Below are 144,179 nucleotides of genomic sequence, written 5' to 3' on the forward strand. Positions count from 1 at the left end.
GAGCCTCTGATATTTGCTTTCCACTTAATATGGATCCAGTGTTGTCTTGCAAGTATCTAGTGCACTTTTGTGAATTAACCAAAGGGCTGAGCTCCCCAACCAGTCTTTTATTCCTACTCAGACTCTACCGAGCCGGGAAAGTTTCCTGGGAGATACTGGTCCAGGGACGTTGTTCTAGACACTTCCTTTGAGATACGAGTATTCAAGGGATTCTTGCAGCCCCATCTCCCTCTTGCTAAAGACACTGCCTTTATTTATCATTGGGATCATTCTCCATCCAACTGCAGCCTCAGGAGGCAGGAGACAACTCCAAGACAGCGGGTAGAATTGGGTGGGGGGGGGGGGGGAGGTCAACGCTCCCCCCGCTGGAGTCTGGGGACTCCTGTCCCTGCCCAAAGCCACTGATTGTCCTGCCTCTTCCCGGGAAGCACCCAAATCTTTTCCACTTTTCCTTAACACTGGCCAGGGAGATTCCGCCATCCCGGGACAAGAAGAGATCGGAGCAGGCCGGGTATCTACTCCGCGACTCTGCAAATCTGACATTCAAGACGGCGCGCGCTGGTCTTCGCCCCGCCCCGGCCCGGGTCCCAGCTCATTCATTCCCGGCCGGTCCCCACCATACAGCCGGCGCCGCGCTCCAAACGCTGCTTCCCCCAGCAATGTCTGCCGCTCTTACTGTGCCCAATCCCTTATTGTTTTCAAATCTCAAAAGTAACCTCAAGAGGATTTATCGTCACTCTTTTTCACACCTCCACCGAACCTTTTTAATTAAAATAAAGCAATCCTCCGTCTCTCGCATCTTCAAAGGGTTAAGCAGCAAGCTTCGCGAAAGAAAATCAATCTCCCCCCCACCATCCCACCATCCCACCATCCCACCCCCAGCCAGGCCATCGCTCTGCCACCGTCTCCGAGGCCCGGCGCCGGCGTCTCTCTGTTCCCATCCCGGATAGGCGGACACCACACCGCGCGCGCCCCCCGCTTCGCTGCGGGTAGAGAAGAGCCCCCTCACCCTTCTGTGGATGCCATGGCCTGGGGAACGCCCCCTCCTCTTCGGCACAATCCGGCAGCGGCGGGCGAGAAGTGAGCGGGTGCCGGGGTGAGCGCGCGAGTGTGGCCGAGCGCGGTATTTAAGGGGGAGCCTCTCCCCGCCCTTCCACCCCCCTCCTGGGTGAGCCCTTTAGCGCCTCAACGGGCGCAGGAGGCTCCAGCCGGAGCTAAGCCGCGTCTCCGCTCCGCACCGCGCGCGTGCCGCGCTCCCTCCGCCGGCCTCGCTGGGGCTTGGCTGGGCGCTCGGCGGGGCGTTGGGGGGACCTCGGAGGGTGGCTTCCCCGAGAGAGCGCCGTCCCCCGGGCTGCGGGAGGGCGCGCAGGGACGACGTGCCGCCGCCGCCACCTGTATTTGCTGCGGGGCTCGCCGCGGGGCGAGTGGCGGAGCGCGGGCTCGGAGGACGGTGGCAGGGGAGGGCGGCGAGTGCGTGTGCCGTGGGTGTGCAGGGGAGTGTGTGCGTGCGTGCGCGGGTGTGCGGGTGTGTGTGCGCGCCGGGGGAGGCGGTGGGGGCCGCTGCGCCCTGGCTCCGCGCCGGCCGGGGAGGGATTGCAAGGTTTAGCCCCGCCGGAGCGGGGGATTTGCAGGCGATCCCTCTCTATTTTCGTCGAGAGCTGACATCACCAGCGCCGCCGCCTCAGGAGACTCCTTTAACTGCCGCCCCCTCGCCCCCCATCTCCAGACGCGGTCCCTCCTCTGCCAACCCTGCCCCCAGCCTCTCGCCATAAATTAGCCAAATAAGAAAAGAAGCCCCGCTGGTCTCCCGGGAAGGCCTGGGCTGTCCGTGGCAGCAGCCCAGGATCTAAGGAGTCTCTATTGTTTCCCCTCAAGCCCGCGAGGCCCGGGGTCACCCCGCGCTGGGCAAAGCACAAGCCACGTCTCGGAGACCTGGGGTGCCCCTCCATCCCCGCCTCCCTGGGGCAGCCCCCAGCACCCCGCCTCACTCCTTGGCACACTCGCTCCGGCTCACCTCACTCCCAAGCTCAACCTCACAGGCGGCACACCCACCGCCCCCCTCCCACGTCCTGGGAGGAACCCAAGCGGCCCCGCGGAATCCAAGCGGCCAAAACACAAGAGTGGCGCGGCCGAAATACAGCCCAGTTGCGCGCTCTCCCCTGCCGCGGCCCGAGTAAATCTCCGGCCATCAATTATGCATCGGGATTAATATTAATGCAACTCCCTGGGGCGGCGGGCGGCTGCTGGGGAGGACATAGTTTTTTGGTTTTTTTTTTTTTAAGCCAAGGGAGGTCGGCCTCCGGGGCGCTGGCGGGGAAGGCGCGGTGAGACGGCGAGGCAAGTGGTGGGGACGCGTTTCCACCCACTCTGCTCCGCTTGCCTTAGGCTTCTGTGCCCCCGGGGGCGGCGCTCAAAGACAGATGGGCTCTGTCAAGGGAGGGTCCGAGCCTCCACGCCGGCTTTGCATAATAAAGACAAAATCCGTGCAGATTTTATTATCTCTAGGAACAGACAGACACCTACAGCTCCACCACCTGCCAACGTTGCGACCGCCCGGGAGGGCAGGCCTCAATTTCCTCTTCTGGAAAATGGGGCCAAAATAACCCCCTTTGCAGGGCCGCGGTGAGAATTAAACAGGCTCTCTTGAGAGAGAGATTTGCAAAGTGTCAACGCGCCTGAGAGATATCTGCGGTGCAAGCCTGCCCCTTGGAATTTGCCAGGCTCCTCCGGGAGGGGGTCTGGGACGCCCGTAGTGTCCTCGGTCGCCGCCTGTCTAGTCTTATTCCCCAGGAGAGGAGCTCCCCAGCCCCGTGGCTGTGCTGACCCCTTTCCGAAGATCGAAGGAAGCGGGCCACGTGGAAACTCGCGGAGTTCATCTTGGGGACCGTGCCAGGGGAGCTGGAGACTCAGCAGGGACGCTTCGTGGTTAAATGCCTGACGCTGGTATCTGAGAGCTTGAGTTCACCTTCCAGTGGAATCATCTGGGAGGAAAGTCCTTAACTGCTCTTCATCCCATCTGCAGAACGGGAGTACCATTCCCAACCTCGCATAGCTAGGAAATCGAAATGAAATGTAAAAGATACGCAAAGCTCTTAACTAGAGTCTGGCACCCAGTAAACCCTCAAAAATTGTTCAGATTAATCTGAGGCTCCTTGGAGGATAGTTTCTTGAGCACAATATGCAAGGGTGAATAGGCAGATTAGAGAAATAACAAGAAGAGGAAAGAACTAAATAGAAGGTTTTAAAACGTTTCTGCTCACCTCCTCCTTTCACCTCCCTTCCCAAAATCTGAATCCAAACATCTTCCTCCATCTCTCCCCTTCCCTCCTGCTCTCGCTCTCTTTCCTGTGTGCCCCATTAGATTAACCAGACCTACATCGTATCTATCCTAGGACCCTTCAGATCACCTCTAATTGTGCATTTTCTTTTTTAAAGTTTAGTTGTGATTTATAGTAATTTGTAGATGAAAAACTACCTTCCTGAACCTTCATGTGATGCTTGGTACTGCCTTCTCTCTAGTCCTGTCAAGAGTGGATGTGTGACTTTGTAGATGAAGTTGTCAAGTGCAGAATATGTACAGCCTCATTTTCTCTTTATAATTTAGGGATTTTGCTGCCCTTTCTGCCGAGGTGGCAGCTGGAAAACAAAGCCATGGGCATCTCTCTAGACGTTAATGATCCCAGCAGCACTGCCTCAACCCCCTTTACAATGAGCACAAAGGAAGACCTCCATCAGAATCCCTCAGTATCTGCACACATGTGGGGAGGGCTGAGCAACACCATTCCTTAGCCCTCACTGCCAAGGGCAACACACCTGATGGTACAGAAACAGAGTAAGTAAAAGACCAGAGAAAAGGGAATGGAGTTGATTTCACTTCTTAAACCATCCAATTGAAAAACAGTCTTAATTATATTTTCAGTGTTCAGGACCTGAGAGAATTCAGTGAACCAACAAGCATGACCAGATTAGACGGGAGAAGTGGCTCCACTTTGCCACCTTTCCTGCAAATGGCTGTATTTGGGAACCTTGACACCTGTCTTATACTTGAGAGACATTTGCATTCAGCTGCCCTTGGAGATGAGGCCTATTAAATCATGTGGAATTTGCCACAGGTAATTCTGGATAATAATCATTAGCTAGAAGGAACTGATTCTTTTTCCTCACTCCAGAGGGCCCTGCCAACATTCCCACTAATTCTTCATTTTTAAGCAAATTGGAGCAGTGCTTTTCAATATGGGCTGCCCATTAAAACGCACTGAGGGAGCTTTTTAGAAACAATAATGCTCAGGCCACCTTCCAGAGATTTGGAGAAGGGCCCTGACTCAGGTTTTTTTTTTTTAAACTTCCCCAGGTGAAACCTCCCCTACTGTGTAGCCAGCATCGGGAACCACTGGACTAGAGATGATTCAAAAAGATGGAAAGGGGTCCAGAAGCATGGCCCTGGGGAGTACTTGAAGCAGATTGGTGTGTTTAGCCTTTGCAAAGACAATAGGAAGATACCAGGCTGACCCTCCTCTCGCCAAATACAGGGCATTTAAAAATCCATCCAGGCAAACATGTGTGTGCTATTGTGGACAACTAACATGAAAAGCTATAAAACATGGAGTCTTCTTCTCGGTTTGCACACATATGGAACACTGAGGGTAAGCCACACGCCCACACTGCCTCGGTGCCAGATCCAAACTCAGCTCTGGGTCAGGCAGACACGCATCAAATACTGCCCCTGGCGTCAATTAGACTGTATATTCTTAGGCTGGGCACTTGAGGTGCTCAGCTTCCTCATCTCAAAACCAGAGAACACAGTAATACCACCTCGTGGTTGCCGTGAGGTTAAAATGGGATAACTAACATGTAGGAAGTGCTTAGCTCTGAGGCTGGCACATCTTAAGCGCTCAAGAAAGGGTCATCCTGGCCTTGTGGGGGCAGCAGCACACACCCCGTTTAATTTCCCGCTGAGCCCGTGTGAAAATCTAGCCTCCCCTAAAGCCACCTAAAGTGTAACCCCATTAACTCCTTTCTATCTTCACAACAAACTCTGCAAATCTCCCAGCCAACATTAAGTCGATAAAGCCCTGATATGAGAACAGAACGAGATCAACCCTACAAGCCAGTAAGAACACTTTCGAATTTTCTAGCATCTCTCAGTCTCCTCTAGGGATTCCGTGGTTATGGCAAAAGCAGAAGGGGTGGGATGCTCTCACATTTGCATGTTGATTTACCTTTCTTAAGTCTTGCCCACAGGTTTTCAGACTTAGCAGGAATAAAAACTACTCTGCAGGACTGAATACCAAAAAATTGACTGTACTGTCCTCTGATAGGTGACGTAAGGGATGTTCAAAGTTAGTTTTTACTCTGAGGGATTTTTTTCTTTTCTGCCTTATTGATGGTTGACTTAAGGCCTAACCCAAGCTGTGAGAAGTGACTTACCACGGTTGAATTAAGGTAGTGTTTAGGCTGGGACTTCATGGTCCCAGTTGGAGACCATGTTGGAGCATTACTCTAGCATTTGCTGAGTCCTTACTGTGTGTTCAAAGTATCTTAATATATATATTATCTCATTTGATTCTTAAGATGACCTTCTACAGTGTATATTATTATTATTACCCCCATTTTACAGAGGAGAAAACTGAGTCCAAGAGAGGTTACAGAATTTGCCCAGCATTACATAGATGGTGAGTGGTTGTGTCAGTCAAGGTCCCAGCTAGAAAAAGATGGCATATTCAAATTAAGTACGTTGTGCAAAGTTTAACAAAGAGACTATTTAGAAGGGTATGGGAAGGATGTAGGGAAACTCTAAGGGATAGTGCAGAGCCCACAGACTGTAACAGTGGGGCACCATTACCCACCCTAACCTGAACCCAGAGGGAGCGCTCAGTTCCAGCTGACATAAACTGAGACGTTGTTGCCATGGTGACCTGCTGGAAGGGGGCCTGGGAATAAATAACTCGACCCCTACTTCCCTCCTGTTCTCTCCCCTGCGGGGCTGCCTGTTGGCCAAAGCTGGAAGCAGAGGGCAAGAGAGCACATTGGCACAACTCATATGTAGTCCTTGTAGTTCAACCTCCCGAGGAGCAGGATGGAGACTGTCGGAGAAGGAATCTACAGGACCAACAAATGAAGCTGGGGCAAAACTGGTGTTTGAGATCAGGCAGCCTTCCTGCAGAACCTTGCTTTTAACCTCTCTGCTATGCAACCCATAGTAATAATAACGTCATCATTATTGGAACAGGTTGCCCCCATGCAGGGTCCTCTCCACCACGGAGGATCTTCTAGCAGAGAGGACTCAGCCAGACCATTTGCTACAGATTAGAAGACGGTATATTTATACCATGGAAGAAATCACCAGATGGCCTCAAAGGTTCCAGTCCTAAATCCTATAATTCTCAGTGCTCTTCTCCAATCGTTATAGGAGCTTAGTTGGACCAAAGAAGGGATAAAAGCTTTCCCTTCTCTTATTTGCTCTTCTAAGGAATTCATTCCCTGTCTTGGTTTTCCTTCAGATTGCTTGAGATTGGTTATCGCGTCTCTGATTGGGGGGTGGGCGGACTCCTAATATAGAAAAGAGAAAAAAAGCCCTACACTGTTTTCCCATAAAAGGCTGTTAAATAAGCCCATTCCCCTTCCTGATGACAACAGAGGAGAAATGTCTCAATGTCCAAAGTTTATCAGGAGAAAGTGACCCAGAGAAAGAGCAGCATGTCTGGATCTGTCTTTTGAAACTTTGGCTTGATCATTAAGACTACAAAATCAACACCTTAAGGTTTTTAAGAAATAAATAAAACAGAGAGGATGCTGGAGGCCCTTTCATCAAGACAATTAAAATGAGTATGCTAATTTTTCAAAACTGTGAGCTATTTTTAGGATGAATGAAAACCATGAATGAAAATCCTTGTACAGTGTTCTATTTTAGAGGAAAGAATATTCTCTCACAGCACTGGCCCTGAAGCCAAGAGCATCTGAGAGAGACGTTAGAGAAACTAAGTTGAAAATGAAAAGGTTTTAGAAAAAGAAGAGAGTTTAGGGTGATAACTGGTGGGAGGAAAATCTTCACAGCAGCAGCCCCAGATCATTGTATTAAGAATACAAAGGTGTGTGCTCGCTTCGGCAGCACATATACTAAAATTGGAACGATACAGGGAAGATTAGCATGGCCCCTGTGCAAGGATGACACGCAAATTCGTGAAGCGTTCCATATTTTTAGAGCACTCCCTAACACCATACATAAAAATAAACTCAAAATGGACTAAAGACCTAAATGTAAGGCCAGACACTATAAAACTCTTAGAGGAAAACATAAGCAGAACACTCTATGACATAAATCACAGCAAGATCCTTTTTGATCCACCTCCTAGAGAAATGGAAATAAAAACAAAAATAAACAAATGGGACCTAATGAAACTTAAAAGCTTTTGCACAGCAAAGGAAACCATAAACAAGGCGAAGAGACAACCCTCAGGATGGGAGAAAATATTTGCAAATGAAGCAACTGACAAAGGATTAATCTCCAAAATATACAAGTAGCTCATGTAGCTCAATATCAAAAAAGCAAACAACACAATCCAAAAATGGGCAGAAGACCTAAATAGACATTTCTCCAAAGAAGATATACAGATGGCCAACAAACACATGAAAGAATGCTCAACATCACTAATCATTAGAGAAATGCAAATCAAAACTACAATGAGGTATCACCTCACACCGGTCAGAATGGTCATCATCAAAAAAATCAACAAACAATAAATGCTGGAGAGGGGGTGTGGAGAAAAGGGAACCCTCTTGCACTGTTGGTGGGAATGTAAATTGATACAGCCACTATGGAGAACAGTACGGAGGTTCCTTAAAAAACTAAAAATAGAACTACCATATGACCCAGCAATCCCACTACTGGGCATATACCCTGAGAAAACCATAATTCAAAAAGAGTCATGTACCACAATGTTCATTGCAGCTCTATTTACAATAGCCAGGGCATGGAAGCAACCTAAGTGTCCATCGACAGATGAATGGATAAAGAAGATGTGGCAAATATATACAATGGAATATTACTCAGCCATAAAAAGAAACGAGATTGAGTTATTTGTAGTGAGGTAAATGGACCTAGAGTTTGTCATACAGAGTGAAGTCAGAAAGAGAAAAACAAATACTGTGTGCTAACACATATATTTGGAATCTAAAAAAAAAAAAGGTTCTGAAGAACCTAGGGGCAGGACAGGAATAAATACGCAGACGTAGAGAATGGACTTGAGGACACGGGGAGGGGGAAGGGTAAGCTGGAACAAAGTGAGAGAGTGGCATGGACATATATACACTACCAAATGTAAAATAGATAGCTAGTGGGAAGCAGCCACATAGCACAGGGAGATCAGCTTGGTGCTTTGTGACCACCTAGAGGGGTGGGATAGGGAGGGTGGGAGGGAGACGCAAGAGGGAGGAGATATGGGGATATATGTACACATATAGCTGATTCACTTTGTTATACAGCAGCAACTAACACAACATTGTGAAGCAATTATACTCCAATAAAGATGTTAATTAAAAAGAAAAAGCGAATGCAAAGGTGGTCTCTGTAGAAGTTATAACATGGCCTTCAGGATTAGACTGACCTGGGAACCATTCATCTCAACCACATTTGGAGCAGTGAGTTTCAAAGGGAATCCATCTTTCCCTCTTTTCATTTTGAATGAACGTAAGTCACTTAACCTTCTGGGTATTGATGGGACTAGTAATGACCCCATCCACCGGGCTCAGAGGAGAACTAAAGGAGGTGATGTCACATAAAGCACTAGCACAGTTCCTGGCACACTGCGATAGCTACTGTCATCTTTATTATGTCAGCCTCCTGGCTGCCATGCTGTCATCACTCAGAAGTGATAATAGTGGTAACACTTCGGATCCAACAACACAGGACAGCTACAGATGAGCCTGCCTGGAGCTCTGTCTGTCCAGCGTGGTCACTGAATAGAAAATAAAGGGAATCATCCCTCGCAGGGCTGTTTGGAGCAGTAAGATACAAGTTGAGTTCATTCACTCTTTTCTTGTTAACACACATAAGCAAAAGAGAAGCAAGGGAGTTCTATTTTTACCTGACTCTCTACGCTGATGAGAAAAGAGATGTCACTTCAGAGAAATCTCAGTTCAGACTGAGAACTTGGTCTAAATGTAATCCATTCTTCAGGCAGAAACCACCTAGTAGATGGTTTCCACCATTAAGTAGAAGGCTCAGGAAGACTAAAACATTTGTTAGCTACACTTATTGCCTGACGAATTCTAATGGAAGGAGTGTGAATTCATTCCATTTACTTCGCAAAGATGAAAGAGGTAAGGACACAATGGAGAAAGGTGAATTCTGAGTTCCTGGTTTATCATTCCCAGATGTCAGCATCTTCTTCTAGGAGATGGCTTGAGGCTAAATGTCAGGGTTGGTGCAAATTCTTTATGCCCAGCATAAAAACCATACAATTTTGTATTAGAGTGACTGTCTCTTTTTTAGTAGCTCGATTCCGTATAAAGTAGAAATACTTTTTGAGAGTAATTGCTGGTATTTTCATTTCTACTCCCAGTTTCTTCTAATCATGGCAAAGAATGCCAGTTATGCATCTTTCCTTTCCCTTTGTTCTGCTGGGACAATATTCAGTAGTGATATCTTTATGATGGTCAAAAGGATGGAGAGATTTTTTTATCTTTGTGGGAGATTTCGTTGCTTGATGCCAGCTTACTGTGGTTAAATGCTAAATGATTTGGCTAAAGGACCAAATCAAGGACCCAAGCTAGGCTCTGGTGACCTCAGAAAATCCAGTGATGTGATTCTGGTTCTAATATCTGTATTCATTTCTTTGATGAAATCACTTAGTACTTCTGAGAGAGGCTTTGTTATCAAATCCCAAAAGTATTTTTCTTATAAAGTTATTTTCCTTATTAAAAGAAAGAGAAAGATAGCTACCAGGTAATTTACTTCTAAGTTGAGATTCTAGATTCAGAGATATTTTTTTTTAAATCAAAGGCTGAATTATGTTTTTGGGTAAAAACGGTAAATTAGAAGGGTCCCAATTCACTTGGAGGTTTCATTTATTAGCACCTGGATACTGTTTTATTTGTAACACCCTGTCCCCTTTCTAAATAAGGATTAATAACGTTCTTTTTTTCTCTTTTGTTTGGAGTTATCTTTTCCTAGAAACCATAAGTTCAGGAATATAACACTGTTTTTTTTTTTCCTCTGAGAATTCAATCTCTAATATTATTCTTCACCCGAGAAAGCTATTCCCTAATTTTATCTGCTGACTTTTTTTCTTCTTTGTTGACAAAGCTCTCCATCGTGTCTGGTCCACAAGCTTCTGGATAAACACTCGGTGAATTGGAAAACAAACGTGAAGTGAGCCCTAAAAACCTCAGCCATTGAGACGTTCTTCTTAAAATGCTGGGCCTCAACAGCACATCCGGGCAGAGCCCTGCCAGGGAAAGCAGGTCCTACTGCCAAGAAAAGCAAAAAGAGACCACAAATTGCTACCAAACCACTCCAAAATGCTCTTGTCTTTCCAACAGCCCTAAAAAGATAAACTTCCCCAAGCCCTAGGGATCCAAAAAGTATTTCACTCAAAATGTTCACAGGATACTAAAGAAGGAGAAAAAATAAGGCAGGAGGGAAGCTATAAGTGTCTCACTTCTTTGCCTCTTGCATTGACTGTCAGCCTTCTTCTTTTAGCTTATCTCATACTCATTTAAGATATTTCTCCGTTACAACAATATGCAGTTGCGTTATTGCCGTGAGACTCAAGATCTTCATTCATGTCCAGGTTAGAAGGACAACAGAAAAATCCAAAGTCAAAGCCAAAGGCTATAGTTGACGAGTTGATGGCCTCATTGATAGTTCCTAGTGCACATTTCTAGGAGTTCATGGGGTTTGACATACATAGTGTGGTCCTAGCAGTGCCTTCTCACCTAATTCTCCCAGCTGCCCAGGTGGCCATACACACCGGAACTCCATCTGCAGCCTCCCATCACAGCGCTCCGCTCCTCACGCTTTCCCACGCTTTTAGAGAGCCTTATTGGTTCTCTAGTTCTGCAAATATGCCAAGAGCCCTCCTCTCAACGTCCTTGCACATGCTCATCTCTGCTTGGAATGCTCTTCCCCACTCCCCAGCCTCCATTCGTTAGTCAACTCCTTCCCAACTCAGCCATCACTTCCTCAGGAAGGCCAACCTTTTATCCCGCCCCATCCAGATTAAATCGGTTACCCTTGTTATACAGCTTTACAAGATGCTGTATGTTCCTTCCTAGTAGTCACCATGATTTCTGATTATTCATGTATTTCTGGGATTATATGACTGAGGGCAAGCACCAAGCCTATGTTGTCCCCCTTTAGTATTTCAATCCTTAACACTCAATCAATTTTCGCTGATGGATAAATGACAGGCAGAAAATCAATGAACTCACAATCCTTAATTGAATTCAGGATGCAAGAGATTTTATCAACTAATATTCTGATGTAGGAGGTAACTGTGGAAGGCCCATTAAGTTCTGAGTAGGTGATGAATTTGAAAGCATGAAAATTCTTAAGTCCCAAAGAACTGTAAATATTCATATTCAAACCTCATACCCATAACTCCAAAGAACAACAGGTTTCATGCTGGGAAGGAGTTGATAAGATGGCTGCAAATTTCCTACTAGTTCAGCTGCACCTGATCCCTTTCTAAAAGTCCAGCCTGGGGCTTCCCTGGTGGCACAGTGGTTGAGAGTCTGCCTGCCAATGCGGGGGACGCGGGTTCGAGCCCTGGTCTGGGAGGATCCCACATGCCGCAGAGCAACTGGGCCCGTGAGCCACAACTACTGAACCTGCGCGTCTGGGACCTGTGCTCCGCAACAAGAGAGGCCGCGATAGTGAGAGGCCCGCGCACCGCGATGAAGAGTGGCCCCCGCTCGCCGCAACTAGAGAAAGCCCTTGCACAGAAACGAAGACCCAACACAGCCATAAATAAATAAATAAATAAATAAATAAATAAATTTATAAAAAAAAAAAGTCCAGCCTGTACACCGTCCCCCCCCCCAAACTCCCCAGCAAACACGTACACATATATACATGCAGATGGGGAAATGTGTAAAAAATCACTGCAAGCTCTGGCACTTTTTCTTAGAAATTTATCCAGACTACTTCCACTTACATAGTCCCATTGCGTTTTGCTCTCAACTCTCTTGGTTCTTCTAACCTGTGGCGCCCATTTATTTCTGCCCACCCTTCCCTGTTGTCAAGCTCACCCCACAGATTGCCAAACTTATTTCCACATGCGTGTACCGCAACAGCATTCTAAATCCTCTCTTCCTCTCTCCACCCCTCATAATGTCTCTTATAACTGGTTTCTCCATCTCCAGTCTCCCCCTCCTTCAAGAACAGCAATGAAACAACAACCATCATAATAGTGGCCAATATTTATAGAGCGCAGTGGGTCAGATGCTGTTCTACATACTTCACTCACATACACATTAACTCACCGACTCCTCATATCATTTCGCTCCCATTTGCAGATGGAACAACTGTGGGATAGGGATTGAATGTCATGCTCAAGGTCACAGCATGTAAGTGACAGAGCTGGGATTTGAGATCAAGCTGGGTCTTCTAACCACTGTCTCTGTCTAGCACAGCCAGCCTGATGGGCCTTTCTAGAATTCCACTTCTATCCTTTCACTCTCCTGGAGACATCAACATGGGCTTGATGTTTGCAAATAGGCAAAAAGAAGCCAAATTATTGATCCTAGCATTTGAGATCCACCACCAATTGGCCTCACCTTGGCTGGCCTTGCCTTGGCTGGCCAACCTGGCCTGTCATTGTAATAAAGGATTCATGTTGGGAAAGAATTGGCCCTTCTTTAAGCCAGTTCCCCTCCATGTTTAATCTTATGTGCTTTCCAAGCTCTTTCTGTATTTACAATATCCTACTTCCTTCCCATCCACCACTCCAGAGACTCGACTGAAGTTCTAACTACCCTGTGAGTGACAAGTTAACTGAAAACACTGGCCTATTTGGAGTGCCCCTTGCTCTTGATTCCTGTTGGAGTTTATGTAAGAGAAAGCAATATGGGTTGACTACTCAGTAATTCTTGAAAGTCCACTTGATATGTAAACCTGGACACTCCTAAGGAAAGCAAGAATCTGGCTTAAATCATATTGAGTTTACTTAAATTTTATGCATCATATAAATGTTAACGTAGAGTATGGAAATTTAAGTAAAATCTATATGGCTTAGGCAAGATTCTTACTTGTACACCTATATGTATATGTGTGTGTCTATATATTTTTCAATGCCTTACAGCCAAAGACCACCAGAAATACACCTATAGTTGAACAAGCTGGATTTATTGCTCCTTGAAATGAAAGAGAGGGCACATCATGGGGAAATGTGGGGTATTTCATCACGGGAGTATTAGAATGAACTTCTTATAGGATTTGGGCTTCTAGTAGGTGATTTGGGGGAGGTTCCAAGGAAGTGGGGTTTTGTTCTGGATTGCATGCTAACAGTTAAGTGGGGACAATTCTATAATTGGCTATCTTTATAAATCTTATCTAGAAGGAAGGAAGAATAGAGGCTAACACTGTAATTGATAAAGAAGTCGCAGTCACTCCTCCTAACCAGGAGAGGGGGATAGTTGGTATTTTTTGGTTTGAATAACAACCTTGCTTTTGTCTCTTCATAGACAAGTTATAAAGCAGTCTTGCTTCTGTCTTGATCCATCAGAGTCACGGAATGATCTTGACTGATACTGGCATCCTGTGAGACGACTGATCTTCAACAGGAGAACACCACAGCTTTGCTCTGAGTGCCAGGCCAGCTCCTAGGCACCAAGGCCTCCCCGATAGAATGTCAGATGTCAGGGGCTTCATGTGTATAAAACAAAACAAAAAAACACTACAAAAGAAATTAGAGCCAAACCATTCTGGATGAATCAGGAGCCTTCTCCAGCTCTCCACAGAGGTGTCCCCAGTTGACAACCACATTAATATTTCACGCATTAATCTTCGATGACTTGTGATGACTTTTGTTCCGTGTCAACTTAGAGGCTGGAACTATGTTTGCAGAGTTGCCTTCCCTGTACGGCTCCAGGTGAGAGCGGGCACAGAGAAACTCACATGAGATTTGAAAAGGAGAGGGAAGCAACAGCTGTCTCCGTGCTCTGGAAATTGGTAAAGAGCATCGGGCACCGTGGCAGCTCATACACAACGTCACTGATCCGCTTGTTCACCTTTTGCTGGCACGGGACATCACCCAGGCCCACAGCTCCTCCCGTATCTGCTGGAAATCCTCTTCCGGCTTCTCCGAGTGTCCTGGACCAGGTGTGTGTGTGTGCAGGTCACTGAAATCATCGAGGTTGGGGACAGCAAGAGACAAACATAGGTTTCCATTTGTCCTCGTGGGTCCCAGTTTGTCCTTGCTCTGCCAATTTCACACCCAGCTTTCCTTCCCAACGGCTGGCCAGTTGAATCCAGATCCAACATCAGATGCAAAGGCAACAACCTGTAAAAGACTTTGCCACGAGTGCCCACAATTGTATGTGGCCATCATAACCCCTTATTCTAGATGACCCTTATAAGTTCTGAATCTCTTAAAAAACCCTCACTGATATACACCCCAGATTTCCAGCTAAGAAGAGATTCCTCATCCTTGGAGTTCTATCCTAAGACCAAAGGGCCATGTGACGAAGGGAGATGGAAGAGATTCCTCCAGTGCCGGGTATGGCCAAGGGACAGGCTCGTGTCTGACTCTCTTGTCCTGACCTGGAGTCTTAGTTTAGTCTGGTTGAGTGCTTGCAGCCTGTGAGAGCAGTGCTGGGGTAGAAAGATCTAGGGCGAGTGGCAAGTGGCCACGAGGCTATTAACTAAGCAGCCCCAGGTGGTGTCACCAGGACTGGGGGCCAGATTCAGCTTCTAAAGGGAACAAAGTCATAGCTGAGATGACATAAACATGAACCAAATCTGAGCGGTGAGGCAAAGATGGAAAATGACACTAAATAGTAAAGAGAGTGTCAAGAAAATAGGGAACGTGATGGTCCAGGTGAGGGGTCAGGACGAGTTAAAGAACGGAAAGTATGAGCATGGACAGCCAGGTGAGAAGTGGCAGATGTGGAGGCTTTAGGGAGCTGTGCCCCGCTGGACAGCCCTGCCCCTGCCAGTTATTATAGGCACCAAACTGTATGCCAGGTACTATGTTCATTGCTTTACACAGTAGCTCATTTAATCATCATAGCTACCACAAAAGACAGAGTTTAGCATGCCAACCTAACAAATGACAAACTGAGGTAGAGAGGTTAGGTGACTTGCCCAAGATCACGTAAAAGAAATTGAAAGACAGGAATTTGAATTTAGATCTTTTTGATCCGACTTCCATTACACCTCTCGAGATCCAAACTTTCTAGGCTTAAAAACAGCAAGAATAAAACCCTTTGAGCAGCCTGATAAATATTGGTCAAATCCAATATTCCAGCTTAACCACTACGTGTTGGACGTTCGTTACTCAGAAGTTGATAAGTAATACGTTGCCCTGAGATTAAGCCATGAGGATGCAGCAGGTGGGTGAAAGGAGGACGTGACCTACGGAAAGCCCCAAGAAAGCCTGACCAAAAGAGAAAGTACCAGAAATTCTCTTCTGGCTCAGGGAATTATGTAAAGACACAGAGATGAGGAGGCAGGTTGGGAGACAGATGGGACCTCCCGCCTTGGGGCTAAAGTCCTTGGGGTCAAAGTTTTCTCTGATAAGTGGAGGAAAGAGTAATGTTTCTGTTGGGGTCTGTAGGAGGCGAATGTACCAGCCCTTGGCTCTCAGGCCTCAGGAGGTGAGGAAAAGACCAAGAAGTTCCCACAAGCCCCCAGGGGAGGAAGAGGAGGTCACTGAAAGTCAGGCTGGGTAGTCACCAGAAAAGGCTGTCACTGTGGCCAGGAGGCTGAGTAACCCAAACCAGTGTCAAGTCGGAGTCCCCCCAGATCTCAGGAGTATCAGTGCCAGCCAGACCTGAGGAGCAGCTAAGTCAGCAGGGAGGACCGCCGGGCCCCAGGGAGACAGAGAACACAGCACAAGTTACAGACACGAGCACCCAGTGGCGGCAAAATGCCCAGGAATGAGAAAGTCCCACCACACACACCCAAGAACCAGCAGGAACTCAGGAGTCCTACTGTGTGTGTCCCGGGGCTTGAAGTCACGTAAGCCTCCATGGCACATCTTGGAAAGGAGGAAACTGGTGAGGGTAGGGGAGAAAGTATAAAAGAGTGAGTCACCCAAAAAAGAGAATGTTCCTGAAAAGATCACTCCAGGGATTGGATTGGATTCAATTCATTTTTTTTTCCTCCACTATCCAGTGGGAGTCAGGGGTGGGGCTTGAAAGGAAAATCATATAAGTTATAGAGAAGAATGAAGCTGCAGTTTCTTGGCAGATCTCAATCGAGTGTGAGTATATAGGTGATTCCAGTTCAGATGCTATGAAAATAGGTCCTAAAGATTTCTGGAGGTTCAAAGCAGGTTTTTGTGCTTGATCTAGAACATGAGAACAAGAGGGGACACTAGAAATCCTCAAATCCCTGGTATTTTCCTCTGTTTGTACCTTATCTGATGGTGCCCATCCTTCCTCTCCCCCACCTGAAGGCCCAGCAAGCTGCAAGCACTGGTATTGAAAAGATGGCATCGGCTTTGCTATACGCATTATTTGGGAATGATAATCTAGGATCTATTTTAAAGGGCTGCCACCCAGCCATTGGTCCCAACACATGTAGCTCAAAGAGGCTGCATGCAGGAATCAGAGCCATGGCACATTCGTTCCGTGGGTCAGAAGCCAACCCTTGTTTTATTAAAGTGTGTACAGGGGATTGGGAAGGAGAAGGACCACCTCGTGACGTGGCGGTGCGCACGGACACCAACACCGCAGCCAGGCTCCACTGTCCGGGACTGTCCTGCAGGCGGCTCTTTGGAACTCTATCTGGCTGGAGCCTTGGAGAAGACCTGATGAAGCCAGTCAACCCTCTCTCGACCAGAGCTGACCATGGCATTCGCACCACTGAAGGGCAGGTGGGGAAGGCCGCTGGGTCGGTTGAATGGGGAGGATTTCTTTGCTGTTCATGTAGTCTGTTTTGAAGAAACTGAGTTCTTGCAAGCAGCCCTGGTATCTTCCAAATGGTCCCAGCAGTCAGGGAGGCAGCGGCCTACCAGAAAGTTAAGCTCGGCTCGCCCTCCACTGGTTTTGAAATCAGAAGCCCTGGCACAGCCAAATTCATGGGCAGAATCACATTTCAGGTCCACAGTGCCTCGGGCAACACACGTAGGGAAGGAGGCACGGACGTGCTTCTTGACGGGCCTGAGGCTCATTTCATGTTTCTCTCGATCCAGTCTTTAAAAGGCAGCACTTTGGTGAAGGCTGTGTAGAGGCTGTGGCTGCATGTTTTGTCATAGCTCCAGCTGACCAGCCCCACCAGATGCCAGCGGGGCTCAGGGGACGCCCGTCCCGGGAAGAACACAGCGGCGATGCCCCCCGTCTCTGCTGTGCAGATATCAGAGGGGGCAGTGCGGTCCCAGCCGGCACAGAACATGTTGTCTGTGACGCTCACCGGGATGCCGTGCTCCTCGTGCTGCTCCTCGCACAGCAGCGAGTCCGCCACGCTGACCACCCCCGAGCGCAGCGTGTCATTCTTGAAGCCGGGGCTCCTCACGTCGGCCAGGACATTCCAGCCTGCCACGGTGATGCGGGACTCCTGGAAGGAGGTGCTGAGGTCCCGAGGGGCCGCCAGGCAGATGGGCTGGACGCGGGTGCTGATGCGAGCCTTGTCCAGGAGCTTCAGGACGGCGATGTCCGCATCCAGCAGGATGGGGTCGTAGTTGGGATGCAGGATGATTGCAGAAATCTACCAAGGTAAGGAATGGACAGCAATTGTGAGCAGCCAACTTCATAGTGATAGGAACAGGCAAGCCCCGGGGCTGAATTATTGGGAGAAAATGTCTAAGAGACAGCTACAATTATACAGAGATACTTTCCTCAAGGGATCATAGAAAGCAACTGCTCTATTTCCAGGATTGCAAACTGAAATGCCCGCCTGGCTGGCAGGTTGATTTTTTTGTTTTTTTGTTTTTAACATCTTTATTGGAGTATAATTGCTTTACAATGGTGTGTTAGTTTCTGCTTTATAACAAAGTGAATCAGTTATACATATACATATGGCAGGTTGTTTTAAATAAGTTGAGTGGACAGGTGAGGTTTCAGAGAACGGGAGTGCATGCCCCATGCAGAGGGGGCAGCTGCCACTTTGCTCCAGCTGACCACTGCCATGCAGAAGTGCTCATTTTGCCAGAGAATAGACTCCAGATCTCTGGCTGAAACCTCCTGGTTTTGAAATGTTGGCAAATAACTGATTAAAAAAATATATGTTAGCACTATCAAAACACAAACCCCTAGAGGCTACCAGTTTGCAACATCTGGTCCACTGTAAACATTGCATTTACCCTCAAGCCAGTAAGATAGAGCTATACCCAGGGTGGTCCACAAGACTTTTCCACAAAGTCTCCCCTGACTGTCCCCATCCTTGCTGATCATCTTCTTTGACGGGGGCCTCCAGGAGCTTGCATCTGTGATACGCCGCAACATTCTTATGGATGTGTTCTATTCCTTCAACTATATTTGGGCTCATTTACTCAGGGATTCTATTGTGTTGGACTAGTCACGATATACTGGTCTGTCTCTTCCCCTAGCCTGTGGACTCTTCAGGGCAAAAACCATGCCTTATTCAGTTCTGTATGTATTCCCAGCGAATGGCATGCTGTGGGAACTCAACAATGGATGGATGGATGGATGAATGGATGGATGGATGGATGGACAGATGGATGAGCTGGATGGGTGAGTGGGTGGATGGAAGAGAGGGAGGGAGGCAGGCAGGGAAAGAGAAGAATATTACAAATTTTTTAGGAGTCTCTATTTTTCCTCAAAACCTACTTAGCACAGTGTCCTAAACATAAGAGGTGGTTACCTTTTGATGACCCCAATGATAGAAGATATTTGGTACTATCTTATTTTTAAAACAATTTTAGGGGGAAACGACTCCATAGTCTTTCTAGATGCCCCTTTCTAGTATCTGTCAATATATATTAGCCACCTACTATGCGCCTAATATTTCCAGGCTCTGGGCTGGATGCTAAAGTGCTAAAGTGACAGGACCGACACAGTCACTGCTCTCCCAGTACTGGGAGTTGCTGAGCCAGAGGCCCGGTTTCCAGGCTGCAGCCCTGTCTCACCCGCAAGCTCTGGATGCTTTTCTCTTCCCGGTCATCATCCCTGTAGAATTTCCCCAGGACGACTTTGAGGTCTGCTGTCTTGATCACGGTGACCCTCCCCAGGTCGGTGACGCAGTGGGCAGACACCACCACGGTGCGCTCATTGACCAGGGCACCGCTGCAGACCAGGAACCACGTGTCCTTGTGCAGGCTGCTCCCGTGCACCCCGCCGGCCCTCCTGTAGATGGCAGCCTGCCACGGCCAGCGCGCCCTCTGGGTCTTCGGAGCAGTGGCGTTCTCAGTTTTCCCACAGACTATGGAGAAAGCACCAGCTCAGTAATGTAAACTCAGACCTTCCCATCCAAAGGGGAATGTGTCAGTCAACCAACAGAGCACAAATCTGGAAAGGTGGACCCTACGGATGTCAAGACCACAGAGCATCTAACCCGTTTTTCTTTTCCCTTTAAACATTAATCAACCACCTTGACGTGGTTGACTATAAAGTCTAGGATTACGACTGGAGGCTTACCATCCCAGCCACTTACTGGGCAAGTTGCCTAATCTCTTACAGCCTCAGTCTTCCTGCCTGAAAAATGGATACAGTAATCACAACTGTCTCCTAGGGTTCTTGAGGAGAGTGGATGAGATGATGTATATAAACAGTTAGATTCAAAATATCATGACTATTGCTATAAAGATGACCACCTCGAACTAAGCCATATTCTTCTTCTTTGACAAAGAGGATGGGGGGAGCTTAGTATGTGCAAGACCCTATTCCAGACACTTCCGTGTATTACCGCAGTAATCATCATTATAACCTTGTGAGTAATTAATACCTCATAATCTAATTAATAACAATAACCTAATTAATACCATTGGGTGATGAGAATGAAAACTGGGTTAGACAGGGTAACCAAGGTGATATCACCAGAAGCCCTCTAGCACCTTTAACCCCTTCCTCACTTGGTGTTTAATTATTGCTCTGTCCCTTTTCTCCAAGTAAATATGAAAGAATTATCCACAAAAAGTATGCCCCCCCTTCCCAAAAACTTCGTCTAAGATTTAACGAGTTCATTTCTCCTGGGTAAAAAGTTTAAGCCAAAGGAAGGAAGCTCTAACTGTGGAATTTCAGACTTCGCCAAGCTAGGGAAAGTGTTAGAGGGCCATTCTTTTGGACAAGGAGTTTTTGCCAAAAAAGTCTTCAATAGGGTCAGTGGCTTTTCATAGGCAGCAATGGGAGATCTAAGCTGCTCTAGACCAAGGACAGGCATTGACTCACTAGGGATGCAGGACGGGGCACGCCCACTCCACTTTCCAGTCCTCAGACATGTCCTCCGGCTGCTGCCCAGGCGGCGGTAGAAGGGTGAGATGCACTCATACTGGATCTGGGTGTGCAGATATTGGTACCCAGGGGGCAGGTCTCCAAAGGGAAGGGCTGGCTTCTTGGTAGAGGCGTCCTGCAGCTTCTGCTTGCTGAAGGCTGATGAGTATAGCTGGTGTAATGGTGTCTCCCTACATCGGAGCACCCGGCCCGGAGAGAGAGGAGGGCCAGAGACAGTCATTGTGGCTCCTTTAGTATCCAAGCAAATCCCCACGTAGATATTTGGTTACAGAGGAAGGGAAAGCAGCTATCTATCTCATCCTCTGTGTGTGTCTCTCTCTCCCTTTCTCCCCTCACACCTCTCTCTCTCTCTCTCATACACACACACACACACACACACACACACATGAACGCTTCTTCTACCACTGAGCAGGTCTTCTTGCACACTTCAACCTTCAATTTATTCCTCCATTTCCATTTCTGGCATGCCTCCAGCTGCCCTGGATTTTAACCAAAGAGCATAATATCTGACATAATAGCTGCTATCCAAAGGTACGCTACACATGCACACACACAAAAATTAATAGTGAAATTAAATAAGAAAGGAAGTTAATTTCAAGGGGAGAAATCCAGGCGGCTGCTTTTCTCTAACCATTATCATAATGGGGCAGTATTAGGAATTGATTCAAACTGAACTGTGTTGATACAGCAGCTTGATTTAGCAATTAGCAGATGTAATTAGTCCACCTCAGAGAATAAAACCTTCTCTCAGAGCACATTGATTGGGAGAAATAAGGAGCGTTGTGTGCGAATGTGAAAAGGTCTTTTAAATGAGCCCTGAAGTTGAAGCACCCAGAGACCACTCTGGGATTCTTGGGAGAGAGGTATGCACACTACACAACTTGTGCTCGTTTTATATCAGTGCATAATGACTATTAACTGACAAGTTAGAGTTCCTTTAGGAATCAGTGTTTTCATCCCATTTAATGAATGGAGGAAGGAAGCCCAGAGAGGTAGGTGGGAGTGCTGAAGGGCACACAGGAAGCTAAGACAGTACCCCAGGCAACACAGGCAGTCATGGTTCCCATCCTGGTGTCCCTGCCGTGTCAATCCATCGTAAGAAATCTGTTTCATGTGTCTGTACCGTGCTGTGCTCAGAGCAAACATTCCATCCACGCTGATTTCATCCAACAAATCTTTAGCTCATGTTTAGAACCAGGTCTGCAGTTCAGGGAGCTTCTGGACTTGCAAACAAACACAGCTTTTGGCCATTGAAGGTTTGCGTTGCCTTTGGGGGTTCCTGGGTGAGCCTGGCTGCTGGAGACCATCATATCCCCGCTCCAGCAGCGTATCTTCCAGAAAGATATTTACAACCAAGTTTTAGGCTTACTTTCTCATCTACATGAGACACCTGGCACCTTGTCACCTAACCCCCCATTACAACCGCTTTACAAAATGCAAAGCCCGGTGGTAGTCTTTTTTAACAGCTCTGGGCCTCCTCTCCAAGATGTCTCCTTGGGAAGAATACTTACTGGAGAGTCCAGCCCCAGGTAAATCACAAAGATCAGAAAGGAGGGTGGGTAGAAATACTGGATTCCACTGCCACTGTCCCCAAGGAAATGCCTTGCCCAAAAGGGAAATGGAATGAGAGAGCCAGAGGCAGAGTGAGAGATGAAGGAATATCCTGATCTTTGAATATTTCAGATCACTTGTTTGGGGTCAGTTCCAGTCACTGGGATTCATTGTTACCATTTCTAAAAGCAATAGATACTGCTTACAGGTGTTCATAGGTGCAAGGCGTTTTTAAGGCCTTTATATAAGGCTTAGTTCAAGCTTCATGCATCAGGGAGCAGACCCTGAAGACCCTGGATTTGCATCCTGGGTTTGCTCCTTCCTCTAGCAATGTGACCTTGGGCAAGTTCCTCACCCTCTCAGAGCCTCAGTTTACCCATCTGTAATAAAAAGTAATAAAACCTAAAATGAAATGGTAATAATAATACTTACCTCAGAGGTTGTAGTGAAGATTAAATGAGCTAATATATGTAAAGAACTCAGAAGTGTAACGGGCACAGAGCAAACACCCAGTAAATGCTAGCTATTTGCCTTGCATTTAATCCTTAACAGTCCCCAGAGACAAATGTTATTGTGATTACCCTTACTTTTCAAAAGAGGAACTAAAGGCTCAGCAAGCTTAGGAATTTGCCCAAGAATACCCAGTGCTAAAGAGAGATGACAGCAGGTCTTGAACCAACTGATCCAATCCATTCATTCATTCATTCATTCGCTCATTCATTCAATATTTTGGGGGTGTCCACCACGTGGCAGGCACCGTTCTAGGAACTAGAAGCTCAGCATGAACCAAACAGAAAATGTTCCTGCACTTATAACTTTCACATTTTTTTGGTGGGGTACAGGGAGACAGAAATTGAACAAGTAAATGAACAAAATGTCAGTAGGACAACAGGTGGAGATGGATGCCAATGTGAAAACTGGAGACCTCTGTAAAGGCCAGAGAGCACTGGCTAAAGAAGTCAGCTCAGCGGTCAGGGTGGAGGTGGGGTTGCTATTTTTAAAAGGATGGTCTTGGAAGGTCTCTCTGCCAGGTAAAAACTAAGCAGGGAACTGAAGGAAACCAGGCACTAAGCCTCGTTGAAATCCAGTGGAAGCAGGTTCCTTCTGGAGCCACGGGTGTAAGGTTCCGTAGCTGCCACCAGGGGTCCCCACCTCTATCTTTCCAGGAAAAAAGCTGGGTGGGTGTCCCTGAGGCCTCACATCCTTCATCAGGGACAAGTCATTCATCTCCGGTTCCTGGCCCCACCAGCCTGCCTCATCTGCTTGGTCACTACCAAGAACATCTTCCTAAGCCACAGCTGGCTGCATAATAAATACGTAGTAATTTCAGGAAGACTCGAGTATTAAAATCCAGTTCCTCAAAGACCATCTTAAAGTCTGGCTTCCCACCAGCACTTACTTTCCCACAATCCAATGAAATCTGTGCATCTTCCAACAGTTGCTACCTCTTGGCTAAAGGCAGCTGGCTAATAAGCCTCCATCTAATGAGCCCTATTCTTCCTTGGCCAGTCAGCACTGAGTGTCCCTAAGAAACCTCAGACTGTCTTTGGCCAAACACCAATGGGGAAAGGGGGTGGGAGAGGAACGTTCATTCGCCTTTAAAGCAGAATTCAGGTGTTTCAACCTCACCTTGACTGAACCTGCATTGGAAGAACTCTCCGTCTCACCAGGTCTGAGATCTTTGGTTCTCGACAGGCTAGGGAAAAAAAAAAAAAAAAAAAAAAAGACAGTGCTGCATAATCCTTTTCCATATTAACTGTTCACACCATTCAGTTCAGATTCGTACCTGACCACCCTTTCTGGAGACCAGTGCACATTCCCCAGGCTTTCAGAGGTAAGACACGTTAGCCAAACTTGGACAGCTCGCTTAGCAAAAGAGCATGCTGAGTTTTATCTAAATTGGCAACCCCCTCTGAAGAACCCCAGTAGAATAAACACCTCTGCAGAGCTGCTCCCCCCAGGTGATATGAAACAATGGTAATTAATAGATTAGGATTATCTGTTCACATAAACAGTATTGGCGAACTTAATCAATACAGAATAAAAGCCAAGGTCAAGGTTCTAAAATAGAGCCCAGCAGAGTGAATCACAAGGTTCTCATTTAAAACCAGACAGCAGTGTCAACCATCAATAAATCTTGAGTAACTGATTCCTCCATGTCTCTGCAACTAAGGCCCCTAATGGTCCTTTGAGGGCAACTCAAAGCCCAGTTTAATTTTTTTGAAGTTTCTCTTTCTTCACAAGTGAAAAGGAATCCTTCCCATCTCACTTTCCCAATCAAGCAGCCAACATTCGTCTAATTAGCAACCTAGGGAACTCTGCTTGTATTAATTTGTAAGAGAAGAGTTGACAAAAATCTCCAAGGACGTATGAAACACCGTTTCCATACTTAATGAAATCAAGAATCAGAGTCTGTGCTGGTGAGGAAGAAGCTTGCTCCTGGCTAAAGTCTAAAGTGATTTCTTCCTTTCACAAATCTTTCTTTCGTTCCTTTTCCCATGATTCAGGTTGTTGACAAACACTCAGAAGGGAAAGTGGAGGATTGAAGCAATTATCTGGATAATCTAGGCCAAGGATATGCTTTTCTTCCCAGGAAACAGCTAGATAACTGTGACCTGCCACCAAAAGGAGAGGGGCTGTCGACCTGGAGCAACTAGTGAATCAACTCAGCAAGAAACTATGCATGCCCACTCCCAAGGGGGGTAAGGTCCAAACTTCCCTATGCAACGTTCCATTTGTTCTGGTCTCCAACTACCTTTTAAAATTTACCTCCCAGATTCCAGGATTGATTCACTCTTTGTTTACCATGATTCTTTCACTTCTGCCTACACCACCTTCCCTTTGTCTTCTAACTGGAATATCATCCCAACTCCTCTTTACCTCTATAAATCCTTCCCTGCTTCCCAGACAGGTTCCAGTGCTCTCTGCTACACGCAATTGTCTCTATTTCACTCCTTCTCGGAATATACACCACTCATTTGTTCTATAACTCTCCTTTGAATGTTCAAGGGTTTACTGTCTTTTTAAGATGCTTTTAAACATCTTAACATCTCAAACCTCCCTCCACATAGGCTGGCAGGGATGATGTGTCTATTGTGTTCTTTTATTTCTTGCACTAATTTAATATTGCATAGAGAGTAGATAAATGTAGCCATATAAATGCATTTTAATTGCTTCAAATCTATGCTTGGGTTTGCATGTATAAAACTCAGCCTTGTCATCTTTCCTAAACTGCTCTGTTAACTACATCACTCTTCTTGATCACATCAAGACATTGTGATTAGGATAAGCAGGTCCTTTGGCGGTTCAAAAAAGAAGCAAATGTTTTATGGATGATTTCCAACCTGAGAGTGATGTATGGTTCCAGTGAGAACCTAAGAGAGAAGGCATTTTTCCAGTGGCTCAAAAACATATATGAGAGCTACCAAAATGTCCAGCAACTCCATCTATTTCTACAGACTTCAAAAATATTCAAAAGTTACCTTTTATGCAGATGGGTTGTTTCCCCGACCACTCTCCATTCTGCTGGCAAGTTCTCATCTCATTGCCGCTAAGAACATAGGAGTTGTTACAAAAGAAGGTCAAGACGGTGCCAATTTTTGCATAGCGCCCATTGATGAGCCCAGGGCCTCCTGTAATTTTCTTGTACCCATTGACTGGGTCCCCAGGGTCTGAGCAGTTTCTTTCTTCAAGGACTGGAAGTGGAAAGAAAAGGAGAGCTATTAATAGTCTGAAGCATTCCATTTTAGCATCAAATATTTTCAAGTCTCATTGAATTAAAAACGCAGTGATACAGAACCTGCTAACAATGGTACTCAAAGGAATTACCAAGAGAAAACTCATAATAGAAAAATGCATGCATTAGACATATCTTCCCCTTGCTTTTACGATTTATTCTTAAATTGAGAAGTGTTTCATCCCATATACAAATAAATTTGACACAACGGTCTCTCATATAATCATGTTCATTTGTTTCTCAAACTGTGGGAGATGGCCAGGCCTGGACAAAATACACATTTTGCCTAAGTTTTTATGATCAGTATACAAGGGTTATTGGTTTTCAGTGTTGTAATATCATCTCCTTCGTTCCCTAAAGCTTAGGCAATTAAACCAGACTATTCAGTTTCCTATTTGTGTTGTACCCAGAAAGTAGAACAGATTCAAAACGAGTACATATATAAATTTAGATTTTATATTTCATCTGCTGGAACATTAGTGTGTTAGAAGTTGTAATTAAAAAACACTAGAGGACAATATAAATTCAGAGATACAACAAATTCCCTTGATCTCCAAATATAACGTTCCATCTAAACATTTAACAATATTCATTACAAAGATATCTCTATTCTCTAATTCATGTTGCACAGCTACTTAGAGTAAAATTGGCATCACCAGCTATTCTAAGCACTGAACAGGATATTAGATATATCCTGGAAATATTCTATCAGCTAGATAACATATTTTTCTCAAAAAGATTATGGCAAATTACTGAATATTACTTGCCTAAGGACACAGAGTAAGTCCCCTGAAGAATTCAACCTTTAATTACTGAGTTTGGGTACCAATCACTCTATCAGCCTCCCTAGTCTCTTTTTAATCATTTTTTCTAAGACACAGGTTCATTCCTATAAAACTGTCCCCACACAATACAATTACGCACTGGACATGCTTTACTTCCCATAAATGTCCCAGTTACCTTTCAAACAACTTACTTGCTTGCCTCCAGGCAAGAAATTAATGTCCATTCATATAATACTTCTACAATATTTGAGAACTAAAAATTAATGAATATTCCTCTGTGCAATTTGGCAAGGTTGCTAATATTGTCCAAGTTTCTGGTTTGTCTGCTCTAAGACTGCCTGTAGATCACACGACAGATGATCTCAATGACACTCTGTGTGTTTTGGGCTATGTACTTTGAGCAGTTTCCCTGAGGGTTGACTCCAAAGCCCCATTTTAAGTGTCAAAAAAGGACCTCACTGAGTGAGCTGTTTAAAAAAATACCGAAATGGTATAGTGAGGGCAATGCACATTTCTGAAGCTTCAAGTGGACTCAGAAAGTCCCCCAGTGCTTATATTTCCAGGAATCCCTCTATGATGCGAGAGCAAGCATTCCATATTGCTTCAGTGATGGGGCCACCTTCTTACAGTACAGACTCATTCAGTGCTGAACATGTAGCCCAGAAACAACCAGCAAGAGCCCACAGACTTCAGTCATCTCAAAAACATGTGTTATACCTGCAAGTTTTAGAAAATGGAATTCACTGTCAACATAAAAATCAGGGCATTTCTCATAGAAATCTGTGTTCCTGGCTTCTGACAAAATTCAGTTCCAGAAACCCTGGGTCTGTATTCTCACACGGCAAGAATCAGCTGGTGTGGGGAGGAGCTCCCTGCCTGGACTGGACCACAGCCTTGCCTCGGCCACAGGCCTCCACCGACCAGCTGCCTGGCTCTGGCAGACACTTAAATCTGTGGCCAGTTAGGCTATATCAAAGGGCTGTGATTTGTGTAACTCAAGTGTAGCTCCTCATCCATTTTGAGTTTTGCTTGCTAGAGCTCATGGCCAAGAACGATTGGGTTATACTAAAGACCCGTCCTGGAATACTAAAAGAAAACGAACTAGCCTCTAGCCGCATCAGCTCAGCAGAAGACAAGAAGAGGCTTCTACTGTAAGCCTAATTGTTGCATTTTAGAAGTAAGTAGCTTCCTGGCCCAGTAGGCTCCCACTCCACGATCTCCTACGTGCAGGATTCTCAGGGATCCTATTTCTGTGACATTTCATGTGGGTTTAACTGGCAGGAACAATGGAGAGTTCTCGAGCTCTTGGAGGTAATAAAGCCTCAGGACAATTCAGGTTCTTTGTTCCTCTCCCTGAAGAGGCTTTAAAGGAAGATTTAAAGGGAAACGGACTCAAGATATCCAAACAGGTCTGCCCACGGCTGAGGAATTCTGCCATATTTCTATAATTCTTAAATGCCTATTCCTTTATAACGTGATGTGTCTGAAATCAGGTCATATGCCTACATTTCCTGTAATATTTCTTTACTCCCAATCCCCAGAACAGCTATAATTAAATCAACGGTGCACCTTAAACTTGCTAAAATCTTAGAATGGAGAACTATTTATTTGGTTTTAAGTTATGCTCATGAAATGTCCCCAGGGTTGAGCTGAATGATGCTTCCAAGTAAGGGTTCAATGGGAGGTGAGACTATACGGCTGAAATTCAAGAGAAATGCAGACATTAGAAACAGATTCATAAAGGATTCAGATAATGTAGTTGTCTGACACTACTGAAAAATAAATAGACTGAATATATTCAAGGAAATAAAAGACAAAATTGAGAACTTTGGTAGAAAACTGAAAACCTTAAAAAATAGCCAAAGGAGAAATCTAGAACTCAAAAAGTAAAGTAAAAATTCAGTGGCTGAGTTTAATAGCAAACTGGATACAGTGTAAGGGGACTAACAAACTGAAAGATAACTTGAAAGAAAAGATTCAGAACAAACCCCAAGAGTCAAAAAGGTGAAAAATATAAGGAAGATGTAAGGATACAGTGAGGAGGTTAATAAATATGTGTAATTGGCATCCCAGAAGAAAAGAGAGAGAATGGAGCAAAACCAATATGTAAAGAGATAATAATTGAAATTTTTCTGATGAAAGATGTCAACCTACAGATTTACAAAGTCCCAAACCAGATAAATATGAAGAAAACCACACATAGACATATCATATAAAACTGTTCAAAACCAAAACCAAAGAAAAACAATTTAAGGAGCCAAAGGGTTAAAAGACTGGAAAAACATCTTTTAAAATAATTACAGTCATTATCTCTGGCTTGTAACGCTGAGAATGCTTTTTGCTTCTTTCTACTTTTTTTTAGAAGTTTTATAATCAGAAAATGCAGCCATAAAAGTTTGTTATTATTTTTGTTGTTGTTTCTATTGTTATTATTTTTTAAAGTATCAGGCAAAACGGTTTGGGTCCTCCCCACTAAGCCTATAAAACTAGCATTAAGTCTTCATGACTTTTTTTGTGTGTGTGTTCCCATACCCACTCCAACCCATGCAAATCTCTTTACCATCTTGCATAATCACAGACTAATCCAACTTTCCATGAACTCAGATTTAAATGAGTTTAAATGAGTTTTGTCACTAGACTCTGGTGGAAAAACAATGTTTTCCAGGATCCAGATAGCTATAGGCTTAAATAATCATTTGGTCCTCAGTGTCCAGAATAAGCACACAGTAGGTGTTCAACAAATGTCTGTTTGTGGGTGGAAGGGATAAAGGCTAAAATGTATTCATTCTTCCACTTAATAAACCAGGGCCTGGGAAAATTAATTAATTTCTCCAAGACTTGCTTTTCTCATCTATAAAATGAGATAATAACACTTTTCTGGCTGGGTCGGTTTTGAGGAGTAATTTAAACTACACATAGTCTCTAATTCCCTTTTTTGCCTTTATTTACAAAGCACCCTACTGCATTTAAAAATCAATTCCCCAAATTCATACACCTTAAAGAAAAACCCATAAAGGAATCTAAAGGCCCATTATTGGGCCTATTCAAGTATAAAGCAATATTTTTTGGCTTCTTGGTAATGCGATGGGCTTCCAGATCTGGGTCCAGTGTGTTGATTCAGACTTCTGCGTACCAACCATGGTCTCTGTACATTCATCTATTTTAATCCTGTGTAATGAAGCCTTAAAACTATATTCCTATATCAAACATCTACTGGGCATTATTCTCTCTTCCTTCTGTACCCTCTCCTATGATGCTTTTGAAGAGAATTCTAAGACTTCCTCTATCCATCCTTTTCTCTCCCTGTTTAGACTTCTACCTGTTGGGTTCATAGAGCGTCTGCATCTCAAAAGAGCATCTCCCCAGGGTTAGATTTCCAAATTCCCTCTCTTTTACCCCTGTGGGTTCTCTGTTTAGAAACCTTTGTATCTCCCCACTGAACAGACTCATGATTTTTTTTATTTGATTTTTCAAGAACTTTGGATTTCATTTCTCCTCAGTAGAATGGATGTTTTTACACAAAGCCAAATGAGAATTTAAAACATCTGCATCTCTGGTGTGAAGGAGCATCAAGCTCTTGCTTTTTGCTAAGTAAAATATTACATAATTAGTAATAAATAGCACATTGTCCTGTTACTTTTGGGACTCGGCCCAGGGATATGAACACATCAAGTTTAGCATGCCTTTACAGGCTATCTTTCGAACAAAATAGTACTTGGGATGCATTTCTATGGGATACTGTTTCAGATAAACATTTAAAGAAAGACCTTCCCTCATTTTCTTTTTTTCTCAGGGCAACAGTATTAGGCAGTTCGCTGTGATACCACTTTACAGAGGAGATGCAATGGCTTTGGGATGGTTCTTGTAGTGATCACTACTGGTGCCCCATCCAGGTCTCCTTGTATCCTTTTACCAACTCAACTTCTACCTGTGTGCTTTGCTGCTGAGAGCTGGCACCTGCCACCTTCACAGGACTGCCCCTTGGGCATGGGCACCATCTTGCCCATATGAAGAGCTAAAAAAATGCCTAGATTTTTGTTCCCTCATGCTCACTCCAGGGTTGGCTGTAGCCAGTGACTGATGGGTGTGGAAATACAAAAGCCCAACTCCTGTTTCTCGAGGTGTAATTTACACTTCCCAGCACCCCACAGGATCAGGCTGAGTCTGGGAGTTCAGCTGAAATCACTCGTGCTTGGTTTTTTCCTCTTTCCTATTTTGCTTCTGCAATTCCCTTACTGGTTGATCCTGAGAGTACTTCCTTTAATAAATCATTTGGACCCAAATGTGGCTCAGGGTCTGGTTTGAGGGAGAAACTAAGCTAAGACAACTCTGCTGTTTTCTTATCCCTGAGTACCAGAGCCCCTCATGCCTCCCTAGGGCGACACTCCTGGGAGGTGATGAGACCCGAGAGAGGTTGTTATCTCAGCCCTGGGCATAGGGCCCTGTTTGCCTTTCAGCACTCCTGGGAGATCTTGGTGAGGATGACTGCAACTAGAAAGGCTGCATCTCATCAGAGGGTCTCCAATCTCATCAGAGGTTCTCCAGCCTCCACAGATATTCTCAGATTCCAGCATCCCACCCCCACCCCCACCAGCAGGGCTGTTTTGACCTGAAGGGATCAGGTGCTCTAAGACAATGGACTTCCCTAAGCTAAACAGTGTAGACGCAGAATCCACCATCCAAGGATTCTCCCTGCTGATTTGGTGCTGTCTTTGGAAAGCCAGGGACCTTTTTACAACCCTGGGGTATAGAACGTCTCACGGGACTGAATTATGGATCTTTGATTTGAATTTAAGTTGATTTAAAGCAAATAAAGTTTTATCTTTTTCTCCCCCTGATTGGTACACAAAGATTCATACCCAATATAAAGTAGCTAATATGACCAGGTCCAGAAGGTCTATAAGAAGTGGACACAATGATGAAGATGTCAGGGAGTATGTCAGGATAATGTAGAGACATTTTAAGGAAAAGTAGCTTTTTGGTGCACACAAATAATACCACTTTTTTGTGCCCTCCTGTCAGATCAACTATATTGACTATAACAAAAGGAAGTTCACACTCTTCATCCCTAATTTAGGGAGTAGACCCACTTTCCCATTCCCCCAAATAATCACAAAACTCAGGAAGCAGTTCCAGCTGTGGCAAGAAAACAGACCTCTTGCTCCATTATATTGCTCTCTACCAGTATATCCCTGTTCACAAACTATCTTCTTATGAATGAGTCTAGAATTTCACTATGATATACCAGACTTCAAGAATATTTGTCTTTTCCTTTGGTCTTAAGTTCAAATTTGGAGACAACATCTAGAAAAAGCCCCTAAGAACCAAAGAATCCAATCACCGCTTTGCCTTTTGGAAGCCCTGTAAGTCTCTCTGTAGAGAAAGACTGGTGAAGTGCTGTTGGCTGCCCATTTCGTTGATTAATTTTCTTGCACCACCTAGTGTTCTCCGTCGCTTGTTCTTGTCCCACTTCTAAATTGTTTTACTTTAATTATCATTCATACCCTGCTTGCTTTCAGGAATGGTTTGATGTGATTTACAAAACTGCACCTAAAAAAAGCATACTTTTTTCCTCTAATTTTATATTAATGATATATTTAGGGTAGCCAGAGAGCCACCTGAGCAAAAAACTAAGAGGACTACTCTGTCTCTTCAGCAGGAGCTGGGTCTCAGAGCCGTAAGATTATCTTGAGAGTTCCAGCAAGGGAAAAAGATCCAAAGTCAACAATATTCATTACCCCATTATCTAGCTGGCAGTGTGAGGTGGGGTGTTAGTCTCAATTCTTAACATACTCATGGTATCCACCCATTCTCACTCGTCAAAAAGTCAAGGGAATAATTTGTGACAGAATTAAGGTTCTGTTTGGGAAAGGCATTAACTTTCTCATTGGGACTTCCTTCATTCTGGAAACCCAACTTAATCTGAGACCAACACCCAGAGACAACCATTGGACAGGCTCGCATCTCTTCCTCACTTCTTCCTATTCAGCTAATATCTGAGTCTGGTGCCTCTGGACCCAATATCTTTTACTTCCACAAAGGTCTTCCCCAACCAGGAATAATGATACCAACTCGTGATATAACCCCCCACTGAAAACCCTTTTTATCCCTGTCCAGCCAATGGAACCCTGCCGCCCTGATGTTTTCCAGCCTTCCAAAGTTGTGAATGAGACTATCCATGTGAAATTATACTTGGACTGCACACACTGCTATTTGTTCATCTGGCAGCAATTTGAAGGCTGAGGCTTACAATTAGCTATTTGATCTTAATCAGTATTGTCCTTGGCTTTGGGTACACTGTGTCTTTTGGATACCACTTTTCTGGTATTTGGATGGCCTATTTCATTAGACAGCTGAAACTCCCTGTGCCTAAGAGATGGGTCAGCTTCAAAAAATCCTCAGAAAGTTCTGGTCTTTTTGTGGGGGTGGGATGAATTGGGAGATTGGGATTGACGTATATACACTACTATGTATAAAATAGATTGCTGATGAGAACCTACTGTATAGCACAGGGAACTCTACTCAATGCTCTGAGGGTGACCTAAATGGGAAGGAAATCCAAAAAGAGGGGATATGTGTATACGTACAGCTGATTCACTTTGCCGTACAGCAAAAAGTAACACAACATTGTAAAGCAACTATACTCCAATAAAAATTAATTGGAAAAAACAAAACAAAAAAATGAACCTCACACATCCTTATTTGGTAGAGCTGATGAGCAACCTACGTAACTATAGAAACTTAGCCATCTTCTACCTAGGCGATGTGCTCGGTAAGTCCTCTTAGGGCTCCCACAAATCTCAGAAGGTTTCTGAGTCACCTCCTGGGGTGGGGACTGGGGGTGGGGTGGGGTAATAACACTAAACTACCAGGGGAAATGTCCCCCATGGCATTCATGGTCAACTTTTCAAATATAAAATACATCCCAATGAAAATGGCCCAAACAAGGCAATACTATTCTGTTTAGCCTTGGGGATGAAGATAATGACCTTGCGGAGGAGTCCTGAGCTTCTGAGAACATGTGAGTCCTAAGAGATCCTGCCAACTTAGTAATTCTCACCACCATCACCATTACCAAAGGCCTTTCTAGAAAAAGTTGTCGCTGGGAAATGTACAGCATGACCACTCTCCTCTGCACCAGAAAAAGGCTAAGATTGGAATTGTTTTACAGTTCTGCCTAATGAAGGGGGAAAATATACCAAAGAGCCCTGCCTTATCTCCTCAGTGCCTGGTACCTAACAGACACTCAAAAATGTCTGGCTGGATGAATCTGCAAAGTGGGGAGGATAATAGTTCCTACCCCAGGGGGATGTTGTGACAATGAAATGAGACAGTGTCACATAAAGCACAGAGCTTGACCTATATTGAGAATCGTGAGAATAACTACTGTTGTAATTCTTAATACTTGGATACCAATAAGGATGTCTTGTGTTTTGCAGAGAGGAAGTTTTCACCTTCTGAAGCAGGGTGAGGGACAGGTAGTGAACAACCCACAAGGCACAAGGCAGGAGGCTTTAAGGAAAAGTGGGAACTCTGTAGCCTTTGTCAAGGGGCTGGAGTCAGTCTCAGGGTCTGTGACAGCAGGGATGTTTGTTTCCATCAGAAGTTAATTCTGCTTTGCTCTCAAGTTCTTCTACTCTTTGCATCTTCCCCCCACTTCCCTGCATGGGCATACCGTCCATCCCAGCTCTAATGGGTTACCTCTTAACCCAAAACCAAAATAAAATCCACCCCCTGCATTAAGTCCTGCCTCAGTGACCTCGTCTGCCAAAGCAAAAGCCAAGGGGGCCCCAACAAGGAGCAGGCAAGTGGAAGCAAATTCTTAGTAAAACAATGGTGGACATGGCCCATTCCACACTCATGGGCACTCCACCCCAAACTCTTGGAGACAGTCAGGCTGGAGAGTTGTTTAGGAGGCCTGATCTGTCCTCCTATTATTTGGCTGGAATGCCATCCATAACTAAAACAATTACTGACTAGCAAAATGCATCCCTTATATACCAACCCCAATCATCTTACTCTGAATGAGAAGAGGCAATGCCTTGGTTAAGAGGCCACAGGCGCATGGAGCCCAGCAGAGTTAACACTGAAATGTCACTGGGTCTATGTAGACTCAGATTTACCAACAAGGAATGATCCAAATGAAAAGGAAACTTTTCCCCTAAATTATAAAAGCAAACAAACAAATCCCTTGATAACTATACAAGGGCAGCTTCTACTGTGTTCAGTGACCTCTTTGGCTTTCCAGATCTAAATCCAAATGAGACAGCATCCCTCTAAACATGCTAAGAAGGATGGCAGAGATTCATCTCCATGTTAGGGAGGGAGAGGAGATGGGGGGCTCAGGTGTAGGGGATGTGTAAGAAGTAAGCAGTCCACTAGCTAATCGTCTTTCTGAGCTCCTCCAGTATCTGAAGGCTCTGGGTTACCAAGTGCTGGTGGGTAACAACTACGGATTCCCTGGGACTGTTTTCCATGGGGTTATCCCTATACCCCTCATACCCTCTCAGGCCAGACTGTGTATTCTCTTCTCTACCCTGTTAGTCTAATAAAATATGTAAGGGATGCTCTAGAGCTTTGGTTTCCTGCATAACCACAGGGGACTGACATACAGCCCACCCCATGTTAAATGAGTGACTATTAAAAAGTCCCATGAGAAAAAAAGGAGGCTGACTAGATAACATGATGCTTGGGGCAACCTGCTCTGGAGTTTCCCAATCCAGTTCCCCCTGACATTATTCCACTTATCACCTCTAACAGCCCCTCCCTGGCTGTTCTGGCTACAAAGACTCCCCATCCATCATGGCAACGTGCATGTCTTCTCCTGGGGTCCAGGGTTCCTTTATGACAATGGCATTGGCAGTATCTACTTGTCCTTTAAAACCCGATCTTTCTTGCCTGGATACTGGTGTAATGGTAGCAATACTTAGCGTCTGGCAATGATTCAGGAGGAAGAGTTCACAGAGAAAACTTAGAAAGTCTTGTGAGAATTTTCTTAAACCCTAGGACTCTAAGAAAGGTTTGTCATGATCATCTAGTTTGTAGAAACTAGTGCTGTTACCCTAACCCCTTGTCTAGAGAATCCCTGCTTTCTGCCAAAGTTTTAAATGGCCACATGGGGCCAAAAGTAGTAATAAGAATAACTGCTTCTATTATTTAATATAATAACATCAATATCAATATATAAGTGCCTTATATGGATCACCTTGTTCCATCCCTGCCATCACCCCTAAGAAGAATTAGATAATATTTTCCTGGAATTTATAAGTGGCAAAACCGAGGCTCATAGGAGATGAATGACTTGCTCGACATTTACTGGGCTGGTAAATTGCAGGCTTAGAACCAAACCAAAGTCTTTCTGACCAGAGTCCAAGCTCTTCACCCAGAGTTGCATCATCTCACTGTGAACAAAGGTGCACCTGTCTTCCACATGTTAAGGATGAAATAGGCCTTTAGAACTGTAAAAAAGCCAGTAAAATAGTTCCATTTTTACCATACCTCCCCTAAGAGATCTTACAAGAATTTGCATTAATTCCACCAAACCTGAGGCACATTATTTATCTGTGATGGGAGAGGCGATTGTGACCCACTAGGGGTCTCAGTACATCCTCACTGCATCAGTGTTAATGTCTCCTTGAAAACCCCAAAGTTCCCAATCACTTATTCTGATGAGAAACGCGTGTTGGCCCTTTGAAGCTGAAGTATAAAGTGTGCCTCTCATCCTGGGCTCTTTTCTTCCCAGTCCTTGGGACAGGCTAGTGGGAAACCTTCTGATGCTCCAAAACCCCAGAGACACCATTTTTCTTTAATTGGTGGAAGCCGATTCGTGTTGTTCAAAGGCGCATCAGAGCCCGCAGTATGAGCATTGTGCCCCAAGATTTAGCCCGTTTCATCACCCTTCATTAGGATGCAGGGGGGAGACCCCGGCACCGTCAACTGGGCCAGATGAACAAAGGCAACATGGAAACTGGAGCGGGGCAATGAATCCCTTGCTCTCCACTTTTTCAAAACAAGATTCCGACCATTTACTCAAGAACTTATTTTGTCCTCGTGTTCCATACAAAGAAACAGGAAATTTCAGAGGGAAAAAAAGGGGCCCCAGTTTCTTACATGGTGGCCCAGGGAGGTTGGGGTAATGGAGGGTGCTGGCAGGAGGTTAGCTTGGCCCCAAAGCCGAGGAGGGGCCACTCCCCTCTTTTTGTTCTCAGAGGAGGTCACCTGGGAGCAGGGGAAGGTTCTTGCTCCTTGGAAAACAATTTGAGGAGAAGGCTGGGGTAGCCGTCCTTGAAGATTGTCCTCGGGGCTCTTGCACCCTCTCTCTAACTGAACAGGGCAAACCTGTGTTGACAGTATCTTATTCTTCATCTACTACAACACAAAATCTGAACGAGACATCTCCCCTCAGACCCACAGAATTCCTTCGAAAATAAATCCATTTCCAGCTTGACAAGAATAGACCCTGGCTTCTGACCTGCAAGTTCTGATTCTTATTTTGAGGACTGGCATTTAAAATGGTTCATCTTGTAATCTGGTAAAACCTTTTGGTGGCCATTTTGACAACAGCTCTCCAAAGTTTAAATACGTGTACCCTTTGGACTAACAGTTCAACATCTAGGAATGTATCTTACAAAAATACCTCTACATGTGAGCGAAGAAACATATGTTAGGCTCTTCATTGCAGCTTTCTTCATAATAGTAAAAATATTAAACGTGATATCAAGTCCATCTTAAGGGGTGGAGTGATTATATGATTGTATAGACACCCATACAATGGAGTCCTCAGCAGTCATTTTTTTTCCCCCATGAGGGAGACCAACAAGGAATGACCTGGAAAAAATATCTATGATATGAGCACGGAAAATAAAAAGTTGAAAAATTGTATGTATACTTTAATCCACTTTTGTTTAAAACAGGGTTTCTCGACCTTGGCACTACTGACCGTTGGGCCAGGTAACTCTTTGTGGGGGAGGCTGTCCTGTGTATCGCAGGATGCAGCACCCCTGGCCTCTACCCACCAAATGTCAGTTGCACTCTCCCCCCTTGCTATGATGACAACCAATAAAGTTTCCAGTTTGCCAAAAGTCCACTAGGGGTGGGAGCAGGGGACAAAATCTCCCCCAGTTGAAAACATATAGACAACCTAGGTTTGCATGTCATAGAAAAAAGTCTGGAAGGATACTCACCTAGTTGTTAACAGTGGTTCCCCTGGGAACCGGGATTGGTCAGGGAAAACAACGTTCTCTTTTTATTTTATACACCTCTGTACTGTTTGATTATTTTTACAAGTATATATTTCTTCTGTAGTTTAGTGGAAAATCTATTTCTATTCCACTCCCACTCATCGACATATACATACACAAAGAAAATAAAGAGAACAGCTCATATCAAGAGACAGTCAATCGGGACTCTCTAGAAAAGAGAGACAGGTGGGCTTTACCTGGGAAGGGAAGCCCTCTGGGAGGACCTGATAATGAGACAGGATGGTAACCACAGCTCATCAGTCCATCATCTGGAGTCTCATCAAGCCAGGTGGTGAGAATGGTGTCAGAGAGATGGTGAACAACGTGGGAAATGAGGAATTCTGGCCTCTGGTTTTGAATTGGACCGAGATCGGTGTCTTGCACCCTGTACTTCAAATCCTTCATTTGCTTAAAGGATCATCTACCTTTCCACAAAACCTTTAGGAGAGCAGTGCATTAAAGCAGCAACTATGAAGTGGTTTCCCCTCATCAGATTTGGTACTACATGAACAAAAGATGGAATTCTCATTAATATTGGCTTTGGTGCTTTTAAAGCCATTTTTTGTAAAACATATGCCTAGTCCAATTTGGACAATTTAGAATTTGAAGAATCCCAGAATGCTTCAGTTTCTTATTAATTTTGAAAGAATTTCCTCCAGGGAGGTTTGTTCGGTTTTTTGATATACTCATGAGAAAAACAATAAAGTAAAGCTTTTTTTTTTTTTTTCTTTTTTTCTTTTCTAGATGATAGACTGCTCTGGGAAAATGGTTAACATTTGTTCAGAAATTACAAGGTAAACTGCCACAGCCAATTGTGATCATTCCCTCACTGAGTTAGTTGGAATTCATGCTGAATTTCCTAAAAGGAAAAACAGACCTAAATCTTACAGAAAATAATCAAACATTTGATCCCCTACATTGATGCCAGCAAATGGCATATCAGATATCCACCACCAATATCTTCACCCAGTCACAACTATAGGGTACTAAGGGAATCACGGTTTTTGAACAACATTTTGTAAAGTAGCTAGGAAGAATTCTCTTGTCCATCTATGCAGATGTTTTGAGACTGAAAGTGATTTGAGACCAAAAGTGATTTGAGACAGGTTTTGAACCAAGCTATGAATCAGTTCATAATGACATATTTTACATTCTTTTTCGTCATGGTTAATTGTTTTGTTTTGGTTTGGTTTTTTGCTGGATAGAATAACAATGATGAGAAATCCTTTTGTGGCTCAAAAGCTACTCATAAATATTTTACTCACAACTTTTGGACCAATTTCCTTCCCCCCCTCCACCCCCCGCCACCATGATTTGACCCAGCTTCTTAAAGGCATTTTGACTAATTTGGTGATGTTTTACTTCGCTCCAATTTTACCTTTGTTTATCAAAGCTCTAATATCGTACAGTTAGTTCACCAAAAATTTAAGCCTTCCTTTTTTGTTCCCCCTCTGAATCTAAAAGGTAGAGCTCAGGATTTGCCATTGTCAAGACTCCAGAATCACTCTATATACAAATTCTTGAAACAAAGGGAAAGCAACATTTCTCTTCTCCACCTTGCACACAACCCCCAGTGAACTTAAACGAGGCAGGAACCACAAAGCAGAACATCATTTTCTAAGAATCCGGCATAATCACACTCAGGTCAGCTGTGCCACCCCAAAGCAAGGAGTGCGTTGAGTAGAATGAAATGCACACTCAAGGACACACTGCCGAAACTGGCTTCTGTCTACATTGTTTGCAAGGCAAGTTCATGAAATTAATTGAAAAAAATGCATGGACTTTATAGAATGCTGTCAGACCAGGCCCCTTATATATAGGATGACCCCAAAGTTACCTGTGCACGCTAGTTAGAAGTGATGGTAGCAAACACTGCTGGCGCTCTGTCCTGGGATGCCCTTTACCTTCTCTCCCCCGCCCAGTCTATACTGTTTTACTTCCAATGGCCTGTACCTACCAACTCTTCCACTGCTCAAGGGTTATTGGAACCACTCTGGCACACGCATAGAAACTTAAGCATGTCCTGCTCGCCCAAGGCAGCCCTTAGCCAATCACCGATTGCAGTTGGGATATGAAAGCCCAGCTGCCTTGCATTAAAGCCAGGACACAGTCTGAGATGTACTTCACATTCCAGATTCCATTGCCTGTTAACACTAAGGCTGGGATTTTGCCTGAAATCATGACTCTGCTTGGCTTCCTTCCCTTCTGGCCCAGCTTCCCCACTCCCTTACCAGCTTCTCCTGGGGGCATGTCCACACACATTGGCATGTCAGGATTTGCTTCAGGGGAACCCTGCCTAGGTCATTAGCTGCCCTCCTTGGCTTTCCCCAAATTTTGATTCCTCTTGTTCTTCCAAACGTCTCATTCCGTGCTGATAGCTGCAGTTTGTGGCACCTGTTTTAAGTCTCAAACTTCTGTTAGGACACACACAGGGTCTTGGTTACCAGAGACCCTTGATAGGTGATTTCTAGTCATAGCCTTTAAGTTCCTCTCTGCCAATGGCACAGTCCTGGGTACTGCACCACTGGGCTGGATGTCACCTGATGCTGCCGTAGGCAGTGGTCAGCATTTGTACCCTTCCCCAGGGCAATGGATTTGCCCTATCAGATACATGTTCTAGTTTCTCTCCTCTGGCAAAAGTTTGAGTCTAATTTCAGAGAAGAGCCATGATCTGCCTTTCAAGAACATGAATTAGAAACTTCTACCTGCTTCTCAGTGAGTTATTTCTTTGTGTTTGTTTCTTCTTATTTCTGCTGTTTGGTTGAACCAGGGTTAGTGAGGGCTACTGTAACTGATCAAGACGCTATGGACCCTTCCAGAGTCAGGCCCCTCCCCCGTACCCTCCGCTGTAGCTCCTCTCTGAAGTACCTAGATAATAGTATCCGGTGCACATTTCCTGAGTTGTTTTACAGATGCTAAAACCACCACCAAGTGGAAGAAATTAACTACTTGATGATCATGGGCATGTAGCCCCCAGACCTACTGGCACCTAAGGACTGATACTGTTAATCCCTCTGACACCACTCTGTTACCTCACCATCAACTGATCAGAGAATTGTGCGCGAGCTGATCACATACCCTGTGACCCCCACCTCCTTCACCTGGCCTTTAAAAATGCTTTGCTGAATCCCACTACTGGGCATATACCCAGAGAAAACGGTAATTCAAAACGACACATGCACCCCAATGTTCATTGCAGCACTATTTACAATAGCCAGGTCATGGAAGCAACCTAAATGCCCATCGACAGATGAATGGATAAAGAAGTTGTGGTACATATATACAATGGAATATTACTCAGCCATAAAAAGGAATGAAATTGAGTCATTTGTTGAGACGTGGAAGGATCTAGAGACTGTCATACATAGTGAAGTAAGTCAGAAAGAGAAAAGCAAATATCGTATATTAACGCATGTATGTGGAACCTAGAAAAATGGTACAGATGAATCGGGTTGCAGGGCAGAAGTTGAGACACAGATGTAGAGAACAAACGTATGGACACCAAGGGGGAAAACTGCGGTGGGGTGGGGATGGTGGTGTGCTGAATTGGGCGATTGGGATTGACATGTATACAGTGATGTGTATAAAATTGATGACTGATTTAAAAAAAATGCTTTGCTGAAACCCTTTGGGGAGTTCCTGCTTTTCCTAGCCCTAGCTGTCCTGGACTCCTTGAAGGTTGCCCTACAATAAATGCTGCACTTTCCTTCACCACAACCCGGCGTCAGTAGATTGGCTTCACTGCACGTGGGCGAGCAGACCCAAGTTTGGTTTGGTAATACTATTATGGTTCTGCTTCTGACTTCTGTCTGCAAGAATTGGAGAGTGTGGGTGACTCAGTGGGACAGCCAGGATACAGCTCAGGCAGGAGGTGGGACTTGAGTGGTGACAGCAGAAGGGGAGCCGTCCTAGAGAACAATGTATGGAATTCCATAGCTGGCATGACTCCAAAATTTGGATCATGGGATGGAGAGGGAGTTCACAGACTCTGGGCCCCAGGTGGGTGTATGATGGTGGCTTTCTACAGTTGACACTTTCTCACCGTGTTTGAGCTCGGAATATTATTCAAGGCCACTGAAGGCGTATCTTTTTGAGAGGTATTTGCAGCAGTTGAGAACAAAACTGGGTGGTTCCAGACATCCTGACTCAAAGGTAGCCCAGCCCTCTTGAGATCCACTCAGTGGGAAAGCCCACATTATCCATCATCTTAGAGGGACCATGGTAGACAGCAGGGAACAACACCCCTGGCAAGCTCCCCAAACCCTCTCCACGCCAGCCCCACGTGACACCTTAACTCCCACTCCGGAGGCAAACTCACGATTTTCACAGTGTTGCCCGGTGTAGCCTGCCAGGCAGGCACACTTGTAAGATCCGGTGTCGTCAAGAAGGCAAGTGCCATCGTGGAAACAAGGCGACGAGGAACATGCTGTAAGAGAAAAGGCAATTTCTCTCAGTGCCCCTGTGCAGTGAGTCAGTTTCTTCACGCCTCCAGTCTTTCACTTGTTTTTTAGTCTTCCTGCAATTTTTTAACTCCTTTTATTGATATCATGTTACCATTGTTTGAGGTTGCCTAAAACTGCTGCTCATTAATCAAATGTTCCTGATGTTATTTGATGTTCTCCAAGGCCCCAGAAGTATGCTCCAGACAGTTAGAGTCTGAGACAACACACAGGCGCACCACACAATTAAAGCAGAGGCGTGCTTCACCCCCTCCTGTAGGGGCTCTGTGGGAGACAGCAGCCTTGGGTACTAGATCATCTTTTTTTTTCAAGGAAGCTCAGTATCCGGGATACTGGGGGAAAGGAACCGGAAGATGATCTTCATGACACTGGTGAAAGTGTACTCAAGAATTTTCAAACACGCATTCTGTAAACAGTAGTCCCTTGAGATACTGAGAGTTATGATCTCAGATATGGTGGGGAGATGCTACTGGTGTTAAATGATAATTAACCAGATTCTCTACTGCAGAACTTCTCCGAACATTCCACATTCTAAGGGGCATTGTGAATTTCTAAGAATGCACATAACGTTCCACCTTTCACAGGCTTCTCTGACCTGAGAGACTGCATTTTACAGAGTGTCCTGGGGACTATTTTTCTACAGAGAACACTTTGGGAAACACCAGCCTGCTTGTTACCCACCAATTCCACATTCTTTTACCCTGGTGTAGAAATATATCACTCGGCCAAGTTCAGCAAACCCAAATTGAGTGCTTGCTCTGTGTAAGGCAGGAGGGATACAAAGATGAACAGGAGGGCCCGCTCACCAGATCAGAGCCTTTCCAAGAAGAGTAGGCAGTGACCATAAACTGAAGCATGATTCAGTTAGTGTCAGAAAAGAGAGAAAGTGCTAGAAGACATTCAAAAAAAGGTAAAGCCACAGCCCATCGGAAGAAGGGAAAAGGCTTAACAGGGGAGGAGAAATCTGATAGGGCCTCGAAGGGTGGGACTTGATGAGCAAGAGTTGGGAGGTGGCTTTAGTCAGAGGGAATAACTTGAGCACAGGCGGGACGCTTCCGGTGTTTGAGGAACGGGAAGAGCTCTGTCTGACTGTTTGACAGTGGAGACCAGAGTTTCCAGAGCTCTCCAGGGGAGGTTGAAGAAGAGACCCTCCTAACTCTCCCCTCAGTCACAGGGTCACACGCTGGCGAGCCACTGCTGCCCCCAACCGCTGACTGCCATAAACACCCCCCGATGTATCTCAGCCTCAGCTGGTAGGGCGTCACCGAGGGGCAAGGATTCGGCCACAGGCCGACCACACCACAGCAGCAAAGCTTCTAGAACTCCCAGGCTCTGAGCAGCTGCAGAGGAGACAGACATCCCGGAAGGAGGCAGTCACACAGGAGCAACTGCTGAGAGCTCCTGTGGGACCATTCTCCGCGGGAGGAGGCTGGGGAGGGTGGCTTGTCTGCCGGTCTTGCTGAAAGGACAGGGCTGATGCCGCTACTGCCCGCCTCCCTTCCTGAGACTTCTGTATCGCACCTTCCAGAAGGAAGCTATAATGGTCAATCGCAATTTTTAAAATTCAGTATTAAAAAAATAGAACTTCCAGCTCGAGTTTATTTTGTAAAACCTGATGCAATCCAATCTCTGAGGACTGAGCACTTCGTTCATTCTGGCCAAATCCTACTTCCTAATGTGAACAGGACAGGAGGTGAAGTCAGACTCAGAGTTACTCATAAAGTAAGTGGCATTTCCTATGTAGTTTAAGACTTTGAACACCTATTTGAAAGATGACAAAGGGAGGCTCAGGGCATGCCTGGGGCAAGGCGGCTATTGAGGGCTTCCTCTGTACCAGACACTGGGCTAAGCTCTTCATCTGTTCTGTCTTCCAGCACCTCCTTAATGGAGCAGGATCTAGGGTTATGCCCTTATTCACTGATTAGGAACATGAGGCCCAGAGAAGTAGAACTTGTCCAAGCCACACGGCTTAATCTGCTAGGGACCAAAGCTAATGCTCTTAACCATGAGAGCCCCTAATAGAAGCTCTAGAGCCAAACTGTACAGATTCCTGGTTCCATCCCCAGAGCTGTGCAACCACAGACAAATTACCTGGTCTCTCTGTGCTGCAGCATCTAAACAGGGGAGTTAATAATTCTTAGCTCTGGTCCTAGTGAGCGTTTCTGAAATATCCCTTGCCATCTCTCTCTACCTTCTTAATGTGCAGGTTGCTTCGGAGAACCCAGCACGCTGGGTTTTAACAAGGCTGGGCAGGGAGAAGGGGGGTACACAGAAAGGAATGTTTGTGTGGAGCACAGCCATAAAATGCGACATTTGTCTCCCTGGCCTTTACCTGTGATCTCCTCAAAGATGGCATGGAAGCCGTCAAAGTTCTTGGAGCCATCTGAGTGGAAGAGGACGTGGAGCGAGGGGCCTGTGCTTCGGATGGGAGCTGGCCTCTCATTGCCACAGAAACGCCTGATGATCTGACTGTCGCTGCTGTCCCCGTCACGGACCTCAACATAGTCATACTGGCACATGTAGTCAAACTCCAGGCTCAACATGACAACCCTGTGGGTGGAGAGGGTGACAGCAGGAAACAGGTGGGCCCCGGATAGTCCTTACACCCCTGGGCAAGTTCAAGGCCAGAGGATAAACAGGTCTCTTGAAGAGTGGTGCCATGGGCCTGATGTGATAGGACAATGGTCCTGGAGGACTTGAGGTCAGATACGTTTCTTTTAACGTGGGTAGGTAGGTATTCTGTGTGCAGGTGTGTGTACGCGCGTGCCCAGGTGAGGGGGGCGCCACAGTCCATTCAGAGAATCTCTGCACATGCTGGCTCCTCTTCCAGGAGCACTTCTCCCCCCAGGCTGCGTGGCTGGTTCTTTCTTATCCTCGGGTCTCAGCTTAAATATTCTCTCCTCAAAGAGGCTTCCCTGACAACTCTTTCTAAAGGAGATCCATTGTTTTCTTCATAATGTGTAGATACATTTTAATTTCTCATATTTATCTCCTTGACTTTGTGAGTGTGTGTGCATGCCTGTCTCCTCCCCTTGACTGCAAATTCCTCGAGGGTAGAGTGTGACATCTGTCTTATTCCACCACTGTTTGCTTAGTGCCTAACGCAGTGCATGGCATATAGAGACAATAAACAAATATTGCTGAATAGCTGACAGAATGGATACTCTATCATAATTTTACAATTGAAGAGTGGAAAAGAGTATGGTGTCTTGCAAGACCAGGTAAAGGAAAAAACTCTGCACACTCTTCTCTCTGATGGAAGGATCAGAAGATAATTATTCTCTTGGTAACAATTCTTGCCCCAAAGAGTAGAAAAAGTAGCACCATATCAAAATTTCAGAATTGAAAGAGATCTGATATATCTGTGATTACCTTAAAGGAGTCTTGGGTTTGGAAATACTGGGGTGCAGCAGATCAAAAAAGCAGAAGGTAACCTTAAGCTCCCATTTCCAAGAGATAAGAAAAGAGGCAGTCATATCCCAGGGCAAGAGAGGAAAAGACATTTTGTAGAAGATTCCCAAGGGAATGCCTAAGTATCAAGTTCACAAAATGTACATCTGTATCTTGTCCCTCACATTTTGGAGAAGTTGGGAATAGACAGAAGAGCTCAGAACTATGACCTGAGAAGTTGGGACCTGTGCTATTTCTACCACCTTGGGTAAAAACTTCAAGTGCCAGAGTTAGAGAACAATCAGGATATTCTAAATGTACTTAAAGGTCTTACTAAAAAAGAAACCCAATCACTGAGTATGCCTAGTGTTTTTCAAAAATTTTTATCACAAAATCTTTTGCTAGGGAGTGTAAGTCTTATTAATCATACTTTGTGAAACATGCTGTAGCATGTAAGGATCTGACTTCTTATCCAGATGCCACCACCAACTCACTGTGGGCCTTGAGCAATCACTTCCTTCTCTGGGCTTTGGTATCTTACTCTAAAAAGGGTAGGAGGGGGGACAAGGCCACCACCCGACAGAGGTCACAGCTTTTTCTGAAACTGAAACATGAGGCATTGCAACTTGTATTTACATTCATTCATTTGTTCACTTATTCAACACATTTGTGGCAGGTCTGCAGCGTGTCAGACGCTGTTCTAGGTGCTGAAAGTACAGCAGTGTCCCAAGTGGACACAGTGCCTGCCCTCATGGAGTTCTGATCTGGGGGACAGACAATAAGCAAGGAAACCAGAAAACAAAGGAATTCCAGAGAATGTTGAGTCCTAAGAAGAAAATAAACCAGGTAAGAGCACAGAGAGTGACTGGGAGGGTAAGCTTTCTACACACATGGTCAAGGAAGACTTCTCTGCAGACGTGACATCTGGGCAGACACTTAAGTGATGAAATGGAGCCAGCCATGTGAAGGTCATGGGGAAGAGCGGTCCAGGCAGGGGAATCTGGAAGCGCAAAGGCCTTAAGGTAGTCATGAGCATATCTGAGGAACCGAAAGAAGTCAGGGATGCTGTAAGGTGGTGTGTACAGGGGAGACTGGTACGAACTGAGATCAGAGAGGGCAGCAGGAGACATCCTGTATGGTGAGGAGTTCAGATTTTATTCCAAGCCTGTGAGGAAGCCACTGGAAGGTTTCAACAACACGACAATAATTTTACTGAGGATTTTAAAGGATCACTCCAGTCACTCTGAAGAGAGGAAATGGCAGAGCTAGCAAGAGTGGACGCAGGGAAGCCAGTCAGGAGGCCACGAGAGAATCCAGGTGAGACATGGTGGTGGTTTAAAGTAGAATGTTGGGGCTTCCCTGGTGGCGCAGTGGTTGAGAATCTGCCTGCCAATGCAGGGGACACGGGTTCGAGCCCTGGTCTGGGAAGATCCCACATGCCGCGGAGCAACTGGGCCCGTGAGCCACAATTGCTGAGCCTGCGCGTCTGGAGCCTGTGCTCCGCAACAAGAGAGGCCGCGATAGTGAGAGGCCCGCGCACCGCGATGAAGAGTGGCCCCCGCTCGCCGCAACTAGAGAAAGCCCTCGCACAGAAATGAAGTCCCAACACAGCCAAAATAAATAAATAAATGAATAAACTTATAAAAAAAAAAGTAGAATGTTGGCAATAGAGACAGTGTGGATGGACCTGAGATTATTTTACAAGTAAGGAAGTAGATTTTGTGATGACCCGGCTGTGGTAGGTGATGGAAAAGGGGGCATCAGGGATGACTGCCAGCTTTTGGGCTGAACACTAGGCTTCAGAGTATTTACGTCCTTATTAGTATCCCTGGCCAGCAGGCCCAGGTTTGACTGGCAGGAAAGAAATCTACATATTTCCAATCCTTCCTAGGGCCCTTTCCCAGGCAGGTGATGTGCTTCTCAATCCTTCCACCATTTTGGATATTTGTTTGGCGGGGTTGGGGGGAGGGGATTTATTTTGTATCCTGTATCTCAGAGAAGCTCTTTAGAGGCCCCTGAGGGGACCCACTGGTCCTGGTCCCTGAGCTGCTGAAAAATTAACATGTGGCATTTAACACCTGCCCTTATCATCCTGCCAGACCCCGCCTGGAGCCCATTCAGCAGAACCCTGTGGCCTCTCACTTGCTCCTTGAATTAACCTTCCTCCAGGAAAGTCCACTTAACGAACCTTACTCCTAACCCCAGGACCCCAGGGAGCAAGAAGACCAGCTACTAAAGGGCAGCTTTGATGAGGAGGATTGAGAAGGGGACCTGATTTGCTGGATCCTTCCAAAGCGGGTATCGTGTTGCCCCTCCTGAAGGACAGAGCACCAACGAGGAGCCAGCTGGCATGTGGTAACCTCCAGGTGCATTGATCCACCCAGAAAATACCTACTGAAAGCCTGTGCCCTAGAAGATTAGAGATTTCCATCACCGCCAACCTCCCACTGGTTAGAAAAGGGAAGAGCTAGGTGGACAATGTCGCTAGATGTCCCAGGGGTGAGTGGGCCACTCTGCTTCCCTAGAGAGGAAGAGCAGAGGTGCTTGCCAGGGGAGAGAAGATACCCTGGCGGCAGGGAGCAGTTCTTCCAACTTTATTTATGCAACAAGAGTCCACCAAGCACCTGTGGTGTGTACCGGGTCCTGTTTCAGGCACCTGGATGCAGCAGTGAGGAGTTCTCACAAAACAGGATGCACTCGTGTTATTTATCTATAGTTACAATAAACCTGGATCTATACTTTGGACTATGGCATCAATTAGTCACATTTGTGAGGACCCCAAAGCTCCATAAGAAGAATCAGCTTATCTTCCATGCATGTGAAACAATCAGTTTATTGGTTGCAGGGGTGGTGGTTGTCTTCTGAGGACAGCAATGAAAGGAGATGTGATGAGCATAAACCCCAACCTAGAGTGCAAATTCCTTAAAGGTTAGACCTGTCCTTATTTCTTCCCTTCCCTCCCATAGCGTCTAGTCCAGTACTGAGTGAACAGGAAGACTTGGTCAAGATCTGGGGGTTGGGGGATAGATTGCTCTCGGTGTTCTGCTGTGCTGGTATTAGCCTTGGGTCACCATCACCTGAGTCTCATTGTCCTCAGGCAGTGAATGACAAACATCTAGTTGACCGTAGCTTTACCCAGGCCTTATCCCACAAAATCACTGAGAGGTAAAGGAAAAGATTCTAATATACATTTTCTGCTTTTAAAAATGAAGTTCTGATGATTAGCCCTCGGTCACTAGGATCCAGGACCTTTGGTCCTGTTACTGTGTTCCCTTATAACCTCAGACTCCCTAATTCTGACCCCAGCCCCTTACCTTAGCTGGATGACAAACCCAGGTTTGGCGTGAATGGTCCATTCGCAGTGAGCATTCAGGGGGTAGCTCTCCAACAAAATCTGACCCTTCGGGACTCGTAGAACCTGGCCACATCCTAAGAAGAGAAGATTGGGGCATGGAAATTGGAGTCAACAGGAAAGAGATGGTAAAAGGTCTCAAAGCCGCTGAGCTCATCCCACACCCTTGAGAACAGAATGTAGAAGGATATTTCTATTTCTCAAGCACCTGGCAATGTGCTAGGCAATTGGCAGTGAATTGTTAATTCACTTAATCCACCCAACAGCTTGAGAAGAGAAGTAGTATCATTCCAGTTTTCCAGATGGAAAAATGGATAACCAGAGATTAAATAAATAACTTGTCTAGCTACTAAGTGACAAAGCAGAGATTTAAACCTGTGTCTGAATGTAAAGTCCAAGCCACTCTCTCACCTGCCTCTCCAAGACTGCCACATGCCAGCCTGCTGCTGCCACCTTACCAGGCTCAGAAAGCAGGCCCTCCCCGCAGCTCTACATGGGACACTGTGGCCTTTGTCCGGAGTCTAAATCTGCATAAGACCCTTTGGTCTGTGTTCCCTGCACATTCTCTACCCCACAAATATAACCCCAAAGCAACTCCTTCCTGACCCCCCTCCATCCATTTAGAAAATGTATGTATTAATTTGTTCTATGAGCAACTATGTGATCAACACCTCTCTAATGCACGACACCTGCAGGGGGACATGAACTCCGACCATTTGGACTGGGTTAGTGGTTTTCAATTTTTTTCTACCTCCCAAGCCCTTTTTTTTTTTCAGACAAACTCTTATGAAGACCACCAATTTAATTTTTAAAAATGGATCCAAGAGGGGCTCCTGGTTGAAGCAGAAGCTGGGGCCCCAAGCCCTCCCTCTCACTATCACCTTGGTCTCCTGAGTTACCTCCAAGGAATCCCCAAGATTTGAAAACCACGGCACAGAGTCTCCATTAAATTATATCATATCTTCCAGTGTTAAGCAGAGATGTGTAAGATGCACCTTAGTTTTACAAAAGAGTTTGGGGGAAATGTCTTGAATTGGTGTTACAGAAAAAAAAGTTATCTGGGTCATGTAAATAAACTATATTTTCTACCAGAGTTGGCAAACTATGATCCATGGGCCAAATCCGGCTTCCTGCCTGTTTTTTAAATAAAGTTTTATTGGCACAGAGCCACACCCATTTTTAATGCATTGTCTAAGGTCAGTTTCCAGCTATAAGGACAGAGTTGAGTAGTTGCAAAAAGAGACAGTAGAATCCACAGAAATGAAAATATTTACCATCTGCCCCTTTACAGAAAAAGTGTATTTAACTCTGTTCTACACAGAACCCAGTTTGACCTCATAAATTCTGGACATGCGGTTATCTTCAATAACCTCCCCCAAATAAATTCTCATTGCTCAAAAGAAAAATATGAACATCAGTGGATGGTGCCTCACGGCAGGATGTTAGTGATATTTCTACAGTGTTAGGAATACAGCCCAAACTCTGCTTCTGACAAGCTGTGAGGTCTGAAGCTTGTGACTTTTGCAAAACTGACTGCTAGGCGGCATGAGTCAACTCATCGTTAGGATGTTTATTGCTGCTGCCCGGCTCCACATGGGAAACATCTTCCACCACTTTCCACGTGGGGCTTTTGTCTGGGCCAGGCCTCCCTTCTCTCTCTCTGCAGTTCCAACCTCCTCGCATCCATCCTTGTCTCCCAACTTTCCATTCTCCGCATAGCAGCCAAAGCCACCCTTTAAATAAATAAATTAGATCACATTACTCTCTCGACTCGACCCTCCAAAGGCTGGCCACCGTGCCTCACCTTCCCACAGCACCCGCGGCCCTGCCTCGCGGACCGCCCAGCCCTGCCCTCTGCCCGGTTTCTACCACCACCCATCTGCTCCTCATGCAGCTCCAGCCACACGGCCTCCTTTCTGTCCCAGCTCCAAGCCTTGCACCCACTGCTCCCTTAACCTACAAGGTTCATCTTCTTCCACATCTCCTTCCTTTGGGAATTAAGCTCAACAGCTGCTTCTTCAAAGAGGACTTCCTGGACCACCCAGCTAAAATGGACCTTCACGTTTCTACAGTCACTGCCTTTTACTCGATTTTGTTTTCTTCATAACACTCATCACTATCTGAAATTATCGAGCTTATTTGCTTACTCCCTTTGGTAGAGCTGGGACTTCTCTAGCTTGTACACCTAGAACGGAAACTGGCATATAACAGGAGCTCAATAAAGAGCTGTTGAATGAATGAATGATGACATTGTGACAGGCCAGGGACTGGCTAAAAGACTTACACAAATTCTCTTGTTTAATCCTCACAAGAAACCTGGGAGAATGATATTCATCTCCCCAGTCCCCAGACAGGAACACTAAGGATGGGAGAAGTTAGGTGACTTCCCCACAGCTGGATGGCCAGGAAGTCGGAAGACTGCAGACGACTGTTCTAACTGCAGAGCAGTGGTTATGACAGGACTTCAGAGTCCCGCTGTCATCGGTTTGAGTCTCAGCCTTAGCGTCACGGGCTGCGTGGCCTTGGGCAAGTTTCTTCATCTCGCAGAACCTCAGCAGACCTGAGCCAAATGGGAGTAAAACTAGCACCTACTACATACATTTTGTGAGACTTGAATCGGATTACTCACATGGAAAGCAGTTAGCAGAAAACTCAGCAAATTTTAGCTGCTGCTAGTTGGTGGCAGAGCAGGGATTTGAACTTGGATCTGTCTCGTACCAAGGCTGGGTCTCTGCTAGTGCATTAAACTGTCGTAGGGTTTCCTGACCCAGCCTTCCCCCACTCCGTTTTGAAGCAGCAGGATTCTTCCACCACCACCCGTCCCCCAAATACATTGAATCTCTGCCCCAGCCCCCAACTTTCGGAAGTGCACGTGCTTTCTTCCTGCATACCTCACACTCCTCATCGCCCCCATCCGCCCATCTGCTGCCCGGCTACGGAAGTGATACATTGGGTGTGAGAGACAAAAAAAGAAACCTTCCTGCACAGTCTCCGCCCCTCTGCGACTGGCAGCCTCCCAACCACAAGGTGTTAAATCCCAGCTCCACAGCAAACCTCCTGCAGGGACCCCAAGTCAGAATCAGCAGCAGATGCCGCCAGCCTGCTTCTGGTTTCTTCCCTGGAATCAGACAGCAGTGTCACTGCCCTCCCACCCCTCAGGTCCACGGGGAGCTGGTGCCCCTCCCCAGGCAAGTCTTCTTGGCAAGACCACACGGTCTTTGGCCAGCCCCAGGGTCTCATGCGGCCTCCGGAGGGCCAGGAGCCCCACCCACCCCGGGGGGCTGGCCCCCGGCCACGTGAGATGCAAGACCACTTCTTCCTGGGGCCCAGGGGCCGTCCTTCAGAAGCAGCCAGGATTCCCAGCTATGTGTGACGCCTCGGTCCTTCATGATGCTTTCCTTCTCACTCCAGAGGGGAGGGCAGAGTCGGTCCCAAGAGCGGGGACAAGTTCCAAGCAGCCAGAGACAAAGAGGCCACTTCTCAGAAATGTGCTCTGGAGGGAGGGTATTGGGCACCGGGAAAAGGAGAAGGAGCTCTGCTCCCTCCTCACACCAAGCGGCTCTCACCTCCATGTGGGCGTCCGAGTCCGAGGGCCCAGGCGCAGGGCAGACTCACTGCACCCTCTGTCTAGGACAGAACACTGAACTCAGGTGAGTGTCCCCGCCAAGCAAGTACGGCTGGCCAACCAAGCAGGTGGTCCTGAGTCTGAAAGACCAGAGAGGCAATGGCCCAGACGAAGTGCTCTGATTCCCTGACCATGTCTTGCTGCAGGGGAAGAGGGTGTGTGTATGTGTGCGTGTGTATGTGTGTGCACGTGCATGTGTGTGCAGGGAATTTTGCCAGCCAAGCCAGACTGTCCCCTGGGATCTCGAATCCTGGACTCATCTCCAAGGCCGCCCCCTCCCCCATCTTTCCCCATGGCTACAAACCCAGACAAGAGAGAGAGCTGGATAGACTCTGCCTTACAGAGCTGAAAGGAAACCTTCATGAATTTCTAAACTAGAAAGAGAGCTGGAAGGTTCCCAGCAAAAATGAACACCCCCAGCATTCAGACAAGTCTTGTTATCTCCAGCTGGGGGAGCAAGGAGGGAGGGGCAGGAGAGAGACACAACATACTTCCGAGAAGCAGTGTTTTTTTTTTTTTCTTTAATCTTTCCTCTTGGATGGGGGCGGGGGAAGGAGTAAAGAAAGCATTCTGACCTAAAAAGCCACTTGCACTTTCCTTCCTCCTTCAACTAGCACTCAGGAGACAGGACTCACAGTGGTTAAGGGGCAGCCTGGAAGCCCGACCAGGTCCTAATCTCAGTTCAGATTTTCCTAGCTGTGTGACCCGAGACAAGTTCTCTAGATTTTCCAAGCCAAGGTTCCCTCATGTGGAAATAAGCATAATAGGAGTACCTACTACCATGTTGTTGTTGTTGATAAGTTCTTATTTGTTTGAGGATTAAATGAGATAGATATTGTATGTAAAGCATTTAGCAAAGTGCCTGGTACACAGAAATCCTCAGTAAATGGCAACTAATAACTGTCGCGTCTCGAGTCTTGTCTGGATCTGAGACACAAATTTGGTACAAGAATCACAGGTGACAGCCCAGGTTCTGACCCACCGCTCCAGGGCTCCTAGGAGCCTCTTTACATCATCGGCTGAAGCCCTAAAGTCTGTAGGCCCAGGAGCTCGGACAGTGATGGCAGCACAAAAGCCTGGATGAGGACATGGGAAGGACCAGGAGCCGGAAGGAAGCTCACACCTTCCACGTGATTTGGTTCATCCTACCCTGACCTGCTAGGCCCTCAGACAGGCACTCGGAGTGAGGACCTCACGGGCCTCTCACATCAAGAGGTGGTTTAGTATAGAGGATGAGAGACTGGGCCCTGGGGCCCAACCTCTGAATTGGCATCTTGGCTTTGCCACTTACCAGCTGCATGACAGCAAGCAGGAATGTTACTCAGCCCCTCTGTGCCTCAATGCCTTCACCTATAAAAGGCTGTTGGGCTTCCCTGGTGGCGCAGTGGTTGAGAGTCTGCCTGCCAATGCAGGGGACACGGGTTCGAGCCCTGGTCTGGGAAGATCCCACATGCCACGGAGCAACTAGGCCCGTGAGCCACAACTACTGAGCCTGCGCGTCTGGAGCCTGTGCTCCGCGACAGGAGAGGCCGCGATGGTGAGAGGCCCGCGCACTGCGATGAAGAGTGGCCCCCGCTTGTCGCAACTGGAGAAAGCCCTCGCACAGAAACGAAGACCCAACACAGCCATAAATAAATAAATTAAAAAAAAAATGCATTGAGTTTGGGGGACATATATCTAATATTAAAAAAAAAAAAAAGGCTGTGATGAGGATTAATGAGTTTGTACATGAAGGTACTTAGAACAATAGCTGGTTCAAAATAAGTGCTAAGTGATGACTTTTGTCAGGGGCTCAGGTCTTCATTAGATGTCCAGGAATGACTTCATGGCTCATCCTGTGATTTGGCCTATAATCCCAACCAATCTGATACTTTATAATGGTGGTTTAAATGTTTGTCTCCTCCATGACACAGTTCTGTGAGAGCAGGGACCTTGTCTGTCTTGCTCACACCTTTGTATGCATCGAGTAGGTGCTTAATTAATTGTTAACTGAATGAATGACTATGCTAGATTAAATCGAACATCTCCCTGCCCAATCAAACCATTTTTGAAGCCCCTCCCCCCATACCAATGGTCCTGAGAAGATAACCTCCTCATGGCCAGTGTGTATTCTCTTGTCCCTTGGGAAGTTCTGTTTTATTATTTTTTCCTCTCTGGCCCTACATTGATTTCCTTCGCAACAAAGAAAAAGAAAAAGAGCTCCCTTCAAGGCTCTGGTTTAGCAATAATACCAAGAGCAACTACCATTTATTGAGCACTTACTATATACCAGACTCCATATTAAGGAATTTTATAGACAGCACTTCAGTTAATCCTCACAAAAATCCTCTGAGGGGGCACTATTATTTTCCCCATTTTGTAAATGAGGAAACTGAGATTTACAAAGATTGGGTAACTTTGCCCAAAGTCACGGAGGAAGAAGTCACGGGAGAGATTAAAATCCAGGTCCTAATGGTTCCAAGCCCAGCTGTTAACTACCACATAATGCCATCCCCAATTTGTTCCTAATTGGGCATTGTTCCTTTCCTGGAAGTGTCTCGACACAAAAGCCCAGAGGAAGCTGAGCCCGTCTTCAGTAACTCCACCCAGGTCACTCTATGCTCTCCCAGCAGGACGGCTCCTTCAATCAGTAAATCAGTCACACACAGATTTGTGAGCCTTTTCTCTCCCTCCCCCTCTCCCTCCTTCCTTCTTTTCTTCCCTCCTTTCCTCCCTCCCTCTCTCCCTCTCCTCCCTCCTTCTCTCTTCCCTTCCTGTCTCCCTCTCTCCCTCTCTCTCTCTTTCTCATTTGCTCTTGATCATTCCTGGTTATGGCTCAAGGACCAGCCTGATATTCCAGCCCCACAAACATTTTTGGTCACAGCTGATGGTCAGTTCCTCTGCTCCTCTGCTTCTATCTATAATATAACTAAGAAAAGAAAACAGTGTTAAGGGCCTATAATCTCTCCCCATAAATCCTCTCTCATCTAGGTTGCTTTCCTAACCTTCTTACCTCCCCTAGATCCTTTGAGGCCCGAAGGGTTGGCATCACTTCAGTGCTACCTAGAAGTGTGGCATCTGGGTGGCTCTCGGGCCCTCTCACGCTCACCTCATTTGGTGGCTTAGGAACTTGGTCTGAAGGCCAAGTTAAATAAACTGCACTCTGGAAGTCAGCAGAGTGGTTCCACTTAAGAACTCAACTTTCCTGTTTAAGAAGCTTTGAAAGGAAGCCTTGATTTTGACTTTAGAGATCAGTGTCTCTCATGGCCAGCACCAGCTCACAGTTCCTAAATACCATTCCCCACAAAAGGAACCAGGTTTCAGGGAGAAATGGCTGGTTCCAGGACCTGTATGTAAACAATCAAGGTGAACTTGAAACATTTTGGGAGAGGGTGGGGCGGCACAGTGGCCAAGAAGCAAGGAAATGCTCAGAGAATGATGTGATGAAGTGGGCTTAAAGGGTCTTCGGTGGCCAATTCTGGGACAATTTGAGCATTAAAAAATGATGGTAGCGCTATGAAACGTGGGGAGAAAAAAGAAAATTCATGAATCCATAGTGCAGAAGAAGAGAGAGCAGGCCAAATGTGGGAAAATGATAATAATGGGTAAATCCAGGTAAAGGATGAATGAAGTATTCTTTCAACTTTCTGTGTATTTAAAACTTTTCAAAATAGAAAGTTGGAGAAAGAAGGAATCAGCTTCTTAGCCTGAATATTCTGAGATTACTAAACCAACATTTCCTGGCCAGGAAGATGTGAAGAAAGTTGTCTCCTGGGCTCAGTGACCTCCAGCCCTTCTCCAATTCTCTTGGTTAATGGAACTTGTCAATGGTTATGAATCAATCAATCACCTAATGGATTTTAAGACTCTAAGTAGTTAGGTTAATACCAACTGTGACAAGCATTGTCAAGGACGGTGAGCAAATAAAGGTGCTACCACGACTGCTCAGTACTGAATGCTCTATAACTCAAATATAAAAGAGGCTGATACTTTCTGGCATTTGCACTCCTCTTTCCTTCTAAGGTTCTATATGGCACTCAGGAAAAAATTCCAGGGCTCTACAATGGTGCTCAGCAGGAAGCCTTCCTCCTCCAGGATTAAAGGGCCTGAAAGGATCGCTTGGGCGCCATCTACTGGGCAAATGCTTGCACTGCCACCTGGCTCCCACACTGTGCCCCAGCTGTGCACAGACCACCCAAGTGCTCAGCTGCCCCTTAACAGAGGCAGGCAGCATGGTGCCCAGCACTGAGCAGGCATTCAACAAATACTGAAATGAATTACTTCCTCTTATGAATTCCCTTCACATTTATTTAGTGCCAGTATGCGCTGTAGGTGATAAGAACCTAATAACATCCTATTGATGTCTTCTTAGGGTCAAGCCCTGTTTCCACGAATGTACGGTAAACTCACGGAGGGTTCATTGTATTCCCTGGTGACCAGCCCAGTGATCCATAAGAAATGCTTCCTTCGTGCATGTGGCTGTGATCAGATAATATCCATAACTGGGTGGAATGAAGACAGGGATCAGGTAACATACACTGTACGGAATGAGGCTTTCAGAACAAACATCACGGAATTGAACAAGCATAACTGAAGCAACACAGAATGAGACAGGAGTATGACCATTACTTTGTTTGTTTCATAGCATTGACCACACTCTTATTTTGTTTTTGTTTTTGTTTTGTTTTGTTTTGTTTTTTGGTCTCTCCTCTCTAATTTTCAAGCTCTAAGATGGCAGTGACTACATCTGTCTTGCTCATCGTTGCACCTGGAAGCATTCATTCAAGAAACATTTTTTGAATGGTTATGGGTAGATTTATTCATTAAAGTTTTTTGTAATGAATGGGGGCGTGTGTGCTCCGCTTTGCCTGCCTAGTGGTGATGACCAGTTGCCCTGAGCCAGTTCTGCTGTCCTTGAGAAGGCTTTGATCCTACACATGGACACCATCACTAATCCAACCAATCAGACTCCATACACAGTCAGCTCTTACACTGAGGCTAAACCCAGGACTCAACCAATAGGTACCATTTGGAAAGACACACATACAGGATTTCTTTGGGCAAATGCAGTCCTTCTGTCTTTGACCTCCTGCATGCAAATATTCTTCCCCTTCTCTGCCTTGTCTGCTAAACAAACCCACTTACTCACACAGAGTGTTTAGAGTATTGTTTAGGAAATATTTGTACCCTTCCCCTTGGGATGGAATATACTCTCATACTTGACTGATTTGAGGATTAGCCATGTGACTTCCTTGGAATATGAGTGAACGTGATGTGAGCAGAGGCCTTAAATGTGGCTGTGTGTTTGGCTTGGCCTCTTGTGCTTCTGTGACCCACTATGAGAAGACCACACCCCAAGTTGCCCCTTTGGTCTGAGCCCTGAACCCTAGAGTTCAACCCAGGCCAACCCAGCTGAAACCAGTTAAAACCCAGCCAACTCACAGACCCAGGATAGAGAAAAATACACAACTGTCCTTTTGAGGTTGTTTGTTACACAGCAAAAACTGACTAATCTATATGAACACATTACCACCACCACCCCTGAAAGCTTCAACTTAGAAATTCTGTTCTCTGACCACAATACCTCTTCCATCTACATGTTCCATTGCTTTATTATCACTAAGCCTGCTTTTCCATCTCATCGAGACCTCCAGTCCCTATTCTCTTTACCAGGTTCTTGTTGGTTTCATGTCCTACCCAACCTGGATCCCTGGACAATCATGTCTCAGCCAACTCTTGGATCAACCTAATGACTGCTTTTATTCATCTCTGCTACCATGATGCTAGAGAGCATCAACCACCTGTCCTGGCTGCATCACCTACACAGGAGTTCCAGCTTCAACTGGGTCCTCAGCCTTGCTTGGACATGCTTTAAATTATCGCTAGCTGGTGCATTTCCTCATTCATCACGTGGCTGTCCCAAAACTTTGGTACTCTCAAGCCTCAGCTTCCCTTCTACTCTGCTATCATTAGAGATTTCATATCCTGCTTTGCAGAGAAAACAGAGCTATTAGGAAGAACTCACCACTGGGAGGTAGGTGAGTACTGTGGTTGAGAATAAGGGGTCTGAAATCACATAGACCTAGGTATCTTCCTCACCCTTTGCCCTAGACTCTTGCATTTTGCGACAGGTTTGATCAAGCAAAGAACACCAATAGCACTCCATCCTCTATTTCTGCAGACGGGAAATATCGTTCATAAGAGTAAAATTACTTAGATTCTAAGACCATCCTGACTGCTCCTGATTCAAACAGGAAACGTGTAAAATAGGCTTAACGAAATAATGACAGTTTGTACATTGCTCCAGATACTGACTCTCAGTTGCTGCAGAGACGAATCTTAAACTGAGACAGGTTAGATTTCCACTCCATTTTCAAAGGATTATTGACTCAGAGGGGAACCCTAATAAAGATTTTAGTAATTCTTGGAGATCAAGCAGAACCCAGAAAGAATCCCTTTCCTGGGACAAGTGGCATGCTGACAATTTGATGTGGGTTCCAGGAATTTAACTCAGTATTCAAGAAGGCTTCCAATAGAAATTCATATGTTAAATGCACTACAGACTTAGCATTTTTGAAGCCTTAGTCACTGCTTGCTGACCAATGACAACACGCAATTGCTTCTCAGTGGACATGAGGCATGCTCTGTGCAGAATGCATTGGCTTCATTTCGGAGAGAGGGGAAGATTTAAGAGCAGACAGAAACCTCCCGTGGCCAATTCCAAACAGAAGTCCACAATCCACACCCAACAGATGGAAATACATCTTTGCTTTTTACAGTCTTACCTAGAAAGCCCTCTGGCCACCAACTTTCCAGAACTCAGAGTCCAACAAGATAAACCTTAGTCCATGGCAAAGCTGAGACTTTAAAGGAGCACACGCTAGAGACGGAGCTATGTCAGGGTCTACTCACGCATGCAGTCTCCTCCGTACCAGCCCGCGTGGCACTCTGCACAGTAGATGCCCTTCACGTAGAAGTCGTCCAGAGTACCCCCCCACGAGCCGTTTCGGCACGTCTTGCAGTTTTCAAAGATGGTACAACCTGAAATTTTTCCAAGCAGAAGGGTGTTAGATTAAGCACATGCAGGTTCTGAGAGAGAAACTATGGACCTTCCCAGGACCTTGTCTCAACTAAGGGCATCTGGACCTAGAATGGTGCCAAAGCCCTTAGGAAAAAATGCTCATTCCTAGGAAGACGCTAGAGGCACCAGAATTCAGACTGAGGAGTTTAGGAGGGTGGTCTGAACCATCTTCCTAGTTAGTGGCTGATGGCTTTTTTTTTTTTAATTCCATTTCTGGTCATAATTATGAACTTTAAGTTTCAATAAAACACAATGCTATTTAAAATTATTTTGTAATCGCTATGTTTTATAAAGCAAATAACATTGATGAAAATACCTCCAAATTTAAGACTAATTGACAGCAAATGCCTATTACTATATGAAAACCAAATCTAAATTACACTGTTGTTTGTACTGAAGGAAAACCCTCTTGCTGGTTGTAAATTTTTCACGTTTTACAAGGCTGCCATATCTCACGTAACATCAGTAACCTGAAAAATACTATGAGATATCAAAAATATTTAGTAATAAGCTTCCAGACTGATTGCACATTTTGGTTCTAATGCATTAGTTTTTAAAAAGCCACATGGAGATAATTCACATACCATAAAATTCCCTCTTTTAAAGTGTACAATTCAGTGGGTTCTAACATACCCCAGAGTTGCATAACCATCACTATTCTCTAACTTTAGAACATTTCATCACCTTCCCCACAAAAGACCCCATACTCATTAGCAGTCACTCCCCATTCGCCAATCCCCACCCTCGGCCCTAATCCCTGGCAACCAGTAATCTACCAGTCATTTCATATGAATGGAATCATACAATATATGGCCTTTTGTGTCTGGCTTGTTTCATTTGTGGCTAATGTTTTAATGCAAAACGAAATAACCTGTAGTAAAAGGTAGAATCCATCAATACAGGGTATTTTTTCTCTTTATAAAAATATTACATGTTTATTATGGAATATTTAGAAAATTCAGACAAGCAAAAAGAATTCAATTAAAAACACCAAAAATTCCATCACCCAGAGAAAATGATCAGTAATTCCCTCTCTATACATGAACACATTTTTTAAAAATTAGGCTTATACTATATACTGTACATTCTGTTTTTAATAACTTACCTTTTAATTTGATAATAGATAGTAACCATCTTCCCATTCCATTAAATATTCTTCTATGGCATATACTTCTATAACCACAGTGTGCCGTCGGAAACAACCTTAATGCCTAATAATGGGCTCACCCTGGAAGGTGTCAGGCTCCCCCCGACCAGCAGGCCACACCAGAGAGGGTTGAGCAGACCCTAGTCAAGGGTTATTTTTAAAACATGGTCTCCTGAGGGGTGGGGGACAGTGAGGAAAGGTAGAGAAAATCCAATCCCACTTATTAAAATGGAGCACTAACTTCTGGCGCCTCCACTGTCCAGCTGTGTGTCCTTGAGCAAATTGCTTAAGCTCTCTGTACCTCAATGTCGTCATCTGTAAACCCAGGGTTAAAAACCGTGCCTACCTCATAAAGTTGTTTTAGAAATTAAATTCACACATGTAAAGGGCCTGGCACATAGCAAGTACCCCCAAAACATGGACTATTATTATTATTCTGCATTCCCATACCTCCTCTTGGCTTATCCCCACCATAGCATATAGCATGCTCAGTTTTAACTGCCTACTGTCTGTTTTCCTGTACAGACTGAAGTCAGCGACTGCACCATGTTCAACATTATATCCATCCCCACTTAATACAGTATCTGGCACATAATAAGTGTTCCAGAAATATTATTATTTGAGATTTGAGCGAATAAATAAATGGATAGATGGATGGTTGAATGGATGAATAATCCAGGCTTCTGAACTGTTCAAGATAACCAGCATTTCCTTGAGCTAATAGCATACTTTTTTGCTTTTGGCTAAAATTAGGTTTTCATTGGCCTGTAGTATATACATGCAGTGTACATATGTGTGATTTCTGTAGGACAGAGACTTGTAGCTCTCTCTCTGCACACCATCCTGACTTTGCTTCCCTCTCCCAGTGTCTCTTCCGACCAGAAAAGAATTGCTAATATGATTCATCAAATTTCATATGGCCCATAACTGGGTCCCAGGGGTCCTTTAAAAGACCGCTTTAAAAGATGGTCTTTTAAAGGCCATCTTCACCCATGTGCCACATTCCCGTTCGATTTCCTACCCACTGTGCCACCAAGGAGGCCAATGGACTCAGAGTCCGCCCTCTACGCCCCTGCCAACTCTCAGCACAGTAACATCCGGGTCATTAGGTGCAAGCCACAGAAACCAGCCAGGTGATTAAGATGAACAAGTCTGTGTTAAAAAGACACTAAGTAGCTCACGGTATTGCCAGAAGGGTTAGAGGACCGAGGTCCAAGCTACACAGCCTAGAAACGCACTAAATACACAGCCACCTTGCTCCATTGAGGGCCCCAGTGCCGCTGGCCACTGCTGGACGTCAGCACTGCCATCCCCACCACCACGCCCCTGGACATCGATCCTCGTGCAATTACTGCCATCACAAGAGAAAGAATCGCTGTCCAGCATAATGATAGAAGTGATAGAAATTCTTAAACCAGGCTGAGATCCCATTTCGCACCTTTGAGACTGACAAAATTCCAAAACAACACATTCTGTCGCAAGACTTCGGGAAAACGGTACTCTCATGTACGGCTGCTGTGAATGCCAAATGCATGGAGGAGAATCTGGCAAAGGCTGGCAAAATGACATATGCACTTCCCTTTGATGCAGCAATTCTTCTTCCAGGAATCTACCCCAAAGATATGCTACAAAAATACTAGCTGATGAATGCCTGAGGCTATTCACTATAGTAGTATTTATAACAGCAAAAAGCTAGAAATAACCCAAATACTCATGAACTATGGTAATCCACATGATGCAGTTATATGCAACTGTAAAAAGAAATGGAAAAAAAACAACCAGCCTTATTACTGTCAGTGAGTGATCTCCTGCATATATTGTTAAGACAAAAAAGCAAGGCAGTTAGCAGTGTTTATGGCATGCTGTCTTTTGTGCAAGAAGGGGAAAGATACAGAAATGCACACACATATTTGCTTGTATTGTCAAATATAGAAAACAGATAGAAACAATAAACCTAACTACACATCAAGTAGATGGTATAACACCACAGACAAAAGAACTACATCAATTGGCTTTAAAACATAGTATTTTGACTCTATATACTTAGTGAGATATATTCTAAGGTGAATAAAAACCACTCTCATCAGTGGTCTTCTTACTAATACCAATGGTGCTGTTGTTGTTTTGTACAATTATAAGATAAAGCAAGTAAGTGATTAGGTTAATATTATCAGGAAACAGGATTTTCACCATGAGAGAAAAGACATACAAATATAAAATAAAGAAGTTAATTAACAACCTTGGAATATTACATTTGAACTTGAGTAGCAGCAAAAATTCATTTTAAAAAATACATGTTTCCCAGCTCCATCCACTTAAAAAAACATACAAACAAAACCTTGTAACAATGACAGTCCAATAGCAAGGAACACCTCAGGTGACCAGATCGTGGTCTCAGACCAAAGTTCCTTTGAGAAGTGGCTGATTCCAGATCTGGGGCAGAAAATATACAAGAAGAGGCTAAAATATTTTGTCATGCGAGAAATCAAGAAGTCTTCAAAAACAGTGTGGTCAGGTCAGAAGAACACAGAAAGACATAAAGGGGCACCCAGTGTTATAAGATGGGACGTGTGCATTAAAATAAATAATGACTGAAATGGATTAAATCACATAAATAAATAAAAATGCCTGCGTTCATAATGACACACACACACAGAGAAACCTCTTTGATCACCAGTAGGGACTGCTAGGACACCAATTCACTATTTTTGAAAATCTTTTTTTTTTTAAAAAGCCTTTCTCTAGCCTTTCCTTTCAGGGCAACCAGATGGTTGATATGGGACAGTTCTTCACTACTCATAGTTTGAAAGATCCTTCCTAGCACCATTCGACGTGGTAATATTGGGTGTCTCCTGTATGATGTAATAAGATGTTGGGTGCAGGCATGGCAGATGTTGATGCCCTTCTATATGATGCAGTAGGAAGCACACAGCACTGCCTGTGAAGGTCTCTTATTTATTCCACGACCTCATGCCAGCTCATTAAACCAAAGGCCCACCCTCATAACAACAGTAATCGCTAGGCTTTGGAAAATATTGAAAATTGTTCAAAGATTTCAGCATCCCTGCCAAGGACCCCTAGTCAGGAGACCCTGGCTTAGCTCTCAAAATTTCCTTAGAAGATTTGGAGGCACTACTCAACTATTTCCCTACAAACCATTCTCACCATCAGGGAATTGGAACAGTGGGTTTCTTTTCTGAATCAAATGTGCAAAGGTTAGGGGCTTCCCTGGTGGCGCAGTGGTTGAGAATCTGCCTGCTAATGCAGGGGACACGGGTTCCAGCCCTGGTCTGGGAAGATCCCACATGCCACGGAGCAACTAGGCCCGTGAGCCACAATTACTGAGCCTGCGCGTCTGGAGCCTGTGCTCCGCAACAAGAGAGGCCGCGATAGTGAGAGGCCCGCGCACCACGATGAAGAGTGGCCCCCGCTTGCCGCAACTGGAGAAAGCCCTCGCACAGAAACGAAGACCCAACACAGCCATAAATAAATAGATAAATAATTTTTTAAAAAAATGTGCAAAGGTTATACTGAGGTCACTTCTATTTTAAAGCTCAGCCTTACTCTCTGCCGAGAAGGAAGATGGTTTAGATGTAACACCTGCGTACTTGAGCCCTGTTTTCTCTCCTCTTCTGTAGCTTTCCTAAAAAGAAAGTTCCTGGTAATAATAAGCATCATTCTCTGTGTTTGTAAAATAAGGGGAGAGGAAGAAATGAGAGAAGTTCCCAAGGCACATTTTTGACATCCTTTTAGTCTTCAGTCTGAGGAAAGTGTATTTGAAATTCTCTACCTCCTCCTTTTGATCAGGCCTGGAAGAGAAAAGGTCAGATGCCCCCGGAAAAAGTCAGATTTACAAGGCAGCAGATATGAAAGCACCAAGAAAACATTCAGTAAGTCGCTAATCACGCTGGAAATACCTTAAGAGTGAAGCTCAGTGTCCACATTGATCTTCACTTCAGTGAAGAAGGACAATCACTGCCCCCTCTATGGTGGGGCCCGGGGAATTGGGGGTTTGGGAGAAGGCAGGTCTAGCCTGATGTAAAGGCAAAGGAATAGGCACCGTGACCTGGGAAGGTCCCATCTCACCCTAGGATGCTCTCGTATTACTGCGACCGCCTCCCAAATGTCCAACTCAGGGCCAGAGCACCATCCTCGACTTCTGCTCTGCCCTTCCCTTCCCCATCCTACCAATCCCAAATTGTCGTCAACTCTGGTCTCTAATCTCTCTCAAATCCCTCCACCTCTCTCCATCCATAGGGCTTCTGTTCATCAAAGTCTCCATTATTCCTCCCCTGCCTCCAATTGTGGCCTTCTCCCAATCCTTTCTCCATACTGCATTTGAAGAGAAAATCAGCTTTTACCTTTGTAATGAAAAGATCTCCAATGTTACCAAATATCTTCAGGATATAGCCTAAACATCATAGTACAGCCTCCAAAGCCCTTGGTCCTGGAGCCCCCCTGTTCTCTCCTTCAGATTGTTCTCTCAGTCTTTGGTCTGTCTATCTCTTTCCATGTTTCTCATCACACACACACACACACACACACACACCCCTCCAGGCAGACTGAGCTACTTGCAATTCCCTAAACTCCATGCTTTCTCTTGCCACAGGGCCTTATCACATGCTATTCTCTATGGCCTGACCTCTCGACTGGCTCCCCTTCATGCTTTTCAGTTTGCTGCCTCCATCTTCAGCACACATGTCACCTCCTCTAATAAGTCATCCTCCCACATCCCCATCCAGGCTCCCATGGTACCCATGCTTCTCTATCACAGCACCTACCATGCTGCATTACAGCCGCCTGTTTACTCCTCCATAGCCCCCAGTAAGCTGCAAGCTCTGGAAGTGCCAGGAATGTGTCTTTTGAAAAAATCACTGTATTCCCACTACCTGTCATGGTATAAAGGAGCTGCTCAGTCTATTTGTTAACTGAATGACTAAGTAGATAAATCTACAGCTTTATAAGTTTAACACTGAAAAGGGTACTAACTCCTCCAATTCCTTTGCCTGTAGTTAGAGTGGGTCGAATTATGCCACTTTTAATCATCAAGGCATCGCAGCCTCCTGATGTCTACCTGTCAGAATTCAAGTGTTCGGCGTGCTCCTATTACTGACCTCAGAAAACATGAAGGCAACCTGGGGTCTCCCATTGCACACTCACCTGGGTGAATTAGGCAGGAGTCACATTCATTCTCCTCGTTCCTGCAGCAAGGGATGGTATAGCCCACCACTTCTTTCTTTCCAGGGCAGGCACATGTAACCTGATCGTACTCACAGCACTCCCGACACATGATGTTCCACTCAGCTCCGGGGCAGTCCTCATTAATGACTGTGTACTCTGAGACAGAAGCCAGAAGGTGAGATGGAGAGCCTGGCAGGAACAGGTAAGACCCACAAGTACCTTACTGCTAAGAAGCAACCTTGCCCTACAAACGTGTCACCCTGCCTGAAGGACGTTCAAAACCATCCACTGGGGCACAGATGAAATTTGTTAAAACTGCTATTCATTTTTATTTTCTAATCAAAAAAAGAAACCATGTTTTATCAATATATAATCTAAGTGGATTGACACACATACACATAAAGAACTTATACACAAGCATACATTTCCTAAGTGTCTGTGCTCATTTCTATTTTTGCTGGGGTACATCAGGCCAAGGCTTACAGCTACACAGCTTGTGCACTGCGCAATTCCAGAAGGAACCATTAAACTGCACAACTGTACAGTACAGCCCAGGCACTTGGGCCATCAGAAAAGTTTGGTGACCACTCTCTAGACTAGGTCTATCAAGTGCAAGGCTGAATACCAAGCAGGAACCACATCATTTCCTCCAAACTTGGCGCCTCGATTTTGCAACATGCCATTTTCATGGTATCTTCAAAGCTAAAACCAACAGAAAAGACAAAAGGCATCTTAATTAGTATGTTTGGGAGAATTTCAACGTTCTACAAGAGTGAACTCATTGGCAGAACTTCATTCAGTCCCTAAAAACAACTGAGCATTCTTTCCCATGAGAAAAAAAGTATTCCTTTCTGGGTGGAATTTCTTTCTTTCTGTCTTTTTTAAAATATACCTTAGGTAATGACAAAGAAAAATCATTTGGCAAAAACTATAAGAGGAATCAGTCGGAGGCTGCCCAGAGGAATCCAGGCTAAGAAACAGACCTAGCTTTGATTTGCTCTTCTTCCTGCCCCAACTCTCTATTCCTAAAAATTCTGCACAAAGATGACGATTGAAGCAGAAATAGGTCAGATATTTGAGGAAGAAAGTGAATCTGGCTTCCCTGTGAAGCCTTCCCTAAAAACCCCAGGGAGGGATAACCAACATGCCTTGTAGGCCCATATAAATCAACCCGAATATCTGTGGTGGCTTTTAACCTCTTGAATTTCATAGTTTAGTTTTCTGTTTTCCTCCCCTAAATTTGGAAGTCTGACAGAGAACCGATCATTCTTAATTTGCCAAGTAGAGCAATTTAAAGAAACTCTCACCATCTTCTCTCAGCCTTCTGTCATAAGAACATTCTAGCATCATAGAAAGGAACCACTTGCATAAAAAGGGACAGTTCCTTAGGTTGAATACATGTAGTTTTATGAAAAAATTCCTCTTTTCTTTTCTACAAACACTGGTGGAGCAGCAGAGATCCTCACACTGGCATTTGGGAACAACCAGCACAGACCACCATGATATTGTCACTACTGAGATTTTGTTTCCCGTTCTATTCTGTGAGCCCCTCCAGGACAGACACCAGGACTTACTTAGCTGAGCTTCTCATGTTTCTAATTTGGCTGGATGAAGTGAATAACTTCTAAAATCTAGAAGAGAGGACTTCCCTGGTGGTCCAGTAGTTAAGAATCCGCCTGCCAATGCAGGGGACACAGGTTTGATCCCTGGTCCAGGAAGATCCCACATGCCGCAGAGCAACTAAGCCCGTGTGCCACATCTACTGAGCCTGTGCTCTAGAGCCCACGAGCCAGAACTACTGAGCCCACACGCCAGAACTACTGAAGCGTGCGCACCTAGAGCCCGTGCTCCGCAACAAGAGAGGCCACCGCAATGAGAAGCCCATGCACCGCAACGAAGAGTAGCCCCCGTTTGCAGCAACTAGAGAAAGCCTGCACCGAGCAACAGACCCAATGCAGCCAAAAACAAATAAATAAATTTATTTTTAAAAAAAATCTAGAAGAGAACTTAATGGTTAAAAGTAAAAGAAAGTAGAAGAAAACATAGGAGTAAATCTCCATGATCTTAGATTTGTTATGATCTTGGATTCTTAGATATGACACCAAGAATGACAAAAGAAAAACAGATAAATTGGATTCATCAAAATTAAAAACTTTTGTGCAACAAAGGAAAGTCAAAGGACAACCTACAAAATGGGGGGAAATTTTGCAAATCATATGTCTGGTAAGGATTTAATATCCAGAATATATAAACGACCCTTACAACTCAACCACAAAAAGACAAACAACCCAATTTTAAAAAGGGCAAATGACATGAACTGACATTTCTCCAAAGAAGATATACAAACGGTCAATAAACACATGAAAAGATGCTCAGCATCACAAGTCATTAGGGAATTGAAAATCAAAGCCACAACAAGATAACACCTTACACACATTAGGATGGCTATAATCCAAAAAAAGAAAAAAAAAAAAAAAGGAAAATAACAAGCGTTGACAAAGATGTAGAGAAACTGGAGCCCTTGTATATTGCTCATGGGAATGTAAAATGATGCAGCTTCTGTAGAAACCAGTTTGGCAGTTCCTTCAAAAGCTAAACATTGAATTATTGTATGACCCAGCAATTCTACTCCCAGGCATATACCCCAAAAATCAAAAACAGAAACTCAAACAGATACTTGTATACCAGTGCTCACTGCAGCATTATTCACAGCAGCCAAAAGGTAGAAACAACCCAAATGTCCATCAAGAGATGAGTGAATAAGTAAAACATGGTATAAGCATAAAATATTATTCTGAATGTGGAATATTATTCCACCATGAAAAAGAACGAGATGCTGATACAAATTACAATATGGATGAACCTTGCAAACATGCTAAGTAAAAGAAGTCAAGAAGCCAGACACAGAAGGACAAATATTGTGTCACTGAACTGTATACTTAAAATGGCTAATGTAGAAAATTTTATGTTATTTTTATCATATTTTTTTATTATTAAAAAACTAGGACAAGGGAAAAAAGTGTTTAAAGGCTTAAGCATTGGAGTCAGACAGACCTGGGTTTGGAATCCCACCTTTGCCACTTACTGGGTATATGACCTTGGCTAAGTTACTTTACTCACTCAGTCTCAGTTTATCATCCAATGAAATGAGTACATTTTATCTAACTCAGAAGCCAGCTGAAAGGACTAGATAAGATTATGTATATAAAGAGCTTAACACAGTGCCCAGTATATAATGAACATTCGATAACTAGTAGCTTAAGAAGAAAAACACTATTGACATCCATATTTCTCAAGGATCTAAGTTTTTGAATGTACCACATATCAACTCCTTACATAAAATGCTCATGTTGGGACTTTCCTGGTGGCGCAGTGGTTAAGACTCCACACTCCCAATGCAGGGGTCCTGGGTTCGATCCCTGGTCAGGGAATTAGATCCCACATGCACACTGCAACTAAGAGTTCACATGCCACAACCAAGGAGCCAGCAAGCTGTAACTAAGGAGCCCGCGAGCCGCAACTAAGGAGCCTGCCTGACAAAACTAAGACCTGGTGCAACCAAATAAATAAAAAATAAATAAATTAATTAAATGCTTAGGTTGTTTCCCCACTGCATTTGGAGCAAACCCTAAGTGCTCTGCTATGGCCCCCAAGGCCTTTGAGAGCTGCTCTCTCCTGAGCCCTGCAACCTTTCCTTGGCCACTATTTCCCACCTTTTATTTCTCAAAACCATCAAGGTCTTGCTCATCCCAGGGTCTTCACATTTGCTTTCCCCACTGCCTCTGTCAAAACATTGGGCCTTAGTGTAAATGACACGTGTTCAGAACGGTCCTCGCTGACTTTCTCATCTGAAGTTTGTGCCTCTGCCCTTCCTTCCATAGTAGTCTCTATCACAGCACCCCAGTTGTTTCCTTTCATGGCCCTTACCACAATTTATAATCCCTTTCTATGTTTCCATTTACTTGCATATCATCTGTCTCCCTTACGTGACCATAAGCTGGTAGGAACAACACCTAACTTGTTCACCGCAGCTAGGGAAGGGCCTGGAATGCAAGAGGTGCTGGATAAATACTTGTTGAATGAAACAGCCTCCACTCTAGAGCTACCCTCCCTTCAACAGTCAAATATTTCCATCCAGTGGTCCAGCTCGGAGCTATGAGCCAGGAGAGCTGGCTCCGCCCCATAATTTGCTGATATCAGAACCGGGGCACTTTCCCTCCCATGGTGAAGGGTCTAGAACAGTTAGTCCAGGTTACCCAACTTGGGTCTCAATTCCTTGGCGCCAGCCCCTGCCTTGTCCAGCTGTATGATTTCTCCACTCTCTGAACATCTAATATGCCTGCGGGGTGTGGCTCATGTCTTACCTCTCCCCCTGCCCAACTGAGGGCAAGCACTCCATCCTTCTAGGTTTTCTAAGAATTTACAAGTACTAATGACTCCTGGGGGACACTGACAGAATAAACGTTGTTTGCAGCTTTTATAAGCCTTGTAATAAAATATGGGAGGCCAAGTAAGGTCTGCTCTACTCCCGTAGAGGGCAAAGCCTGTTTTCCCTAAGCAGCTGGTTAGTCCACGTCTGGCCCAGCCATGGAATACTGCGGGCCTCCCTTTACCTGGGAAATTAATTCCCTAAAATGCCTTCAATGTCATTTCTCTTTACTTCAATGAGCAAGCCCACCTCTGCCCTCCCTAACGCATTACAATAATTTTATAGGTAAGGTCCAGAGTATCGTATCATCTTAGCCAAAGGGAATGATCCCAGGGAAACCCATTTCTATCCTGTCTGCCAAGTCAGCCAGCTGGCCCCTTTCCAAGGACTCTGTGTGGTAGCCCCAAAGATGTCCATATCCTAAACTCCAGGATCCATGAAAATGTTACCTTACAGGACAAAAGGAATTTTACAGATGTGACTAACTTAAGGATCTTGAAATGGGTAGAGAATGCTGGCTTGTCCAGGTGGGACCAGTGTAATCCCAAGGATCCTTATAAGAGGGAGGCAGGAGGGTCAGAGTCAGAAACAGAGGTGTGAGGACAGAAGCATTGGACAGACAGGAGTGATGTGTTTTCAAGATGGAAGAAGGGACCACAATCCAAAGAATGCAGGCAGCCTCTAGCAGCTGAATGAGGCAAGGAAACAGATTCTCCCTTAGAGCATCCTGAAGGAACACAGGCCTGCCATCACCTAGATTTTGGCTTCCTAAGACTCATTTCAGACCCCTGAGCTCCAGAATGGTACAAAAATACACTTGCGCTGTTTTAAGTCACTAAGTCTGTGGTAATATGTTACAGTATCCACAGGGAATTAACAAACTGTGTCTTCTCAAAAGAAAGGTTAACCCACAGCCAGTCATTTAACCACTTTGGTCCTCAGCTTTCCCATTGAGCACAGTGCTAAGGGTGTGGGTGAACTGATGAATTCATTGTTTCATCCCACAAGTATTTATTGAGTGTCTGCTACATCCCAGGTAGGAGGCTGGGTACTGGGATACAATGGAGAGAACAGGCACCGTTACTGGCCCCATGGAACTCACAGTCTTGTAGAGGAGTAGACATTGGATAAAGGATCCCACAAACACACGATCACTCATTGTGATGAGGACATGTAGGATGCTATGAGAACAAGTGGATGGTCATGCAGGGACATTAGCACCAAATCTACAGGACTCGCAGGGTTAAGGGGGTTTAAGTAAAATCACAAATAAAAATCTATTTGCCAAGATAAGACCACTTCTCAGGAATATGGAAGTGATGGAGGAGGGGACGGTTTTAATGCTTTTGTTGACTCGGCTCCTCTGGTCTGGTAAGTCCATCACCCTTCTTTCTCCCCTCGCTGGAACAGAGACAGGAAAGTGCCCCCAAAACATATATGTAAGAAATAAACAGGTCAGTGAAATATTCTATGAGAAATATTTAAAGTTGATCAGCTGAAGAGATTTGAAAATACACTAAGCAGACAAAAGTGATCTCCTGGACTTTTCCTTCTCCATTTATCAGAATTAAGTGGACAAAGGGCACATTGGTCATTTGGCTTCAGCCGTACAAATTTCAGGGGATTTCAATATGATGCTAAAGGTAGGTTCCAGAAATGAGGATTTAAAGAAATACCAACAGCAGGAGAAGCTACTGAACGTTTTCCTATATGCATGCTACATCACGTTAGCATTTGTTTAGCTAAAGGGCTTTTATATTGTTTATGCAATTTAATTTTCAAGATGACCCAGTGAGGTAGGTAATACATTTTCTTGTAATTTAAAATAAGCTACTCTTACCTCTTCACTTTACCAGTGATGAAAAGAGCTAAGTAGGGAAGAAGCAAAGAGAAATGCCAAAGACGTTTTTTAGGGAATTCTGAGTGGGAAGGGAGGCCCGCAGAATTCCAGGTTTAGGGAGGGGGTGAACAGCCTGCTGCTTCCTTAGCCTGGAAACAGGCCAGGACAACCTCTAGTTTCAGGGGCTGCTGTAGTTGAGCAACTGTTACTTTGCCTTCCATGTTTGAGAACAAAGAGTTATTAAGCTGCAAATGAGTTTTATCCTGTCAGTGTTTCCCAGGAAATAAGCGCAAATTAAGCACCAAGAACTCATAGAGCACCACTTTGGGATCAACCAAGGCACCAAAAGGTCAAGCACATGCCCATAATCACATAGCAAAATTGAACTTACAAAGTTCCAGGCACCATATGCATTCATTCATCTCTAACTCTTCCATTGGACAAAATATTTATTTTTTTCTATATAAAACACTCCATATTTTAATGTAAAAGATTCCTTGTGAAAGCTTCAAATAATAAGATCATACATAAAGGAGTAAGAAGTATTCAGAAGTAACCTTAATATTATATCGTCTATCTTTCAATTGTTTTCTTTCAGTGGACATATATATCCACATGTAGAAAATGCTAGATGTGTAGATCATCTTCTTACCTCTCAAAACTGGTAACCTATTATTATTATTATTTTTTTATCAGCTCGGTGCTTTGTGACCACCTAGAGGGGTGGGATAGGGAGGATGGGAGGGAGACGCAAGAGGGAGGGGATATGGGGATATATGTATACGTATAGCTGATTCACTTTGTTATACAGCAGAAACTAACACACCATTGTAAAGCAATTATACTCCAATAAAGATATAAAAAAAAAAAAAAAGAAATTGCACTGCTTCAGGACTTCCCTGGTGGTCCAGCAGTTAAGACTCCGCACTCCCAATTCAGGGAGCCCGGGTTCAACCCCTGCTCAGGGAACCAGATTCCACATGTCCCAACTAAAGATCCCACACGTGGCAACGAAGATGCCACGTGCTGCAATTAAGACCCGGTGCAGCCAAATAAATAAATAAATATTTTTTAAAAGAAAAGAAGCTGCTCTTCTTCTTTACTTTCATCACAGACATTTTCTCTTGACCTTGAGTAACCTTCAGAAGTGATTTTAAACTGCTGCATCATTATCCTATATGTGCAACTGCTTCTCTCCCCTCTTTTGAAAATCAGGGTAAACAAATAAAAAAAGAGATGCAGAGTACTTTGGTATCATAGGCTTTGCCCAAGCCCTTCCTCAGCTGCCACGCTTGGGGCAGCCATCCTGGTATCTCCTATCCAGAGCGAAGAGTCCAGTTATATTGGTCCAGCTCTGGTTTTTCCTGAATTCACGCTGGAAAACATAAGACACTTAACCGCTCAGTCTTGTTTTATCCATGCAAATGCCAAGGCGATGAAAACAACGCTGACCGATTGGCACAAGTTTGGCTTTCACAGATGTGGTGAACAAATGAACAAACGAGTGAGGGAGAGTTGGCTGTCATCATGGCCATCGGCCTTATTTTCACAGCCCCTCATCAGCCAGGCAGCTTGCTTTAAGGCTCTCCAACACTGATGTATTTCTACTGCTGACAAGATGGAGAACACGTAATCCCTCAAACAGCAGGGGCTCAACTCCACAGAATGGCAGAGGGAGCAATTGTGTCTCCTTAGCATTGTCTCCAAGTGGCACGCTTTCAACACTAGGTTTTAAGGAAATATGTTGACATGATAGTTGTTAAGGTAAATCTGAAAAAAGTCAGAGAATTCTTGCTGAAAACATGAGTCAGACTGTTCCATATACGGTGGAAATGTCAGTTGTCAGACCACAGGCCACCCCAGAAGGTGGCAAAGAAAGGCGTTTTCATCATGTGCCCGCTCCGCCTTGATGTTAAAGTCTGCCTTTGCATCCACCAAAAACCCCACAGCCCTCCCCTCTAACCACATTTCATGAAAATTTCTACTGAGTGTTTTACTGTCCTGCATTTTATAAACCATCTAAGACCAGAGGGAGAAAAAAGATGTAGGAATCAGAGAGTCCTGCAGCTAGGCAGCTTGGGCTCCGCTCTCATCCCCACTCATTCCCCCGCCTCCTCTCGTGCTGTCTGAACTCCCTGTATTGATTTCTAACACACAACCTTCCTAACCACCTGAAGGTCTGATCACCCACTCCATGCGGCCAATGACAGATCCAGGCAAACCCCAGACAGAAATGCTGTGAGTCAGGGGTGATGGAACGGTTACTGGGGCCCTTGGTGACTCCATATCTCCTCCTGAGCCTTCGAGAACCATCCCATCACCATGACCCTCAGTCCCAGCCTGGCTGGATTCCCAACTTCAGTGACCTTGGTCTTTCCCTGCTCACAGCTCCTCTTGTTAACGAGGTAATGATAGCTGGAAAGTCAATGCCTCCATCACCCCCTTTTGGGTATCAGCAGTGATAAAACTTACAATGGATTCCCTAGAAATCTAGTTTGTTGACACTAGTACAATGGGGAGGGGTAGGGAAGCAAAAATCCGTTTTTCATTTCCTTCCCCTCTTCATGCTTTATTAAGCACGCTGCTCCGCACTGTCACTCCTCATTCATTCTCCTCTCTCCCTGGGTCCCAGCCCCCACGGAAAGGGAGCTGAACCTTTCAAACATACCAGCTCACTGAATCCTCAGAGCCACCCTTCAAAGTAAGTATCATTGTTTTCATTTAACAGATGAGGAAACTGAGGAACAGAGAGGGTAAATAAATTGTCCCAGGTGGCACAGCTTTCAGGTGAAAGAAGAAAGATTAGAAGCCAGCTCTTTCTGGGGCCAAAGTCTTATTCTTTCCAACACAATATTTTGATTCTAGAGAGTTCACAACTTTGACTTTACAGATTAAGAATGCAGCATTGGTGAAATGAACACACTTGGTAATCAGACCACCCAAATTTTAATACCAAATCTGTCCCTCTTGTATGCTGCTGGACAATCATAGACAAGACACCTTGCTGTGGCATTTCCCCCAAACCTCAAGAGAATGGATGTAGATTGATAGGGTTGTTCATGTCACTGCAGTTAAAGAGGCAATGAGCATAAAGCGCTTTCGAAGAAAACTCGCATGTTTGTTGAGATATTACCATTATTCTCTGTAGAATAAAAAACCATCAATGGATAAAGAAGATGTGGTACATATATACAATGGAATACTACTCAGTCATAAAAAAGAATGAAATAATGCCATTTGCAGCAACATGGATGGACCTAGAGATTATCATACTAAGTGAAGTAAGTCAGACAAAGACAAATATTATACGATATCACTTATATGTGGAATCTAATAAAAATGATACAAATGAACTTTTTTACAAGACAGAAACAGACTAACAGATCTCAAAATCAAACTTATGGTGACCAAAGGGGAAACGTGGGGGGAAGTGATAAATTAGGAGATTGGGATTAACATATACACACTACTATGTATAAAATAGATAACTAACAAGGACCTACTGTATAGCATAGGGAACTCTACTCAATATTCTGTAATAACCTATATGGGAAAAGAATCTGAAAAAGAATGGAGATTATATATATCTGATTCCCTTTGCTATACACCTGAAACTAACACAACATTGTAAATCAACTATACTCCAATAAAAATTTTTTTAAAAACCATCACGTGTAGCTAAAATACAGATGGCTAAGGGAGCAAAGGGGGTGAGTAATAATGCCTCCTCCAGAGGCCCACACATACATGGCATTTTCAAGCAGTCCGTTCTTGCTTATATCATCGCATTCTGGGTTCCTCCCCCTTGCTTCTAGATTTCCTGATTTCTTTTTTCTAATACCTCCTCTTCAGACACCTATTTAACTAGGACATACCTCACCTCCTGCTGCTTGTCTTCCAGAAATAGAAATTCTACATCTATAGGCAAAGGGAACAAAACCCAAACTCTAGCATCTTGGAAGAGCCCCAAGTTGCCACTATTCTCAACAACTGTGCTGGAAATCCTTGAAGGACAGCTGCTTCTGGGTTATTTCAAACACTGGAATATGAGCTGAATAGATCTTATTTCTTTATTAGCATTGGGTACTAAAAATATAATTTAACAATGCATCTAAATGTACTTGGCAATAGAACTCAGCAAATATTATATCAAGCAAAGTATTAGAATGTCTAAGTTAAAAACAATAAAACTTAAGCTATACCCTAAAAATCCAATCTGGATTTCCCCAGACCTAAGAATTCTACAAATGATCCCACCTGCTCCTCAATCCTCAACACTTTTAAAACCTTCTTTCTGAGTCAGAGTGTGTCAGGGCTATAAGGGGGTCTTGGTCAACCACACCCGCCCCTTTGCCAAGAGCTTCCAGAGTAAGTGTTACTGTCTTCACATCCAGGTTCACTGATGCCAGGCAGAAGCCAGATTTTCCTTCTACCAAAGGCAGATGGCCAAGAGCAGATGTCAGTCTGAGCGAGGGTGATGCGTTTACAATGGCATGTCCTATGGTTCACTAAGCCCTAAGTTGGCGGCAGCTTCATGCAGGCTAGTCCTCATTAGAATTGCCTTCTCCAGTTCTGCAAGCTAGAACAAGATGAAGGGGAACTTCTTTTTGCCTGAGGATTCCTGGCTGGCTCTACCCTTGAATCACAACAGATGGTCATGAGCAACATCTCATGTTTGGGAGACAACATCATTGACCCAGAATCACCTACTCTGCAAGACACCATCCCCTCAAACCCCTGCAAGAATCTACCACCAGCCATATTTCAAACATGGACAAACTTAGTCACAGCATGTGGAAGGCATTTCACCCTAAGACTGGAAGGCAGATGCATGATAAAAGCAAGGGGAAAAAGCAAGTCTCAAAGAAATAAACATATGGTGAATCTTTAGGAATATTTTTTCCCTGACACAGAGTAACAGATGAATAGGATAGGACTGTGGACCAAGGTGGAGTGGGCTTCAAGAGGACCATGTAACTTCCACCCTACTATAGATAGAACACCCAATATTTCTCCTTCTTAATTCCTTGTGAAACGTGTGCTAGTGGGAAAAATAGCAGAAAGGAGAGGAGTAGAAGATGACTTTAATTTCCTGAGTGCTCCCTTTTTGCAAAGCATTATACTATTTTAAATAGGTTACTTTTTTTTTTTTGGCCGTGCCACGCAGCATACAGGATCTTAGTTCCCCGACCAGGGATCGAACCTGTGCCCTTGCAGTGAAAGCGTGGAGTCTTAACCACTGGACCGCCTAGAGATTGTCATACTGAGTGAAGTAAGTCAGACAGAGAAAGACATATCATATGAGATCGCTTATAAGTGGAATCTAAAAAAAAAGGCTACAAATGAACTTACCTACAAAACAGGAAGAGACTTACAGATGTAGAAAATAAACTTATGGTTATCGGGGGTAAAGAGGGGGAGGGATAAATTGGAAGATTGGAATTGACATATACACACTACTATGTATAAAATAGATAACTAATAAGAACCTACTGTATAGCACAGGGAACTCTGCTCAATACTCTGTAATGGCCTATTTGGGAAAAGAATCTAAAAAAGAGTTGATATATGTATATGTATAACAGATTCACTTTGCTGTACACTTGAAACTAACACAACACTATAAATCAACTATACCCCAATAAAAATTTAAAAATAAATAAATAAATAAGTAAATAAATAAATAGGTTATCTCATTTAACACCTGCAATAAACCTATATAAAGACACTATTATCCTCAGTGTACAGGCTAAGAGGTGGTACAGCCACATTAAAGAGGTTAAGTAACTTGCCAAGAAAACCAGCCATAAATGACAAAGGCAAGATTCAAACCTGGCCCATATTTTAAACCATAATACTCTACACCCTATGTTTATACATATCCATACATATACACACATAAGTATATACATAACCATATCTACACTTTTATTTTTCTGTGTACATGTGTATTCAAACTTGAACACATCCATACTAAGACGTCTATATCAAAAATGAAATCCATAAATATGGCAAGCAAGGGCTGACTCTTTGCTGAGAAGGATATGGTTACTCAAGTCTGCTTAGGCAGGAAGCCCTTAAAAGGAACAGCTGGTTTTATTCCTTATCCATTGCCACTGTTCTGAAGCAAGTCTGGGCAGAGAGAGGAGGCAGGCAATGCTAGGGGCAAGGGAGAAGCCGTGTCGCGTGACAACAAGAACAATATTTAGGAAAGGCAGGAATAAAGCTGTTCCCAGAAACAGCAAACAAGGGGTTGATGAACAGCTCAAACTCACGTTCTGTCTCTATGGGATACAGCCCCAGCGTAAACAGCCCAGACCACTTCCGGGTTGTGCAAATCAGGGTCATGGTAGCTATACTAGAACTGGCAGACAGGGGGGTAAATAAAAAAACACTGGAGACAAACCCGCGTGTGTTAGAGGGGGGAAGGGAGAGGTTAATTGGTAATGAACTGACCTTGGACTCAGTGCCCCCAGGGACTAGAAGGATGCCCAAATAGTCTCCTTATTGGTTTTTTTTTTTTAATTTTTTTAAAATTTATTTTATTTTTATTTTTGGCTGCGTTGGGTCTTCGTTGCTGCACGCGGGCTTTCTCTAGTTGCAGTGAGCGGGGGCTACTCTTCGTTGCGGTGCACGGGCTCTAGGCACGCAGGCTTCAGTAGTTGCGGCTTGTGTGCTCTAGAGCGCAGGCTCAGTAGTTGTGGCACACGGGCTTAGTTGCTCCGCGGCATGTGGGATCTTCCCAGACCAGGGCTCGAACCCTGTCCCCTGCATTGCCAAGCAGATTCTCAACCACTGCGCCACCAGGGAAGTCCCAGATTCTCCTTATTTTTGAAGAGGAGACAGTGTGACTGTCACCAGGGATACAATGTAATCGGGAAGTCAAGTCACAGCTCTTATCGCTCCCCAGAACTGCCACATCATCATAGGTGGTACGTTAATCAGACCCACACCTCAGTTTGACCAGTGATCCCAGGGCAACCACATTACTATAAACAACTTATAGACAAGAAATGAGTTTTCTTGGTGAACTATGCAGGTCCATGTTGGTGAGGACTTTCCTTACAGCAATGTGGTCGGGATCACCTCCACAGTTCTTTCAACATCTCAGCAAGTGTGAAGGGACTAGGACATCAGACTTCCCGTCCATCTCTCAGCAGAAGTCTGAAGAAAAGCTCATGTTTTGTAGATTTTCAAATTCCCTTCTTACCCCATCCTCTATAATGGTGAAGATATTCTTCAATGTTATATTCATTATGGGCAAGAGACCTAAGTTTTCCAAATGGTGAAGCACTAGTTCCACTGGATGGTATAAGGTATTATGTGAATAAAGGTTCTGTGGCCAAACAACTTTGTAAATGCTAATAACAGCTTTCTTTATTGTAGGGCTTTGCCAAGTCTATAATATTCTTTGCACATAGTTAATTCCCACATCCCCCAAACTAATTCCATCATGACGTCCTAGGTTTTGTTTACTTCTGTTGAATATCCTTTAGGATTAATATTCCATGAAACCTACTTTGGAAAATACCAGGCTGGACCATAAGCTCTCTCAACCTTAAAGAAAGTGCCTTACATATATACAATGGAATACTACTTAGCCATAAAAAGAAACGAAATTGAGTTATTTGTAGTGAGGTGGATGGACCTAGAGACTGTCATACAGACTGAAGTAATTCAGAAAGAGAAAAACAAATACCGTATGCTAACACATACATATGGAATCTAAAAAAAACCAAAAAACAAAAAGGTTCTGAAGAACCTAGGGGCAGGGCAGGAATAAGTATGCAGTCATAGAGAATGGACTTGAGGACACGGGGAGGGGGAAGGGTAAGCTGGAACGAAGTGAGAGAGTGGCACGGACATATATATATATATATACACTACCAAATGTAATATAGATAGCTAGTGGGAAGCAGCTGCATAGCACAGGGAGATCAGCTCGGTGCTTTGCGTCCACCTAGAGGGGTGGGATAGGGAGGGTGGAAGGGAGACGCAAGAGGGAAGAGATATGGGGAATATATGTATATGTATAGCTGATTCACTTTGTTATAAAGCAGAAATTAACACACCATTGTAAAGCAATTTTACTCCAATAAAGATGTTAAAAAAAAAAAAAAAAGAAAGAAAGTGCCTTAAGGAAAAGGCCTTTTATTCATCATCCTGTCTCCAGCACCTAGGATCACACCTGGCACCTGGTAGGTGCTTGATAAAGTCTGCTGAATAAATACATGAATGTGGATACATGAGGCATGTGTGATTTCCAGGGTCAGGTTATTTGTGTCAAAGACTGATGTTAGAAATGGCTCTTGCGATGACCTTTTGGGGTCTCTATTTTACAGTAGAAGGAATCCATTGGGTCCATTACGGCTGAATAGTTTTTGCTCTTTGTGTACTGCAGTTTGCATCTCATTTCCATAAAGGCTTGAGCTGCTCACTTGTTCTTTTCTACCATTGATTGGCCAGGGGAGCCAGGCTTGTACAGAAAGGAGGCGGAACATCACTTAGAAGCAGGCAGTCAATCACCCACTGGGAGGCAGAAAGCCAGACCAAGAATAAAGATTCTTTATACCAGGCAAGCCCTCCCTTCTGCTTGCATCCAGGTGAGCCAAGTGGTATATTGAAAAATATAGTAGATGCTACCAGATGGAAGCTAAGCTCAGGCAACTTGTCCTGGGATATCTCAGGTGTTCTCTACCATCACTGTTGACTTCCGAGGTGGGATCCCATGATGCAGGGGATTAACTGATCTTCTTCAAAGGAGTCCTATGAAGTAAGTGGACATGGAACTGGGTTTGAAAAACATTGACACCTTGGTTCCTCAGAGTCCTCAAATGATTTGACTTGAAGCAAACCAGGCCAACATCCCTCCTTCGCCCAGTGGTTTTCCATTAAAAACTGGTTAGAAATTTATTGTAAGCAATCATAAATTCAGCTTATGAGGACAATTGCTGCATCTTCCCATGAGCTGAAGTTGCCTGAATGTGTTCCTCACTCTGTTCTGGCAGCAGGAGCCCTGGGTTTCCAATCACCAAACCAACTGACCAGACTTCTACTTACACTGACACTGGCTGCCAAAGGACTAACTCAACCCTCTGAGACAGCCAGAGCCTCGGAGAGGGCGGTGATAAAGATGCCTACACTGCAGGAACAAAGGCATTTCCCCAACTCCAGAGGCAGAAGGGTGACAGAAACATGTGTCTTCGTTTGCTGCTCAGCCGAGGGGGGCACTTCTCTTAACCAGCTGACAAAGGACCCAAGACATTAGTGTCTAGTAGACAGCTGATCCTCATTCAAAACCCATCTGAGTATTAATGGCGGGAGTCTACATTTCCATCCCCTGCAATATCCATCAACTGTGTTATGCCGAAAAAAAAGAAGAAAGAAAAAACGCTTCCCCTTACTCATGCCAGGTCTGCTGCTGCTGTTCCATAGCCTAAGAGTTTACACAGTGACGATCATGACAGAATAAATCCATAAAGGAGCAGCGCTACACAGTGTCAGGGCCAGGCTTGAAGCAGATCTCATCCTTAATTCTGTCCCTCCACAAGCAGACACATGATTTTGATTATAAAGGCTGACCATGGGACAAAGAAATTCTCACTTCCCACATCTAATCAGAATGAGATGCATGAGCTTGTGGACAGCTACCCCAGAAATTGGCAGGATTTGCAATCTGCTTAACACTCCTGTTTCCTTTAGAAAATGGCTCCTCTTGGGTTCCACGTGGTCCCACTGGGGCTGCTGAGGTCTCTCCCTCATCTCTCACATCCACTCTGCCCCCCACAGTGGTGAGCACATGACCTCCCTGAGACCATTCTCAGCTCCTGGAATATCCAAGGGATAACCAGAATTCTCTACTAACACCATGGTCTTTATGATTCGGCCAGCAGATCTACCATAGTTGGACCCCCTGCTGACTGTGGCAGTGTTGTGTAGTGTTTCATTGCATGCATAATGGGGTCAGGCTGTCTGGGTTCAAATCATGGACGTCCAGCTCTGTGACCTGGGCAAGTACTATACCTCTCAGTTCCCTCCTATGTAAACTAGGGATAATAACACTACTAATTAGCTTCTAGATGTGTTGTGAGGATTAAATAAATACATGTAAAGCATATAGGAGAGTGCCTGGTATTTACCACAAACTCAGTAGATTATTTGGGATCTGGTCCCTTAGGTAAGGAGGCTTCCACCATTGGTGTTTCCACCATCACCGGTGAAGAATCTGATGTGCAGCCCTACCTACTCCACTCTCAGCCCACATGGGCTCTGTGTCTGTATCACAAATAACAACTGAGAACAATGAAAGGAGTCATTGTTGGTGGGCTGGGCAGTGCGGGGGGAGTAGTAGAAAGTCCCACTGGTTAAGAGAGTGGAATACCTCCAGCCAACACTAATTCTCTGCCTTCTGTGAGTGGTTTTGTTTATAGATACGAGGTTTGATTTTTTTTCCTGCATTTTACTTCTTTCTCTCCATTATAAACCTAATGCTTTGGCCCAGATCTCATGATGACTGACGAACAGAACTCCTTAAACATAGACCAGGCTTGGACTCTGATAGACTTTCTGCCACTGATGTGGTAGCTTTCAAAGCTCCAGCTGCCCTCTGGGTCCTCTGTCATGGAATTCAGGAATTAGAAAATGTAAACATTGCTTTTCCCTCCCCTTTAAAATAGAATAAGAGGAAAGGGATCTGGGCTCCTATGACTTTCAAGTATCCACAAAGTGAGGGTGACAGGTTCTCCCACATGTGGGAGGAGCAGGGCACCACCTTCTCTCACTTATCACTGAAATGGCACTTTTCCCAATTTGCACATACCCCAGATCAATTGCAGCGTCTAGAGCTGGGCTCAGGGGAGGCAGGTAGAGAGGTTTTCTCGTGCATCGGGATTGGCCACCCCTAGTAGGGCAGATGGAAATAATTTTCTGACTTAAGGCCAGTCATTAGGTCCTCCAGACGCCATGAGACGCCATTATCTCAGCCATTGCTGTCTAGCCAGGGTAACCCAGATGCAGATAAGTTTAAGTCAAACACATGGTCCCTGGCAGGAGCATTCCAAAGCCCTCCCTAAGGCTTCTGGATATTTCTGAGGGACTTACATGCTCCAGGTCACATCTGCCTCTGGGTCCAGAGGTGCTTTGTCCCTAGCTTACTGACCCAAACATAACACCCAGCTTCACCCCCAGTTTCCACCAAAAGCTCACTCTCAAGGGCATTCCTGAGAGTAGAACATTTTACCAAAGCGTTGGTGGTCATAGAGGTGAGATTACGTTCCACAAAACACACAAGTTAAAATATATTTACGTTCCTTCTTTTCAAAGTCCTGTCTGCTACGAAATTCTCACTTCTGCTTCCCCCCATTCAGTACACAGCCTTCCACTCTCTCTCTTTTACTCTCCATTTCTGCCCCATCCCTCCCAGGAATGGAGGTCAAAAATGCAAATGCCAGTAGAGACTAGCAGAGAACATACGTGTGAATTGAGAAGGCAGGGTGTCAGGCCAGAGAGGGGACCCAGCCTACCTCAAAGCATTCAGGTTCAAAACATTTTTAAGCATCGTATCCTACTAGCTACTTCTGCAGACCTTTGACCCGAAGGCTGCCAATCCTTCGGTGCTACAGTCTCCCTCTTTGCCAAAGTCACCCCCAAAAGAGCAGCAGTGCCACCCAAGCTGGAGCTAGCAAGAACCCTCCCCCCGCCACATGTGTCCTGAAGCCATGCCATGATCACATGTGCATCAGTATATGATGCTGTTAGATATGTGAGTTTAAGTCAGCCAGGTACCACACGAGCTTGAGCTCAGAAATTCGACAGTCTGGGCTCACGCCAGGCTCCACTAATCTGCTTGTGTTTTCTTTTTTATCATTATTACAGCAAAATGTAAATAACATAAATTTACCATTTTAATCACTTTTAAGTGTACAGTTCAGTGGCTTGTGTAACCATCACCACTATACATCTCCAGAATGTTTCCATCGTCCCTCACTGACACTCTACACCCATTAAACACTAACTCCTCAATCTTTCCTCCCCACAGCCCCTGGTAACCACTGTTCTACTTTCTGCCTCTATGAATTTGACTTCTCTAGGTACTTCATATAAATGGAATCATACAGGATTTGTCCTTTTGTGTCTGGCTTCTTTCACTTAGCATAATGTTTTCAAGGTTCATCCATGTTGTAGGCTGTGTCAGAACTTCACTCCTTTTTAAGTCTGAATAATATTCCATTGTATGTACGTACCACATTTTGTTTATCCATTGATGGACACGTGGGTTTTTCCCACCTTTTGGCTATTGGGAACAATGCTGCAGTGGACACTGGTGTACAAATATCTGCTGGAGTTCCTGCTTTGACTTATTTTGTGTATATACCCAGAAGTGGAATTGCTAGATCAAACGTTTACCTTTTTCAGAACTGTGCCTGTATATCTTTGGACAGGTTACAGACCCTCTGTAAACCTCATCTGGAAACAGCACCTACCCTGCTTTGGCTCAAACACTGGGCACATAATAAATGCTCACAGATGTTTACTCTCCTTGTCCTCTGCATTTGAGGTACTCAAACTAAATGATCTCTACAGTTACTCCCAGCTCCCTAAACCAATGATCCCACCCTCAAATTATTTCCCTGTTGGAGAAGCCAGGAGTTCTCAGAATATATATATCTGGGGAACACCCTCTTCATGGTCCCCACAAAAATCTAGCCCTGCCAAGAAGGCCCAATTTTCATAGCTCTCTCCTTGGAATTTGCTAACACATCCCATTATAAACCAACATCTAATTTTTCTTGCCACTCCTTCCCCCTTGCTTTCTTCCCACATTCCCTTTCTCGGTTGGCTTCTCCTGCCCACTGAATATCTGTGCTTCAAATTATCTTCCCCAGCTGCCTTGATGCTCATTCCCCACCAGCTAATGTCTGTTGGAAGCAACACTTGTGAAGTTATTCATATTAAGGTTTCACTCCCCAGAGTCACATCTTTTAAATGAGTTGTTCCTTTTAGGCAGAATCCTGCTGGCAGAGCTACTGCTATTTGGTGAAGTCAGTGGAGTTGGGTTTCTCCCCTCACATGCTGTTTACATTGGGTTATCACTTGGCCCGATGTTTGGATTTTCATCCTCAGACACGTGTCCCAAGTCGATGAGCAATAACCGTCTGCTGTGCCATCCCCATGGATGTTTACATTTCATCAGATGCTCTTTTTAGAAAAGTAATTAGAGGAAATATGCTGCTAAGCTTTCTTTGACAGGGCCAGATTCAGAACTCCAGCAGGGAGTGGACTCATTCACTCACGACTTGAAGAAATATTTTCCTTCTCCACTCCATCCCTCCGTGTTCCCTCTAAATGCGAATGCTCAACAATGAAATATCCTTGCGAGACACGTCAAGTTGCTCTCTGGTTCAGTCAGCAGCTCGGCTGCCCAGACGCCGCGTACCCTCCCTGAAGCTTTTCCAGAGCAAAAGGTAAAAGAGATTCTCAGTTCAGGAAAAAATGGGTTTTTCGGATCCCGGGCAAGAAAAAAGGGGCAGCTGAGCTTTGGTTTTTAACTTTTCTGGGTTTCAGCCATCTTACCTGCCACGTTAGAAAAAAAGAAGCAGGGGCGTGCTGATGCAGGGATGAGCAAACTAGACCTCGGAGCCCTGGTGTTCCAGAAGGAACCAGGTTCCTCTGGAGTTGGGCTCGGGCCACCATGCCCTGGAAGTTCGGCTCCAAAAGGCAGAGGTGGAACAGGAATGAGCCTTAAGGAAAATTCACCAACTTACCCCCTGGGGCAAGTGTCTGGGTTTATGGATTATCAGACTCCCCCCTCCTGGGCTCCTTCTTCCTACATTATTGTCTTTGGGCTGTTCCAGATGCCAGTGAGGCAAAATTCAAATGAAACACTCTCTCCAGCTTGAGAGTAAATCACCAAGGAAGATTTCACCTGGGGTTGGCAGGCTACAGGTAGATGGGACGTATTCACCAAAATGGGTTTTTCTTTTTTTATATCTTGGCTTTTTGTTCATCATGATCATGAAGGGATATGCCCCATGGTCCAGCTCCCCTTCTACAGTAGGTGATCGCATTTTACACCCTCACCACTCCCGCTTACTCTGTCTCACTCTCAGGCACTTGCCAGCTATGTGCAGCAATGGATCATCCACCTCTCAAGTAGAGCACAGGTGACAGGTAACCGGCACAGGTGACAGGTAACCCCCGCAGAAGGAGAGTAGCAAAAGCTCACACACTCCCTGCTCCTCTGCAAAGTCGCCCTGTTTTATCATGTGTGTACATTTCAACCGGCCCTTATCTCCTGAGGTCTCGCCCTACCTCCTGACACCTGGCCTCTCCAGCATAGGACAGGTGGTCCTAAGGAGTCCTCCTTCCCTGCTTGCCGGGGAGCAGTCAGAAGACAAGCCTGCCCTCTCCTTGCTTCTGCTGAGTCAAGAGGCTCCCAGGACCTCTGTGTCTCGTTTCAGCCTCACTTGCCCCAGGAGCCCATTTGACATGGGTTTTGTGGCTCAGAAAATGACATGTGAAAAACACAGAGGCCACAGCTCTTTCTAAACAAACACTGTGCTTCCCCAGAAACGACTTGCACTCTTCACCTCGGCTTTTCCTTCTTCTTTCTCATTCTTATCAGAAAGGAAGTGTATATATGCTGAGTGAGTACATCTCCCATGCTGGGAATCTGTTCTGAAGGGCTGTAACTGTAAGATTTCATCAAGCAAGATGCCCCAGAGGAACACCCTCGCTGCCAGCCCTGCTCTCCTCCTCCTCTCTCCTCCCAGCTCACCTCTGAGGGGGCTTTTTCCAGTGGGAAATTTAGCTTTTGCATGTCAGAGGGGGTACCTGACACTGGGTAGATTCCCGGAGGTAATTTTGTGCTTTGAAAAGCTAAAATAAAAAACCAGCAAATAAAACTGAAGCTGGTACCCCTCCTGAGGCAGTTCAGTCCCACAAGATGGGATGACAGAAAACAGTGTCCCATTCTCAGGGAGAAAGACAGACACTCCAGCATCACCAGCCAAGCCCCCAAGATTATCACTGAGAAGAAGCCCCCCCCCCCCAGCCACCACCCACATACACACAAGCACCGTCTCCTGGGAGCCCCCAGTCCTGCCCCCTACCAAACCCCAAGAGGGAAAAGTTCCCTCCTGGGGGTTCTGAATGCTACTCACAGTACCTCTTGGCAAGGAGGAGATGAGAAGGAGCTGCAGGAAAGTGAGCCCCAGCTGCGGCCACCAGCCCAGCTCCATCGTTCCGCGGTGGTGCCCGGAGCGACTGCCGGGGAGGGACCGAGGGAGGCCGGCCGGCGGGCAGGCGGCTCTTACACGGACCTCCCCAAGCCGCGGCGGAGCGGGAGCTCGGGTTTCAGCTCGCCAGGCTCTCCCATCCTCATCCGAGGGGAACCACCTTCAGCCAGAGCGACGTCAGCCCAAACCTCTCCTCTCCGCGGCTGCCTTAACCCTTGCGGGGCCCGGGGAGGTGTGGCCACGCGGAGAGGCCCCAGGCTGCGGCTGGAAGGCAAGCTGCGGGGCACGGAGGCCAGCCCAGGTCAGGCTGGGCTCCCTCAGCGCGGTGAGGGGAGGGGAGGGGAGCAGCCCGCAGTACCCTGAATGGGAGCGCAGGTAGACGGGGCTGGGGGCCGCTCAGGTGAGGCCTGAAGCACCCGCCCCCCGAGCCTGGGATGGGAGGTCCACTGCCTGCCTTCACTGCGCACACCGAGTCTGCTAGATTAAAAGCCTGCCTTCGAGGGGGAGGGGGCGCCCTGGTGATGCGAGGAGAAAAGCAGCCAACCTGCCTCCCCCTCCACCTGTATCCCCAAGTCTCCTTCCTACCTGGAGCATTTGCTCCAGGTGACCACAGTTTGGAAATCTTATCCTTTGCCTCTACAGGCTTCTGGGAAAATTCTTCATCTTCCCATGACGCCCATTATGGTAAGTTCAGCAGCGTAAGAGCCCCTGCACACATGCTAGGCAGGGTATTGGGCTCAGGGATAAAAGAACATACGGGATGTTGCCTCCATTCCGAGGACGTTCAGTCTAGGTACAGAGATAGCAAATGACATGTTGAAGTGAGGAGGAAGGATGCTTTACAAGATAAGAGCTGACATTTTTAATCAATTTCTCTGTGCCAGGCATCGAAGTACCTTACATGTATTAACTCATTTATTCCTCACAATAAACCTATCATCTCTGGAACTTCACTGGCAGTCCAGTGGTTAAGACTCCCCACTTCCACTGCAGGGGGTGCGGGTTCGATCCCTGGTTGGGGAACTAGGATCCCACCTGCCACGAGGCGTAGCCAAAAATAAATAAATTAATTAATTAAAAAATAAAGAAACCTATCATCTCCATCTTACAGATAGGGAAACTGAGTCCTTGAGAGTTCAATAGCTCATCCAAGGTCAGGCAGTAAGTGGCAGAGCCAGGGTTTGAACCCAAGCAGCTTGGGTCCAGAAGCCATAGTCCTAGCCAACAGGCGTACTGCTTCTTAAAATGCTGTGTATACAGCATTTTATTTAGCCATTATAGTCACCATGTACAGTAGATGGCATTGTCCACACAGTATGGATGCAGAAACCAAGACTCAGAGATTACATGACTTGTTCAAGGTCATTTGGCTGGAAGTGGCAAAGTAGGACTCATACCCAGGTCTAACTCAGGGAAGCACTGGGGCTTCAAGCCATGCTTGGTCCCAGTTTGTACCTTCAGATGAAGAACCAAAGTTGAGAGGAGTGATCATTCAGGCCCAGAGCACTGGGAGGCTTCCCTGAGCTGGGGGAGCTTGATCTGGGACCTGAGAGAGAGGTAGGATCTCAGTGCATGGAGGGAGTGAGGAGGTCTTTCTAAGAAAAAGGGCTGAGTTTGTCCAGTGCCACTGGGAAATAAGTGAGTATTTGCATGTTTATAATTTATATTTATCCTTTTCCCCAAAGGATCCATGGCAACGTATACCATTAAAATGAATTTTAAATAGTTTTCATATACAGATAGATAGAGATATAGATATATCTCGATCTATCTATATATCAAAACTGTTTTTTATATATATACATATATATATATATATATATCTTGATCTATCTATCTCTCTATCTATATCTCTCTATATATATGCCTCAGAACAAAAGCCAACTCAAGAGGATAAACAATCTGTATAGCTTGGATATGGCAGAGAGCAAGAAAAAAAGCATGTGGTCATGGTGTTTGGATTTTATTCTACAGTTAATGGAGGGCTCTGACGGTTTAGGAGCAGGGGGTGTTGGGCCCAAAGCCAAGTCCCAGGAAGAAAAGTCACCCTGGTGTCCAGACTGAGGGATGGAGGAGGCCAAGGCCCGCCTAGAGAGAACAGCTGGGACTATGGAGTAATGCCTGGACTAAGGAGCCAGTCGTGGAAGTTGAAGGGAAAAATTATGGGAGAAACTTGGCGAAGGTAGAATCCCAGGACTCAGGACAGACTAAATGGGCAGGAGCCCTGACACAGGTGCTCCTCTCAGGAAGAAATTCCTAAATCCCAGCCCTGCTTCTGGGGCCCATTGCAGCCAAAAGATTGTGAACAGCAGTCAAATCCTTGATTCACCACTAACTCTCTGAATCTCAATTTTCTCATCTGTCACATGGAAATAATAATCAAATCTACTTTGTAGACTGTTTGGAGAATTTAATGAGATTATATACATAAAGCCCTTAGCACAGGGTCTAGCTCATTCTCAATGCTCCATAAATATAAATCATTGTCTGTATTATCAGTCTGAGACTAATCCCAAGGACATCCCATGGTATGGGCCTTCTCCCTCACCCTCAACTTCTCTATCCAGGTGAAATTTGTTTAAAACAAGCCCCAAAAGTAACCTTAAAAGGGGGGAAAATGCCAAAGGGCAGCACACCTAGGGGGTGGAGGGAAGAAGGTAGAAGAGGAGAGGTTTACCTTGTTGCCAGTCAACCAGCTCTAGTCCTTTGGTGATGGGAGCGGGGAGGTGGTGACTTAGTTTCCAAATAACTGTAGGTATTAGAGCCTCTCAGGAATCTGTTTCTCCCATCAGCTGACAATGCTACTTCCTTCTTCCCTTGTCTCCCCTCACCTACACACACATACACACACAAACACACCCTCCCTGAGTCATACCCAGCAGCCTCTCCCTACAGCAATTTACCCCACTAGGGTGGAGCCCCAGGTGATGAACATGGCTGGCAGCTCCCTAAAGAAGTCCCTGGTGCCAGGTCTTTGCTTCTCCAGGCTAAGGGGGCTGGAAACAGGCCCTCACATCTATCTTTGGAATGCCCACAGGAGTAATTGGGCCCTACTAGTTTGTTGTCACTAATCTGGGTTTGCAAACTTCCTAGGGCTATGGAACCTGGAAAGGAATTCTCAGAAAGGAGCGGGACACATTCTTCTGGGGAACTGAAAGCAGTGATCAGATATTACCTTGTTGAACTTGACAATAAACTTGGGCTGGTAGAGGAAGAGGGAAGCTATGACTACGATACAAAAAAGGTCAGTAATTTGTCTGAGGTCATACAACTCTACACAAATTTCCATTTTCCTACCCAAATTTAGCTTCCTCTCTTCCCATTATGGTCAAATCAGTTTTTCATACTGATAAAGTTTAGTATTATTCTAAGTCAGTATTCTTGACCCAGGTTCCATGGGGTCTATTGGGAGGAGAGTTTCACATGGCCTTTGAAGCTCTGGAAATGATATGCAAAATTTTGCATGCAGTTTTTGGAGTAAGAGAGAGCCATGGCCTTCTTCAAAATCTCAAAGGGATCTGCAAAGTCCCAACTTTTTAAGAATCACTGATCATCATAAGTTAACACTGAAAAATTCACCAAGTACCTGTTGGGTTTGGGGAAAGTGGTTTGGGACAGACAATTGTTGAATCTAGGCTATAAGCTGCACAATGGGTATTTGTAGGACCCTCCCTCCCTTTTTTTCTATTTCTGCCTTAAGAGCTCTTGCTCTGGATCATACTGCCTAGTGTTGAATCCAGCTGGACCACTTACTACATATGTACACCTGGGCAGGTTATTTCACCTATGATGGCTGTAGTTTTCTCACCTGTTAAGTAGAGAGAATAATGGTACCTGCCCCCATAGGGTTGGAGTAAAGAGCTCAGAACAGTGCCTAAAATATACTAAGTACTCAGGAAACATTAGCTATTTTTATTATGATTCTCTCCCCCTCCTGCCCTCACTTTCTACACCCACTTCTGGGAGGAATAAATCATTAGAAAGGCTATGGGTGAAAGAGGCAAAGTGCCATGCTGGGAAGTAGGGAACAATACCTAGAATTAAGAATTATCTACTTATAATCAACACTCAGAAATCAACAATTGGCTGTAGTAGACGGAGTAGGGCCAGCCATTTAATTACAAGTCACAATCCCCTCTAATTTTCACATGAAAGGATGAGGCACTCTAAAAAACCTGAACCTTTTTCAATGCCGTGGGAGGCTGATTGCATGTGAATACACAGAAAGAAACCGCAGAGAAGGCTGTCTTGTGAATGCCAACAGCTCCCCAATCTCCAAACTATAACTTTTTCAGATCAGCACCTGAGCAGAAACCACACAGAGGGCAAGCCAGAGGAAAGAGCTGGGGCGGTACAGGTCTGCAAGCCTGAGAGAGGCGTCCCAGAGCACTGGTCAGTAGTGTGGTCAGTAAGTGTGGCTTTCATCAGCGTACGAAACACAAAGTTCAAGTCAACCAAGGCCAGAGATGGAGAAGGGTAGGTCTGTGGAAAAGACAAAGGGTCCTTCCACCAGAGCCTGCTCTAACTGGCCGCACCATGGAAGTCTCCAGCCCTAATAAATCCCGGCTGTTCACCTACACAACAAGCAACAATGTTCCACCTCCAGGGCTGGCTCAGCTCCACTCCCTTTCCATTGGGAACCAGGCAAAGGGGTAGGTGAGTCTGTCATTCTTTCTTTAACCACATTGTTCTTGCTCTATGTCATTCATCATGGAAATTGCTGAAAGTGGGCACGCTTCCCGCCTTCATAGTCAATGTGCTCCTGAATCACTTGGGCAAACCTATTCTTGACTTTCATATGTGTACTTATAAACTTCAATTTAAAGCAAAATGTCTGCTATGCCACGGAACTGCAAAGCTTTACAAAGAACACTGGCAAAAATTGTGACCCCAATCCAAGTGGCTAACTCAACAGTTACATGCATTTGAGCCACTTAGGATGAGGAAGGGACCAAAACATAGAATAACTCCAAGGAAAGGCAGCAGGGTACAGTGGCATAAAAAAGGCAAAAGGCCCCAGGGTGGATCAAGGCTCTACTACCTACCAGCTGTATGAACTTGGGTAAGTTCATTGGCACCTCTGAGTCTCAGTTTCCTCATCTATAAAAGGGAGGTAATAGCTACCTTATAATTCTGGTGAGATTAAAATGAGGCTGGCATACATAATGGTAGCTCAATCAAGGTTGACTGTTGTTATAACTATGTATGAACATCTACTCTTAGAGTTTCATTTCAAAATGAAACTAAGTAGGTACCATTTTCCACAGGTCTGGTGATATAAGTTAGGTTATGTTCCTATATTGATTTGAAGCCAATGCATGTGTGAAGAATATATTGTCTTGTATATTTATGCTTCCAGTTGGAAGTCTAGGGGTAGAGTGTGCATTTGTCCAAAGACAGATCGAGAGGCCTGTCCTGAGTGGACCCAGTCCAAGTGCTGAAGAAAAAATTATTCTGATGTTTGTTAAAGACTGTAAGGAAGACTTTATTCAAGGGACTGCAGCAATGGGTGTCTGCAGGAGGCAGGGGAGATTGGGCTCAACTCTGAATAAAACAAGGAAAAGTGAGGATTTATCACCAAGGAGCAGGGTGGGGGGTCAGTGGATGGAAAACTACTAAGAGGAAACATTAGGAATAAGGGGGGATACTAGCTAATCTGATTTAACAGGATTCTTGCTGAAGGCAGGTCAGGGTGATCAGATATCAACAAGGACATGGTGGGGGATGAGGAACTGAATCAGATATCAAGGGTGATCAGATATCAGTGATGGGAGATTCTCACTAAACTGACTTAGTAGGATTCTTTCTCTTGAGGACAAGGCTCAAGGAGGGGCCTAGTCAAGAAAAGGCTTACACAAGACTGACTACAGCTTGGGTAAGGAGCAAGTCTTTGTCACACAGGACCCACAAAATCCGCTGAAAGGTCTTTGCTTTGAATGTCTGGTTCAATCTTGCCACATTGTTCATTGGGATAAATAGGATTTGCATATAAAGTAACCTGTCTCCTTCCATGGAAGGAAGGAAAGGAGAAAGCACAAATACCAAGTAAAAATCATCCATTCACTTATTCAGTGCAATGTATTGCATGTCTGCTATGTGCCAGACATCATCTCAGGTCCTTGGAGTATAGCCGTGAACAAAACCTGTGTGGTCGCTCACCTTGCAGACTTGCAGACCAGATAGCAATGAGACATTGGGCACACGTGATGAGCAGCATGAGTGAAGATGGAACATTCCAAAAGCGTGTAACCAGGGGATCCAGTCTGGTCTGAAGGTCAGAAAAGTTTCCCTGAGAAGGTGACACTGAACTTCAGACCTAAAGAAACACAGAGGGAAGGGAGAGTAGAGGACAAGAGATGAGGAAGACCAGGTAATAAGGAGGCTAAAGGTGCAGGCAGGCCTTCAAAACCATGAACTTGATTCTGACAGGGTCATTGAAGACAACTTGAGGGCCAGTGACTGGATCAGACTTGTGCCCCAGACTCAGCTCTCCGCACCTACATCCAGTATGCAACAGGATGGGGAGAAGTGGCTTGATCTGAGAGGCACCAAGGAGGTAAAGAGGATGGGATCACTGATTATGGTGTATATTGAGGAGAAAAGTGAGGGAGCAAAGACGACTCCCAGTTGATAACCGTGTAAATGTGGGTGGGTGCATGGTGGTGCGCTGTGTAGGACTCTCTCTCTCTCTCTCAGATCATTCACTCTGGGAGAAGTCAACTATGGAGAGTCTCACACAGAAAGGAACCGAAGCTTCCTGACAACAGTCCCATGAAGGATCTTGGGAGCCAATTCTCCAGCCCTTCCGATGGCTGCAGCCCCAGCCAGCAACTTGCCTGCGACCTCACAAGAATCCCCTTAGCCAGAGCCACCCAGCTAAGCTGCTCCCAGATCCCTGACCCTCAGAAACTAGGCAAGATAATAAACTGTGTTGTTTTGCACTGCTAAATTTGTTACACGGCAATAAATTACTACTACAAAAGATTTCTGAATTGGGCAATCTGGAGCAGAGGAGAAACCAAAACTGTCTACACACTTGGTAAACCTGCAGCCAAATGAAAACTTCTGGGCAGCCACAGCTTAAGGACTCAACAGTGAGAAATGTTAACACAATGAGCCTATCACAGGGAAGAAGCTTTCAGTTGTGCATAACAACAAGCCCAATTCATGTGGCTGAAACAATAAGGAATTGTATTATCATGTATAACAATAAGTCCACAGGTAGGACAGCTCCAGAGTTAATTCTGTGGCTCAACAGTAGTGTTAAATACTTAAATAGGTCCAAATTACCAACAGATATATACAGTGTGCACACATTTATATAAAATCTTGGGACATATAAAAATAGCATGTGTTATACAGATGGCCAACAGCCACATGAAAAGATGCTCAACATCGCTAATTATTAGAGAAATGCAAATCAAAACTACGAAGTATCACCTCATACCTGTCAGAATGGCCATCACAAAAACATCTACAAACTATAAATGCTGGAGAAGGTGTGGAGAAAAGGGAACCCTCTTGCACTGTTGGTGGGAATGTAAATTGGTGCAGCCACTATGGAAAACAGTATGGAGGTTCCTTTAAAAACTAAAAATAGAGCTACCATATGATCCAGCAATCCCATTCCTGGGCATATAACCACAAAAGATGAAAACTCTAATTCGAAAAGATACATGGACCCTAATGTTCATTGCAGCACTATTTACAATAGCCAAGACATGGAAGCAACCTAAGTGTCCTTCAATAGATGAATGGATAAAGAAGATGTGGTACATATACACAATGGAATATTACTCAGCCATAAAAAAGAATGAAATAATGCCATTTGCAGCAACATGGATGGACCTGGAGATTATCATACTAAGTGAAATAAGTCAGAGAGAGGAAGACAAATATTAAATGATATGACTTACATGTGGAATCTAAAAAATAGTACAAATGAACTTATTTACAAAACAGAAATAGACTCCAGACATAGAAAACAAACTTATGGTTACCAAAGGGGAAGCACAGGGAGGTATAAATTAGGAGTATGGGATTAACAGATACATATTACCATATATAAAATAGATAAACAACAAGGATTTACTGTATAGCACAGGGAACTATATTTAATACCTTGTAATAACCTATAATGGAAAAAAATTGAAAAAAAGAGTGTGTATATATATATATATATATATATATATATATATATATTCAGTTATGTATATACATAACCAAATCACTTTGCTATACACCTGAAACTAACACAATATTGTAAATCAACTATACTTCAGTAAAAAAAAATAGCATATGTTGTTTGTGAATAGAAACACATATCATTAAACTACTAAAACATAGTTAGAAATGACATACACTACCTTCAAGGCAGGAGTTACCACTGAAAAGGAAGGGTGTCACAAAATGTGAGCTATGAAATTTTAGCTAAAAAATAAAACAAATGAAGGAGAAATTGAAGCCAAACATTAACATCTGTCTATCTTTGAGGCTAGTGCATAGGGATCTGTTACTGTCTGGAATTTTTTTGCATGTCTGGATTATTAATAATTATATCTATATTTATAGGTCTATAAAGTAGCTACAAAAAATGTAAGAAGGGGACATATTGGAAAATATTTTAATGGACAGAGAAGACAAGCATTTATTCTTAAGAAAACATTTTGAAAGAATGAAATAATGCCATTTGCAGCAACATGGATGGACCTAGAGATTATCATACTACCTGAAGTAAGTCAGAAAGAGAAAGACATACCACATGATACCACTTATATGTGGAATCTAAAATATGACACAAATGAACTTATCTACAAAACAGAAAGACTCACAGACACAGAGAACAGACCTGTGGTTGCCAAGCAGTGGGGGGAGGGATGGATTGGGATTTGGGGATTAGCAGATGCAAACTCTTATATATAGGATGGATAAACAACAAGGTCCTACTGTATAGTACAGGAAACTATATTCAATATCCTGTGATAAACTATAATGGAAAAGAATATAAAAAAGAATGTATATATGTGTATAACAGAATCACTTTGCTGTACAGCAGAAATTAACACAATACTGCAAATCAACTGTACTTCAAAGAGAAGATCAGATGGAAGAGCTCTGTGCTAGAAATGAAACAGCGAAGTATGCTGGGAGTGATGGAGGAAGGTACTTTAGTTTGCAGAATCCAAGCAGGCCTCTCTGAGAAGCTGCCATTTAAGCTGAATGCATCTGAGGAAAGGGCATCCCAGGCAGAGGGAACAGCTAAGACAAAGGCCCTGAGTTGGGAATGAGCTTAGAGTGCTTGAGGAACACAAAGGAGGCCAGTGTAGCTGGCACACAGCTCTTTAGAAAAGAGGGAACATGAAAGGGGCCAGGAGAACATGCTGGGATGACCAAGTGAATTCACACCACTGTCACGCTACCTTCTGGGCATCAGGGAATTCTTTGAAAATTTAGTGAAAAGCTATGGATTCTAGAAAAATACACACATACTGATTTTTGATTACAATGTCAGGATATGCGTGGACCCTCTGAAGCCTACCCAGAAATGACCTAATTGCAGCATTTGAACTCAAGCCACATTATTCCCAGTTGGTGAGGGTATGGGGGCCTGGCCATTTCTACCCAATGCAGGACTTCTCTATAGGTAATATTTGCACTAGAGTTCCCTACAGCGCTGACCAAGAAATCCTGAATGCTGTACCAGTCTGAGGGTCTCCTACCCCATCCTTCTGTGTTTCCCCTGGCTTTTCACCATGTCAGACCCGCACAGCAGTTTGAAAGCTCTCCCTGCCTACTCTTGCCTCTCTCCCCTTTATTTTTCACAGGCTCTACAACCAAGAATTCTGTCTTGCACTTCTAACTTAGCTTGGTGTCTGCTTCTTAAAGGGACCAACCAACACAACTGATACTGGGAATAATCAAAAACAAGAGGTGATAAGAGGGAGTTTGCGATCTAGATCACTTGCCACACAGCTGGCAAGGAAGGCCCCATCCCAAATGGTACCTGAGGTACAGATAATCCTGGCACAAGGTGGCAACCCAATTGCTAAAAATTTCACAGGTGATTACTTGGAAGGACCTCCTGGTGGAGGGGAATGCCTGGGCTGGTATGAAGATTCAGGTTTTTGCACATTATGGAAGAATAGCACATTTAAGGACAGTAGAAACAGCTGGTTACTAACTGAGTTGATTTGATGCCTACAGAGGGATAATGAGAAACTAAGGGCAATTAACAAATTTAAATACTAAGTGTGAAAGCCAGTGGTCCTCTTTGGTAGTTCCTGCAGTAGGAGAGTGGACTGAGAAGCAGACTCAGGTTCTGATATTTATAGTCACCAGGGTTCAAAGAGAGTGGAATGCTTTGTCACGGCCAGTCTACTATGCAAAGATCAGTGCCCTGCCTGGGAAAACCTGAACTCCTGAACATGAGATTGAGTCATCTGGATGGATGCCCCCAAAGACTGTGGTTCCAGTGACTTCCCTGAATCCTCTGAGCCTTCAGAGATGGCCCATCTGTCCCTATTAAGAGCTAGAACTCCTTCCTGTGGGAAGATACAACATGGGCCTCCCCATTGCAAAAAAACAGGTGTCCTCCTCGGGACTTTCTCCCAGACCTGTCCTGGCTGCCAGGCCAGAAAATAGGGTTAAATTCCAGCATATTCCCAGTTTAGAACATAAGGAAACAGACGAATCCCAATGGAGCTGCAAGAATTAGGTAGCACGTACCAGCATGAGCCAGGGGAGTACCCATGGGATTGGATTTTGAGGGTGCTTGATTAGGGAGTACAGGACATAAGAATGGGCAAGCAAAAGTTCATTTACTTTGGAGTACTCTTCAGGAACATGGATTTAACGCCTTGGCAAGAGCCCTAGGGTATGGGCAAATTTGTAACTCTTAAAAACATGGAGAAAAAAACAGCCCGTTCTGGGACTTCCCTGGCAGTACAGTGGGTAACACTCCAAGCTCCCAATGCAGGGGGCCCAGGTTCGATCCCTGGTTGGGGAACTAGATCCCACATGCATGCCACAACTAAGAGTCCACATGCCACAACTAAGAAGTCCGCATGCTGCAACTAAAAAAATAAAAAGATCCCGCAAGCCGCAATGAAGATCCCACGTGCCACAACTAAGACCCAGCACAGCCAAAATAAAGAAAAAAAAAAAAAGAAAAAAAATAGCCCATACTGACCAAGTGGTAATGCCTAAGGTACCATGGAAACTAGTGGGATTAAATGGCTCAGGGAACTAGGCATGCTGAATTGGATATATTACATGAGGACGGAAGATCCATCAGAAATTTTGTTCCATGGAAGGATCTAGAGAACGCACTATTCACAAAGGCCATCAAGAACATGCTGATGGGATGAATATTAGCATCACTAAGACATTAAGTGGTGGCTTTCCTCTACAGGCTAGGATTGACTCTAGGAAATATGTCACAGAACTTGGCTTACTAATAGCAATGGGAATGATAAGGCCTCAAAGCAAAAGAGTCCAGATAATGGTTATTAATCACCAGAAATGAGGGGGCCCCACAATTACCATCACAACCAACAAGATTGGAGGGGCAGCCAAGGGGGCTTGACCCACAAGGAGCTGTGGATATGGTTAGTAGAACATGGGATCCCCTAGGGACAAAAGACTCAGGCAGACAAAGAGGGTGCTGCTTAATATATACAATCAAAAAAGACAAGAATGAATGAGCAGGAGGCTGAAGGTGGTCACCTCAACAGAAGTTATGAACTTTGCTCAATTCCTGGACCTGAGCCAGTTTTCATACCCAGACTCTGTTGGCTACAGAGGTGGATGGGTCCCCAAAAGGAAGTACACAGCAACACCATGGCAAGTATATACTAATGATTCCCTTAATATTTCCCTTAAAATACCTACAACCATTTACTCAGATGACTGGGGAAAGAGAAATACCCATACATTTTGAGGGTTATTGGACACAGAGTCTGAGATGACATCAATATCTGGAGACCTGAAATGTCATAATGGCCAACTGTTTGAGGCATACGGCAGCAAGTTAATATATTGAGTTTTGGCCAAAGGCCAACTTACAGTGGGTCCAGTGGGTCCATGGATCACCCATCCAGTGATGATTTTTCTGGTCTCCAAATATATAATTGGGATTGATATACTCAGCTCTTAAATTCTTACATGAGATCCTTGGTTTATCATAATGGAAAGACTGAGTAAAAACCTCTGAAATTGCCTTCCCCTCTGAAACTTCAGTTCCCCCAAATAGTGAACCAAAAACAATATCACATTCCTGGGGGAAGTTGGAGATTAGTGCCACCCGTAAGGATCTTACTGATGCAGTCATGGTGGTCTTCTTCATATCTCCACATCTCAATTTAATTCACCAGTCAGGTCCCTGCAGAAACCAGATGGATACTCTAGAATGACTGTCAACTATCACATACTCAGCCGAGAAGTAGTTCCAATAGTGGCTGTCTTGCCATTCATGGTACCTTTGCCAGAGCAGATTATTATGGACTTGGGCAAATGGTATACAGCCAATGAGTTCTTTTCTATCCCAATCAGAGAAGAGAATCGGGAACAATTTACATTCACATGGAATGGACAATAATATGTATTTACGGTATTGTCCTAGGTCTATGTTAATTCTTCTGCTGTCACAATATAGTCAGAAGAAATCTGGACCATCTGCACATCCTTCAGAATAGCACATTGATCCATTCTATCAATGACAGAGCAGGGAGAGTAAGAGCTGCCTAGCACACTGGAGGCCTTGGTGAAACAGCTCACTTCAGATGGTGGGAGATAAACCCTAGGAAGACGGAGGGGCATGGCACATTGGTAAAGTTTTCAGGGGTCCAAAGATCATGCTGAGAAATACTGTCCAAAGTAAAAGACAAATTGCTGCATTTTTTATCCCTTAGAATGAGGTATAATGTCTGTCATTCCCTTTTAGGTTGGGTTCTGGAGGCTGCACATTCCACATCTAGCAATACTACTCCAGTACATATACTGGGAAATCTGAAAGGTAGCCAACTTTGTGTGGGCCTGGAGCAAGAAAGGAATCTGTAGTCAGTTCAGGCTACGGTACAAGTAGCTCTGCCACTTGGAGGATATGATCTGGCAGACAATCTGGTGTCGGAAGTGTCAGCGGTGGGAAAAGATACAGTAAAGATCTTATAACAAACCCCAGTGGGAGAATTACAACATAGGCTTCTGGGGTCTGGATGAAGGCCATGTCAGTTGCAGCATGTGCTTTTTGAGGAACATATCCTAGAGTATTTCTGGGCTCTGGTGGACATGGGACATTTGACCCTGGAATTTCAAGTAATCATGAGCTGAGTTCTACCAGACCCTCCAAGTCATGAAATCACACAGGCCCATAGCAGGCCATTCTAAGATGGAAATGGTACACCCCAAATGGATCCCAAGCAGGACCAGACAGCACAATAAAGGTTCAGGGGCGGGAACCCCAGACTCCCGTGCTACCTGCCATGACTGCCCAGTACTGCCCAGTACCAGTCTCTCAGCTGGTACGTATGGCCAGATGGTTAGGAAGGTTCCCAAAACAACGAGCTGAAGGAGAAAAATCTCATGGTTGGTTTACAGATGGGACACCTTGGAATGTGAGTACAAGCTGAAAATGAATGGCGGGTGTCTTCCAGGCATCATGGAGTGGACTCGAATGACAGAGCTGAGGGAGAATCTTTCCAGTGGCTGGAGCTTTGAGTGGTGCACCTCGTCCTCTGCTCTGTGTGGGAGAAGAAGTGGCCAGAAGTGAGAATATATCAAGTCTCATGGACAGTAGCAAATGGCCTCGCTGGCTGATCAGGAGCCTGAAATGAAAAGGACTGAATGATTGGAAGCATGTGGATGGGCATATGGGAGTGAGCACCAAGGATGACTAGAAAATGTGATCATGGTAGACAAGAAAGCATCTACCATGGGAAAGGCATTGAATATCCAAGTAGACAAAAATGACGTTAGCCAGTATTTGTCATCACCTGACATGATGGGCACACGAGTGTTCAAAGCAGTAGAGATAGAGGTTACATGATACGACAGCCTGGACTGCTGCTTACCAAAGCCAATCCAACTACTGCCACCTCTGAATATCCAACTTGCAGGCAACCGGGCCCAAGGCTGAGCCCCTGACATGGCACTCTTCTGATCCAGTAGGACCGGGACAGGGACCTGAGATTCTGCATTTCTAACAAGGACCCAAATGATGCCACTGATCCCCACAACGCCAGTGATGCTGGTCTATATGCACTGCAATTAGAGAAGTAAGGCTGTAAAAAAGCAGAAATTACCTCCTCTAAGGTCACAGGCTAGACTATTGATAGAGGAAAAGATCTTCCAACAGGCTCTAAAGGAGAGTCATGAAGGTTTTAGCAGTGACTACTTCCCCTTAAGCAGCAACAGCAGCAGGGAACGGCTGACCCATGAAAGCTGGCACCAAGGACTTAGCTTGACTTGACTGAGAGGGTTTTCAAACCATGTTCCCTGGGAATGAAGGGGTTACTCTCTGCTAAGCAGCTTGGAGATGAGCAGCGTGAATTGCGCTGCATCTGGAGGGATTTAGGACTTGTAACAAAGTCTTCTGTTCCCTCTGCACTGCTGGCTTGACCATGGGCCTTAAACTTTCAATCTTGAGTTTCTATGAACAGCAACAGAGCTGTCATCAGGGAAAGCATGCTATTCTCCAAAGGACTTAGAGGGTGGGAGGGATCTGGCGGGGGCCCCCCATTAATCCAAGTCGGCGCATGCCTCTCTTGGGCTCTGCAAACCTGCTTTACCCCCTTCTCCTTCACAGTGGGGCTCCCAGCCATAAGTCAGGCTGGACCAGAGCTGCACTGACACCGGGATCCTCGTGAATGTCCCTCTGGTGGATTGGGCCCGTTTATCTGTGATTTGGCTCCGGACCCTTTTTTTCCTATCATATGTCATTGGAAAATTGATCTCCTTTAAGATTTGTGTTTCCAATTGTGTTTCTGGGCAGGTGACCAGTGGAATGCAGCCAGGGAAGTGTAGACAGTTAATGAAATCTAACAGGGTGCACACTTTCGGTGACCTGTCATGCCTCCATCAAGCCTGTCTCTCATATTTCCTCCACTGAGCTCTCCCTCCTGGGTACAGCCAGGGTCTGTTCTCCATCACCACAGCAAGAGCCTCAGGGAAACACAGGTGTCTGCAGTCATTAGAAATTCAAATCCACCTGCTGCACCATGTGCAAGAAGAAGGGCAACTCGGGGTCAGGGAGGATGTGATGGGTGAAGGGTGGCTGTCTGGCCATGAGTCCAGAGGGACCCATAAATCATGCCAGTTTCCAGAGTCAAGGAGCTCTAATGGGAGTCAGGTGAGAGGCCCACCTGCGGCCAGACGACTGGATGCTTTTAAACAGTGGCCCCAGAAGGTCTTGAAAGTGGGTGTCTGTCATTCCTTACACCCTGGAAGCAATTTATGGCCCATGTCTGCTCTTTCTCTGTGTGTCTCAGTACATCTCCCCCTCCTCTGCTCTCCGCCTCTCTCTGCTCTCATTCTCTATTCCCTCTTTCTTTTGTTTTCCTCTCTCCTCTCCTCTCCCTCTCTCTTTTCAGTGAAGCAAGGCTCAAGAACCCAAGCATGAGGTCAGGCTAGGACACCACTTAAGTAGGGCAAAGGGATTTTCCAGCACATGACTGATGCACAGCGGACCACTTGAAACCTGCTTGGTGGGAGCATGGGAAACGGGCTCAGGGACCAGTTAAAACGAGAAGTGGCCCATTTTTTGTCATGATCCTTCGTTTCCACCCGTTCCCCATTTTAGCATCTGCTCACCTCTCTTGCATCTCCGTGGACCTCCCCTCCCAGGCCTCACCCAGGCCTGCCATCTCTGCTGTTCCCTTCTCCAACTCCTCCCATGCTTACTCATGGGGTCCAACTCTCCCAATAAAGCATCTTTGCTAAGCACAAGCCTTCAAACCAAAGGAATGACCTTGAAGGAGGGCATTTCTGAGTCCAGGGTGTGCCATCAGGGGAGATATTTTGGGCATGCTGGCGTTCTTCTGTCCCTCCAGCCACACGACATGGAACCACCCAACCTAAGGCCTGCATGTCTCTTAGCATCAATCCACCCCCAAGTCTCAGTGGTCTTAGGGAACTATCAGTGATCTACCTAGTTCCTCCAAACTCCTTTAGGTACCAAGAGACAGCAAGGCTAGAACTCAGATCTCCGGCTTAACTGTCTGCCCTTGGAAAGCTTGCCTTTCTCTCTGGGTTCTGCTTCCTCCTCAGTAAAGTGAAGGGTTGGAGTATATGACCTAAGGTCTCTCTTAGCCTCTAACTTCAGTGGTTTATTCTATACAGATCAGGGTTTCTCAGCCTCTCTGGTGGATGGCTAGATAAAGCTCACTGTTAACAGCCATTCCCACACATCACTGGCTCTTTCTTCCGTAAGATCTTAGAGCTCATCAGCCCCCATGAGATCTCAGCCTCTTGTGTCCTGGTGTCCCCTGGGGGTGTCTCCCTGGTGATCACAAACCACATCCAGTTGCAGCCACTGGGTTTTTCTCTTCCCCACCTATGCCGCCTGCATCTAGAGCCCCCTGAGAGCTCACCATGTGGCCTCTGAACGCTGCTGACACTAGTTCAATGCCAATGTCCACACAAAGGTGCTACCTGCCACTACTCCCAAGCTGCTGTGCTTCCAAGTTCAGTCCACTCCGAAGAGAGGCTATGACCCCCCTCCCCACTCAGAGTCACACAGGGTCGCCCAGACCTCCAAAAGGCTCTGCTTGTGCCCTCGAGGGTCACGGAGTCTGTTGTAGAATACAAACAGTTCCTCTTTCTTTCCCTTAGGAGCCTCCTTTCCACAGGAGTAAGACACAGGCCATGTCTGACTTCATCCCCCTTCCTTCCCAGGGAGGGGTGGGAAAGCCTTCCTGCAAATCACCTCCAAGTGGTCCTCCCACCACTTCTACAGACATATTTGAATTCCATTTTAGGCTCAGCTCAGACATCCCTACTTCCCCCGCCAGCACGCGCGTGCACACACACACATGCATATATGATTCTGTAATTTCCATTTACATCATCCTAGCGAATAAATCAAAGGAGTGAGTGTGTGTGTGTGTGTGTGAGTTGAGTGAAAAAAAAGCAGAAGACTAAGAGCTCTGCTCCAAGTGGCTCATCCAGTATGCCAAACCACAGTACTCGGGAAAAATAGAGAATTCTTTTCTCCAACTCTTCCCTGCAATGGATTCTAGCAGCAGGGCTTGATCTCCAAAGAAAACCTGTAACAAACAGCGTTGCTGGTAACTTTTAAAACTCTGTACTTCCTGACAAATAGGAATCAAATTGATAAGGGAATAAAATAACATACTTTAATGAAAGTGCTTTCTTGTGGTTAATGTAGGGGGCCTGGAAGCAAAAATATAGGCTAGATGCTTAGTCTGGAAAATCAGCATGATTCTATTTTTAGAACTAATGAAAAGAGCCTTGTATAAGGACAAGGTACAATAATGGTCATTTTTCTCCCCCTAGGAATAGGGATTAAAAAGTGGTTATGAAGAGTATGAACCCAGCATTCTGAGTGAAGAAACCTGGAATCTGGGTCTGACTTTATGATCTGTGCTCCCTGCTGGTGACCCAGAGAGCACAAGTCAGACCATACATTCCTGTAAGTATTAATTAATGATTAATCAATTAATCGGTGACTCAGTTATTAGCAATATAGTGCACGGGACCAGAAGACCAGACCTAGTCTAGGGGATCAGGGACGGCTTCCTGGGGGATGTGTTGTTGGAGCTGAGCTTTAAAGGATGAAGAGGTAGTGATGACACAGAGTAATACATTAACATTCCAGGTGAGGGAACAACACTTGCAAAGGCAGACTGGGATGGAGCATGTTACATGCAAGGAACTGAAAAAAGACCAGTGTGAAATGGAGCCCAGAGAGCAACAAGGAGTGGAGGCTGGTGAGGCAAGCTGGTCCCTGTGGACCATGTTAAGGGCTTTTGTCCTTAAGGCTTATACAGTAGCCAGTCTTAAGTGGTAGCCAGTTTCCAAGATGGTGCCCAATGACCTCCACCTGCTGGCAGGCGCGCCCTTGTGTAGTCCAATGACAATCTCATCCTTCCATGCTTCTGAAATGTATGAAAAAAGTTGGTTTGGTCTAGAAATAAGTGCTACAAAAGGCAAAGCAGAAACGACTTGTTCTTCTGTCATCACTTTGATTACTCCCCACGCCATCCCCATCAGCATCCTCTACAAAATCATCCCAGCCAGATAATTCTGTTAAAATGGCCTTATCCACCTTCGGGGCACAAATTTTGAATTTCCAACCCGCGGACCTAGAAGTCTGGGGGCGAGGGCCATAAATGCTGGTGGGATTTGGTGTTGCTGGTGAGGCCAAACGGCAGCCACACGAGTACCTTCTACATCATTCATTTCCTGACACAGCCCTGAAAACACAGCCCCTGAAAGTCTCTCCAGACTCAGTGGAATTTGAGGCCTTTGTTCCCATGGATGGAAACACATCAACCTGCCGATTCTGGTAACAGGGTCTACGATGATATTCTTGGCTTTCACCACTGGTTTTAGCACAAGCACCACTGAGGGCTTCTTTATTTTTTAGTTTTTAAATCTCATTTTTCAGAGCAGATAAATCAACTGTAAAAGTATGTTATAAAAACTGATTTGGCAAGCAAGGTCTCCTGGAGAGGGCAGAAGTTGCTTTATTTTCCATTATCTCAGTGTAAAACAAATAGATTTATCCTTTTAAGATGTTCTTGTAAGGTCATCAGGATCACAGTGATTTAAAGCATGGCCCTTGGCCGACTCAAGTCCAGAGCATGATCTAATCAGGCCTGGAATTTCAAAGAAGAAAAGAGAAAAAAACAAAACAAAACTGGCCAAGAAATGAGGGTTTCAAAGTTATCTCAGTACAAGGAAGTTTTCCCTTTCCGCTGAAGCCTCCTGGGACTCCTCGGAAGGCAGCCTGGTTCTCAGCATCTTTTAAAGCTTCTTTTGTTCTGTTAACAGCAAGTGAGGTTAAGTCTGGACAGACCTGGCCTGTTTCTTCATCCCTCTGCCGACAGGCTCAGACCTTTCTTGCTGGATAGCTTTGCTCTGGAATGTTAGTAGCTGAGTGACCTTGCACAAAGCATTTAACTCATCTGAGCCCCTGTTTCCTCATCTGTATGGCTGCAATCAGAACCCATACTGAGACATGATTGTTTTTGTGACAAATAAGAGGTAACTGACGTAAAGTGATTAGCACATTGCCAGGCACATCCCATCTGAGTCATGTAATAGAAAAGTAGCAGAGTGATTGAGGGTGTTGGTGCCAGAGTTGGAGATGCCACATTTGCTAGCACAGCTTGCTAGCTATGGGCAAATTACTTAATCTCTCCGACCTACAGTTTTCTCATATGCAAAAGGAAATAACAGTGTATATCCACTGAATTGTTATGCGGATGCAATAAGATAATGCTTTGAATAGTCCCTAGAACATAATGCATAGCAAGTAAATGGTAGCTATTACTACTATCACTTTGAAAATAATGACAATGTCAATCAGAGCTACTCTTACTAATATTACCTTATTATTTAGGGTTTTTTGATTATTAAGCAAAGCAAATCATCTCTGGCTAACTTAAAAAAAAAAAAAGAAAATATATTGAGTAGCTCTGAGATAGTTGACAGAATCAAAGGATAAATTGAATGGCCAAGCTTTGGAAGGAACTAGGAAACAAGAGACAGAAGAGCCCCCAGGTAAGTCACAGGAATCATTGGATGGTATCTTCAACGTGTTGCTGTAAGGATGAAACAGCTCCACCATCTTTGAGTCACCTTCCAAAGGAAGGTGTACACTTTGACATCCCAACGAAGACCAAAGCCGATGGGGAAGGGTAATTATCCAAAGGATAATCTAGATATTTCCAAAATCAGGGGGCTGGGATACTGGGCAAGCAGAAATAAATGACACCAACTACAGTTATGACCACTACTACTACTAATATTAATATTTAGAATAATAATAGTTGCAGTAGTTGTTGCTAATACTATTAGTCATTGAAGAAAGGGCAAAACCAATCAAAATGACAGTGTCAGTGAATATCTAGACTTGAATTTCATGGATACTATGATTCCTAGATAATCAGACTAGCAATTAGACTTGCACCATTTTTATTCCTCTTCTGAAAAAATCCAGTTTTTTTCAAAATGCCTTTATCTTTTGGAAAAATTATAATTTTCCAATGATAAAATGAGAACCATCATTTCTTGCCTGCTTATTTAAATGTCGTGTGCTAAGCACTTGACATATTTTATCTCATTAACTGTTTTGCCAGGTTGGCTCAGTAAAAGCGATTAACCATTATTAAATAAAGTTTTATGAAAATGATAAAAATTAATGCTGACGTCATAATAATTTTATAAGTAAAAATTATTATATGTCAGCATTAATTTTTTATAATTGTTAATAATTCATACCAAGCTATGATAGTTTTAAATTTTGCAATAAAGCTTTTTACACAGTGAATTGGTCATTCAGTTTCCAAGACACACAATTAAATTCATGTAGCTACTCGCCCTGGATCATGCTACATTGAGTTGCCTGTGTGAGAAGCAGTTTCATCACCAGTCAATGCCTGCGATTTGAAAGATCTGCTCCCGTGATGTATTTGTGGTAAAGGAGAAGAAACAAATGCTCATTGGAACAGTAAATGTTTATTGAATTATGAAGTGAGTCAGTGCATAGGACATCCAGGTTCTGTCATGGCACTGAAAAATTCTTTGGGATAATATATTGCTTCTTAAAATAGCTTGACTTTCAGAAATTGAACTGCTGTTGGACTCTTTAGCTTAATCCATTAAGGGCTCAGATTTGAAAGCATTGTTTGTTTTCCATCTTAATGAAGGTCTCTATGGAAAGGCAATATCCTTTGAGTTAGAATTCTATCACAACCACTGTGAAGGCGTGGGCTTCTCCCATCAGCTGTCACTTGGATCTCTGAGCACCTCTTCGGAACTCAGTTTCAGCTGTTCCAGAGCACCTCTCCCAATCTCTGAGTCTCAAATGTCTTGAGAGAGACACATCCCTCTTCTCATTATGAACAGCGTGGTGCAAGCTACTTTTCCTGGAGTGGTGCTGAGTTTGCACTGACCTTTCCCTCTTCCACTGACATTTCTGCTGTGCCCAGCAAAACACATCTGTGACAATGGGAGTAAGGAGACAGAGTTCTTTGCCGAGCTAACTGTGCCTGGGAGGACTCACTCTTGCCCCTGCCATGCTATGTTCATTACCCCCCTTCATCACATAAGATAGAATGGGCGGGGACTCTGAGAGCCCACCCATAGGAAAAGACCACACAGGCTACATCTAGAGACCAATGAAACACATTTGGCAGGAAAGCGATGGAAAGTCTTATTTTATAATGGCGTTGAAACCACTTATTAAAGGAAAATTTTACAGAAGAATCCTCTCTCCATCCTCCTTGGGGATGCATGCTTGGTACTGAGGGACCTCCAGTGGCCTCAAATCCTGTCTAAAAGCCTTAGGGCACAGGGAGTGGAAATGGGGGTGAGGACCTTGGAGGCAAACTTATTCTATTTAATCATTTTGCAAAAATTTTAACCCTGTGCCTTTCTCCCTCATATAGTACATCTTCTCTCACAGTTGAGTCTTAAAAATCTGGTCATCCAACTCACGCTAAAGTAGCTGGGCATGAGAAAAAAAAGTTGTACCAGGCAATGCAAATGCTCGACTCGGCAGGTTTACAACCATCTTAAGAGATAGGTGCTATTAACCTCCCTGTCCAGAGGAGGGAATAGATGAGGCTCAGAGAGGCTATGCTTTGCCCAAGGTAAGCCCAGCACAAAAAAAAAAAAAAAAAAGCCAGAGCCTACAATCCACCTAAGTGTCATCTTATCTCTGAAATGTGATGCTTAGACTGCTGTGGTTCTCCATCCTGCCTACATATTAGAATTAGCCAGACAGCTTTGAAAGCTACGGATACTTGGATTCTTGCTGTGACAATTAAATCAGAATCTCTGAGGAACCAGGCAATTTTTTTTTAAGTCCACAGAAGGTGATTCTATTCTGCAGTCTGGGTTGAGAGCCATGAGACAGGGTACCACGTTACTGACAGAAGGGACCAGAATCAGTTTCTCTTTCCATCTTCGAAATCCATAGCAAGAACTTCCGGCAGCCAGAGCTCCTTCACTGCCCCTCGGCACGGTCCCAGGCCAGAGTGAAGCTGCTTCCTCTGCCAGAGCTGGAAACGAGACTAAACTCTCCCACCAAGAAGCCAACAGATTTATCTCTGTGTCTGCCCCGGGGAGGTCAAGAGAAAATCAGAGGAGAGTCAGAAGGGAAACTAAAGGGCATAGGAAGAAATACGCGTGATCGGTCTGGAGGCCGTGGGGATGCTGGAAGGAAAGATTAGCTGCTGGGGGAAAGGACTGATTCTTGGAAGGGAAACGGATGGGGAAGGTTTGGAGCACAGCACTGGCCTGGGAGCCCGGAGAACTATGGGCTCTCACTGGCCTCCAAGATCATAGAGATTCCAAAGATTCCAGAGGTGACTACTCTGGGGTGGGAGGAGGAAGGCTTTTCTCCTGAGGAGCACAGTTAGACTTGGATTTTTAGGTTTCCTTAAATAATCCCACATCTGAACAGCCTTCTAACAAATCTCCCCGCGTGCAGTCTCTGCCCCACCCCCGCTGTCTTCTGCATCAGGCAAAAGTGGTCTTTCTCAACTTCAGAGCAGGTTAATCCCTGTTCAAATTCCTTCCAGGCCTCCTGTGGCCCCCAGAATAAAGTCCAAAAGCATGAATGTAGCCAAACAGACAAACCAACACTGTGGGGTCTTTTGTTTCCCAATCTTTCTGTTCCTCAAACAAGCTGGCTTTGACTTGCTCTGGATCTTTGCGCAGACTGTGCCTTCCACCTGGAACTCTCTTCCCATTCTGCTTTTTACTCATCCTTCAGGACTCAGGTTAGATATCACTTCCTCCAGGAAGTCTTCTCTGATTCCCCCCAGTGTTGCAGTGCCTATTTTAGCTCTTATTATGCTGGATTATAAATGCTTATTTATTAGTCTGCCTCTCTTTAGATGTAAACTTCCTCGAAGTAGGAATGGTTACGACAATATTTCCAGCACGTAACACAGTTTGGGGGGGGGGGGCGGCGGGGAAGGGGGCAGGGAGTCCCCAGCTTCAGAGGGAAGGATACCTACAGAGTAACTTGAGAATAGCCCATCCAAATACACATCTCCTTCACTGGCAGAAAAATCCCCAGTGCTTTAGAACAACATTCTTTTCCCCCCAGCTTCACCAAGATATAATTGACAAAATTGTAAGATATTTAAAGTATACAACGTGATGATTTGATACACGTATACACTGTCAAAGGATTCCTGCCATAGAGTTAATTAGCACACCCAGCACCTCACGTATTTATCTTTTGTGTGTGTGAGAGAAAACATCTAAGTTCGATTCCCTTAGCACTTTTCAATCATACAATACAGTGTTATCAACTCTAGTCACCATCTTATACATTAGATCCTCAGACCTTATTCATCTTGTCCTCAGACCTTATTCATCTTGTAACTGAAAGTTTGTACCCTTTAACCAACCCCTCCCTATTGCCCCCACCCCCAGCCCCTCTCTACCCTCTATTTCTAAGAGTTTGGCAATTTTTTTTTTTTAAGATTCCAAATATCAGTGATACTATGAGTTATTTGTCTTTCCTTGTCTGGCTTATTTCACTTAGCTTAATGCCCTCCAGGTTCATCCATGTTGCTGCAAATGACAGAATTTCCTCCTCTTTAAAGGCTGAATAGTAAATATTCATATATATATATATATATATATATATATATATATATATATATATATAAAAATACCACATTTATATACACTTTACTTTCTTATTTATATATCTCAAATTTTCTTTATCCATTCAGCCATCAACGGACACTTAGGTTGTTTCCATATCCTGGCTATTGTGAATAATGCTCCTATGAACATGGGAGGGGGGCAGATACCTCTTTGAGATAATGATTTTGTAGAACATTCTAAAATCAGAGGTCCTGATTTGACTCTGGGGCATGGGTGTATCTTCAGGGAGATCATAAACTCAGTCTCCAAAGGACTAGAAAAGTCACAGACGAATAAGGGAGGAGATGAGGGCACCAAAGCTCTGAGAGGTTGGCTCGTAAGTGCCCAGCCGGAGGGCAAGCCCAGTCTGGCTTTGTCCAGGGGCCTCATCTTCACCTCACTACCCAACACTGAGCCACTGGCAGGATCTCTTGGCCCTCGGCTGAGCATGTGCTACTCTGTACCTGCAGGTATATCTACTAATCCCTCATGCAGAAGAAGCAGTGTGTGCCCTGAAACCTGAAGCCTATTCCAGGAGCTCATAACAGCCTTCAAGCACTCACATTCCACAGCCCTAAGCTCACCAGACGGTGGTTTCAGCCTGCCTGGAACTTTGTCTCCTCTGGAGTTCTGATGGGGGACCACATCCATCACTCACCAGGGAGGCAGCTACATCAAAGCATGAGGATCATCCCAGCAGTAGTTGTCAAACTTGGAAGGTTCTGCCCAGTGATTCCTGAATCTCTTTTCCTTTCCTACATGGGACCCCACTCGATCACTCTGCTTTATATTTAGCCAGTCTCTGGATTTGAAGCCAAAGAACTCCCATTTGAACATTGGATCTGCGCCTTGAGACCATGTCACCTTGAAATGTCACAACTCTGAACCTCAGTCTCTTCATCTGTCCAGCAGAATTGTATTTGCCCCGTAGGACTGTTGTGGAGAGGAAGATTCAGGGGCATGGCACGGGGGAAACAAGCAGCATGTTCCCAGGGGTACGGCATACAGTTGGGCAGTTTGTGTACTGCACACAGGTGCCCAGGGTAGGGGACAAGCAGAGGCCAGAATCCAGCCCGGCTTCTACTCACCAAGCCATGTGCCCACTGCTGAATCCACCCAGGGAGCATCTTTCAGTAATTTACACAAATGTCCCTTAAACATGGCCCTGGCAGGGCCTGGCACATGTGAGGTCTCAGTAAACACTAATTGAATCTTAAATTCTTTGTTATCTGCACACAGAGAAAATAAAAGCTATTGATGCTGAAATAGTAATAATCTAAGCACACTTCCCCAGGGGTGGTGATACAGCAGGGTGGTTAAAAATAGAAGCTTTGGAGTTAGACCACAGTTTAAGCCTCAATTCTGCCACTAACTACGCTGAATGATCATAAGCAAGATGCAAAACCTCTCTGAGTTTCAGTTTTTTCATCTGTAAAAGGGGAACAATTTGGGAGGATTAATGGTGACTATCGTAATTACTATCTCCTGAATGAATACCTCATGTTTCAAGTGTTCTGGGACCGAGCTTTATGGGGAAGGAGACCCCAAATCACCAGAGGTAATTAAACATTCATTCTTGTAATTGCTATTTATTAAAGTCCTAATGTGTTCTAGGCTCTGGAAGGCTTATACCATCTACTGAGAATTTTCTGCTTGCCAGATTATGTGCTAAGCACTTCACACACATAATCTCATCTATACCAACCACCCTAAGAGGTAGAGACTATGATTATCTACTCGAAGGGAACTTACACACTAAGAAAGCAATGAATTTGTGATTGAAACCATTCAAGTAAACACTAAACAAAGTCAGATTGCATTTCAGAAGAAGACAAGTATGAGGAAATACTTTGAGCATGGGGATGGCTGGGAACTAGAGTTAGTTGTCGGAGGCAACCTAGATATCCATCTCTAGAGAGTTTGGTATAATATATAACGAAATCTTACACAGCAGTCAGAAACCATAATTTACATCTAGGAATAAGGCTGGATCTCAAAAACCATGTTCAGTGCCAACAGTAAGAAACAGGGTGAGATTTAGAACACAACAGAATAGGACAGTAAGAGCCAAATTGTAGGGCAAACACTGTGGGGCTTTACTTATCAAAGAGTAAAAGATCCTTTTAATGTGCTGTTGGATTCTGTTTGCTAGTATTTTGTTGAGGATTTTTGCATCTATGTTCATCAGTGATATTGGCCTGTAGTTTTCTTTCTTTGTGACATCTTTGTCTGGTTTTGGTATCAGGGTGATGGTGGCCTCGTAGAATGAGTTTGGGTCAAAGAGGGCATCTCAGCCCTGGGAGCGTCCATCATGGACATTGTGGGGCAGGCCTGGATTCACCTGCTCATTCCAGATGCTGACACCCAAAGTGCACCAGAAACGATGGTGACTAAGACATGGACCCTGCCCTCACTGAGCCCACAGCCCAGGGTGGGTTCCCTGAATGAGAAAGTTCTTCTAGAAAATTCTCTCTTGCCACAAAGGAGCTTCTCTCCCACAATTGTCTCTCTGGGTTGGTAGGTTCATTTTTCTTTCCCAGATGTGCCTTTACGAAGTGGAGGAAATTAAGATCTGGTCAGAGTGGAGAGTGGTGTCAGCGTGTGCCAGCCACGCTGAAGAAGTTAATTAACCAATGTAACACTTCCCTCCATAATAAGGAAAAATAGGCTCAGCGTTCATCATCCTGATTACTCCCAGCCCCATATAAGGCCCCAAACAGTGCATCATGATTTTTTGTTTTTTGTTTTTTTTGTAATGATAGGAATATCCTAGACCTGAAAATATTACGATAACTTTGGGACTTCCCTGGTGGTCCAGTGGTTAAGACTCCACGCTTCCACTGCAGGGGGTGCGGGTTCAAACCCTGGTCGAGGAACTAAGATCCCACATGCCGTGCAGCACAGCCAAACAAATAATAGATTTTTAAAAACTACACCTTCTCACAGAGCTGATTCTTGGCCTCTCAGAGCTAAAAGTCATTTGACCACCATCTGCCACCCTCTGAAGTTTGGTCAAACAGAAAAAACCAGAACAAGTGCTGTGACGCACAACAACTGTCCAGTTTCTCTCTGCATGGGGACACCTGGGACTCTAAGCCTTTGCAAGACTGGTTAGGACTTAACCATGAACTTTGGTGTGTAGTTTCAGAGAGAATGGGGGACCCCATGATATAGAGAGAAGACAAAATTTAAAGCCAGGGCACCGCCAATATGGATTTGTTTGAAAGGATGACTCAAACAGGGAGAAGCCACAAGAGAGAAATCAGTGATGTGTTGGGATCGGGATGTGGAGGGGTACCGGGGAGTGAAGCCACCAGAACAGAGCAGTAAGCATTCCCCTGGGACACCTTTGTCTTCCAATGTGAGTGATAAGGAAGACTTTAAGGCCCTTGAGCAGTCTAGGGTATCATAAAGACTACTGGGTTATACATGAGCTCAGCAATGGGAAGACCACCCTGATCACACTGGGGCAGAACCTACCTTCTTCTGAAAACTCTGGTTTCACACACTGTATTTAGGTTCCTAGAAAGTCACAGCTGGAAGAGTAAGTCACCCCCACAGACTCTACCCTATTTTTTCAGATGGTAAAACAGTCCTAGGGAGAGGAGGTAACTTGCCCGAGGTCAGAAACATCACTGGAGCCTGAGGAGTTTGGCGAGAAGTTGCTGTCTTCTTTTGCTTGGTCCTGGGACTAATTACCCCTTATAAAAGAAGAGGGCATGACTCTCGCTGACTTCAACAGCCCATCTAATGGAATGTGAACATTGGTCACAAGGCCAGAGGTCATTCACTGCCATTCTAGTTATGAATGTCTATATATCACTTCTCTGAGTAGCCAAATATTTTCAGGGCCCCTGCACCAAACAGCAGCCCCAGGATAACCCCTGCAGGTGGTTGGCCGTGCAGGTGGTGAAGCACTACTTCCTAATGACATAAAGTCTTGGGTTGAGAGAACATCACAATGGCCAAGGTGTGGAAGAGCTGTGCTAGGGTCAAGGCTGCTGAAGATTATAAAATGTTTTATTTGTCTGGAAATTCACATGGCACTTTTAGGAAGCAATTCCGAATGCTGTTTCCATCACCAGCCTTAGCATTTGCCCCTCTCCTTCCCATTTTAAACATGGGTCAGAAATCCATGTTCCAGGCTGTTCTTAACTTTCTCCTCCCTCTGCCCTAATCTGTCTATTATTAAGGTCACCCCTTACAAGAATTACATTCCCAAAGCTCACCCCTCACCAGCCTCCACAGTGATTCCCCAACCCTGAAACATTTATTTCACCGCCAATCCAGCTCTAGCTTGGCTTGTGAGCTCTCAGCCAACTGCCTCCCCATCTCATGACCCCTAGCCTCCGCTCTCGCTGGAGCTGCCTGATCCCGGCCCCTCCACCCAAACACCCCACGCAAAGCCTCTGAGTCTAACAAAGGCAAGGAAACCTCCAGAAATGTTTTAGGATTGAGAGAGAGATTATCTTTTCCTCTTGTAAAAGAATTCAGAAGAATCCCTTGTCCCTTTGAAGAGACTTTGAATTTTGTTCCATAAGGAAGAGTTATAAGACTTCAATGGAATCATGATCCTTGACATTCAAACAGCACTCTGTTGAAAACTCTTTGGTAGGGATCATCCTATGCCCTCTATTCAAGAGTCACTGGACTTCCTTCAATAGCACAGTGAGACTTGGAGAAGTTTATTTGCTGAGATGTCGATGTGTTCCACTTATTGTAGCAGAGACTTCTGTAGGCTCATAGCTAGATCTCATTTCTAGTCTCCTTTATGATATGATTATGCTCTGGCCAAAGGAATAAGAGGGCAAGTGATGTATGCCACTTCCAAACCTGGTCTGTAAAACATCCTGTGAAATCCTCTGCTCTCTCCTTCCCCATCTGCCAGCTGAATGGAGAAGACTTCAAGAATCTAGAGGGGAGCAGAGCCACAAAGCAGAAGGATCCTGGAACCGTGAGTCACTTTGAAAAGAGCCGAACAGGAACACCCATGTTGGAGTGTTGCAAGAATGAAAAATAGGGCTTCCCTGGTGGCACAGTGGTTAAGAATCCGCCTGCCAACGCAGGGGACACAGGTTCGAGCCCTGGTCCGGGAAGATCCCCCATGCTGCGGAGCAACTAAGCCCGTGTGCCACAACTACTGAGCCTGCACTCTAGAACCCGTGAGCCACAACTACTGAGCCCGTGTGCTGCAACTACTGAAGTCCGTGCACCTAGAGCCTGGGCTCCGCAACAAGAGGAGCCACCGCGATAAGAAGCCCGCGCACCGCAACGAAGAGCAGCCCCCACTCACTGCAACTAGAGAAAGCCCGTGTGCAGCAACAAAGACCCAACACAGACAAAAATAAATAAATTAAATAAATAAATCTTAAAAAAAAGAATGAAAAATAAACTTTTTATTGAATGAAGCTACAGAAATTTGAGGATAATTTGTTATAGCAAATTTGTTGACTAATATGTAATTCATTACTCTATTTTCTGGAGATACTAACTTAAGTCAACAGAATAATCCTTTGGTCTCAATAATCTATTTATGATTAAAGCATCTTAAGGATAACAGATAGAGAAAAAATATTTGCCACATATTTTATAGTGAAGCAGTTATGACTAAAAACACAGAGTTCTAAACATTAAAAAGTCATCAAAAGATACAAACATGATTCACAGAATTACAAGTGGCTAGTAAATGTATGAAAAGGTGTTCAACCTCATTAGTGATCTGGGAAAAGCAAATTAAAATAGCAAAGAGATAGAATTTGTCACTGATTAGATTAGCTTGACAATATTCAATGTAGGCAAGGGTTTAGGGAAAGACACTTTAGTAAGAGTATAAATTGCTAAAGTTTTTTTGAAGGGTAATTTGGCTCCACCTATTAAACAAAATGTGCTTCCTAACAAAATGTAAAATCTGTGGACCCTTTGGATTAGCAATCACACTTCTAAGAATATTTACATAAGGACACAAGGATATGTGTTAAAGGATTATTCATTGCAGCCTTCCTTGTTGTATCAAAAAACCCCCTAAATAACTATCAATATGAGAATGGTTAAATAAATTATGGTACAGCCACATGTACCATATGAAATGTTATGTAGCTATTAAAGAAATATATAAACAGTCATCCAAATGAAAAAGGCAAGTTGAGGGCTTAGTAAATAATTAAAAAATGAGTAGATGTGTATGTGTAGCAGATTACTAGGTGGGAGTTTTCCCATTGCCTTTGAATTCTGCTAAAGCCCAAAGCTGAACACAACTGGGTGATGAGTACACACACATCCTAAAGAGAAGTTCTAGACACATCCACGCAGGTCTTACCAGGAGGTACCCAGAGAGGCCCTTCACTACGGATCCTGCTCACCCACCTCCAGGTCATATAAGAAAAGGTTGAGATCCAGTAGAGAAAATCGTCTGAAGGGAATCCACAGGAGTAGAAAGCACAGTCATGTTTTTCCTCCCTCCCCCTTCAGACTGAGGGAGATGCTCCCCAAGAGAACCACTCACGGAGTCTGAGTTTGTCTGCCAGGAGGATCAGCTACATCCCATCCTTCAGCTTAATGTGTCCTGGGAACAACTCACAAGCTCACCACCAGGTGCTGCTGCCTAAAGTAGAGGGCAAAAGGTTCTGAAAGAACCTGAAAGGTAGCCCTCCGAGTTTGGGGGGTATGGACAGGGAGAGAGAAATGCCTACCTCTAGCCTGAAGAAGCGGAAAGGTGGGAGGCTGGACGAAGCTCCCTGGGATACTGGAGAGGAGAGAGGACAGCAGCGGAACCTGCCTGTACTTCCAAGGTTGAGCACGTCATGGAGGCATGAGTTTCCCTGCGGGCTGAATCATGACCACCCCTAATATTTCCAGGGCCCAGACCAAGAGTACAAAGGAAGGCTCACATACCCTATGTTTAAATATTTTTAAAGCATGAATCAAGCTAAATAAAACATGTTCTATCATCCTACCTTGACAGATATATTTCCATAATAACCAGGGAAGCTGGATAGGGTAGGGTGCAAGTTTGGGGAGCTATAAATTCATCAAATGGTATAAAAGAGATTGATTTCCCTGTGCGTAAGGGTCATGGGGGTCTCTGAAGAGCCAGCGTTTGGGCATCTGCATTACAGACTACAACAGTGTCAGTCAAATAAGACTGTGCCTTTTTTTTTCTAATTCCCTCTTCCCCACACTGGAGGAGACAAAGGCCACAAAGGACATCATGGTGCAAGAAGTTGGAAAGAATGGATCATATCACAGCCACGCCTCCTTCCCCATCAAGTCAGCACTTAGCTGGAGTCAGGTGTCCTGGTAGGGTGGTGGGGAAAGAAACTTTGAATTAGATGAGAAATTAAAGTTTTAATTTATACTGGGCTGGACTTCTGAATACTTGCTAGTGGTTGGAAAGCTATGAGACCATCTGAGATGCCAAGAAGGGAAATCATTAGAGTATGTTTGAAGCAAGAAATGGAGGGGAGGATTATACTAATTGCTGAATGCACCCTACCGAGTCTCACCCACTTACTAACAAACAACCCAAAAAAACTAAACCAGTTAGTAATACATTTGTGTGTATACAGAAATTTTATAACAATTCCTTGCATAGTGGTTACCACAGAAGAGAAAGAATGAGAAGGGGGAGGAGGGATTTTGACTTTTCAATTCATACATTCTGAGTTCCTTTTGTTTAAAAGATTTTCTAGGAAGACATATGAGTTTTGAATGACGTATAACATCCTCCATTTGCCCAATAAGGCACTTAGCAAATTTCTTCAACCCAGGGGGAAAAAAAATCAAGCCAAACACAAGATCTAACTTGGGGTATTACTTATTTCCCTTCCTAAAGTTGCCACAAGGCCAAACTCTGTGATTTTCCTAGGGGGAAAAAATGTTGTTTATTATTCCAACTGTTGCCATAGCAGTCAGTATTTCCATGTTATTGTCTTTTTCTCCTGAGACATTACTCCACTAATACATGTTCCAGACCTTCAATCCCAGGCATTTCAGCCAGAAGGAAACATACTTGCCCTGCTGTAAAATCAGCTGAGAAGGCCAGCCCTGCCTTGAAGTCTGAGTCCTAGTGTTTTCAATCACTGCATCAGCGAGGGGAGGAGAGTGGAGCCCGTCTCTGGACCAGCAGGACGGATCCTGAAGAATTTTAGCCAGTCCCACAATGGCCCATCCTCTGCCCCCAACACCTTTGGTCCCAGCCACCAGAACTGAGATCGTCTCATAAAAGCAATAGGAAAAAGAAGAAAACAGAAGCCTGAAGAATCGTTATTTGAGAGCTTGTCCCTGGTTATACTTACATCAACATAATAAAATGAAGAATCGGGGCAATTCTTCAATTCTTATCAAGACATCTGCTGTCTAGATATCACCAAGTCTTCCAGCCTTTGTGGGATGGTGGCTCTTTCATTTTTCATTCAACTAGCATAATAAATGAACAGGCAATAAGAATATGTACCATTATTCAAATGACGCCAAGGGTTCTTTGGGGCCGTATGTTTCTTCTGGTCACCTCTTTACTGAGTTTGTGCTTCCGTGGAATTATTTCTCTGCATTCCCTGACTCACCTCTTTCTCTCCATCCCACTTGCCATACGCTGAACATCCCATCACTTCAGCCCTTCCAAGTACTGTTAAAGTTGTATGCAGCAGACTTTTACTGAAGGTTGTAAGCAACAGAATTACAGCACAGCAAAATACAAGAACTGGCTTAAATTATAATCATTTGCTCGTATGTGCCCAGAACATCCCTGGAAGCATACACTGCAGAAGGACCTGGAATCAGAGGCAGTAGGGAGACTCTCATTTATCCATAACTTTTGACTGAGCACCTAATACATGTCAAGCACTGTTCTAGTGACTTGGGATAGAGCAGAGAACAAAACAGACAGACATCATTGTCTTCATGGACCTTTTCTTTTGTCAAGGGGAGACCAGATAAAAAAAACTGTCCACGGAAAAAGAAATGCACAACCTAAAAGCTGAAAATTCTGTTTTATCCAGCAGACTTACTGAGAACTTAAGCCTAGGATGCAGCCTCTCAGATAGCTCTGAGGGACTGTTCCAAAGAGTTAAGAAAGGAGCCAGGATATATAGGAGCTTTTGCAAACAAAACAAAACAGGTAGTCAAACATCAAAAGATTACTGCCAATTAAAGAAAAATCAGACATCCAAAGTGGATGAATTTAGTGCTTCCCTATGTGGAGGAAGATACAAGAGTATAGTTTCAGGACGGGCTTCCTGAAATTATTCCTTTGATATGCACCTTAGCTATCTAGGGCCAGTATCCTTTTTTTCTCCATCCTGAATCCCTTCAGGGTACACGGTTGGGGGTGGCTGCAGTGGCTGAGGGCTTGATGGCCACCACACCTTTTGTTTACTGAAATGGCAGTGGACATTCTTTGTCCACACAACAAATTAGAAAGTAAGTAAACAATACAGTATGCTAAATAATGATGTGCTATGAATAAAATAGAGCAGGTAGAAGAGCTCAGAATGCAGGGGATGCAAGAGTTACAGTTTTAAATAGGTAGACAAGAATGCCCCATTGAGAAGGCAGCATTTGAGCAAAGGCTTGCAGAGGTGAGGGAGGGAGTCCCAAGGATACAGGGAAGAAGAGGCTTCCAGGAAGGGAACAGCTGGTGCAAAGGCCATGAGGCAGGAGCGTGCCTGGTGTGTCTGAGGAACAGCAAGGAGACCAGTGTGGCTGGAGCAGAGTGAACAAGTGGGAGACTAAAAGAATGGGGGTCAGAAAGGAGGGCCTGGAAAGCCACAGTCAGGACTTTGGGTTTTTCTCTGAGTCAGATGGGGAGTCACTGGAGGGTGCTGAGCAGAGAAGTAATGTGATCTGACTTGTGCTCTAGCAGGAACCTTCAGCCGCTAGGAAGAGCATAGATTATAGTGAAACAAGGTCATAGCAGGGAGCCCAGTTAGAAGGTGATTATTGTCATTCAGGAGAGAGAGTAAGATTGTGGCTCTCACCAAGCTGCCAGCAGATTCTGAATTTTTTTTTATAGACTTTATTTTTTCAGAGCAATTTTAGGTTCACAGCAAAATTAGGCAGCAAGCACAGAGAATTCCCATATACTCCCTTCCCCAACATGTATAGCCTCCCCCTCTGTCAATGTCCTGCACCCCAGGGGTACATTTGTTACAACCATGAACTTTCATTGACCCATCATTACCACCCAAAGTCCATAGTTTACATTAGAGTTTACTCTTGGTGTTGTACATTTCACGGGTTTTGACAAATACATAGTGACAAGTATCCACCATTGTAGTATCATACATGATACTTTCACTGCCCTAAAGATCCTCTGTGCTCTGTGCTCTGCCTATTCATCCCTCTCTCCCCCCAACCCCTGGCAAGCAGTGATCTTTCCATTGTCTCCATAGTTTTGCCTTTTCCAGAATGTCATATAGTTGGAATCATATAGTCTATAGCCTTTTCAGACTGGCTTCTCTCACTTAGTAATATTCCTTTATGCTTCTTCCATATCTTTTCATGGTTTAATAGCTCACTTACTTTTAGTGCTGAATAATGTTCCATTGTCTGGATGTACCACAGTTTATTTATCCATTCACCTACTGAAGGAGATCTTGGTTGCTTCCAAGTTTTGGAAATTGTGAATAAAGCTGCTATAAGCATCCCTATGCTGGTTTTTGTGTGGATGTAAGTTTATTTCAGTTCATTTGGGTAAATATCAAGGAGCATTCTGGATTTATTTTGATATCAGAATTTGCTAATGGATTGGTGGGGTGTGAGAAAAATGGAGAAGAAGAACTCGGATAGAGCAGTTTGGAGGAAGAATTTCAAAAGTTAAATATTGCATATGTTAGTAGGGGGAGGTCCATTAAACACCCGAGTGGAGGAATCAAGTAAGCAGTTATTAGATGAGGATGGAGTCCTGGAGAGACTTTTGGTGGAGACATAAAGTAAGGAATCATGGGTACTTTGGTGATCATAAAGCCAGGATATCTGATGAAATCACACAGGGAGTGAGTATAGGTAAGGAAGAGGATCAAGGACTAAGCCCTGGGGTCCTCCAACATTAAGAGGAAGACAAGAAGAGAGGAACCAGCAAGGAACTGAGAAGGAGCAACCAGTGACTAGGAGAAAAACCACGAGAATGAGGTGTGCCAGAAGCCACTGAAGAAAGTGTATCAAGTAAGAGGGAGTGACCAACCATGGCAAATGCTGGTGGGAAGTCTAGTAAGATGAGGACTGAGAATTGACCACAGATTTAGCAACACAGAGGTCAGTGATCTGACCTTGAACAAGAACCGTTGTGTAGTGGAGGCGAAGAAGGGCTGGAGTAGATTTAAGACATGCATTCTCAGTGAGGGTGATAGCACTCCCAAGGGAGGAGAAATGGATTCTTGGGGGATGAAAAAATCTTGCTCTTTTTATGTATAAAATGTAGATAAATATACAGTACATAAACAACTCTATAGTTCATCTGTGGTATTAAATGTCAAGTGTTGGAGGAGGCGATTTTTTTAGAAAGGCCAAAGAGATTCCTTAGGGCGACCATAATGGAAAAGAAAGTTTGAGAAACACTGGTTCGAGAGACAGTGTGAGGAAAGGCATTAGGGACAGAAGATAAATAATGCTGTAACAAATTTTGCTGCAAAAGGGATAAAAGAAATGGGGCAGTAGCTGGTGGAAAACATGGAGTTAAGAGAAGTGCCTCTAGTGGCGTACAGTGAACTTTTGAAAAGTGGGGAGAGGGATACCTGTATTACCTTCCCACAGTTTGCAGCTCCTGGAAGCCTAAGAACGCTTTTTCTTTGTCTTGTCATGTCTCCACAATTTATTCCTCTTTGTTAAACGTGGTATACAAGCTCTCAGAACTATCTACTTCTCTGAGTCCTCTTTTCTAGGAACCACCTCTCCCCCACCCCTGTGTCATGTAAAAATTAACATCGAATAAAATGTGCGTGCTTTTCTCCTGTAAAAAAAAAAAAAAGAAAACAAGAAAGCAAAGTGCCTCTAAAGTGCTTAATAATAATAATAATAATAATAATAATATAAATATGGGGCTTATAAAGTACTTATTAAAGGCCAAATACTGTTCCTAACCCCTTGCAGATGTGAACTCAGTTACTTTTCTCAACAACTCTGTGAAGTGGGTACCATCACTGTCCTACTTTTGTAGTTGGGGAAGTGGAAGCACAGAAAGGTTAAGGAACTCACCTGCCCAAGACCATGTTGCTAAGAAGTGTTGGACCCAAATCAACATTTTAGATTTATCCTAGATCCTTTCATATTGTTTGACTTTGTTCTATTTCCTAGATGAAAACACATATTGATACAATCATACATTGTCCAAAGTTAATATATGGCATTTCTCCCCTAAAATGGATCATTCTCTGCTGTGGGGAATTCCTCTAGGATGGATTCCTGTCTCCTTCATCTTTGGGTCTTTCCCTCTCGGGAGATCTTCTCCACTCTGCTCCAGCTGTCAGCTTCCCAAACCCTAACTCTTATGACTTTATCTCTAGAGCAATTTTCGATTGCCCATCCAGACTCAGCCAGGGACGGGGTGTGTGTGTGTGGCGGCGGGGGGGGGGGGGCAGGGGGGGCAGTGGTGTATTACCCTTCTCAATCCAAAAGATTCATCAATGCTTATCAAGACGATTTCCTTCACAAAAGACTCCCTCACTTCTAAGGTGAAATTAATTATAAATATAGTGAAAATGAAAACAAAGTCAATCAGCTTGTGCCCTGGAATGCAGACATGGAGCCAGCCATTTTATTTGTTAAATTATAATTTTTCCCACTACACCAGGCTCTCAATCGCCCTTCCCCCACTCCTCCTCCCCCCCAGTAGCACGTCCTCCCACAGACAGTGGCTTTATTAACACAACCTCCAAAGAGTTTGGGGAAAATTCAAGTAAAAAAAAAAAAATCCTTTGCTTTAATTAAATGAATTTTTCAGGAAAAACTATATTTGAAGACAAAATTATTTGTATAATTGTCTTCCTTCTTCACTTAATTGAACAGGTTTATACCAAGTCAGAGGCAAAATGGCTTAATTCTGGTTCATGAGCCCTAACCAGCAGTTAGGATATATCTGTCCATGACAAATTATTTTAATTAGGGCCCAATTTGGGATCCAGGGCAGTTTTTTTCTGATCTGCAAGGGCCAAATGTCATGGATTCAAGAGAAAATGAACAATTTTCTGAAGTGGCCTGTCTCGAAGGCTTTCGGGGCGCAGCCCGTGAGCACACCACCATTCCCAGTCTCGCTTTCTGGTCTTCAGGTCTATCAAGGCACCTCCTGTCAGTCTCTCCCATAAATTTCTCCAACAGCCTTTGGCACAACCCTACCCTCATCCAAAGAAACTGGTCTTGTTCCAGGATACTTGTTCCAGGAGCATCCCTCTGCCAGCAGTCAATATCCCCAAGTTGAGCTCCCTTAGTCCGGGTCGGGACTTGGGGGAGCTCCAGCAAGATCCAACACTGCCCTCCACCACCCTAAAGCCCACAAATTATTCCAGAATGTCTTTGCTATCTTTTGACATTTGTCTACGAATGTAAGTGAGAAACACACCTCATAATTCTCCTTACCATCCAGCTCTTAACTGTTGAAATCAAACACAGCTACTCACATTTCCAAAAACAAACATCAGTTTCAGAGTCAGTACAGTCATCCTATCAGGGGCAGGAGAAATATTTTATTTTTCCCTATAATTCTCTATTTATGAGGTGATCTCTCATAGAAAAGAAGGTACTCCTTTCTGTTATTACGCAGAAGTGTCACTTCCTTTCCCCCACTCCTAACCCTCACTCTTCCACATTCTGTCCCTCAGGTAGCCTCTAAATTACCTCCCGTCGGCTCCAGCCTAAACTTAGAGGAACCACGTGTAAAGAGAACATTCAATTCTTGGCCAACGACCAAGAATTGAAGATGCATCTTCCTGGATCTTCCAGCATCCTGGAAGACGCTGAAGATGCTACATTCATCTGGATGATGGCATTTCTTTCTCTAATTCTACCATTTCCCCCTTGTTCCCACTCAAGAATCATATATGAATAGAAATGCGTGGGAACAATATTACTTTATAGATCATCCTGAATCCACTGTAATGTCTCACTGTAAATCATAATTTACTCAAATTAGCATTTGTTATTGATGGTAGATTACTTGTAATATATCTGGCAACTGATTGCAGGGACATGGCAATTCTTTGGTTGCGATCTACTACTGGAACAGAAACTAGAAAGAGGGGAACTATACAGACAAGATAGACTGGTTCAGTAAGTTAAAGTTATGAATACTGGGCATGAGGCAGGAAGTACCACGGTTAAGAACTTGAGACGTGGACCAAACTGATGAGACCTGAAACTTGTTCTGCCCTCAGTAACTTTAAGACTTTAGGCAAGTTACTTGAAACATTTTGACCCTGGGTGTTCTTTTGTGAAAGGGATAATAATAGTGTACACCTCACAGCACTGTTGTGACAATTACAAGGAATAATACTCGTAAAAGAAGAAGCACAAGGTGAATCCATGAAGTGCTGGTTCCATTGAGTGATGTACAATCCACGGTTATAACCCAATGGGAGGGAAACAGGGGGACAGGGATGAAAGTTTTGCAAAATCATTTCCATATTACTGATAAAGAAAACATTTCAATCCATTTCCACATTACACAGATGTTTTAATTAAAAAAAATATATAGCTGATTTTGCAATAATGTGAAGTTACTACTGAGGCTCCTATTTATATGATGGGAAACCAATGTTTTGAGACAATAAAATAGTCCACAGAGTGTTGGATGTTATCTAGATGAGCCATTTTGAAAGTATACAGCTTTGAAATCTGTCTCAGATCCAGGCTATTTTGACTAAATGTTTTGATGTTAAATAGTGTGAAACTTCTCCAGAAATCTTGGTATTCAGAGAAATAGGTTTCTAAAGAGTTTTAAATTGTTTGGATTAAAAATTCTTTAATTTTTAAATAGTATAAAAATGTTACAAAAATATTTTGCCTAAGTGGTCTGGTTTCAAAAACCAGTTTGAAGCCAAACGGCTTACACTGTCTTTAAAAACCACTTATATGTTATGAAAACCACATGAAATAGATTTCAAATCAAATAATTTTAAGAAAACCAATCCCAAACCAGTATTTTGAAAAACTTTCCAAATTTAACCGTTGATGGCAAAGGCTCTCTAAATTCCAGAGAAACCAGATGTAAATTCCATGTTTTCAAACTTTACAAAATATCGTTCTTTTCCACTCCTACTTTATTTTAGCTGTTGGCCCAGGAGACTCAAGCAGTGAATGCAGGTAGAGTTTAGCAACTGAAAACATGCAGAGATGGAGGGAAAAAGGACTTGTTTTTGAGCGAAGCCCAGGTTTGAATTCCTTTTCTACCATAAGTTATCTGTGGTATCTTGGCAACATCACTACCCTTTTTGAACTGCAGATTCTATCTTAGATTGGGTTCCCCCAGAAAGCAGAGCCTGGCCAAGGGCTTTTTGCAGGTATTTTTGAGAAATGACCTAAGGAAAGGATTGGGAAGCGACAGAAGTACAACAGGAAAAGAGGAAAAGCCATTCCAAGGGGTATTCTAGAGTTAGCCAGTCCTGTGGGCAGCTGGGCCCAGCGATATAGGGACCTTCTGGGGGCTATGTGGAATGCCCAAGGGACAAAAGAGGAGACAGTTCTCAATGGGATCCATCATCCACGCCCAGATCACGCCTGCATGAGTGCCAGATGGTTTCCTGCAGACTTCCCATGCAGCTGTGTCAGAGAGTTCTGAGACAGTGGAGGGGATCAGAATCTGCCACCCTAAAATAGGCCGCTCTGGCATAAGGATTATTTTGAGTTAAAAGCAATTGAGAATCAACAGATGCAGAAAGAAGGCGTCTCAGAGTTTCCCTCATTTGACTAAAAGCAGCAATTTCTGGGAACTGAGGCTGCCATAAATTCCCTCTCAGGGGAGTTTCATGGCCATAAAAAGATGAAAAGACCACCCACACCTGCATAAACAAACATTATCACAAACTTTCCTATCTCCCATTTGTTCGCCTAAAAATTCCTGTGTCTTTCCTAAAGAAGTCTATTTGTTCTTCCCATAGAAGCTGTTTCTCCTCCTGCCCTTTCCCCTAATAATTTAGGTATATAAGCCTCTAACTTTAAACATTTAACAAGCTAGCTACTTCTTTTGTTAGCTTCCACAGGCAAATAAAATTGTTCTCTTATTAATCTGTCTTTGTTGGTTTAATTCGCAGGCCACCCTACGCAGTACCTAAGGGTGCAGAGGAACAGTTTTTCCTCCTCAACAGCAGAAAGCAAGAAAAGTGTGGTGTGGCCTAGATGAGGTATAGTCAGGTAGGTTATACCTTATGCCAAGCTGGTCACTGCAGCAACGGCTGGAAAAAACGGTGGGCCCAGGAGCACAAGAGATGTCCAATGCAGTTTCTTCATCCATATCATGAACGTAAAAATAGCAACATTACAGGGGCTTTATTTACAGAGCCTATGCTTCAGCATATGATGTTCCTTGAACTGAAACCCCCTCTTTCTTATCTGCCTGGTGAACAATTCCTTATCATCAAATTCCTTATCTCTGTACTTTTTCCAGATCTAAAGTAAAGGAGGAGCCCTTCTCCTCTCCTTGCCTTCCTTCCTAAAGCAGAAACTTCTGTCCTTCTCTCCATCCCAGCCCCATCACCACCACCACCAATTCCTGCACTCTTCTCCTAGTGAGAAGGAGTAGTTCATCTGAATGCCAAGATTAGGAAAAACCCTCTCTTTCAGGCTAACGGGACCCTTCCTCCATCCCTGCAATAAACACATCTGGGTAAGGGCCCATGGCTTCCCTTCTTAAGGTCAGTACTGAGGCTGGGCAGGATGAGGCAGGTTTTATCTCCCCTGAAGACAGTGGGAAGGAAGGGAACTTGGGCAGAAAGGAGGAGCAACTGACTCCAGCCACAAGTCCAAACCACAATTTCCCATACCGTTTTACCAGCTAATAAATCTGATATGCTGGCCTCTTTCTGATGCCTCAATCTATTTGATCCCCCTGTTACAATATAAGCTTGATAAGAGCAGGAATCTTTGTTTTGTTCACTTATGTATCTTAAATGCCTGGAGCAGAGCTTGACACATAGAAGGGGCTCAGGATTTATTTGTTTAATGAATTACTGAATCCACAGGGGGAAGAAGCATGATTAGCACTCTAGAAAACCCTTAATCACACCCTCCAGACAGAAATGGGCTCTCTTTTGTGCTCCCTTAGACCTCCCATTATAGCCTCAACACATTATAATTATTTGATATGGAATCTGGCTCCCCTGTTTGACTTGAAGCTTCCCTAGGGCAGAGATTTTACCTTCTATTTATCTGTCTCCCAAAGGCTCAGTAACATGGAGACCAACTCCTAGAAGGTGCTCAGAAATGATAGCTGAATAAAATATTGCATATTTTTACATCAATTGTTATGAACAGATTCCTACGTAAATAAAATTATAAATAGTTATAAAAAAAGATAGCTGAATGAATGAAAAAGATAAGGAATTGGACATTACATTTTAATTGTCTTCTGTTATTTCTAATGCCAGAGATTCTTTTGTTTTTAAGTTAGAACATTTGACTGATGAATCACTCCCAAGCTTATTCCAGAACTCTGAAGAGAAGAAATGGAAAAAAACAAGATACACCAAAAGGAAAAGCCCAAATGTAGACAGTGACTCTTGGCTCTTCAGTGTCTGTTTTTGAAATCCAAGGAGCGTGGGTGAGTCAAGGGGAAGGGTGTAAAGTTTTTTGAGGATTTGTTAACATTGTTATCAAAACTACAATGCCAGGAAGGAAAAAAGAGGACTCAAGGAAGTAAGAAAAGAAGCTGTTAAAACTTTAAAGAATTAGAGGATGGCAAATACATGGCACCTGTGGCAAATACTTTCCCCAGTCCCCTCACTCCATGCCACCACCTTGCCATCCTTGGTAAACATCACTATTCTGTGAGATAGAGCACTTATTCCCTTTGAGGGCTCAAAGTCCTTCCCAGACAGCATGGCAGAAGAACCCTACTGGTTATTCCTGGTCTAGTTTAAGAGCTCCCAAATCTGGATGAACTTCAGACTCACCTGGTGTCTTCCTCACCTCAGACTGCCATGACAAAATACCATAGACTAATGGGCTTAAACCAACATATGTTTATTTCCTCACAATCCTGGAGGCTGGGAGGTCCAAGGTCAAGGTGCCAGCAAGGTGGGTTTCATTCTGAGGCTTCTCCTCTTAGCTCATAGGTGGCTACAATCTTGCAAGCTCTCTGGTGTCCCTTCTTGTAAGGGCACTAATCCCATCATGAGGGCCTCACCCTCAGGCCCTCATCTAAACCTAATTCTCACTCAGAGGTTCCATCTCCAAACACCAACACACTGGGGGGCGGATGAAGGCTTCAACATATGGAATTGGGGAGAACATTATTCAGTCCATAGCATCTGGGGAGCTCCTTCAACATTCAGAGGCCTGAGCCACCCCCCCGGAAATCCTGATTTAGTGGGCTAGAGGGGGGCATGGGAATCTGGGTGCTTAAAAGTCTTCCTGTGAGGAGCGTTTTATCACTAATATCGTTTAGAATTGCAGGCTCATGGTGATAATAAAAAACACACCAACTTTCCATCAGTTTTATTACTGTTTTTAAATTCTCTACAGACAACACACTCCCTCATTGCCTGCACCTGCCCCACCCTTAGCACACACCGCAGAGCACTCAGCTCCTTTGTAATTAACCTTTCATTTGTGTAGACTGGAAGCTGCAGGGGACCCATCTGGTTTTTACTCTCACCATTGTATCCCCAGCATCTAGCAGGGCTTAGCACAAGGTAGGTCCTCAATGATATCTGCTCAATGAAGGAAGGCGTCAACTCAGGTCGGGGCATGGCTGTCCCAGACACCATGGTGCAACTCAACCCACCCCACAGTGTCTAACTGGGAAACAGCGTATGTGAACTGGCATGGTCCTCCAACATGCTCACAACGAAGGCCGAGGAAAACAAGGACAGGTAATTCGTTCCTTTATTCACCTAAATTTCATTTTAAAAATTCAGAGATCATGATCGTGTGTGTGTGTGCGTGTGTGTGTGTGTGATAGTGCCCTTTCTTTTGCTAAATGATAGTACAGAACTGCCCATGTGGCTATTGAGCACTTGAAATGTGGCCTCTGCAAAGTGAGATGTGCTGTGAGTGCAAAATACACACCGATTTCAGACTTAATATTTTAAAAAATTAAAAGACCTCATGAGTATTTTTCTATTGGTTACATGTTGAAATTATAATAGTTTGGATATGTTGGGTTAATCAAAATACATTTTTAAAAATTATATGTTTTCCTGTGGTGCTAATGATCAGCTAAGTCCAGCTACAACTCCCACTGAGTACTAAATAATGACTGAATTCAGGAAAGAACCTCAGGCACCATCTGACAATCTGAATCAAGAAGGCTGAGTTGCCAAAAAGCATTTTATAGACACCATCTACCTCAGTAGTTGAAAATCGGGTTTCTTGACCCACAGGTATGTCACTAGTGCTTTGTTTCTAAAAATAATTACAAATAAGTTTGAACATACAAAAATATATTTGCATATAACCTACACACATCCTCCCACATACTTTAAGACATATCAAGATTACCTATAATACCTAATACAATGTAAAAGCTATGTAAATAGTTGTCAGCATGCAGCAATTTAAGTTTTGTTTTTTGGAAATTTCTGGAATTTTTTCTTAAATATTTTTGATCCGTGGTTAGTTGAATCTGTGGATGCGAAACACGTGGATATGGAGGGCCAATTATACATACAATGGAGTATTATTCAGCCTTAAAAAGGAAGGAAATTCTGACATATACTACAACAGGGATGAACTTTGAGGACATAATACTAAGTGAAATAAATCAGATGTAAAAACACAAATACCATATGAGTACACTTATATAAGATACTTAGACTAGTCAAAATCATAGAGACAGAAAGTAGGATGGTGGTTGCCAGGAGCTGGAGGAGGAAGGAATGGGGAGTTCCTGTTTAATGGGTGTAGTGTTTTAGCTTTACAAGATGAAAAGAGTTCTGGAGATGGATGGTGGTGATGGTTGCCAAACATTTTGAATGTATTTAATTCCACTGAACTGTACACTTAAAAATGGTTAAGATGGTTAATTTTATGTTACACGTATTTTAACCACAATAAAAATTTCAGTTTGAGAATTAGTTTCCTTTTAATAAAATAAAGCATATTCAAGGATACCTCCGTGTTACTGCCAATGTTATTTTCTCATTTACCAATATCCTACCTTTTTTCCTTTTTTTTACATAAACCCTTTTAAATTTTAGATTAGTTTTAGATTTGCAGAAAGTTGCAAAGAGAGTGTAGAGAGTTCCTATATGCCCCACACCCAATTTCTCATTATTGACATCTTACATCAGTATGGTACATTTATTATAGTTAATGACTTAGTATGCATCTGTTATTATTAACTAAAATCCATACTTTATTCAGACTTCCTGAGTTTTTCCCTAATGTCCTTCTTTTGTTCTAGGATCCCATCCAGGGATGTTACTTTTAGTCATCATTTCTCCTTAGGCTCCTCTTGGCTATGAAAGTTTCTCATACTTTCCTTGTTTTTGATGACCCTGAGGAAAACTGGTCTGGTAGTCTATAGACCAAAATTGAGATTTTTCTGGCACTTTTATCATGATTATAACTGGGGCTATGAGTTTGGCGGAAGAAACCACAGAAGCCAAGTCAGCACAACATAGGGTTCCTTTCTCAACTTGACTTATCACTGATGATGTTGACCTTGATCACCTGGATGAGGTAGTGTTTGTGAGGTTTCTCCACTGTAAAATTCCCCTTTCCATACTGTAATCTTTGGAAGCAAGTCACTATGCACAGCGCACACTTAAAGGAGTGGGAAGACAAATACTGTGAGTCCCATTCACCAAAAAAAAAGTAGTTGAAAGGTTAAATCACTTTTCTAAGATTTCAAAGTTAGTAGTCTGCAAAGAAAGGATTAAAATACCCAGGCTTGATCAACAGATTTTTCTCATGACCTTTAGAGAAGTCAACAGAAATTCACATATAACAGAACTCACTGTAGGAATTCACCACATTCCTTCGAAATACAGAATCCTATTGTCTTAGAAAAGGGCACAGGCTGAGAAGTCAACAGATGTGGTTCCATGTCTAAGTCCACCCCAAATGGTCATGTGGTCTTGGACACTGAATACCTCCAGCCTTGAGTTTAGTCCTCCGAGAGACAAAACAATACATGTTTAGGAACCAGGACTCTGGTGTTTGAATCCCAGCCAAGCCACTTAGCTTTAATCCTTGGGCGAGTGCCTTACTGTCTTGAAGTTTCAGTTTCCTCATCAGTAAAATGGTGGTAGCAAGGACAAATCTCTGTCCACAAATTCATATAATGAAGAAATATAATTTTACTTTCTATAACCCAGCTTAATTTTTATCTTGAGCTCCGTTTGGATCTGAATGGCAGATATTTATCTCCATCAACTCAACATCTTCTGCCCTTTTCCCTGTGGTTGTGACCTGGTTCTGAAGGGGTTATAAAGTGCTAAGCTCTGGAGGGCTTACCTCACCCCTACCATATAACCATAAATAAATCTACAAAAATGTCCATGCTTTGGTCTTTTTCATAGTCCAGGCTGGTAGCCACAGCAGTCAGCAACTCAGATCCACACCGGATGCAACCTTCCCTCTTGTCTGGGGCTCTCGCCACAACTTGCTTGACACATTTGGGTGCCTGCAGTCATTCTCCTGCTCCCAGGCCCACTGGAGTATGCCATCTAAGGTACCACTTGGTGAGACCCATCACACATAGCCTCTCTCTCCTCCTCTCTGTCGGTGAGTCTGGAGGACTCTCTTAGATGGTACCAGTGAATGGAGCTTGGTCCCTTTGGTGTGTGTAACCACTCTTTCCTATCTCTGGGCTTAGCTCCTATCTAGGGCTCCACCAACATCAACAATCTTTTCACTTCTTCTCAACCCACACCCCCTAATCCCAGGTCAACTATTCCTGGACAAGAAGAATTTCTCCTGGAGGAAAAATGATGCTTTGCACTCATAACATTTTCTCCCAAATCTTTTATCTCTGCCTTGAGATATTGAGGTTCCTCCAAAGGCCCAGGCTTTTAAAATATAAGAGCCGGGGGAAAATTCTGTTATTTAGTTAACATGTAATAGGTTTGTGGTTATTTTTAAATGAATTAATAAAAATTTTAATATATTTTATTATTTAGTTATAGTTTCTAATTTGGTAAATATCAATAGCTATAATCTATATAAACAAAAGCTTTTCAGAGATCTCAATAAATTTTAAGAGTATAAAGAGGTCTTAAGACAAAAAAGTTTGAGAACCATTGATTTAGTCTACAGCCATTTTTTTTAACATCTACTATATGTCAAACAGTGGATACTTTCTACCGACAGCTGGGGTATAAAGGAGAAAAGTCAGAGTCTGTCCTTAAGCAGCTTACATCAAGAGGAGGAAATGTTGAATATTAGATAGTCACTACAGATTTATTTGTCTGAACAATCAAATGAGGGTGCACAAGGACGGCTCCAGGAACACAGGGCAGGTGCATCCCTTAACTCAGATGAAGTGTCACTCTTTCTCCAAGACCACCCCCTGACTCCCTAAGGGGAATATAAAAGGGTAAGAAGGAACCACACAGGAAGACAAGGCAGGAAAAGACAGTCCAGGCTGAGAGAATTACACGTTCACATAACCGAAGGTGAGAAAGAGCTGCGATACTCAAGGAAGAAAAAGTGGGTGTTTAACATGGCTGGTGTGTAGACCACACAAGGATTAGCAAGCAGAGAGGCTGAATGCCTAACAAAACAGAAAATAAAGAGACATTGCAACATCTCTCATGTTTCTCCTATCAGCAGATGATAGTAGTTAACTTCTCCATGTCACGGAGGAAATGGGCCCCTGTGACTCAGCAGGGATGACCCACGGAAAAGAAATTGGTGCTATGAGATCTTAGTCAGGCTCTTCAAACTAAATCCACATGGTGCCTTGCCTTGGAAAATCAACTCTGCTCCTAGTAAGTAGTTCTTATACTTTTATATTCAAACAAACCCATATATTATGGCCTAGTATACACAATTCATATGAACTTTAGCAACAAAGCATAAAACTTAAGGTCATTTTCCGATTCAAACTGACAGCCTTGGGACTCATGGGTACATTTCTAACCTTCCATTGTTATTAATACTTTGGTGGAGAAGTTTGCCCAGTACTATTTGAATGCCAACCAACCATTCATCCTCTGCAAAAACCAATAAAACCCTACAAAGAATCACACCCTTGGAGGTGTGGTTTCTTCTCCTTCTTCCATGTCATTCTTCCATTATGCCCTCAAGTCAAGTTTATTTTTATTTAGGCTTCAGTTGTGTTTTGTGTGGTAGTCAGCTTCTGAAATGGCTTCCAAAGATCCCTTCCCCTTGGTATTCACACCCTTGTGTAATTTCCTCCCCTTGAGTGTGAGCTGCACCTAATAACTTGCTTCTAATGAATAGGATATGGCAGGAGGTGAAATGTCACTTCCAAGATTAGGTTACAAAAGACTCTGACTCCTTTCTTGCTCGTAGCCTCTCTCGGGCCCAATCACTTGATCACTCTGATGGACTCCAATGTCACCCACTGTGAGCTTCCCCATGTAGAGGCTCACCTGGCAAGAAGCTCAGGACAGGTGTCCTCCAGCCAACAACCACTGAGAAACCGAGACCCTCAGAGCAGCAGCCCGCAAAGAACTGACTCTTGCCAACAACCACACGGAAGTGGATCCTTCCCCAGTTGAGTTTCAAAATGGTAGCATCGCAGGCTGCCTAAAATCGTAATAAGTTCACAGACACTGCAAACACACCACCAGATGCGGTCCTGCCCACCAGAAAGACAAGATCCAGCCTCATCCAACAGAACACAGGCATCAGTCCCCTCCACCAGGAAGCCTACACAACCCACTGAACCAACCTTAGCCACTGGGGGCAGACACCAAAAACAATGGAAACTACGAATCTGCAGCTTGCAAAAAGAAGATTCCCAAACACAATAAGTTAAGCAAAATGAGAAGACAGAGAAATACGCAGCAGATGAAGGAGCAAGGTAAAAACCCACCAGAACAAACAAATGAAGAGGAAATAGGCAGTCTACCTGAAACAGAATTCAGAGTAATGACAGTAAAGATTATCCAAAATCTTGGAAATAGAATGGAGAAAATACAAGAAACATTTAACAAGGACCTAGAAGAACTAAAGAGCAAACAAACAATGATGAACAACACAATAAATGAAATTTAAAATTCTCTAGAAGGAATCAATAGCAGAATAACTAAGGCAGAAGAAGGGATAAGTGACCTAGAAGATAAAATAGTGGAAATAACTACCACAAAGCAGAATAAAGAAAAAAGAATGAAAAGAATTGAGGACAGTCTCAGAGACCTCTGGGACAACATTAAACGCACCAACATTCGAATTATAGGGGTCCCAGAAGAAGAGAAAAAGAAAGGAACTGAGAAAATATTTGAAGAGATTTTAGTTGAAAACTCTCCTAATATGGGAAAGGAAACAGTCAATCAAGTCCAGGAAGCACAGAGAGTCCCATATAGGATAAATCCAAGGAGAAACACGCTAAGACATATTAATCAAACTATCAAAAATTAAGTACAAAGAAAAGAAAAAATATTAAAAGCAGCAAGGGAAAAGCAACAAATAACATACAAGGGAATCCCCAAAAGGTTAAGAGCTGATCTTTCAGCAGAAACTATGCAAGCCAGAAGGGAGTGGCAGGACATATTGAAAGTGATGAAAGGGAAAAACCTACAACAAAGATTACTCTACCTGGCAAGGATCTCATTCAGAATTTTTTTTTTTATCTTTGGAATTTTATTTTATTTACTTTTTTATACAGCAGGTTCTTATTAGTTATCCATTTTATACATATTACTGTATATATGTCAATTCCAATCTCCCAGTTCATCACACCACCACCACCACCCTGCTACTTTCACCCCTTGGTATCCATACATTTGTTCTCTACATCTGTGTCTCTATTTCTGCCCTGGAAACCGGTTCATCTGTAACATTTTTCTAGGTTCCACATATATACATTAACATACGATATTTGTTTTTCTCTTTCTGACTTGCTTCACTATGTATGACAGTCTCTAGATCCAACCACGTCTCTAAAAATGACCTAATTTCGTTCCTTTTTACAGCTGAATAATATTCCATTGTATATATATACCACATCTTCTCTATCCATTCATCTGTTGATGGGCATTTAGGTTACTTCTATGACCCAGCTATTGTAAATAGTGCTGCAATGAACATTGGGGTGCATGTGTCTTTTTGAATCGTGCTTTTCTCTGGGTATATGCCCAGTAATGGGATTGCTGGGTCATATGGTAATTCTATTTTTATATTTTTAAGGAACCTCTATACTGTTCTCCATAGTGGCTGTATCAATTTACACTCCCACCAACAGTGCAAGAGGGTTTCCTTTTCTCCACACCCTCTCCAGCATTTGTTGTTTGTAGATTTTCTGATGATGCCCATTCTAACTGGTGTGAGGTGATACCTCATTGTAGCTTTAATTTGCATTTCTCTAATATTTAGTGATGTTGAGCATCCTTTCATGTGTTTCTTGGCAATCTGTATAGCTTCTTTGGAGAAATGTCTATTTAGGTCTTCTTCCCATTTGTGGATTGCGTTGTTTGTTTTTTTGATATTGAGCTGCATGAGCTGCTTATATATTTTGGAGATTAATCCTTTGTCCGTTGATTCGTTTGCAAATATTTTCTCCCATTCTGAGGGTTGTCTTTTCATCTTGTTTATGGTTTCCTTTGCTCTGCAAAAGCTTTTAAGTTTCATTAGGTCCCATTTGTTTATTTTTGTTTTTATTTCCATTACTCTAGGAGGTGGATCAAAAAAGACCTTGCTGTGATTTATGTCAAAGAGTGTTCTCCCTATGTTTTCCTCTAAGAGTTTTATACTGTCCAGTCTTACATTTAGGTCTCTAATCCATTTTGAGTTTATTTTTGTGCATGGTGTTAGGGAGTGTTCTAATTTCATTCTTTTACGTGTAGCTGATCAGTTTTCCCAGCACCACTTATTGAAGAACCTGTCTTTCCCCGTTGTATATCCTTGCCTCCTTTGTCATAGATTAGTTGACCATAGGTGCGTGGGTTTATCTCTGGGCTTTCTATCCTGTTCCATTGATCTATATTTCTGTTTTTGTGCCAGTACCATACTGGCTTGATTACCGTAGCTTTGTAGTATAGTCTGAAATCAGGGAGTCTGATTCCTCCAGATCCGTTTATTTCCCTCAAGACTGCTTTGGCTATTTGGGGTCTTTTGTGTCTCCATACGAATTTTAAGACTTTTTGTTCTAGTTCTGTAAAAAATGCCATTGGTAATTTGATAGGGATTGCATTGAATCTGTAGACTGCTTTCAGTAGTATAGTCATTTTCACAATATTGATTCTTCCAATCCAAGAACATGATATATCTCTCCATCTGTTGGTATCATCTTTAATTTCTTTCATCAGTGTCTTATAGTTTTCTGCGTACAGGTTTTTTGTCTCCTTAGGTAGGTTTATTCCTAGGTATTTCATTTTTTTTTGTTGCAGTGGTAAATGGGAATGTTTCCTTAATTTCTCTTTCAGATTTTTCATCATTAGTGTACAGGAATGTAAGAGATTTCTGTGCATTAATTTTGTATCCTGCAACTTTACCAGATTCATTGATTAACTCTAGTAGTTTTCTGGTAGCATCTTTAGGATTCTCTATGTACAGTATCATGTCATCTGCAAACAGTGACAGTTTTACTTCTTCTTTTCCGATTTGGATTCCTTTTATTTCTTTTTCTTCTCTGATTGCCATGGCTAGGACTTCCAAAACTATGTTGAATAATTGTGGCGAGAGTGGACATCCTTGTCTTGTTCCTGACCTTAGAGGAAATGCTTTCAGTTTTTCACCATTGAGAATGATGTTTGCTGTGGGTTTGACGTATATGGCCTTTATTATGCTGAGGTAGGTTCCCTCTATGCCCACTTTCTGGAGAGTTTTTGTCATAAATCGGTGTTGAATTTTGTCAAAAGCTTTTTCTGTATCTATTGAGATGATCATATGGTTTTTATTCCTCAATTTGTTAATATGTGTGTCACATTGATTGATTTGCCTATATTGAAGAGTCCTTGCATCCCTGGGATAAATCTCACTTAATCATGGTGTATGATCCTTTTAATGTGTTCTTGGATTCTGTTTGCTAGTATTTTGTTGAGGATTTTTGCATCTATATTCATCAGTGATATTGGTCGGTAATTTTCTTTTTTTGTAGTATCTTTGTCTGGTTTTGGTATCAGGGTGACGGTGGCCTCATAGAATGAGTTTGGGAGTGTTCCTTCCTCTGCAATTCGTTGGAAGAGTTTGAGAAGGATGGGTGTTAGGTCTTCTCTAAATGTTTGTTAGAATTCACCTGTGAAGCCATCTGGTCCTGGACTTTTGTTTGTTGGAAGATTTTTAATCACAGTTTCAATTTCATTACTTGTGATAAGTCTGTTCATATTTTCTATTTCTTCCTGGTTCAGTCTTGGAAGTTTATACCTTTCAAAGAATTTGTCCATTTCTTCCAGGTTGTCCATTTTAGTGGCATAGAGTTGCTTGTAGTAGTCTCTTAGGATGCTTTGTATTTCTGCGGTGTCTGTTGTAACTTCTCCTTTTTCATTCTAATTTTAATGATTTGAGTTTTTCTTGATGAGTCTGGCTAATGGTTTATCAATTTTGTTTATCTTCTCAAAGAAACAGCTTTTAGTTTTATTGATCTTTGCTATTGTTTTCTTTGTTTCTATTTCATTTATTTCTGCTCTGATCTTTATGATTTCTTTCCTTCTGCTAACTTTGGGTTTTGTTTGTTCTTCTTTCTCTAGTCCCTTTAGGTGTAAGGTTAGATTGTTTATTTGAGATTTTTCTTGTGTCTTGAGGTAGGCTTGTATTGCTATAAACTTCCCTCAAAACTGCTTTTGCTACATCCCATAGGTTTTGGATCATCGTGTTTTCGTTGTCATTTGTCTCTAGGTATTTTTTCATTTCCTCTTTGATTTCTTCAGTGATTTCTTGGTTATTTAGTAACGTATTGTTTAGCCTCCATGTGTTTGTGTTTTTTATGTTTTTATCCCTGTAATTGATTTCTAACCTCATAGCGTTGTGGTCAGAAAAGAGGCTTGATATGATTTCAATTTTCTTAAATTTACTGAGGCTTGGTTTGTGACCCAAGATGTGACCTATCCTGGAGAATGTTCCATGCGCACTTTAGAAGAAAGCGTAATCTACTGTGTTTGGATGGAATGTCCTATAAATACCAATTAAATCTATCTGGTCTATTATGTCATTTAAAGCTTGTATTTCCTTATTAATCTCCTGTTTGGATGATCTGTCCATTGGTGTAAGTGAGGTGTTAAAGTCCCCCACTATTATTGTGTTTCTGTCAATTTCCTCTTTTATAGCTGTTAGCAGTTGCCTTATGTATTGAGGTGCTCCTATGTTGGGTGCATATATATTTATAATCGTTATATCTTCTTGGATTGATCCCTTGATCATATGTAGTGCCCTTCCTTGTCTCTTGTAACATTCTTTATTTTATGTCTATTTTATCTGATATGAGTATTGTTACTCCAGCTTTCTTTTGATTTCCATTTGCATGGAATATCTTTTTCCATCCCCTCACTTTCAGTCTGTATGTGTCCCTAGTTCTGAAGTGGGTCTCTTGTAGACAGCATATATATGGGTCTTGTTTTTGTATCCATTCAGCGAGCCTGTGTCTTTTGGTTGGAGCATTTAATCCATTCACATTGAAGGTACTTATTGATATGTATGTTCCTATTACCATTTTCTTAATTGTTATGGGTTTATTTTTGTAGGTCCTTTTCTTCTCTTGTGTTTCCTACTTAGAGAAGGTCCTTTAGCATTTGTTGTAGAGCTGGTTTGGTGGTGCTGAATTATCTTAGGTTTTGCTTATCTGTAAAGCTTTTGATTTCTCCATTGAATCTGAATGAGATCCTTGCCGGGTAGAGTAATATTGGTTGTAAGTTCTTCCCTTTCACCACTTTAAATATATCATGCCACTCCCTACTGGCTTGTAGAGTTTGTTCTGAGAAATCAGCTGTTAACATTATGGGAATTCCCTTGTATGTTATTTGTCATATTTCCCTTGTTGCTTTCAATAATTTTTCTTTGCCTTTAATTTTTGTCAATTTGATTACTATGTGTCTCAGCGTGTCTTGTGTCTTGATGACTACGTGTCTCTCTTGGGTTTATCCTGCCTGGGACTCTCTGTGCTTCCTGGACTTGGGGGGTTATTTCCTTTCCCATGTTAGGGAAATTTTCGACTATAATCTCTTCAAATATTTTCTCAGGTCCTTTCTCTCTCTCTTCTCCTGTTGGGGCCCCTATAATGCGAATGTTGTTGCATTTAATGTTGTTCCAGAGGCCTCTTAGGCTGTCTTCATTTCTTTTCATTCTTTTTTCTTTATTCTGTTCCATGGCAGTAAATTCCACCATTCTGCCTTCCAGGTCACTTATCCGTTCTTCTGCCTCAGTTATTCTGCTATTGATTCCTTCTAGTGTATTTTTCATTTCAGTTATTGTATTGTTTATCTCTCTTTGTTTGTTCTTTAATTCTTCTAGGTGTTTGTTCTTTAATTCTTCTAGGTCTTCGTTGAACATTTTTGCATCTTCTCGATCTCTGTTTCCATTCTTTTCCAAGGTCCTGGATCATCTTCACTATCATTATTCTGAATCCTTTTTCTGGAAGGTTTCCTATCTCTACTTCATTTAGTTGTTTTCCTTGGGTTTTATCTTGTTTCTTCATCTGGTACATAGGCCTCTGCCTTTTCATCTTGTCTATCTTTCTGTGAATGTGGTTTTTGGTCCACAGGCTGCAGGATTGTAGTTCTTCTTGCTTCTGCTGTCTGCCCTCTAGTGGATGAGGCTATCTAAGAGGCTTGTGCAAGTTTCCTGATTGGAGGGACTGGGGTAGAGTTGGGTGTTGCTCTGGTGGGCGGAGCTCAGTAAAACTTTAATACACTTGTCTGCTGATGGGTGGGGCTGGGTTCCCTCCCTGTTGGTTGTTTGGCCTGAGGTGACTCAACACAAGCTTACCCGGCTCTCTGGTGGGGCCAGTGTCAGACTCTTGGAGGGCTCATACCAAGGAGCACTTCCCAGAACTCTGCTGCCAGTGTCCTTGTCCGCACAGTGAGTCACAGCCATCCCCTGCCTCTGCAGGAGACCCTCCAACAGTAGCAGGTAGGTCTGGTTCAGTCTCCTATGGGGTCACTGCTCTTTCCCCTGGTCCCGATTCGCACACTACTTTGTGTGTGTCCTCCAAGAGTGGATTTTCTGTTTCCCCCAGTCCTGTCGAAGTCCTGCAGCCAAATCCCACTAACCTTCAAATTCTGATTCTTTAGGACTTCCTCCTCCCGTTGCCAGACCCCCGGGTTGGGAAGCCTGACATGGGGCTCAGAACCTTCACTCCAGTGGGTGGGCTTCTGTGGTATAAGTGTTCTCCAGTTTGTGAGTCACCCACCCAGCAGTTATGGGATTTGATTTTATTGTGATTGTGCCCCTCCTACCGTCTCATTCTGGCTTCTCCTTTGTCTTTGGATGTGGGGTATCTTTTTTGGTGAGTTCCACTGTCTTCCTGTTGATGATTGTTCAGCAGTTAGTTGTGATTCTGGTGCTCTCCCAAGAGGGAGTGAGCGCACGTCCTTCTACTCCGCCATCTTGAACCAATCTCCCTCATTCAGATTTGATGGAGAAATTAAAACCTTTACAGAAAAGCAAAAGCTAAGAGAATTCAGTACCACCAAACCAGCTTTACAAGAAATGCTAAAGGAACTTCTCCAGGAAGGAAACACAAGAGAAGGAAAAGATCTACAATAACAAAAAGAAAGAAAATGGTAATAGGAACATACATATCGATAAGTACCTTAAATGTAAATGGATTAAATGTTCCCACCAAAAGACAGAGACTGGCTGAATGGATACAAAAACAAGACCTGTATATATGCTGTCTACAAGAGACCCACTTCAGAACTAGGGACACATACAGACTGAAAGTGAGGGGATGGAAAAAGATATTCCATGCAAATGGAAATCAAAAGAAAGCTGGAGTAGCAATTCTCATATCAGATAAAATAGACTTTAAAATAAAGATGATTACAAGAGACAAAGAAGGACACTACATAATGATCAAGGGATTGATCCTAGAAGAAGATATAACAATTGTAAATATTTATGCACCCAACATAGGAGCACCTCAATACATAAGGCAAATGTTAACAGCCATAAAAGGGGAAATCAACAATAACACAATCATAGTAGGGGACTTTAACACCCCACTTTCACCAATGGACAGATCAACCAAAATGAAAATAAATAAGGGAACATAAGCTTTAAATGAATCATTAAACAAGATGGACTTAATTGACATTTATAGGACATTCCATCCAAAAACAACAGAATACACTTTCTTCTCAAGTGCTTATGGAACATTCTCCAGGATAGCTCATATTTTGGGTCACAAATCAAGCCTTGGTAAATTTAAGAAAATTGAAATCGTATCAAGTATTTTTTCTGACCATGATGCTATGAGACTAGATGTCAATTACAGGAAAAAATCTGTAAAAAATACAAACACATGGAGGCTAAACAATATGCTACTAAATAATCAACAGGTCACTGAAGAAATCAAAAAATACCTAGAAACAAATGCAATGAAAACACGATGGCCCAAAACCTTTGGGATGCAGCAAAAGCAGTTTAAGAGAGAACTCTATAGCAATACAATCCTACTTCAAGAAATAAGAAAAATATCAAATAAACAACCTAACCTTACACCTAAAGCAATTAGAGAAAGAAGAACCAAAAAACCCCAAAGTGAGCAGAAGGAAAGAAATCATAAAAATCAGACCAGAAATAAATGAAAAAGAAATGAAGGAAACGATAGCAAAGATCAATAAAACTAAAAGCTGGTTCTTTGAGAAGATAAACAAAATTGGTACACCATTAGCCAGACTCATCAAGAAAAAAAGGGAGAAGAATCAAATCAACAGAATTAGAAATGAAAAAGGAGAAGTAACAACTGATACTGCAGAAATACAAAGGATCATGAGAGATTACTACAAGCAAGTATATGCCAATAAAATGGACAACGTGAAAGAAATGGACAAATTCTTAGAAGAGCACAAAGTTCTGAGACTGAACCAGGGAAGAAATAGAAAATATAAACAGACCAATCACAAGCACTGAAATTGAAACTGTGATTAAAAATCTTCCAACAAACAAAAGCCCAGGACCAGAAGGATTCACAGGTGAATTCTAACAAACATTTAGATAAGAGCTATCACCTATGCTTCTCAAACTCTTCCAAAATATAGCAGAGGGAGGAACACTCCCAAACTCATTCTACAAGGCCACCATCACCCTGATACCAAAACCAGACAAAGATGTCACAAAAAAGAAAACTAGAGGTCAATATCGTTGATGAACATAGATGCAAAAATCCTCAACAAAATACTAGCAAACAGAATCCAACAGCACACTAAAAGGATCATACACCACGATCAAGTGGAGTTTATCCCAGGAATGCAAGGATTCTTCAACATACGCAAATCAATTAATGTGATACACCATATTAA

General features: G+C 43.9%; 1 protein-coding gene, 1 long non-coding RNA gene and 1 other non-coding gene across 4 annotated transcripts; 2 read left to right on the forward strand and 1 right to left on the reverse strand.

Annotated features, from left to right (window-relative positions):
• The first annotated feature begins 7,092 nt into the window (after positions 1–7,092).
• On the forward strand, positions 7,093–7,199 carry LOC132371183 (U6 spliceosomal RNA). Its single transcript, XR_009504804.1, has one exon. It is a non-coding gene; the product is annotated as a U6 spliceosomal RNA (small nuclear RNA).
• Positions 7,200–16,786: 9,587 nt separating this feature from the next.
• PAMR1 (peptidase domain containing associated with muscle regeneration 1) lies at positions 16,787–87,810 on the reverse strand. Of its 2 annotated transcripts, XM_059931386.1 has the most exons (11): positions 87,534–87,809; positions 66,078–66,254; positions 59,602–59,730; positions 49,048–49,162; positions 44,676–44,893; positions 42,202–42,309; positions 25,605–25,817; positions 23,752–23,818; positions 20,509–20,741; positions 19,251–19,543; positions 16,787–17,869 (listed from the first exon to the last, which is right to left on the reverse strand). In XM_059931386.1, exons 1-11 carry the CDS (start codon positions 87,604–87,606, stop codon positions 17,333–17,335), a joined length of 2,163 nt encoding a protein of 720 aa, XP_059787369.1. In that variant the 5' UTR covers positions 87,607–87,809; the 3' UTR covers positions 16,787–17,332. The 2 variants fall into 2 exon arrangements, with proteins under 2 accessions (XP_059787369.1, XP_059787370.1); XM_059931387.1 differs by lacking the exon at positions 66,078–66,254 and having other exon boundaries at positions 87,534–87,810.
• Positions 87,514–94,515, forward strand: LOC132370759 (uncharacterized). Its single transcript, XR_009504699.1, has 6 exons — positions 87,514–87,904; positions 88,246–88,287; positions 90,697–90,847; positions 91,899–92,259; positions 94,033–94,159; positions 94,300–94,515. It is a non-coding gene; the product is annotated as an uncharacterized LOC132370759 (long non-coding RNA).
• The last annotated feature ends 49,664 nt before the right edge of the window (positions 94,516–144,179 follow it).

This window comes from Balaenoptera ricei, chromosome 8 (genome assembly GCF_028023285.1).
Source record: "Balaenoptera ricei isolate mBalRic1 chromosome 8, mBalRic1.hap2, whole genome shotgun sequence".
NCBI classification, from domain to species: Eukaryota; Metazoa; Chordata; class Mammalia; order Artiodactyla; family Balaenopteridae; genus Balaenoptera; species Balaenoptera ricei.

Coding starts and splice junctions, on each gene's coding strand:
- PAMR1 (XM_059931386.1), bottom strand. CDS start 87,606: ATGGAGCTGGGCTGGTGGCCGCAGCTGGGGCTCACTTTCCTGCAGCTC. Junction 44,894..49,047: donor GGGTTTGTCATCCAGCTAAG/GTAAGGGGCTGG, acceptor CTCCACCCACAG/GGTTGTCATGTTGAGCCTGG. Junction 20,742..23,751: donor CCAATGCAGGTTCAGTCAAG/GTGAGGTTGAAA, acceptor GCTCCGATGTAG/GGAGACACCATTACACCAGC.